This window comes from Cupressus sempervirens, chromosome 3 (assembly GCF_028749045.1).
Source record: "Cupressus sempervirens isolate cs-2001-9-10 chromosome 3, ASM2874904v1, whole genome shotgun sequence".
Classification (NCBI taxonomy): Eukaryota; Viridiplantae; Streptophyta; class Pinopsida; order Cupressales; family Cupressaceae; genus Cupressus; species Cupressus sempervirens.
The window spans coordinates 24,292,618-24,436,796 of NC_143120.1; positions in this window are offsets into that span (position 1 = coordinate 24,292,618).

Genomic DNA, 144,179 nt, shown 5'->3' on the forward strand with positions numbered 1-144,179 from the left:
AGAAAAACAAATGAAAGACCTGATCAAGACCTTACGCTCTAATTGCCCCATTCGCAGCATACCATGATATGGAAGATGATGGCAACCTTGAGGAGGGAACAAGGAGATTGCTTGGAAAAGATACTTCAAGACCCAAAAGGGAAGATCCCAAATCAAAAGAAAGTAAAAATCCAAAAGAGAACCGTTTGCCAACGAGATGGGTAGGACGAGGTACTAACGGACCAAGATCAGACATGAGGAAAGCTATATCCTACAAGGACCTATCGGAGAGCACCTAAGCTGGTGGATTTGGATGAGTGATGCGTCTGGAAAGCTGAACTAAGAAAGATAACACTTTGGTGACAGGAAATCTAGCTAAAGGATGCATTGGAATAGCTAACCAAGATGTGTGATGGGTGCAAGATGCTGATCAAGGATGAACTGACACGAACGTTGGATAGATACAATGGTACTAAGCTAAAGAGGATGTACAAGCTGACTGACCAAGATATTTATAAGCTGAATCTGACCAAGATATTTACAAGCAGCCAAAAGCTCAGGATGATAGGATAGCAGGCAAAAGCTCAGGATGATAGGATAGTGGGAGGGTTCGATGTTGTGCAAGATGCGAAAGCTAAGGGTGGGGTGATAGTGAAAGATATGGATTTGGCAGGATGCATCCAATGATGATGAGAGATTTTGTGACCAAGGATAGCTAGAGGAGCAGGATGAGATGGCTGGATAGGATGGTAGATAGCTAGGATTATGATGGATATAAAGAGATGACATTAGGTTTGCATGAGGATAGCCTAGAGCTAGATACCAATGACAAGGGAGGATGGACAAGAAAAGATCTCCAAGGAATATAGTGCCCCCAATCAGAAGATAACATGTGGAAGGAGGTCTTATGATGGATGTGATAGGATTGAAGCTAGGATGGAAAAAGCTAAAGGGGCTAGGGAGATGGATGATAGCTGAGATGATTGGCTGAAGCTGCATAAGATTAGTGGATGGTGTGAGATGGAAGCTAGAGGATGGAGGATAGGTGGATAGATTGGAAGATGGAGTTGGATGTCAAGAGATGACCAAAAGCATGAGGGTGATAGGCTAAGCTGGGGATGGTGGGATTACACATGACGCTTGTTTGCCAAGTTTTCATCATGGTACTTGTCCAAGGCACTTGAATTGCCAAGTTTTCGCCAGTGGACACTTTATTTTTCTTTACTTTTTTGACTTTTTGACTTTGGACTTAGCTGGAATGATTTTGGCTTTCTTCAGCTATTTTGGCTTTTTTGGGATTTTTCACTGGCTGTTGGAATGTTCAATTTTGTTGCTAGCTGTTGGTACACCGGATGTGTGATTTATGCAATAGATCGGATTAGATGGGATTGATGGTAGGAGATGGAGGGATGAAAATGCTAGAAAGGAGCATGAGATGGGGATGCTTGCAAGAGCAATATTGGCACATGTTGGAATGGGTGTGAAAAGAGCATATGGGGGATAGATGGTAGATGCGAGCGTGATGGAGGATTTGTGGAAGCGTGCTTGGGGATATAGGCACCCAAGATGGAGTTAGGAGATGGGGGACATGAGTCACTAGATGGTGGATTAGCAATGGTGGATGCCATTATGCATTGGGTTTCAACTTTTTTCTTGGGGATCCACATGGTTTTGGATTTTCTTTTCATAGGCTTTTGAATTGTTTTGCATTCTTTGATTGGATTTTTCCTTTTTGGAGTATGTGTTTTAGAATAGACATATGATTGCCTAGGATGTGGATTTCTAGCTTTATGCATTTTGAAGTTGGCATTCACATTGCTGTGGTAAGCTTTGGGAAGATGGTTAGGAGAAGCTTTGTGAGATGGAGAGGATATGAAAGAGCATGTAGGGGGATGATGATGGATGATGTGCCCTGATATGTGCCTTTGTTGATCTTGCATAAAAATGGATGAAATAGGATTTTTATGATGGCTAATAGGAGGATGGAGGATGGTAGATTTTGGGACATAGGGACCCAAAATGGATTTAGCGGATGAAGGGGGGATATGGTAGCTTGTTTTGGGTTGCAAAGATGGTGGAGGTGGGATGACATAAGATTTCTTGAAGGAGTGATGGGAGGCTGGCATGGTGGGCTTGGAGATAGGTTTGGTTTGGGGGTGTGGTATACCAACACCTTTAGATGGTGAGCCTTTGGATACATATCCAAGACCATGAAATCCTAGATTTTTTTGTGCAATAATAGGCTCTCTGATTCCTTGCTCTTGTGGTCCTAAACCTTGACCTTGATAATGCCATCGATTGAGCATTTGAACAAGCTTAGGAAACTTTTTGCTTGCAGAAAATGGTAGAAGTGATTTATTAGGTGTATTGCAATGGGGAGATACTGTTCTTAATTCTTCTACTGAGAGAGGGCCACCATGGATGAATGTAAGTGAACCAAGAGGGTAGATTATAGATGGTGGAATAGCTTGGATAGGTGGTAAGATGGAAGCATGGAGCGGGGGAGATGGAAGGATAGGATCTTGATGTAGCTGGTGGGATGACAAGATATCTTGTAGTGGAGGAGATATGGCTTGAGGTTTTGGAGATGGAGGAGATGGTGACTGCACAATGGATGGAAGACATGGTACGGTGATATCTTCATTTATGCTTTGGGGGATGTCAACATGCTTTTGGGCAAGATCTTGATAGGATTGGTTTGGAATGGATGGTGCGATAGGAGGTGAAGGGATGGATTCTTCAAAGGTAGTGGATGGATAGATGGGAGATTCAGTAGTGGAGATGGGTGAGTAGAAGATGGATGCATAAATGTCATTACGAGAGATTTGGGAAATGCTTGGAGGCGATGTGGATAGGATTTGGAGGGATTTGATAGGTGGTGGGATTTTGATGCTTGTGGGAAGTGGAAGGATTTTAAGCAATTTGATGGATGGTATGGGGATGATAGCTATGGAAGATGGAGGTGATATTATAGATGGGGAAGCTTCATCACTGACTACTTCACATGGTTGGATTAGATGACATGGCTTATCAACTGTTGGAGGAAACTTTTCTTGTATTTCCTCTAGGAGATTCCTTGGAGACTCGTGTGTCGAAGGTGGAGGTGGATTGACAGGAATAGCTAGTGTGATGGGGGTGGAAGATTGGAAGCTTGGTTGATGGGGTGATGGAGGGGAAGCTGGAATATCAGATGGCATGACTAGATAGTTTGGAATAACTCTTGGATTTTGGGGGATGCTTGGGGGAATGTTTCTAAGGCTTTCAATATACCCGTCATAGTCAACAAGATTTTCATCATCATTGGAATAGGAGGTGGCGGGAGCAAGGACAATGTGACCAAACACATCATGATAGGATTGGTACTTCATGCTTTGATGATGAGTTTGATGGGGATGGGGTCTTGCATATGGATGAACACAGAATCTCATGGTTGGATTTGGATTAAGCACAGATTTTGGATTGGCTGATGAAATATTTCCTAGGGAGAGTCAAAGTTATATGACAGACCTAAGGAGGATTGGCTGGAGATTTTTGGCTTTCTTGTGGGTGGAAGACTTCAAGGGTATGCTGTAAAAAAGTGAGAGTTTTGCTTTCCTATGCGTTGGATTTGGTGGTGGCTATGTCAAATTGAGGATAGACTAATGATCCTATGTGCATGACACAAGATTGACCACTTGTGGATCCCAACCTTTAGCTCAAGGTGATGAGGGATACAAGTGACAAAGTGTCATGTCCCCTTTTCAAATAATAAAAAAATAATAATCTTTGCTAAGACAGGCAGGCCCAAGAAAGTGAAGTTTCGGAAAAAGGGAGTTAATCTTTGGAAACCGTTGGACTAATAAATGATAATTATTATTAAAATATGTTTCATTAACCTCTCTTGGATGTGAGTTACAGTTATGCCCTTTTTAAAGAGGTTTGGAGGCATTTTGGGGGGATTCCAGACTTGATTTTCACTCATTCTTTGTTATTCTTCAGAGGCTGCCAAACCTGTGGAGAAGGAGACCCAAGAACGGGAGTTTGCAGGTTTCCAGGGAGACCCAAGAACGGGAGTTTGCAGGTTTCCAGGAAGGCTAAGGACGGGAGTTTGAAGCCATTCCATGTGCATGCTCATACAGAGTTTGCCTTTGTGCTGAACAGTGCAGATTTGTGAGTTTCCGGGTGTATTTTTGTAAGAGTTTGGTGTTTCCGGTTGAGTATTTCATATCAGTTTTGGTTGCTGCTGTATTTTATACTTTAAGCTGTTAAAATAGAGCTGAATATATATATTGGGACATGATTAAACTTCTGAGATAGATTATTAGTGTTCTTGTGGTGTTTCCGAGCATATTTTGTGCTATTTCGGGAGCCCGATGAGCATAGTTTTGGTCCTACATTTTCGAGCTGTTGTGTAAAGGCTATACGGATCTGGAAATATCAATTTGTAGGCTGTTATGCTGCTGAAAGTTCTGTAAAAATTTCCATTTTCAGATTCATTAATAATTTGTGAAGTTGTGAAGCTTTTAGCACTATTTTCAACATACCCGATTTGGGGTTTCTTAAGGAATTTGGTGGATCTTTGTGATAGCAGTTGTTTGATTTTAAAGATCTGATTAGAGGTTGGAAATATCATGAAAAATCAGAAAAGGGACATTTCAGTGGTATCAGAGCCATGATCTTGCCAGCCTGAGGGTTTGTAGAAGTTGCAGGTCAGTTTTGACAACTACCCAGATATTGCATTTCAGTTTTGAGAACTACCCAAATCTTGCATGTCATAATTTATGATTGCATGTTGCTTCTAATCAGCTGCATGTAAAAATTTATGGTTGCATGCTACTTCTAATCATTTTCATGTTAGTTCTTGGTGAATTTGGTGGTTGTAGAAGTTTGCATTTCAGTTTTGACAAGTACCCAGATCTTCCATGTCAGTTTTGACAACTACCCAGATCTTGCATGTCATAATTTGGTGGTTGCATGTTGCTTCTAATCAGTTGCATGTCCAAATCTATGGTTTCATGCTACTTCTAATCATTTGCCTATTAGTTCTTGGTGAATTTGGCGGTTGTAGAAGTTTGCATGTCAGTTTTGACAACTACCCAAATCTTGCATGTCATAATTTGGTGGTTGCATGTTGCTTCTAATCAGTTGCATGTCCAAATCTATGGTTGCATGCTACTTCTAATCATTTGCATGTTAGTTCTTGGTGCTTGAAGAAGTTATATCCTATTGGGGTTACACTCTACTTTATCCAGAATGGACAGGTATAGTACAGAGTCTCAGAGGGAACGATCTTGGACAATTGATAGCCAGAGTCAAAATAGTAGAAAGGATGGTTATTTAGACATTCGAGATAAACTTATGAAAATAAGCCATGACATGTCTAAACAGTTGGTTGAGCACCACCGTATAAATGACATGTTATCTGACCCAGCTAAGGTGGATAAGTTGACTGGATTTCTATTTGGCAGATTTTCTCACAGGACAGATGACACAATTCCCAAGAACTTGCATGAGGAGTTTGAGAAACTAGCTGATAGCCAGGTAGTGGTCTCAGATTCTACTTTGCCACAGGAGGTGGTGGGAAAGGATATTACACAGATTGATAGTAACAGTCAACTTGATACTCAAATTGAGACAATTGTTTACAGGTTGTCAAAGGGTGATGCCACAGGTATTCAGGATGGTATAGTTACAACAGGCAGTGACTACAGTGTAGTGGGTTCAGATGATGATTATGAGGATGTTGTTGTGCAGGATGGTGAGATACCTAGTAGAGATGAGCAGACATTGAGCATTCATGAATTTGTTGAGAAAGAGTACCAGGCGCAGTTAGATGCTTCATCACATGAGGTTGAGGCAGGTAGTACTTCACATGATTTATCCCGCCAGCTGAAGGTGAGTGAAGATAGTATTGTGACTTCATTACCTTATCATGACAAGTATGTGGAGTTAGTTGGTATTGGTCATATTACTCAGGTGAGGAGTTTGCTTGAGTTACCAGTTGATTCTAGTTTACGGATATGGACACGAGATTGTTATATTGGTGTTTGGGATTCAGTTGACTGGAGATCTTTAACACTTTTTGGTCGCAGTGTTTGTTTGGGTGCTATCATGGATTTGATTAGCGGATTACACGGTGTTGTCTTTTCTTGTGCCAGTATCTTGTCTGATGTTGGTATTAGTTTTTATACACCGGTGTTGGGCTTTGTTCATATATCCAGTCGACCATACTTGCTGGAATGTGTTGATGATCTTTCATATTTGGCAGTGTGTACAGATGAGTCCCAGGATCATATTGGCATCGATGACATCCAGGAGGATGTAGTGGGAAATTTTGAAGACTTAGTTTCTTTGGGTACAGAGGAGTTGGACATCAGTGCTACAAATTTTGATACTCTGTATGTTGATATGAGCTTTAGAGTTGATTCACAGGACATGGATGGTAATACTCTAGAGACTAGTAACTTTGAGGATACTCCTTTAGACAGTGCATCAAAGGAGGTTTGTAGGAGACAGTCAAGCCAATGCCATCATGTGTCTAATCAGTTGAGAGTTAGTGACCGAGACATTGCTATCACTTGCCAACATTTTGATGCTGCTCGTCAATTATTAGCAGTTTATGGATGGGGTTCTCCTACTAGTGATGAGCAGGAAGGAAGTTATCTTTCCTTGACAGAGATCCACTCTTTATGGGAGGCTATTCAGATTTTGAGACAGAATTATATGCAGTTGGTAGCTGATAGAGATTATCTTATGGAGTGGGGTAGTACAACATATGATGCATTGTTGGCCAAGGAAGATGAGGTGAGTGAGCTTACTGAGCAGCTTGAGGTGACTTTTGAGATTCTTGAGAGTACACAGTTGGCTTTCAAGGAGTCACAGTTTCATTTGGCTAAGGTGACCATGGAGTTAGAGCGACTACAGTCTTTATCTGATTCTATACAGTCACAAGCTATGGTGTTTGGTGATTCGAGGATGTCCATGACTGAGATTGTCAGAGACAATGGAGATGGGGATGCATCCATCCTTGATACTAACATTGGCATATCAGGTTCATTCCCACTAGAGTCAGGTTTAGTTGAGTTGGGTATTGTAGCAGATTATTGTATGCCTGACAGGGTGGTGGCCTCTAGTACTGAAGGCACAGAGACTAGAGATGTATCAAAGGTCATGTGTGATGTTGGTGAGTCGACAGTTGGCATGGTTCCTGATAGTAATACTACTCCCTTGGTGATATCTTTGGAGGTAGTAGTCAGTTCCAACATGGTTGATGATCAATTGCAGTTAGTTTCATCTGGATTACAGTCTGAGCCACTGACTGAGATTGGCGCATTCTATCGGCATTACACTGTGAGGTACGCTCATCAATTTACCTTTGATGACCATGTTGATGAGATTATGATACAGAGATGTACTTTGGTTCCTAGTGTTTATCATCAATTATGGAATAGTTTGATGCCTCGAGATGAGAGTTGTGATGGGCACGACATGGCGACAGGTTTTGTAGTTGATAGCTTGATAATACATGACTTAGAGCAGGAGTTTTGGAGTGATGCTTCAGCAAGTGTTGTTATTGATTCTACTCCTTTGGCTATGACATCTCCTGACTTAGCTAGTGATCAGTCACAGTGGGTTGTATCACTTGTTCATGGAAAATTTGGTTTGGGTTCCATTTCTTGTTGTTTATCTTGTGATGGCTTTTCACCATCAGGGGTGCATGGGAGTTATGGTTATGAGACAATGGCCAATGATCTACAGAGTTGTGTTGACTGCAGGAGTTGTATAGTGTGTGGATTCTCCATACTTGGTATAGTTTCATTTGAGAGCATTCACCATTGTTGCAGAGTTGGATTGTACATTTCATATAGGCCAGTGGAATGCATTGATGGTATTTACTATGTTGGTAGTCCACTTTACTTGGGTTTTGATATTCTAAGAGTTTGTGTCTCATGGGTTTTTGACTGTGGTAATGGTGATTTTGGAGTTTGGTTGAGCTATAATTGCCAGTTTGATTATGGATTCCTCTTGGTCATATTGCAGAGGATCTTGCAGGAGTCTGTGTTAATTGGTAGTAGTATAGTTCATGACTACATTTGGGATCCAGGAGGATTGATTGGTTTATTGTTCAGCCATTGCTTGAGGACAAGCAATGTTTGGGGAGGGGAGGACTTGTCATGTCCCCTTTTCAAATAATTAAAAAATAATAATCTTTGCTAAGACAGGCAGGCCCAAGAAAGTGAAGTTTCGGAAAAAGGGAGTTAATCTTTGGAAACCGTTGGACTAATAAATGATAATTATTATTAAAATATGTTTCATTAACCTCTCTTGGACGTGAGTTACAGTTATGCCCTTTTTAAAGAGGTTTGGAGGCATTTTGGGGGGATTCCAGACTTGATTTTCACTCATTCTTTGTTATTCTTCAGAGGCTGCCAAACCTGTGGAGAAGGAGACCCAAGAACGGGAGTTTGCAGGTTTCCAGGGAGACCCAAGAACGGGAGTTTGCAGGTTTCTAGGAAAGCTAAGGATGGGAGTTTGAAGCCATTCCATGTGCATGCTCATACAGAGTTTGCCTTTGTGCTGAACAGTGCAGATTTGTGAGTTTCCGGGTGTATTTTTGTAAGAGTTTGGTGTTTCCGGTTGAGTATTTCATATCAGTTTTGGTTGCTGCTGTATTTTATACTTTAAGCTGTTAAAATAGAGCTGAATATATATATTGGGACGTGATTAAACTTCTGAGATAGATTATTAGTGTTCTTGTGGTGTTTCCGAGCATATTTTGTGCTATTTCGGGAGCCCGATGAGCATAGTTTTGGTCCTACATTTTCGAGCTGTTGTGTAAAGGCTATACGGATCTGGAAATATCAATTTGTAGGCTGTTATGCTGCTGAAAGTTCTGTAAAAATTTCCATTTTCAGATTCATTAATAATTTGTGAAGTTGTGAAGCTTTTAGCACTATTTTCAACATACCCGATTTGGGGTTTCTTAAGGAATTTGGTGGATCTTTGTGATAGCAGTTGTTTGATTTTAAAGATCTGATTAGAGGTTGGAAATATCATGAAAAATCAGAAAAGGGACATTTCACAAAGCTGGATTACCCTAGACAATGCTCTGTCAAAGGGATAACCTTGGTGAGATTGGTTGATTGGTCAGATTGATTGGATAGCAAATTCTAGCAGAATGACAACAACTCTTTGGATGATTTTGGATTGGGTTGCAAGCTGGCTGGGGGGATGATTTGGATGGACTTTGGATTTGGGATTGTTCTAAAGCAAGGAACTAGATAGATTTGGTTGCAGCGGGGGAGCTTGGATGATTTTCTGATGAGGCAGTGACTACGCTAAGTATACCTTGAGCAAGGAGATTTTTGTTTTTCTGGGATTTTGACCAAAGTTGGCAAACATTCATTCAAAAGCTATGAACAAACAAGTAGACAAAAATTTTGAGCAAGCACGTCAAACACACCAACATCCTAGGAAGCTTTCTACAAGGATGAAATTTAGTTTAGCTAAGGAGTCCTCGATATACGCAAGGTACGTGAGGCCCAAATCCATAGATGAAACCAAAAAGATGTCACACATCCGAGAGGAGCGGTAACCCACTTCTCCTCTTTCACTTCTCAAGGGTATAAAGTTCCTTGAGGCTTAGCCCGAGTGACAAAATCTTGATTCCAAGAGAGGTGTCTTTGGATTCACCTCCCAATTTTTATACTCTGTCGGATTGCTGGAGTTGAGGTCGTCCCAAGGGGTGATGAAATCCCCAAGCAGGCCTCCTAAAAAGAAACAAGGTTTTGGATCCTAATCTTATGCACCCAAGATGGCCTCGAAAGACGATAAGGGGAGAGAACACTTGGATGACCTTGGGCTAAAAAACACGCTTGTTCTTTTACCATCTAACACTTAAGTTTTCTGATCTAGACTTTGCAAGCACTCATGCTTAAGATACAATGTTTATTCCAACTTGAAGCGCCAACAAAAGTAAATTGATCAAAGAATGCAAACAATAAGAAGAGTTAGGGTCAACAAGAAGGTAAACCCGTGCGCTCGGAGGCCCTCCACGTCAAGTATCGATTTATTTTTCTTTAAGGCATTCAAGATTGAGTGTGAGTTTATTTTAAGCCCAAAACAAAGGTGTGTGAGATTCGATTTCAAGCACGTGCCCGGAGGCCCTCCACGTCAAGATTTGTCCAATTTTTATGCCCAAATGAAGTGTGAGTGAGATTAATGTGCATTCAAGGAAAATTTGATTTTAATCCATGGCATTCAAGAGTGTGTTTAGCAACATGCATTCAAAGACAAGTGATTAAACATTCAAGTTTTTTTCCTTTGAGCATTCAAGATTGAGATTTTGTGTGTTGTTTTAAGAACTTTGAAGTGCTTTGTTTTAACCTTAGATCATTCAAGATTGTTTTGGACTCAAAAGTGAAAATGACTCTTTGGACTTTGGTTTTCATTCAAGATTTTGTGTTCTAGTTTGCATATTTTAAGCCCAAAAATGATATTCCTAGATTGTTTTGATGCATGAAAATCCTAAGAAACATTCAAGATTTTGCAATAAGACATTTGTTTGGAACAAATAACAAAGCTTTTAGGACAATTTTTGGCAACCATTTAGGACTCTTAGTTTTCATGAGATTTTTTAAAAGAACTTTAGTGTACACTTAGTGTTGATTTTGAACCTTTTGAAATGGAAACTTGAAGTTCTTTTTAAATTCCCAAAAATGAAGTGTTCCTAATTTTGCATGAATGTATCTAAAACCTTGATGTTGCAAGGATGCAAATGATTAGATTTGTTTAGTTTCACTTGTTAAATTTTTTTTTCTTTTTTGCAAATTTTTAATTTTTCAATGGATTTAAGTATGATTTGGGGGTTCATTTTAAGCACTAAAAAGAAGTGTGTATGATTTTGCTTCCTTAAAAAAAAAATGGCCAAGATCTCCCACAAGAAGAAGAAGAAGAAGTAGATGGAATAAGAAGAATATAGACAAGAAGAAGAAGAAGAATTTCAAGTTCTTTGTCCACCTATAAGCTTGAAAAATCTGCAAACACTATGAGATAGATTATGAGTTCCTTTGTCTTCTTCATGCTCATGTGGACCTACAAAACCAATTTATACAATCCTACCAATCACAAAAACAAACAAAAATTAGCCAAAATCAGCAAATAACATACAAAACTTGACTAAAAAAGCTAATGAAGATGACCCATGCGGGGTCCCACCGGGCGTGCCAAAATGTATATGAGCAATATTAGTATGCTAATAGAAACCAAATTTAAATAAAGCTTCTACAAACTAAACAAAATTCATAAACTTCAAGATAGACTAAGACGAACTCTCAATTGAGAATATGAGCCATTAATGGGCTCTCTCAATGAGAAGCTCTCTTGTTGAGTAGCTTTGTCTAAATGGATAGGATGTATGCTCAATATGCTTCCAAAGGCTTCAATGGATGATTGTGGATTTTTGGTGTGGATAGATGGCTTTAGAATGGATTTAGCTCTCAAAATAGCATTATAACTTTACTTCATGGATTTTGTTATTTTGCAAAGGGGAAGGATCCAATTTATAGGCAAGAGGCTTGAGGGTTTGAGGGCTAAGATGCAAGGATGGGAAAAAGCTTATGGAGGGCTCAGATTGCATGAGAGGAGAGAACATGGATTGTGCTTCCTTATAGCCAATCAAGGAGTGACACATGTCACATGGTGAGAGGATGGAGAAAAGGGGAAGGATGAGTCAACAAAGGAGGCTCAAGAGATAAAATCTTCATAAAGACCCTCATAATGACTTGTAAGAGTAATAAAAGGGCTTGTAAGAGTCATTTATGACCTAGTGGACTTCATAAAGTTTTATGGTTAAGATATTTTGAGGGTGATGAGAGAAAATTCGACTTGGACTTGATTAGGAAGGTTTTAAGCTTGCTTAGGCTTGTGCAAATGATTAGAGGATGGATTAGGATGGTTTAGGATTAGTTTAGGGATAGGCAAGTGGATGGCATTTAATGAGGGTGGGTGAAGGAGGAGATATTTGTTAACTTTGGCTTGGGTTAGTAAGTTTTAACCCATGTTTAGGGAATGTGACAAGGTTAGGAGGGGATTAGGATTAGGTTTAAAGACATCTTCTAGAAGAGTCTAGATTTTGGATGAGGATAAAGACTTTCTAGAATAGTCTAGAATTTCCTAGGATGAGGATGAAGACTTTCTAGAAGAGTCTAGAACTTCTTAGGGTGAGGATAAATTATATTTTTAGGAAATAAATAAAGTTTTATTTATTTCAAGGGTTTGGGTTGAGGAGATATTTATTAAAACTTTTTTAATAAACATGAGGATTAATATTTAATCTTAATTAAATATTTTGAGTTGGGATTAGGGGTAGGAAATGATGGGATTAGCCTTTAATCAAAATTATTAGAAGATTTTGGAAGAGGTTATTGGTCATAAGGAAATTGGCCAAGTTTTGGGCAAAAAATAAATTTTTTATTTATTTTAGGATTTTTGGTCAATTTATTAATTAAATAATTAATAAATAAGAAAATAATGTTTAAATAAGATTTAAACATTTTTGGGAGGGATTCCTTAATTAAATATTTTTAATTAAGATAAAGGGATTTAATGGCATAAAAATTAATTAATTAATTAATTAATAAATGATGATGTCATCAGAACTTTTTCAGAAAATAAAAATACTTTATTTTCTAAAGGTTTTTAGGTGTCTACAGGGATGACACACACAAACCTATACTACTATAGTAATAAAGTGTATCCAGTGTATGTTACAATTTTTAACTATGAAAAATGATCTACCTTGTGAAAGATTTGCCCTATTAAAGGGTTAAGAGATTCTTAGATCTTACCTTGTTAAAGGATTCAAACACCCTGTTAGAAGTGCGTCTGATAAAAGGACTTTAACTTACAATGAAGTAAGCACCCTATTAAAGGATTTACAATAGCCTATTAAGACTACTCTGTTAAGAGATTTAACTGATTCACCTGCTAGAATATATTAGCGATGATCCTGAGGTTAGGACTCTGTTGGTAGATAACATATAACCTCTTTCTTGATGTGTATTTGATCCTCTCTGATTAGATGTATCTCTTCTATCCTCAAATTCCTTTCCTCTATTTTCCTCTAACTGATTCTACAATGTATCTCAATTCACAACTTATTAGTCACCATTAATGCAAACTTTTTTTTCTTTTTCTTTTTCACATTCATACAAAGTTTAGGGTTTTTCCTCCTTAAGAAGACTTAGGTGACTTAGGGTTAGGTATGAATCAACATTTATGATTCACCATTTTGCCACTTAAAGAATCCCTTCAACTGATTGGTTGCATGTACTGCATAGGTATCTTCAATAAAGATTCATCCTTATCATCTAGAATCAGAAAATGATTCTTAAGTTAGCTCAAAAAGGGTTTACATAGAAGTTCATGCCATTACAAACAACTATGTCCAAAACTATTTTTTCAGCACTTGAAGTGTTTGATGCTCGACATCCACTATCTCTTCAATGTTATAACTTGACCTCTAAATGACATAGCATCCAATGATCACTCAACATCTGAATGACTCGACACTTACTATTTGTTCAACACTTGAATGATTCATCACTTACTAGTTACTCAGCATAACTATATATCTCTTACTCGGCAGACATTACTTTTTCAACATGAAATAAGTAAATGAAATAAGTATATTTTCACTCATATGTCAAAAAAATGTGAGATTAACACAAAGATGATAGAAGATGAACTCAAAAATGACATAAAGGTATCTACATGAGAAAGATACAAGAGTTTATATGTATATGGCATTGTTGTCAAAGAGAGAGATTAGCTAGTTACCATAAGAAAGAAAGAGAGGTTATCTAGTAGAGAGAAATATTATTTAGAAGAAGAAGATTAAAATGAAAGAGGAAGATAGTGAAGATTGTTACGATAAGAAATTGGTAGAGTTACAAGAGGGAGAACTTACTAAGAAAGAGTTCATAAGATTTATTTGAGGTATTTCCATATTTGATATGATAGAAAGGGATTATATGTTTCATATCAAAGTTACATAGATGAGAATTAGAATGAAACTAAGTATATTGATAGTCAGATACATTGAGGGTGTTTCTCAAGACAGTAAAACTTTTGGATTGTATGGTAACTTGAGGTGTTTTCGTCAATACCAAAGATGGAGATTGTTGGAAACTACAATTAGAACAATTGTTATGTTATCATTGATGTCAAACCTATTTGTGAGATAGTTTTCTATCTCATCTGGTTGTCATATCTATTTGATTGATAAAGAGGATTTGAAGCTATTCATAATAACAGTATCTAGAGGATAGATTGAGTTATAAGGAGGAAACCATAAATGGACACTTGATTAGTTGGACTTTGTCAAGATAAAGTGATTTTTTAAATCATGTTGCAAAAGGAGAAAACAATAATGCTCAAGTCTTGAAGATGTGGTCATAGACATTCCAAACGCATAGGCTTGACTAAGAAATAGAGAAAAAGATATAATAATTTGAAGTATATTCCAAGTGATTTTAGTGTCAATTGAGCACCAGAACAAGATGAGAAGAATTAGTGTTGGTTGAGCATTTGTATCGACTGAGTGACAGTGTATGAGCTAAGAAAGAAATTTAGTAGTGACTGATTAACCCAATGATGATCGAGTTTGAAAAAATAGTGTTGGCTAAGAAATAAAATTTTAATAGTTTATGAGAAATTATAACTTCCATTTGCCTAAGTTGATTTCTTAGAATATGGAAAGCATGTTGAAGATAAGGATCAATGAGTTGGATTATTTAATACAAAGAAAGGATTAGGTAAACAACATAAGAAATGGATTCCAAGAGAACTATCTAGAAAAGAAGAAGGTAAACAAGATGATAATCAGATACATTATATGTCATGGATTTAATCATAAACCCTAAGATCTATGGTGATGTTAAAATGAAAAAGATTAGAATTACCTATTTAATGAGGTACAAGGGCCTAACCTACTATACGTGTGTAGAGAGTATGTGCATGTCAAAGAGTTCTAGAGAATGAGAGAATTTGTTGATGTTATTGATTGACGAATCTAAGAAGAAGGATAAGAAGAGGTGAAGAGTGATTTCTTGAAGGGTTGGTAAGAAAATTAGAGCCTGAGATGATAATGGAGGCTAGACAGTTAATTAGTTTATGACCTAAACTAAGATTTGTACATGCAAAGTGAGCTACATTTAATAGATCAAAACCTGCTATTACTTTCTAACCATTGTAAATAGTATTTGAAATCCTTTAATCAAGGCTGACATAATAGTCATATGTAAATCCTTTAGCAAGGTGACATTCTAATGGAATGTTCTAAAGTCCTCTAACAAGGCCACTCCCAAAAGTGTGATTAAAATCCTTTGACAAGGTCACATATCTAGGTCAATAGAGTATCCTCTTTTGTGATCTTCTGATGGAATACATTCTCAAATCCCCAAAAATTATAAAATGGCCTCATCATTCCCAAAGATGTCTAGATTCAAATGTCCTTGTTGGTCCTAGTTAATTAATTTAGGATGGACTGGGTAGAGGTTTGTACTAGGTGATGGCTCAATTTGGGAGAATGGAACTATAGAAATAGTTCCAACAAATCTAGAGTTGGATGTGAATGCACCATTAAGGGAATGCACATCAACATGCTTATCAATACAAGGTTCTTCCTCTAGGTTGAGTTGGTCAAAAATTTAAGTTATGTGCATGGTACTTGTAGAATGAGGGGAATTCCAAGGGATGTCCAATTCAAAATCATGGAGGGATAACCACTCATACTCATGTGAATCAATCATACTAGAATACTCATAAGGTATCTCTTTTTCTACATAATCCATGACTTCTTGTTCGAGTGACAATTTAGTGTATACTATTTCCACTTCTTGTGGAAAAAACTGTGGAAGTATGTGACTAATCTAGGCATGTCCATGAATTTTCCCCTGGTTAGGATTGATGATTTCTAGAATATCTCCAACATCTGCACCAGAAATTCCCAATCTAACTCTGGCTTGCTCATAACCTAGATCCCTTATGTTTCTTTGAGTAGGTGGTAGTGATAACTCTATAGTTTCTTGTTGTTGTTCCTCCAGACCTATGGTTCCATCATATCAAAAATTTTGTAACATGGTGAAGCCATCTCCATATCTATCCAAGGGTAGTTGGATTAGTAGTGAGTCTTGAGGGTCTTGGTATAACCATGTGTCAATATCATACTCAAAAGGATTTTATTCACTTACATCACCCAATCTGACAAATATTGTAGGTGGGAACCTAAAGATAATAGGTTTTGATTCTTCAACTATCTCTATGGGTCTAGGTCGACCCTATGATCTAGGAGAAAAAGGAAATTGTGTGATGGTGAATGCCTCCTCATTGTGATATTCACCACACCCTCTATCTTGGATTGATATTTTGATTCCCTTCCTTGATTTCTTGTGGGAATTGAACTAGAGGTAGATGGTAGACTTACTTCTTGATTCAGGGACACTTGATTCTTAGAGCTAAATCTTAAGTTAGCACAATACTAGAAAGTATTTGGATTACCCTCAATAAGGACCTCAACATGTTGATGTGGGAATTTAATGTAATGGTGATAAGTGGATGGTATAACTTTCATCTCATGTATCCATGGCTTTCCTAATAACATGTTATATCTTAGCTCTAGATCTAGGACTTGGAATGGAGCTTCTTTCACCATTGGTCACACTCTGATAGAAAAAAATAAGGACACCCTTGGATGACCTTTCATCTTCACCATAGGCTTTGATATTTATCCTTTGGGTAACACTATCCTCTAATTATCCCAAGGATTTAATAACTTTTAGAGTACATATGTTTAGTATAGCCCTACCATCAATGAGGATCCATTTGATTGTATGTTTATGTAATTGAACTAGGAGATCTAAGGGGTCATCATGCAAAGGCTTATGTGGAGGTACATCTTTTTCAGTCAATGTAGCATGATTATTGGTTGTGATATAGTTGAGCATTGTTTGCAAATTTTTAGGAGTTATGTACACTACGACTGCAACATTTTAAATTGCTTGGTTCATTTCTTGTTTATGTTGTTGAGATATGAAAAATATCTTTAAAAATGAAGATTTGTGTAGGTATTTTCTTAAGATGTTTCACTATGTTGGGCATTGGGCTAGGAGGAAATGTATCATTTGATTGTCATTTCTGATAGTGATTGTAGCATTTATATTTATAGTAGGATAAACATGGTTGATCACATTATTGGAAGAAGCATAGGTATAACTAACTCACTTGGATTTTTTACTAGAAGTAGGGGCTTTTCCTTTATTATGATTATGTAATGGATCCTTGAAAATGGTGTGATCCATGTTGTCTCTAGGTTTGGGCTTATCCACATCAATTGATCCTTGCTCAATTAGATCTTGAATAGTATTCTTCAATCAATAATAATTTGATGTTTTATGAACTTTAACATGGTGATATTCACAAAAGTAATTATCATTCCGCCACTTGGGTTTGAATGCACCCTATTCAAGATCTATAGTTGTGCTTGTGTTTGTGCACCTGTACTCAAAATAGATATGTTGACAATAATTATTCACTATTTACAGTTACTTAAGTTTACTTAGGTTAATACGTTATTTTATTGTTTTATTTTGTGAGACACTTAGGAGTTTGTGCACCTTTTTGATTTTTCATGTTGACAACACAGAAGTACGCAACTATATTTTAGCACATGGTGCCTACAACACTATTTTGTGTGTCACACCCTTGTAGGCTTATCCTCTCATCACCACACTTACTTCTATGCTTAATGGAGGATAACCCATATCTGGTGGACATGTGGCTGGTTGTATGACATATAATGTAGTTGATTAAAAGGCATTCTAGATGTATCTTGGAGGCTTTTATATATAGGCACTCCTAGTGTACTTTAACACTGCATATTGAATGAATATATCATCATTCTAATCATACTCTCTCTTCTTGGTCTACAGTTATGCTTGTATTTGAGTTCTTAGTTCCTAACTGAATTTTTCCCTAGTCAAATTCTTACATGGTATTAAAGAACTTGGAGATTTTTTCATCACATAGCCATTCACGACTACTATTGCTTCAGTACCTCAACTCGAATCTAGATTACTGCAAAAATTGGGAGTGTCTAGAGGCAAATCTGACCTTACCATTGCATCTAGAATGTTGAATCGGTGAAGATTGACCATAAACTCAGCTACCTTGGCCCAAAGTCAACCGCAAGGCAAAATTTTTTTGCAAATTAGAACCTAGAGGCCTCGATTTGCAGTTTGGGTATGGTCATTTTCAGATCTGTAATTTAATTAATTTTTGGATTCGTATTTATTCTTTGCAATTTTATTTATTTTCATCAATATTCATAGAAAAAAATTTGCCCTTCAGGCAACTTACAAAATTTTTTTTTAGCAGAACTGGGTAGTGACACCCCGGCTCTTCCATTTGGAGGTTGTGTTCGCAAAGGAATATTTTGTAAATTGCAAGTGTATTCCATTTATTTTTGGTCAAATTAATCCATTTTTCAGCGATTGGACTATGCAAAGTTTGGCTACTCCAACTCTAATTGAGTAGTCAATAACTTCACCAGGCAACAACCCTTCATAACCACCAGCCACCTTGCATTTGGTTTATGGGTGGAGGGTTGTTCTTTTATGCACCTACACATTGAAACCCACCATCAATGTGGGACAAATGTGTTTTGTTAATCTAGCATTGACTCCACCTTTCCCAACGCAACTTTTTGTTCAACATAGTGCAAACTCTCAATGTCATCTTCTAATTCCCATGGTTCCTACCTATTATCTTCATACTTTTGGTGCATTGATTATCCCATGCCTTTCCCTAATCTAGTGATGCCACAAGACACACAACAATTGCACCAACAGCCACATCCTACCAACTCAATTGCACAATCAGCCTAAAACTACCACATGCCACATGGAATCCAACTTTTTTGCTACCACATATGATCTATACAGTATGAATGCCAAATCACCCTATCATACTGCCACATCAACTGTATGGATGACACAGTCAACCTAACACATTAGCAAGGGGTCATTTTTTGTTGATGTCATTAGAACACTGTGTTAAAATTGGTGGTCATTTGACCATCAAAACTAGTCATTTTATAACTGTTCCAACAACCATTTGACCCGATTGCTTTTAAATTTGGTAGTCTAACTTTACGAGCCCATAACTTGGACATCCAAACTTTGATTCAGGTGCAATTTTTTTGAAATTGGGTAGAATTTCCTAAATTTTCTAGTGGTGGTGTTTTTTTTAGTTTTGGTGCAAGGATTGTTCAAAAATTACATTTTTTGGTGATTGTACCTACATTTTGCAACCTCAAATGCTTCATATGGGCACATCTAGTCACTTTTTAGGGTTGCATTTTTTTGAAAGTGCATATTTTTTCATCTACTTTCCATATCCCTAATTAAGTTCTAGGGTTGTGTGGACAAAAATCTCACTTTCAAAATCAAGCCTTTTTCTGCATTGTAAACCTTTGATTACTTTTCAAAAAAATTGTACATCTGAGCTATAGTTCTTAGTGATAGATTTTGGCCTCAAAAGGCATTTGTAAAAGAAAAATTAGAAATTCCACTTTGTTTATTTTGAGAAGTAACCCATTGTACAGGTACTACTTATAAAGTTCCAAAAGCATCTTTTTTTGGGGGGGTCTTTTGATTGAGTGAAAGCGGGGGGCGGTGTACTATGGTTTTGTGTCTCTCTTTTGTGCTCTTTTTCATTTCTACATCATGGGTTTTAAATGTCCTCCTCTAACTTCATGCAACTATTCTACATGGAAAGATATTGCATGGAGTAGATTAATGGAAAAAGGATATAGTCTTTATGTTGATGGTACAATTACCAAACCTACTAATGCTAAAGAACTCATTGAATGGAAAAGAAAAGATGAATAGGCTTTAGGAGCTATCAGGAGTTGTGTTCATACAAATCTTTTCTTTCAAATTTCCATTTGTATAGAATCCAAAGTAGCTTGGGATAAACTTGCAGCATTGTATGATAAGGTGGATGAAGAAAAGGGATTTCAAATTGAGGACGATCGACTTCTCTTGGATCCAAAGAACTTTAACACAATTTAGGATTACATCAACAAATCCAATGAGTATAGGGAAGTTCTTAAAGATTTTGGAAATCCCATGAAGGAAGAAAAGGTTATTAATCACATCCTGAAGAGGCCACCTTCAGAGTAAAATTCCTTTGTTTTGAATTTTAATACTCATAGGTTGACCATGGGATCTACTTACCAGAAGCCTTCATTTGATGCATTTGTAGAGATGTTGATTGTTGAACAATCTCACTTGAGGGATTTAGGATTTCTCAAGTCATCAAAGACCAAAGCCTCAATGGCTAGTGATGAGCACCAATCAAGACAAGGAGGGAAAAGCAACAACAAGAAGAAGCAGTGGAAGCAGAAATCACAGTCTGAGACACAACAATCCTCCTCACAACAAGGCAATTCTTCTTCCAACAAGAAGGGAAGTAATGAAAAGAAGGACAAACTTTTTTGTGCATATTTCAAAAATAAAAATCATGATGAGCATCATTGAAAAACTAAAAGAATTGATGAGTTAGAAAATCTACGTAGGAAGAACAAGATTCAAGTGCTAGGTACTTCCAAGGATTCTAGTCCAATCTCTTCAAAGGGTAAAGGGGAAGCACTTATGAAAAATGCAAGCTCTTCTTCAGAATGGATACTTGACTTTGGTGCCTCATACCATATGGGTTCTTCAAAGCAAGACTTTGCTTCATTGAAGCAGTCAAAGGTACCACACATTTTCAAGGGAGATGATACTAAAATTGAAGTTGAAGGGAAAGGGCATGTGGAAATGGAAAATGGGGAATTCAAAGATGTTCTCGACATTCCAAACCTTATCTCCAATCTCCTCTCAATTTACCAAATCACTCACCTTGGAGATGGTCACAAAGTTGAGTTCCTTCTAGATTCATTGGTTGCAGTGTGGAAAGTCAATGATGACAAGGCTTTATTCCTTCTCCCACTTTGTGCCTAAGTCTCCTTCTCAAGCCTTGTTGACTCACTCTACTTCACAAATCACTTTATGGCATGAGCGGTTTGGTCACCTTGACTTCTACTCTCTTTAGCAATTTTGTTCAAAACACATGGTCAAAGGTCTACCTAACATCAACTTTTTTGAGGGAGAGTGTTCATCATGTTCAATGGATATGCATCTCAAGGAGAAGTACAATAAAGGCAATTCTTCTCAAGCACCATTTGTTCTTCAATTAGTTCACATGGTTTTAGCAAGACCCTTTGCAATGACTTTAGTCAACCAAGGCCACTACATCCTCACATTTGTCGATGACTTTTCAAGATTCACTTGGGTCTACTTCCTTCATCACAAGAATGAAATGGTTCATAAAATTCAAGCCTTTAAGACTCATGTTAAAAAAAAATCAAGGAAATCCACCAAGGTTCTAAGGGTGGACAATGAGAATAGATATGTAGATAGAAGACTTAGAGAATTTTGTAGAATTGAGGGGAAATATCTTCAGAATCCACCAACATTTAGTCTATACAAGATAGATGTTGTAGCTATGAATCAATGGAAAGTTGCATGATAAAAGCCAAGTCTCTCTATCCTACACTTGAAGTTGAAGTCATTAGCAGTGCTACTCCTTTTGAGGCATGTTGCTGCACAAAACTAGTTGTGAGTCACTTCAGAGTCTTCGGTTGTCTAGCATGGGCAAATCTATCTTCTAGGAGTTACAAGGCACCAGCACCTAGGCCTTGTACTTTCATCAAAAATGAAGACAATGTGAAGGCTTATAGACTAATGGCTCTAGAGATTCATGAGATCTTTGTGGAGAAGGATGTTCACTTTGAGGAAAGTTCACCCAGCTTATCCTCTAATCCTCTCTCCACTTCATACACAGTGGAAACAAATAGTGACACTAGCTGTAGACACCTAAATTTGATTACACCGCTTTGGTAATCTAATTTAGCCATCTCTAAAGGCATTATTAATTAAATTCTTATTTAATTAATCCTTTGCCATCCCTAGCTGATTAATTTAATTAATCATCTATAGTCCTAATTGATAAATCAAATAACCTATTTATTTATCAATTAAATCCTATTCTTCTATCTAATTCCAAAAATCCCCATTTATTAAATAAATCTATTTGATAAATAAAATCCTCAAATCCAAAAACCCCTAACTTATCCCTAATCCTCCATTTAGCCTAATCCACCCCATCCACCCATACTAATCAAGCTTAGCCACTAACTCACCCACCCTCATTAATGGCATCCACTTGCATATCTCTAACATCCTTAATCTAACCCTAAACCCAAGCCTAATCCACCCCCTAATGTTTTCACATTCCCTAAACAAGTTTAAGACTTTCCTAAACCAAACCAAATTCTTCCCTCAAAAATCTCAACCACCAAGTCATGAGTGCTCTTACAAACCATAAAAGACTCTTACAAGCCCACTCATGACTCTTACATCCATCTTCCACACTCTTCCCTCTTCCACACTCATTCCTCTTACATCTCTCTTACATACTCAACCCCACTCATCATGCCTTTAACCAACCCTTTACCCTACCCTCTCACACTCATCCTCCTTGTGACAAGTGTCACCTTCCCATTGGTGCTAAACAAGCACAATCCATGTGCTCTCCTTTGAGTGCATCCTAGCCCTCCTTAAGCCTTCATCTCTCCTTACATCTTAGCCCTCCATCCCTCAAGCCCTTAGCCTATAAATTGAATCACATCCTAAGCCATTCAATCACAATCTTTGAGCTAAAGTTATCATGCTCTTTTGAGAGCCAAAATCCATACCCATACCCTTATAATGCCAAATTGAGAGCTCACAAAGCTACCAATTTGCCATTACCAATCTCCATTTGAAGCCATTTTGAGCACTTGAGCATACATCCACATCAAAAGACACATCTATAAAATCAAGAAAAGCATGGAGTGTTTTCTCTATTGAGGTTTGCACTTCTTGTTTGTTTTTCTTTGTCTAAACATATATGTGAATTTAGTTTTAGTGTGTGAATGTTTACTTTATTGTTAATGTTCTTTGCATACTAAATCTTGTTCTAGATTTTGGCACGCCTGGTGGGACTCCGCTATGGGTCATTTTTTTAATTTTATTTTTTCCATTTCAATCTACATTTGGCTTTTTAAGAACTAACAATCTAATGGTTTATTGTTGGTTGAGTTGTTGCAAGGTGTGTTTGCTTGTTTTTGTAGTTTGAAGGATGCACTAAAGAGAAAGATATACTCTTTAAAATCCAAAAAATAACCAAGAAAATAAAAAATTCTAGAAAAAACCCACATCTGTCAGTCCACCTCGTGCAGTGTCGTCTCTGTGGATTGGCGTCTCCGCCTATCATCTTCGCAGACTGGCGTCTCTGCATGTTGTCTACGCAGAACGTCGTCTGCGAAAGCTCAACTGTCATCTTCGCGCACTCAAAATGTCATCTGCGAGTTTCGGCATCTCTGCCTGTTTTCTAGTAATCTACTCTGGAATTTGAATGGTCATCTGCGAATTTTGACATCTGTGCAGATCAACGTCTACGAGTTTTAGCATCTCTACTTGGCTTTTGTCGTCTGCGCCACTTCAAAAGCTCAAACTATCGTCTCCGTCGCTGCAAGCAGTCAATTGTCATCTCCGTCTGGCAACTATCATCTCTACCACCGCCAGCAGTCAACTGTCATCTCCAATGCCGCCAACTGCCTTCTTCATCAGCCTATCATCTACGAGTTTTGGTGTCTGTGACTTTTGGCATCTCCGAGTTTTGGCATCTCTGCAGATTGGCATCTCCGCTTGTTGTATTATTTTCCTAGTTTTGGTCGCCTACTTTTTGGCTGTCTTGTCCAAGTTATTGTCTTTGCATGTTTTCAAAACTCTAACAAATGAACCTGTATGTTTAAAAACACAAAACAAAAAATAAAAAAAAACAATCAAACACTTCATTTGGAGCTTTTAAAATTGAACAAAACAAATCTCTTTTCCACATGCAATTTAGGAAAAGTTTGATTTTTGGACAATTAAGAAGCTTTGTTAAGTTAAACACAAATTTGCAAAAATCAATTTGAGTAGTTCCTTGGACTCACCTCCTTTCTAATCACCCATCAATTCAACCATTTGTTGCAATCTCAATGCCATTTATGGGGACGGGTCTACTTGAAAAAAGTGTTAAATGTTCCACAATCTAACTCACTCACTTGGTCTTTGAACGTTTTCTTTAACTTTATCAAAATTCGTAAATGTCCAAAAATCTAGATTAAATCGATAGACACTTCAAATTTGGGCACTAAAATTGAACAACTATTGACGTGGAGGGCCTCCGGGTGCACTCTTGAAATTGAATCTCACACATCTTTATTTTAGGCTTAAAATAAACTCACACTCAATCTTGAATGTCTTAAAGAAAATCAATTGAAACTTGATGTGGAGGGGCTCCAGGCGCACGAGTTTGCTTTTTGTTGACCCTAACTCTTCTTCTTGCTTGCATTCTTCGATCGATTTACTTTTGTTGGCACTTCAAGTTGGAATTGAACATTGTCTCTTAAACATGAGTGCTTGCAAAGTCTAGATTAGCACATATAAGAGTCAGTTGGTAAAAGAACAAGCGTGTTTTTTAGCCCAAGGTCATCCAAGTCTTCTCTCCCCTTGTCATTTTTCGAGGCCATCTTAGGTGCATAAGATTAGGATGCAAAACCTTGTTTCTTTTTTAGGAGGCCTGCTTGGGGATTTCATCACCCCTTGGACGACCTCAACTCCCATGTTCCGGTGGAGTATAAGAATCGGGAGGTGAATCGAAAGACACCTCTGTTGGGATCAAGATTTTGTCACTCAGGCTAAGCCTCAAAGAACTTTATACCCTTGATAAGTGAAAGAGGAGAAGTCGGTTACCGCTCCTCTTGGCTGTGTGACATCTTTTTGGTCTCATCTACGAATTTGGGCCTCACGTACCTTGGGTATATCGAGGACTCCCTAGCTAAACCAAATGTCAGCCTTGTAGACAACCACCTAAGATGTTAATGTGTTTGAAGTGACTGATTGAAACATTTGTAGAACATACACACTCCTCGGCATAAGTATCACATTCTGAGAACCACAAACTTCTATCTGGGTGTTCCTATCTATTGCTTGATTTTATTTTACTTGTTGAATGAATGTTTTCCAAACTTGGTCAATCCTAGCTTAGGGTACACTTAGCGTAGTCACTGCCTATTTTAGGAGTTGAACAAGTTGAAGCAAAACAACCTAGATCTCTCAAAGCTAAGCAGATTCATGAATTTATGTCAGAACAACCCAAACCCAAATAGAAGTTCCACAAAGTCAAACTCAAGCCATCTCTAGCATACCAAGAACTTTCATCCAAGAGAAAAGAAATAACACCAAACTCGTGAATTGCCAAACTCCACAAAGCAAAGGAAAAAGCTACCAACGAAGCACTTCAAGAGGCATGATTAGAGCACACCATCAAATTTAGCCAACATCTAGGAGTTAATCTTGCTTATGCCTTACCGACTAGGCATGATTTCTACGATTAGACACCCTTGTTTCTCCACATCTTCTTGGATAAGCTTCACTTTAGAGTCATCATTCTAGAAAAGCTAGCCATCTTAGGTTATCCCCTTAAGCATTTTAGCTCATCCATCTCATTTAGAACCAAACCATCTAGCCAGCAATCTAAAAACCTCGCACCCAAGCCTTCAGATTTGTTGTCACCTTGCCAAAAGTTTTGCCATTCCTAAAATCTTCCAAATCCACCAATCTCACCAAGGTTATCCCTTTGACGAAGCTTTGTCTAGGGTAATCTAGCTTTGTCACTTGTTATCCCTCATCACCTTGAGCTAAAGGTTGGGATCCACAAGTGGTCAATCTCGTGTTCTTCCTAAAGGATCATTAGTCTATCCTTAAGTTGACACAATCACCACCAAGCTCACACATAGGAAGGCAGACCTTTCATACTTTGGCATACATATCTTTGAAGTTAGAATCCCCAACCCAATCCTCACATAGGTTTGGCATATAGCTTTGCCTCAACCTAGGAAATAATTTGCATAGAGAAGCCTTCCCCCTTTGCATCCATCAGCATTGTTGCATCTTATCCCTAGGAACATTTTGCATCTTCATGCCACCCATCACTCGCTTAGCCAAGAAGAAAGAAACAACGGAGCCCTATCATTTGGATCGAACAGCATCAAACCCCTTGAACACTCATCCATCCTTCAGCCCAGAGAAAGCTATGCCATCGCCTACTGACATTGAAGCTTTCATGAACCAACCAAGAAATGCAATATTGGTAAATGCCATTATAGACAAGAACAAAGAGATGATCATGGCTAATTTTCAAAGGGATAATGTAGGAACCTTTGACTTTGGAAGACCCCCTCCATTATTAGATCCATCTCACCCATTGTTTGGGCAGCTTCCACCACCCATAGGCTCTTATGATCCAAATAATCCTCAATATGTGCCCAAAGAAGAGCCTCAAGCCAATCCTTTTGATCCAAAAGACCCAAACATACCATCCTCCACCCAAGTCAAAATCTCCATTCCACAAGCCAATCCAACCACTACCACTCCATCCTTGGTTCATACCTCTTCGCTCCAAACTGCCTTTTCCCAGAACACCTCATCATTCACTCCCTTCACTATTGTTGTTGCTACTCCCCAACCCAACCTTCCAAATCCACCCATCTCCCAAATTAGTGCTAGCATCTTTTGCCAACCTCAGCAATATACAACAAGGATGCCACCCATGGGGCCAAGTAATCAACCTTTCATCACCCCCAGCTTGTTTACCTCAACTCAGAGCACAATTCCATCATTTCCACTAGGTTTTGGGAGCTCAGTACCATCAGCGACAAATCCACAAGCTACTACCTCCACTCCACAAAGCTATCAAATCCTTCAAGCTACTACCAATTTTATGCCAAGCTCCCAAGTGACCCCAGCTCTTGCCACCACTCTACCAAGCTTCCAAATCTAGCCACAAAGCTATCAAACCCCATCAGTTCCATTCCCAAGCTTTCAATTCCTGCCACCTCCACCACCAACTAATCCATTACCTCCTATTACCAATTACTTTTCAATGCCACTTCTAGGAGGTAATCCACCACCCCAGCCAACCACCAATTATTTGCAGATACCATCACAAATGGGGGTGCAACCCACATATATTGGTCAAACCCCCCAATCCTTTCCCCAAGCTTCACAACCATCTTATACCTTACCTCCATGAAGCAATCCATTTATCCCATAGCCAGCTTATGTTCCTCAATCCCAACCTCAAATCCCATACCAATAGAAAGCCTCGCAGCACATGTAGCAATATGTGCCACCTCCACCTCAGCAACCTGTCATCCACCATGTAGCTACCCAAACAATGTATAATCCCTATCAGCAAATCCCTCATAGCCATCCATATTCAGTGGCCCCATCTAGCGCATACCTACCTCAAGGCACTCCTACATTAGGGGCACCCCATCCATCACCTATCAATTCAGAATGGGAGCAAATGAAGACAACTCTGAAAGCCATCCAAGAAGGGAATGATTTTAAGACATTCAAGTTTGAGACTATGTGTCCTTATCCATTTGATAGAGCCATTACTATGACTCCATTCCCCAAGCATTTTGAGGTACCTAAATTTGAAAAATTTAGAGGAAAAGGAGACCCAGTCACCCACATCAAAGAATTTTACATGCACTGCCAAGAAGTGGCATACAATGACGTCTTCCTCTTATGCCTCTTTCCCAAAAGCTTGGTCGGGCCAGCTCTTGAATGGTTTTATAGAATCCCATATGGCACAATTAAAAATTTTGTCGAATTGTCTGAGGCATTTGTATCCCAATATGCCCATCTTGTTGAAACAGAGGTATCAATAGTTGATCTCATCCACACTAAGCAAAAAGGTGGAGAAAGCCTTGCCGAATACCTACAAAGATGGCAAACCCTTACCACCCGCATATCCTACACCTTGCCAGAGTGCCATGTGGTAAAATTTTTTATTGATAATACCCATCCTAGCTTGGCTCACCACATGACCATGAACTATTTGCAGACCTATAAAGATATCAAAGAGAAAGGAATGATCCTTGAGCAAGGACTCATTAAAGATGGTGTGGTCAAGATTTACAAGGAAACCAACCAAAATCAATCACATTCCAATGAAAAGTCTAGGTATTGGAACAAAAATAAGCATTTTGCAACAGATGGCGTCACTGACACCAGACATGTGAATATTGTTGGTCCTTCCCAAAATCAGTCTAACCCACCATATAAAACAAACAATCAACAAGCTATCAACTACCAATAGCAGAGTAACCAAAGCTATCAAAACCACAATCCAAGACCCAACTTCCAAGGATCTAACAATCAAGCTAATGCCATCAATGTAGCTGCAAGGCAAAAGCCCAGATTCCAACCTGCACCTAGAAACTATACACCCCTTGGTGAGCCATTGAATGTCATTTTTGAGAAATTAGTCAAGGAAAACCTCATCCAATTTCCTCCTACCCAGCAAATTGACCCAAGCCAATCCAAATTTTCATGGTACAAAGAAAATGAGTACTACAAATTTTATAGGGTAAAAGGTCACACCACCCTTAGATGCATGAAATTGAAAGATTACATGCAGAACCTCATTGATCGAAAAGAAATCACAGTTGGAGCACAAACCTCTCCCAATGCAGGGTTACAGATTTATCAAAATTCTTTTCCACCACACAAAAACAAAAATCCTTGAAAAGCACCTATCCAAAACAACAACAACACCAACAACCGCCATCCAAACCAACAGCATGGGAAGAACAATGACCACACTTCATCCTATATAGACTATGGTAGCCTTATAGGTTGTATATCCGAAAAAGAGCCTTTTGTCAATGTCATCAATATTTGAGGACCAGACAATGAGTGTTTCATCGCCACTCGAAGAGCATGATTTAATAGCGTAGGCCCACCAGTTTCACCAGCCCCGTCAGCTCCGTTAGAAAGCTAGTACAATATCTTGGAACACCTTGGGAACATGCTAGCCCAAATCTCCATTTTAGACCTTCTCCGCACTAGTCCTGTATACAAAAGCATCCTTGACAGTGCTCTTATAGAATCTTGTGTCCCTTTAGATATCAATGCTATTGACTTTCATAATCTTGTCAGACACCTATCCTCCTCATGCGCCCTATCATTCAACCCCACCGACATACCCGTGGTCGAACTAGATCACACCCTTCCGCTTCGCATAGCCATCATGGTATCCAATTTCTCTGTGAAAAGAGTAATTATAGATAATGGATCAGCCTTGAATATTTGCACCCTAAAATTCATAAAAAAAAAGCTGGATATACTGAGGCAGATATGATCAGTGAGGTTATCACCATCAAATCTTATGACAACTTGGAAAGAACCACAGAAGGAACTATTTTGCTACCAATCAAGGTTGGGCCGGTCATCCAAGAGACACTTTGCCATGTTATTGATCTAAACCTACCATTTAGCATCCTCCTCGGTTGCCCATGGATTCATTCCATGAAAGCTGTTCCATCCACTTACCATCAGTGCATCAAGTTTTTGCATCAAGGCATTGAGGTAACCATTCATGCTGATCCAGAACCCTTTGCTTACTACAATGCAGTTGAAGCTTCATATACAAACCATTTCCCTAGAATTGATATCGGCACATCCATCGCCAGCTCATCCCACATTTGTAATGACCCATAAACCATCCTCGCCTCCACCCTATCTATCGCGAAGATCGATAAAAAAGGATGTGGAGAGTATAGTCTGTCAGATGCATTTATTGTCGGGGCACTCCCACTTGATCCACATGCCCATGGACGACCAACATATCACAAAGCTAAGGAGATTCCACCTCCTCAATACAAACAGTTTGGCCCAACCACCTTTGTATCCTCAAAAACCCCTCTTCATGAAGAGCTCACTCTAGATATCAACAATTGGTTACATAAGGATGCACCTACAAGAAATCAAGTACGTCTTAACCACTTCAGCCAAAAGTATCCCCAAGAACATAAGCTCATCACTAAAAAATGGAACTATCAAGGAGGTGGACTAGGACCAAAAGAAAGAGGCATGCAGTGCCCCATCGATGCACACAAGTGGGAATCGAAGTAAGGTCTTGGCTTTGGCATACCCACAACTAGGGGCACCAATGAGAATGGTCACACTTTTTTGAACATCCACCGCGACCTTGTTGAAATTGAAGACATTCCTGAGGAAGTTGAAAAGAGAGCCTACAACAATATCCCAGACCAAATCTTCCTAGGAGACTCTGTTCTCTGAAAACTATTCATCCATCTCATTGACCTACCACTCGCTCATCCACAACTCATAGATTGGGACCAACCAAGCGTCATACACATCGATGAGTTCACATCGAAGGAAGTGCTTCTAAGATTCATGGGAGCCAAAACTCCTCATAAGCAAAAAAAGCCAGATTCTACCTATACCTACAAGCTAGATCCAAAGAGGTATTTTGGAGAAAATCCCCAACCTAGTTCTGATACACTAGAAACTGAAACTAAGGTGAATCCGGGACTAGCTAAGGTAGCAAAGAGAACCCCTCAACAAGAATATCTAGAGCCACAAGCAGAACATGAGGATTTAGCATTGCCTCCTCAAGATAATCGATCAGAGGTGTCTTCTATTCTAATTGAGGATACTAGAGAAGTCAACATCGGTTCTTCGGAGATCCCCAGACTTGTTCAAATTGTTGCATCCCTATTGCAGGACCAAGCTGACCTCCTCTTTGAGGTCTTAAGAGAGAACATTGGCCAATTTGCATGGTCATATTAGGACATGTCGGGACTTGATCCAAAGCTTGTAGTTCATCATCTTGCAGTCGATCCAAAGATCAAGCCCGTCAGACAAAATCTTAGAAAAATGCACCCCAAGGTGGCATTACTAGTCAAAGCTGAATTAGAAAGAATGCTAGCTGCTAAGGTTATTCGACCTATCGACTACTCAGAGTGGATATCCAACATGGTCCCCAACACTAAACCCTCCGGTGACATCAGAATCTACACTGATTTCAGAGATCTTAAAAAAGCTTGTCCAAAGGATGATTTTCCCTTGCCCAACATAGATATGATTGTAGATCTTACAGCTGGACATGAAATTTTGTCCCTTATGGATGGATTTTTTGGGTATAATCAGATCAAGATTGCAGAAGAGGATCAGCATAAGACAGCATTCACTACCCCTTAGGGAACCTTTTGCTAAACCATGATGCCTTTTGGCCTAAAGAATACTGGGGCTACCTATCAAAGAGCTATGACAGCCATTTTTCATGATCTTATCCATAGCATTTTGGAAGATTATGTGGACGATATCCTAGTCAAATCTCACACCTTCCTGGATCATCTCACTGACCTGGAGAAAGTCTTTGATAGGTTAGCCCAACATCATCTCATGCTAAATCCCAAGAAGTATGTCTTTGGGGTCACATCTGGCAAGCTTCTAGGCTTTATAGTATCTAAACGAGGTATAAAGATCAACCCCAAGAAGGTCAAGGCTATCTTAGAAATGCCTCCTCCCTAGACACTGCGATAGCTTTGCTCTCTTCAAGGAAAGCTTCAATCCATCTGGCGCTTCATCTCCTAGCTTGCAGATAATTTTACACCATTTTCACATTTACTAAAGAAGGATGAGAACTTCAAGTGGGATCCTTTATGTCAGCGCAGCTTCAATTAGCTCAAGCAGTATCTCACCAATCCCCCTATCTTGGTCCCACCAGTTCCTGGTCGTCCCTTGATCTTATACATATCAGCAACACCTACTGCTCTAGGGGCACTTCTAGCACAGCTTGATGACTATGGCAGAGAAAGAGCCATCTACTACATCAGTAGAACCCTCGTTGGTTATGAACTCAATTACACTCCTATGGAAAAAGCTTGTTTGGTAGTTGTTTTCTCAACTCAAAAGCTTTGCCACTACATGCTAAGTCATACCATCCAACTAGTCTCCAAGATTGATCCTCTCAAGTATATGCTCTCTAGAATAGCACTCACAGGTCGGCTAGCAAAATGGGTTATGCTACTAAGTGAGTTTGACATCCAGTATGTGGAATGAAAGGCAATCAAAGGGCAAGCTATAGTAGATCACCTAGCTGATGCACCTCTAGTAGATGCATATCCTTTGCTCACAGAATTTCTAGATGAGCATATCTGCCTAATTGAAGAATAGCCCCCATGGAAGCTTTATTTTGAGTGCTCATACACATCTCATGGATCAGGGGTAGGAATATTATTAGTTACACCTCTGGGAGATTACATTCCAAAAGCCTTTAAGCTACAATTCTCTAGTACCAACAATATAGCAAAATATGAAGCTCTTGTAGCAAGATTAAAGATAGTTGCAGAATGGAATATCACTGAGTTACAAATCTTTGGCAATTCTCAGCTCATCATCAAGCAAGTCCTAAATGAATATCAAACCAAAGATGAAAAGCTATTACCCTACAAAGAGCTAGTTGATTAGCTAACCCAGCATTTTACAAAGCTTTAGTTTACACAAGTACCTCGAATGCAGAACAAAGTAGCAGATGCTATGGCTACTATCAGCTCACTCTTGGAAATTCCCCAAGTAGCTACACAGTATGAGTTTTTAGTCGAGCAGCTCCTCACACCCACCTATGCGAATGAGGATTCAAACCGTGTTTGTATCTTGGTTGGTCCCCAATCCCTTTGGTACCATGAAATTCACACTTACCTTAACAATGGTATCATATCCCCTCACCTCACACGTACCCAATGCTAGAACCTCATCCAAAAATCATCTCGCTATGTTATCATAGCCAATACCCTATATCCTCGGGGTTATCATGATACTCTCTCTCAATGTTTAGATGAAAATGAGGCCGCGATGGCGTTAAAAGAAGTACACTCCAAACTTTGTGGTGCCCACACAAGTGGTATTGTCCTAGCACAAAAAATCCTTAGAGAAAGCTACTATTGGCCTACCATTGAAGAAGACTCCTGTGACTTTATCAGAAAGTGTCTCTCATGTCAGCAGCACACAAATCTTGTGCACGCTCCAGCACAGGATCTACAGCCTATTGCACCACCTTGGCCTTTTGCTTGTTGGGGCCTTGATCTTGTTGGAACTATCACACCTCTCTCATTTGATGGACATAAATGGATAGTAACAGCTACAAACTATTTCACTAAGTGGGTGGAAGCAATACCCCTAGTCTCAGCTACAGGAGTTCAGGTCTCCAAGTTCATCTTGTACCACATTGTTTGCTGCTTCGGCATCTTATCCACCATCTTCACTGACCACAGAGGTAACTTTGAAAATCTCAACATGGAAGAATTATGCACTTCCCTTCACATCCATCACCACTTTTCTAGCCCATATTTCCCACAAGGTAACGGCCAGGCAAAGGCAACTAACAAACCCCTCCTCAAAATCCTAAAGAAAGTTGACAATGATTTCGGTCGCGATTGGCACCTACAAATAAATCCAGCTATAAGGGCCTATCAAACCTCCTTCCGTACATCCACAAGAACAACTCCATACTCCTTAGTCTATGGTGCCGAAGCAATACTACCCATAGAGGTTGAGCTTCCCTCATTGCACATATCTTTGCGAGGGCAAATATCAGATGAAGAATATAGAGTAGCTCAGCTCACCCAGCTAGATCTCTTAGATGAGAAGCGACAACAAGATTATGATCATCTCACAGTCTATCAAACTTGTCTCAAAAGGAATTTCAACAAGAAGGTGCTCCCATGACACTTTCAGCCAGGCAACATGGTCCTTAAAGAAAACATGAAAGTCCAAGTAGATCAAGAAAAGAAAGGCAAGTTTGAACCTACATGGATTGGTCCTTATGTTGTCACCGCATCCTTTGCCTTCGAAGCCTATCAGCTATCTACACTAGAAGGAGAACTCTTGAATGATCCTACTAACATCATTCATCTCAATAATTTCTATGCTTGAAGATCCTTGGTATACCCAGCTTTTGAAAAATACAAAAAAATAGTAAAGATAAATAAGCATCCAATGGTGAAAACTTGGCAATTCAAGGACCTTGGATAGGTACTTTGGTGAAAACTTGGTAATTCAGGCACCTTGTGTACTAAGACTAATCCATTATCTATCACTATCCTATCCCTCATCCATCCATTCACCGTCCCATAACACACCTGCTTGTTCCTCTGGTGTTCCAACCAAATATCCAAAATCTGATGAAGCTTGTAAATACCCCCTGTACAGCTTGTAAATCTTGTACCTCAACTTGTAAATCTTGTACCACAGCTTGTAAAATCTTGTACCAAAGCTTGTATTATACCTTGTAAATTTTGTACCATACCTTGTATATCTGAATCTTGTCCAAAGCTTGTACCATATTCCAGCTTGTAAATAATCTTGTATCCTAGCTTGTATCCTATCACATGCACACAAAGAACCCCATTTTCACTTAAGCTTTTCACAAACCATCTACCTATCCACCTATCAAATATTGCAAACATCCCATCCTTCACAAACATTTCCATCTCACAAAACCAAAACATGAACAAACTTGTACATTTGTAACATGTTGGTCCGTCAGCTTGTACATCCTCTTTAGCTTAGTACCATTGTATCTATCCGACTTTCATGTCAGTTCATCCTTGATCAGCATCTTGCACACATCGCACATCTTGGCTAGCTATTCCAATGCATCCTTTAGCTAGATCTCCTATCACCAAAGTGTTATCCTTCTTAGTTTAGGTTGCCAGACGCATCACTCATCCAGATCCATTAGCATAGGTGATCTCTGATAGATCCTTGCAGGATATAGCTTTCCTCATGTCTGATCTTGGTCCATTAGTACCTTTTCCTGCCCATCTTGTTGGCAAATGGCTCTCTTTTGGATTTTCACTTTCTTTTGATTTGGAATCTTCCCTTTTGGGTCTTGAAATATCTTTTCTAAGCAATCTTTTTGTTCCCTCCTCAAGGTTGCCATGATCTTCCATATCATGGTATACTGTGAATGGGACAATCTGAGCATAAGGTCTTGATCATGTCTTTTTCTTGTTTTCTTTTTCTTCTTGTGGGTTACCCAGTGTCATTTCCATGCTGCTTCCTCTAGGATTCATGTGTGATACTGGGGCAATCCTTGCGTGTTTGTTTTGGGTTAGTTTGTCAGTCCTCTGGACGGTTGGTGAAAAGGCCTTGATGTTCTTGGTAACCTTGGCAATTAACCAATAGTCCTATAGAAAATCTAGTGCTCAACTACATGGTGGTACTTCTGTTTCAAGTATCCCCCTGCTCAAAAGGCTTCACTGGATTCCCTTCATCTCCATTATCCCCCATCCATCTCTAGCATCTGTCACTCCTCCCCTAGCTTACGCATCAGTATCTCTTTGAATCACTCCCCATACTTAGCTTTAGGAATCGATAATCCTAGTCTTAGGGATCCACCAATCAAATCAATCCACCAAGCCTCATCTTTTGAGATCCACAATCCTAGTCCTAGGGATCTCTGAAACTCGTCTTCTACCAATCTGACTCTTTGAAATCCTATTGCATCAGCTTTATCATTCCATCATCCATCTCCCTACCATGGATTCCTTTTATAGTGCTCCGCTCCTCCATCCTCCCCCCAATCCTAGAAAGTCTTAAGCTTGCTTTACTATTGTGCCTCTGATTCTCCTTTATCATTCTCCCATAGTTAGAGTTTGAGCTAATTCAGCCCCTTCACTTTTTCCAACCTTTGTCTTGGCTCATCTCAAATTCTTGTACTTTTTAAGAAGTTGTCAAGCCTCATTTCTCTCCTCGCCACCTTCTTGAGGGGGCATCATCTAAGTCTAGTATCTCCTCTTCTTATCTGAGATTGGGGCAACCTTGTTGCTAAAACATCTTCCTCATGTCATCTTCACTTGAACTTCTTTGAAATAGTGTTGTCTCAACACTATGTCAAAGAGGGGCAAAATGTAGACACCTAAATTTGATTACACCACTTTGGTAATCTAATTTAGCCATCTCTAAAGGTATCATTAATTAAATTCTTATTTAATTAATCCTTTGACATCCCTAGCTGATTAATTTAATTAATCATGTATAGTCCTAATTGATAAATCAAATAACCTATTTATTTATCAATTAAATCCTATTCTTCTATCTAATTCCAAAAATCCCCATTTATTAAATAAAATCCTCAAATCCAAAAGCCCCTAACTTATCCCTAATCCTCCATTTAGCCTAATCCACCCCATCCACCCATACTAATCAAGCTTAGCCACTAACTCACCCATCCTCATTAATGCCATCCACTTCCATATCTCTAACATCCTTAATCTAACCCTAAACCCAAGCCTAATCTACTCCCTAATGTTGTCACATTCCCTAAACAAGTTTAAGACTTTCCTAAACCAAACCAAAGTCTCCCCTCAAAAAACCCAACCACACTCATTCCTCTTACATCTCTCTTACATACTCAACCCCACTCATCATGCCTTTAACCAACCCTTTACCCTACCCTCTCACACTCATCCTTCTTGTGACAAGTGTCACCTTCCCATTGGTGCTAAAAAAGCACAATCCATGTGCTCTCCTTTGAGTGCATCCTAGCCCTCCTTAAGCCTTCATCTCTCCTTACATCTTAGCCCTCCATCCCTCAAGCCCTTAGCCTATAAATTGAATCCCATCCCAAGCTATTCAATCACAATCCTTGAGCTAAAGTTATCATGCCCTTTTGAGAGCCAAAATCCATACCCATACCTTTATAATGCCAAATTGAGAGTTCACAAAGCTACCAATTTTCCATTACCCATCTCCATTCGAAGCCATTTTGAGCACTTGAGCATACATCCACATCAAAGGACACATCTACAAAATCAAGAAAAGCATGGAGTGTTTTCTCTGTTGACGTTTGCACTTCTTGTTTGCTTTTCTTTGTCTAAACATATATGTGAATTTAGTTTTAGTGTGTGAATGTTTACTTTATTGTTAATGTTCTTTGCATACTAAATCTTGTTCTACACTAGCATTAGTGCTTCAATAGATTTAGAAATGTGAGATTCTATCAAAAATTGTAGTGAGAGTTCACATCATCACTATATTCCACATGTTTATATTGCCATAGTGAAAGTCCAACACAGCATGGTACATCTTGTTTTCTAGCTCCAACTTTCATTAATGACTACATGGTAGATATTGCAAGTTTGTTTGTGGAGTCACACACCGCAAACTTGGGAAATAGACTTGAGGACTTACATCTTATCTTTGATGAAGGTGATCCTTCTACAATTGTTGCAAGGGCTCACTCTAAACCTCATGTCCATTCTCTACATGATCAATCTTTACAAGTTGGCGTGATTGTGGATCCTTATGAATAGCCATTTTTGGAGGTCTCTTTATTAGTTGAGGAGACATATGGCTCATTGGGATAGGTTCAATAGACATCCTTTCTAGATCTACATTCATTCTTTTTAGTACAGTTGGAAGGGGCGCATATCAGCATCAACACAGGGATACTTGAGAAGGTTTCAGGACCACCATACATCTTCAAGATTGTTCCTTTTCCTTTATTTCTTCCTAAGGGGAGGAATGTCATTCTACATTCATGGACCAACTTCTTCATTGGAGCAACTTTCACTGACAGGCATTCTTCATTTGGGGGGGGAACTACCTTGTCTCTCTTCCTCTTCTTTCTTTCTTATGGGGGGGACTTTTTCCTCTTATGAGGTTTAGTTCTTCTCATTCTTCACTTTTGTATATACTAGATGTATTTCATAATGGGGGGTCTTGATTACTCCATCCATCCATGCATCCCTATTTATCTCTCTTTTTGGGGGAGGGTTTTTCCCATGAGGTTTTCCCTCTTTCTTCACTTTATGAGAGATTGCATTTCATTATGTACATGGGTACCTAACATGGCCTAGTAGTTGGAACCCATCATTCATTTCATCCTAGTTTTTGTAAGCTTAAGGGCATTCCCCTAAGTTGCACTTAAGGGGGGGTGTTGGTGTAAATGATTATTTACTATTTACACTTACTTAAGTTTACTTAGGTTAATGCATTATTATATTATTTTATTTCGTGAGACACTTAAGAGTTTGCACACCTTTTTGAGTTGTCATGTTGACAACACAGAAGTATGCAACTCTATTTTAGCACATGGTGTCTACAACAATGTTTTTTGTGTCACACCCTTGTAGGCTTATCCTCTCATCACCACACTTACTTTCGTACTTAATGGAGGATAACCTATATCTAGTGGACATGTGCCTAGTTGTATGACATATCATGTAGTTGATTACGAGGAATTCTAGATGTATCTCAAAGGCCTTTATATACAGGCACTCCTAGTGTACTTTAACACTACATATTGAATGACTATATCGTCATTCTGATCATACTCTCTCTTCCTAGTCTGCAATTGTGCTTGTGTTTGAGTTATTAGTTTCTAGGTGAATTTTTCCCTTAGTTAAATTCTTACAAAATTCTTGTGTTTTTGGTATATTGATCATATTGTTTAGGATCAATTTTTTTAGTGTAGATTAAATTGGTTCACATAATGGGGTGTACTCACATTTCAAAAAACATTTTCTTGGAGGATGGGACACATTTTTTAAAGATTTAGAATCATTAATAGTTTTAACATTAGCATTGGGAGTTTGATTGTTTACCAATGTTGCACACATTGCCTAGGTTGGATTTTTCTCAGGTGCCCCTTTTAATGAAATCTTTGGTTGAGCATAATTAATTATCTTAACATCAAAGACATCATCAATAGTGACAATTTTGTTCTTATTCCACCATTTCTATTTGTTAACATTTTTCTTGGTGGTGTTTGGTTGATGAGGATCAGCAACAACTCCTCTCTTAATCAAGTTTTTCTCACATCTAATACCTCTCTCAATCAATTGTTTATAGTTTGGTGCAAGTTGAGGTTCAATATTGTAAGCCATATCTAGGATGAGGTTGTCAAAAAACATGGCTATTAGATCTTGTTCTAGGACATCATAATATATTCTATTAGAATTACTTCTCCATCTTTGTAAGAAGTTGGCAAAGGACTCACCTTCCCTCTATTTGGTATCACATTGATCCTTGATGCTAACCTTGCATTCAATGTTATGGTGAAAGTGTGTTATGAACTTCTCACCTACTTCCTCCCAAGATAGAATGTCATGGAGTAGAAGTGAGAACCATTCCATTACTGGGCCAGCAAAACTTTAAGGGAATAGTCGCATAAGATACGATTCATCATTAGCCACCTCTATGAATCTAGTGAAGAAGTCCTTGATATGTTCTATAGGATTTTTCTTTTCTATGTATTTATCAAAATTGGTACTACAAAGTGTGGGGGAAACAGAGGCATCATAATTGATTGGTCAAAGGGTTAAGGATACAAGTTTTATAAGGTATAAGACTTTGTTTTCCATTGATTTTTAATGTCTAACATCTCATTCCACAATTTTTGGAACTCTTGAATCAAGAGGTTAGTTTGATCTTGAGGAAGGTTTCTGAGGTTGTGTGTTTGTCTAGCAATTAATGGAGGTGCTTGTCTTGGAGTATAGAATCTTGATGCAGGAATATAATATCTACCAAATTCTTAGTTATGAATTCCATATTGTGGATTATGTTAAAAATAAGGTAGATTCCAACTAGGTTGTTGTTGATTTTGTTCGAATAGTGATCTAGTTTTTGGTGGTGGTTGACTATATGTAGGACTAACAAAGAATGATCCTAATTATCTTGATGGATGTTGAGATTCATATCCTATTGGCACATTGGAAAAGGGATTATAATAACCCCAACTTGTAGAAGATGTGATAGGGATGTTTGTAGTGATCATGGCTGAAGGATTTTCTTGGGATGAACAAGCCATGACAAAAGAGATAGTGGCATTTTGAAAGGCGAGGATCCTTTGAGATATCATTTGGTTTTGGTTAAGTCCTCATGTTGAAGATGAGCCAACCATTGTTGATGTTTGAGATATAATTGTTTGTGAGGCTTCAAGCATGGACATTATTTTAGATAGCACAATATTTTTTGTAAGTTGTGAAGTACTATCATGCATTGCTAGGGTGTTCTCGAGCTATATTTTTTCAACCTCAAACCTAGAAGGAAGAGTGACTCCTTTCTTAGAAGAATTGCTAGGTACTTTGGAGATTTCATTCAACTAAGTTCTCTATGACTAGAGATGGATACACATCTTCTTCAACATCTTCTATCTCTTCTTCAGTGATGTTTTTGAATGCTTTTGATCCATGAGGTTGGGATGATTCAAGAATTTTTTCAATGTACACAAATGGACCAACTTGTTCATAGGGATTAATCTCTATTATTTCTTCCAATGAAGGGAAGGGGTTGATCAAAGATTCCTCTGGTTGTTGTTTGGATCTAGACCTAGTGATGGATCCACGACCAAGAGTATGCATTGGAAGATCCCAAAAGTTAATGACTGAAAGGGTTTGAATTGGACTTAAGTGTGATTTGCAGAATCTGTCTCTTTGATATAGTCTTTATAGAGGAAGATGTACCTCTATGATTTAAGACTTTTTGGTTGATGAACCTGTTAGCTCTAAGGATGTGTAGCCCTTGATGACAAGCTTCCAAATTTGTTTTAAAGTCTTGTTGATGACACTTATATAAAGTATGGATAAAATAACCCAACCAAAAATGATAGCCAAACACAACACCCACTCCAATACATAATCCTGAATTTTAACAATAAGTGTATGTTCTCAATCATCCCCATTGGCCTTGCACAAGAATAGATACTAGGAAATATACCTAAGGACAATTTGGCTTGGACATAGCTGACAAAGGAGGCTTGCTAATTAACCAGGATCTAGTCAAGTTTTCATCCAAAGAGCATACTTTTACTTCTCTTTCAAGAGCTTCCCACCAATGCTTGGGAGGTTTCACACAATCTGAGGACTACTAGAGGAAGGTTATTACATGCTCTTTTTCCTTCAGCCCACTAAGGATGAAGGTCTTTGGGATTTCCCTCTCACTAGCCCTTCTAATGCAAATCTCAAGAGGTATGCCCCTATAGCTCTATTTTAACTAGCATGTTCATTAAAGAAATGAAATGAATTAAAAATTAGGTTTGGTAATTTTATCACCCTAAGAAAGGTGAGAGCATATCCCTATTACTTTTCACCTCCAAACACAATAAACATAGTTTATTTCTAAAGCCTTTAAAATTTGACAAAACAAGGCTCTAAATGCTTGTGTGTTTGTTCATTTCCCAATCTACTTTCTATTGAAACCCTTGGCATGTTTGGTATCTAATCAACCCAAAGAGTTGAGAGCATAGGCTTGATACCAAGTGAGTGGAAGAAATCAACTTTTTCTACTTAAGATGGATTTTGAACTTTGAATGTCACAATTTAAGAAAAATAAAGGGCCCAATCTTGCCTTGTTCGAAGCTAACAAAGGCTAGGCACACTTTTGATATTGCTTTATTTTTTATTTTTTCTGATACTCACCTAGTGGTGATCATTCCAGCTCCTAAGCATCCACAACAACTATCACACATATTAGTCCAACACATTTCCAAGACAAAGTGAAGGAAAACCCAAAAATGCATATAATAAGATGCAAAAATCAAATTTGGTATTTTTCTAATTTATTGTCTTCAACAAAGGAATATGGCTTCCCACACCCTACACAAAAGAAAACAAATATTAGTCCCCAATGTTAAAAAAAGACACTAAAATCAAAATAAAATCTATTTAAGAAAAAAAAACTAATCTAAAGTTTATCTAAACTAAACAAAATAATAAAATCTAAATCTTATTTAAAATCTAATTAACAAAAAAATCTTATACTAATCAAACAAAACTTTAAAAAATAAAACTAAATCTTAAAAAAATATTTAAAGTTGAGAAAAAGAATAAAGAATAAAATCAAATTAATTTATCTAATATCTAAAATTAAATTAAATTAAAATCTAAATTATCAAAAAAAACTAATCTAATACAAAAAATAATAATAATAATAACAATCTACTTTAAAAACTAAAAAAGTAAGTCCATTTAAGTTAACTAAAGCTAATTCTAAAAGTTAGTAAAAACGCATAGCTTTACAAAGATGAAAACACATCCATGTAAAATGAAAGTGTGACCCTCATTAAATGTCAAATTTTTTTTATGAATAGTCCCTTTTGATTAAAAAAATAATATTCTAGTTACAAATTCACAAAAAAGGGGTCGAGGGATACAAGATCACCTCATGAGAGTTCACACAACTAAAGTTGAAATCTATAAATATTCATTAAAAAAACATATAACCAAGTCCCTCTGGCTGCTAGAGTAGTGCAAGTCGAGGGAGTTGTATCACCATAATCATTATAACCCCAAGAAACCCTAGGATTGGCAGCACTAGGAATAGTCCAGCCATCAACATCATCATCATCAACAAATTTTTCTTTGTCTTTCTCCTCCCCCCGTAGTGGAGAAATAACTAGATCTAGATAGGGGAAAGACTACTTGGAGCCACTAGAACCAGGAGAAGCAACAAGAGGGGGAACTATTAACTTTATTTGCCCTCCTACCAAAATTGAAAGATTTGAATGGAAAACACATTTAGAGTTCAAATATTTCAATATTCAAATATTGTGGCACGTGAAGGATATATTTAAACCTTAGTTATATGCATTATATCCTAAGTCTCCAAGGTATTTCACAATTTAATATTTTAGTGAGCCCACATCTTCTCATCCGTCTGATCTTCCAAGATCAATGAATGCCACTTTGCCATTATCAAGAATTGTAGGACCTTCCACTATCAGATCAAAGGCAATTCACAATTATCACTTTGTTGCTATTCAAAGATGCGAGGTCATTATCTTTGGAAAGATAGCAATGGTGTGATGCATGGACATGTGGCTCCTATTTCTTTTGTGGGCTCTAGGTGAGGTGGAAAAAGTGTCAGATGAGTTAGTGAAAGGCAGTACTTTCATTGGTTGAAGTGCTGACAGGGACCAATGCATCCTTAGACTATCAGATGGAATGAAAATCCATGATTATGACTTTATCAAATGTGAAGATACAAAGTCATTATCCATGATGACATAGTGACAAGTGGACACATGTCTTAGCATTCCATGTTAAAAGGTAAATATTCATAGTTAATTTCACAATTTTGCAAGACAAATGATGGTTAAGTCTAAAAGGTGGGAAGGTGAAGAAGATAAGGTAGTCAACTCATGAAGACTTTGTGAGATAGCAAAAGGAAATAATATCATTGGTCCATGTGGCTTGTTCTAGTTGCTTGACCCTGTTGACTACTGATTCTTGATGATTCATCGAGCTAGGGATGGAATAAAGTAGTTTTTGCTATGTGATTTGATCTCTATGATCAATCCCAACCACCCCAAATGAATTCATGCTAGAAGAGATGTGAAAGACAAACTTCCTACCAACTCATTGTCCATTTATAGAGTTTTAGCATTAATGGCACTATTTCATGTCACCTTCATGGTTTCCTCCAGTCAAGGTTTGATGATTTTCATGCCTCTCAAGGTTTACCAAATAAAATCTATCATCTAGATCGCATGCTATCACCATCTGATAGAATTTAATGCATTGATGAAGTTGTGAAGTGATCCAGAGGTTATGCTTAAACTATAAAGGCACATTTCCAAACCCTTGTAATGGTCAACACTACTCTATTTTCATTGGGATTTATCTACATGCATATTGTAAATTCCCTTTGCCTTTGAACTTGATGAAATTCTACATTATCTCTTTCGACTGTTGATGTACTATGTCAGATTCATTTGCCTCTCATCAATGTATTGTGGTTGTCTACCATTTGCATGATTATATCTTTTTTGGCCTATGAATGATATATAATGAAACTCTCCTTCCTTGTGTCATTTATCCGATTATCTAATCTACATGTGATTGCTTGGTTAAACAAGTCTGAAATAGTATATTTTGATGTCATGATAGTTAACTATGTATGTATGGGTAGAGATAGGGTTGGACACTCTATTTTGGTGTGTCACCCCTTAGGATAGATTAGTTAAGTGTTTCATGCATTTTTTCTTCCCTTTTCCTCTCCAAGTGTAGTTTAGGTGCACCCTAATAGCAAAGGAAGTCTTCTTTGGAGACTCAACCTCATTATTCAAGTCCCACAACTTGGAGGTTGTTTTTTCTAAGCCCTTAATATTATTGTATATAGGGTTTTGAATAGTCAACTTGTGGCTATCTTAATCCTTAATTAATTCATGTTATCATTATTATATTATAATTTAGGTAGGTAGGTCAGCCTAGGTATTATGAAGGGTTGTGTCCATTCAACCTAAGCATAACTAGGTATATATAGGAGGTTGTGAGTCTTATTTCTTCATCATATTGTGAAGTGTGTTCTCATTGGAGATATTTGGAGGTTGCCCCCTCGAAGTGGCCTATTACTCTCAACTATTATCAAGTATTTATATAATATTTCATATTATTTCTTCTATTGTGCAACTTATTTCATTACAAGTGGTATCAAAGCATGATCTCATAGAGGTAAGATTTTTTCTCAACATTGGGGCGATATTGGGAAGAGCATAACTTTCACATTTTAGAGAATTTTTCAAAGGATTTTGAAATTTTTTTGAATAACATATTAAAGAATCTATAATCCAAAATTTAGAGGAATTGGAGCAAATTTGAGGAAATTATTGGAAAATTACTATTTCTACGCAATTTTTTAAGATCTTCATATCTCTCACATCCTACCAAATTGGAGTATGACTTGTATTTGGTTTTTCAATACATTTTAGAGGAGCCTAAATTCAAAGCTTGGAGAAATTGAAAAACAAAAATAAGCAAGATATTGCAAAATTAGGAAAATTCTCTCTCAAGGCAGCAAATTTGCTAGTTTTTTTGGTGGTTTTTTCCGAGTAGGGATTTCTTGGCCCAAGTAAGTTACAGTAAAAAAAATTAGAGAATTTACATTTCATTTGTGTGATTTATTTCAAAAACATTAGCTTCCATTATGACAGGGCCTCCAACAAGAGGCAAAAAGAATTCTACCACACCAAGGAAATCCTCTAATCAAGATTGGGAAGCAACAAAGGATAGTAAGCCCAATGAGGAACTTAGTAAGTTCAAGGAAGAGGTTAAGAAGTATATGTGTGACCTATGAGGATATATATTGAATATATGAAGCATGTTAAGAACCTATATGAATGAAACAAGGAAGGAGCTCTCAAGCGATCAAGGTGAAACCTTCAAGTTGACTAATAATGACACAAATTTTATTAATCCTAAGGGATCTAGGAATTTTTTTCCAAAGGTAGATATGTGCAAATTTGATGGCAAGGATCCTCTAACATGGATAAAGAAAATGGATTTTTTTTTGAAATACATCAAATCCCATATGGACAAAAGGTTATGATGGCTTCCTTATATCTAGAACTAGATCAATTCAATTGGTATCATTGGCTTTGTACTAATAGGAGGAAAAAGGGTCTCACTGTATCATGGTCAATTTTTATAGAAGAACTCCAAGCACAATATAGCAATAGTCTAATAGAAAACTTTGTTAGCCAATTTGCTAAACTTCAACAAACAAGATCAATTAAGGATTATATTCAACAATTCCAAAATATATCCTTAAGAGTGGATACAATTACAAAGCAGAACTTGAATTATTTATTCTTGGGTGGTCTCAAAGGTCACATTCAACATGAGGTATGCATGTTTTGTCCTAGTTCAATAAATGAGTCTTTTATATTGGTACACAAGGTAGAGGAGAAGTTCTTGATTTCTATAAAGCAAGGGGCTAATGTGATAAGAGAAAAAGGATATTCAACACATTATCTTCCTCAACCTACTAGGTTGACTCTACAACAAATTGAGGAGAAAAGAGAAAAAGGGTTGTGTTTCAATTGTGATAGCAAATATAGTCAAGGACATAAATGTAGTTAAAATAAATTGTTCTATATTGAAGGTCCAAGTGAGGAAGAAGAGGATGAGCCCATATCAGAGGAGGATAGGAAGTCAAGTGAGGAATCACATGATTCTCAACCAATCATTTATTTGCATGCACTTTAAAATTTTAGTGCACCACAAACTCTCAAGGTAGTGGGTTTATTAAAGAAGCAAAAAGTAACAATGTTGATCGACTCAAGTAGTACTCATAATTTCATCAACAAAAAGTTGACAACTCTTCTAAATTGTATTATATATCTAGCCCCAGAGTTTCAGGTTTTCATTGTAGATGGGGGCATAATTAGTTGTTTAGGGAAGTGTCATAGCATCAAATTATCCATGGGAGATTATCAACTTGATCCGCAATGTATGTGATATCCATGGGTGTAGCAGATATTGTTTTGGGAGTACAATGGCTTACTACATTGGGAACAATTGAGATGAATTTCCAAGAACTATTTATGCAATTTCAATCACAAGGAAAGGTAGTGAAGCTAAGGGGATTGAAGGAAAAATCCCCACAGATGGTAAGCTCTCATAAAATGTAAAAACTTCTTAAGAAAGGTGCGGATAGATTTGTGGCCTAGCTATATTTATTAGAAGTCTCTCAATCTAATGCTCTTACTCATACATATTTACAAGCAATAATTGATCGTCACTTAGCGATTCTTGGAGATATGCGTAAAGAGCTTCCTTCTAAGAGGGATCACAACCATGTCATACAACTAGTTCTAGGGAGTAAACCACCAAACATTAGGTCTTATAGGTACCCACACATACAAAAAAGTGAGGTACAAAAAATTGTGGAGGAAATGCTAGAGGCAAGAATTATTAGCCATAGCCAAAGTACATACTCCTCACCTATTGTATTGGCATGTAAGAAGGATGAAACTTGGTGCATGTATCTAGATTATAGAGTGCTCAACAAGTACACCATTAAAGATAAGTTTCCTTTCTATTCTAGTCATTGATGATCTTCTAGATGAATTAAATGAAACTATGTATTTTACCAAGTTAGATCTTAGATTGGGTTATCACCAAATTCAAATTAAGGAGGAAGATACTTGTAAGATGGCATTTCAAAGTCATGAAGGTCATTATGAATTTTTGGTGATGCCATTTGGTCTTACCAATGCACGATCTACATTCCAAAGTTTGATGAATTCCATTTTTAAGAAGTTCTTGAGAAAGATTGTGTTAGTGTTTTTTCATGATCTATTAATTTATAGCAAGACTTGGGAAGAACATTTGTATGATGTAGATCATGCATTAGAATTACTTGAAGATCATCAACTCTATGCTAAGCCATCCAAGTGTGCTTTTGTTCTTAAGGAGGTGGAGTATTTGGGACACATAGTTTCACATTTAGGAGTAAAGGTGGACCCTAATAAAATTAAGGCTATCATGGAATGGCCTATACCAAAAACTATTAAGAAGTTGAGGGGTTTCTTGGGATTGATAGGATACTATAGAAGATTTGTGAATAATTATGGTTGTATAGCAGTAGCCCTTATAACTCTATTGAAGAAGGATTCTTTTCATTGGAATGAATCTGCTAATGTATCATTTAAGAAATTGAAGAAGGGTATGTGTACAACTCCAATACTTGCCACTCTAGACTTCACCAAGGAATTCATTGTGGAATGCGATGCTTCTAGAAATGGGATAGGAGTAGTTCTCATGCAAGAAAGTCATCCAATTTCTTTTGAGAGTCATCAATTAAAAGGTAAAAATAAACTCAAACCTATTTGCGAGAAGGAAATGCTAGGAATCCTTCACGCAGTTAAAAATGGAGGTCTTATTTAATGGGTCAACTCTTCAAGGTTAAGACAGATAATGATAGCCTAAAATATTTTTTGGAACAAAGACTATCATCAAAAGAGAAACAATAATGGGTTACTAAGATGTTGGGATATGACTTTGAAATTGTATACAAGAAAGGGAAGGAAAACATTGTGGTCGATGCACTTTCCAAGAAGGATGAAAAAGATGAAGCCTTATTGTATGCCCTTTCAATATTACAAGAATATTTGGTGGTAGAAGCCAAAGAAGAGTAGAAAAATGATGTTGCAACAAGTAATCTCATCCAGCAAATAAAAAGTGACCCTAGTAGTTTAGATAAGTTTTTTTTAAAGGGGGATATTCTTTGGTATAAAGAGTACTTGTATCTTTGCAAGAATTCCACTCTTAAACACAAGATTCTCAAAGAACTACATGAGTCCCCAATTGGTGGTCATCTGGGATTTTTGAGGACATATGATAGGGTCAAGCAAGATTTTTTTTGGGAAGGGCTAAAACGTGATGTTCAAAAGCTTGTGGCTGAATGTTTGGTTTCTCAAAGAAATAAGGGGGAAACAATTAAGACACCAAGTCTCTTGCAACCTTTATCTATTCCTAGCCAACATTAGGAAGAGGTATCTATGGACTTCATCACAAGGCTTCACAAATCTAAAGCTCATAATGTCATCATGGTAGTAGTTGATTGCCTCACTAAATATGCACATTTTATTGCATTATCACATCCTTTTACAACAAGTATAGTGGAAAAATTTTTCTCCAAAAGCTACATGGTACACCTAAGGTTATTGTCAGTGATCATGATCCTATCTTTACTAGTCACTTTTCAAAATATTTATTCTCATGTTTGGGTACTAAATTTTCTCATAGTTATTCATACCATCCACAATTAGATGGGAAAAATAAGGTGGTTAATAAATGTTTGGAAGGATATCTATGTTGTTTCACTTTAGAAAAATAATCTTAATGGGTAGATTGGCTACCTCTTGCAGAATGGTAGTACAATACTTCTTTTCATAGCTCATAAAAAATGTCTCCATTTTTGGCACTTTATGGATATCATCCTTCTTCCATCACATCATCATTAAAGGTGTCACCAAGAGTTCAAGTAGTAGAGGATCACTTGCTTCATCAAAAATAGGTACTTTCAGGATTCAAGGATAATTTAGCTATGGCATAAAATCGAATGAAGTAACAAGTGGACCAACGTTGTAGTGAAAGAATTTTTGAAGTTTGAAAAATATTTTAGCTAACTTCTACATTATATTTTTGGATTGTAGAGACAGTTAAGGAGCTAATTATGAATTTTGTAAGTGGAAATCAATCCCTAGAAAGATAGAGTAACCAATTAGAAAAATAGGAGTAAGTGATAAAAGATTTAATTTTGGTTATGATCTAGAACCTTCTGTGATTATCTATTTAAGAAGGGATCAAACCCTAAATCATGATGGATTGCAAAGGAAGATTGTGAATGCAAAAAAAGACTAAGGACAAAGAAAGGAAGGCTAAATTTGATAGACAAATTAGACAGAGAAACCCAGCAATGAAGGGAAGATTAGAAAAAATCAGATAAGGAGATTAGTTCAAACAAGGAAAGAGGAAATCTAGAATCTAGAATCAAGTGCTAATTGAAGGATCAAGTACTAAGACATTATAACCAGTGTATCCAGGTAAATCTTTTAACAAAAGAGTTTTAATAGATCTATTTAAGGCTCCTAACAAAGTTCTTACTTCATTGTAAGTTTAAATCCTTTTGTAATTATCTTTATAAAAGTATTATATAGACTAAAAAAGAAGTCAATCTCTCATCTTCCATTGGTTTTATAGAATATGAATTTTTTTTCTAATAACCAAGTAAATGTAGTTATCTCAAATTAAGATATTATTAATGATTTCTAACTTAAGGTGGCTCTTCGGTAGTGCTATAGCCATACATCAAAAATAAGTTATGCAAGAAAAAAAAAAGTATTTTTCAAATGATTTTTTTAAGAAAGAACAAAAAAAGATAACCCATTGTACCACATAACTTTTCTCAATAACTTCCAATCATTACTCCCTTTGGCTCCCACTTATTAGTTCCCCAACCTATGAACTAGTGCACATATCATCAGGTTTAGCTCAATCCCAGAGAATTATATCATGGTGAATGTGCATTTTATTTCTTACATCTAGGCTCATTGCCTAAGCATATCAAGAGATGAGGAACCTACCTTTGGCACAAATACATCCATGGAAGAAACAATCTAGTCATCCTCATTGAGTCACATATAAAATGCCTTGATCATTTTTGGATAGTTGTACACAACAACTAACTTTTCAAATATCACCTTAATTAAATATCTACATCAATTTGGTACCAAAAATATCATACATTTTCCCAAAAGATGGACCCAACACTCTCATGAAAGTGGATAGTGCATGTATAATCATATTTTTTGTCAATAATTCTAGCATATTCCAGCATAACATATGGGAATCTTATGTTTTGCATACCTTTCATGCTCTGATGCTAAATCAATTCCCCATTCTACCTTTTTCTCAAATTTCTTATCTATGACCTGCTTATTTGCAAATAGATACAAAATTCTTAAGTCCTTATTGTCTTTAAAGTTTGATAAGTCAAGAAATGTAAATAATAATATATGCCTATAACTACTTGCAAAATAAGTATAACCTTCTCTAATAGTTGAAAAACCTTTGTGTAGGTAATGCATTCAAATAGAGTTGAAACTAATTTGCAACAATGATCTATGGTAGTCTAGTCAATTCTTTGGTTTATGAATTTCATATCATCAAAGAAATATCAAGCAACCATTGGCAAAGAAATTTCACATAATCTTCTACACAAGTCATGTCATCCTACAAATGAGATTACAAAACATTCCATAGTCAAACCAACCATATAGTATTTGTAAGATTCTATCAATCTTCATCATCCCAATATCATTTAAGATATGCACTAGCTATTTAAATCACATTAAAAGATCTCAATTTGTTCATCGTATTTTTTTTCCCAAGGCATCAATTGTGAGAATCCAATTTACTATAAATTGTGAGAATCCAATTTACTATAAATTACATCAGATAACAAATGAAAATGAGTAGAATAGACCATTGACATGCTCCCCCAGCCATGCATCTATAAATAAAATTAATGAAAAATAATATTATCGGCATAGACATATTAAATACATATATCTATAAATTTTGAACATATATAAGATTGGATTTATCTTATTTACTTCAGAGTTTTTATTTATTTTACTTCAACATTATTTGATTTTCTCCATGGACACATAAATTGAAAGACTTATTTTGTTTTAAAATATTGTGTTTTTTAAGAGTTATTTTTGTAACTCCAGTTGTTTCCACACTTATTGCTCCTCCTCCAGTAGCCTCTTCACCTACTATGGTTAATGGAGTCTTGACAACAACAAAAAGTATGCTCAAAGAATTAGATTACTCTTTTCATTTTATTAAAGCATGTCCTTATTTATAGATTCTATTGGATTTTGTTTAAATTGTTTACATCCTTTGTATTCTTTGGTATTTGGAGGAGACGTTGCCAATGTCTCTGGTGGATTTTCTTTAGATGACTCATGGTGAAATGCATAACAACATCACTTGAAATTTATTAATAATTACTTCTTTAAATTGAATTTGTTCATTATGTTGAACTCAAATCTCTCTATTTGCATGATTATGAATTGAGTCAGCAATTGTGAGTTATATCTCCTAGACCACAACATGGTGGAAGGGAAAATAGTGCTTTTCTATTTATACTCTCTGCTAGATGGTGGAGTATATGTCTCTGCAAGAGTAGGAGCCATAATAATGTATGATCCAATGAAAGATATAGATTTCTCACTCATAGTCTCTACCATAGTTATCTCATCCAAACAGGGAGAAATTATCAAATCTTATATCAATTCCATATGGTAAATGCATAAATGAAATAAGTTTACCTTTGTTTATTTACATCTGCTACAAATAATATTCATTAAAATAAAAGAACTCTAATATGAATTCTCTAATAACAAAATGAAAACACTAAATAAAAGTATGCTTAAATCTAGGTAGCTTATTTTTCATTCTTTTATATTTCATCAAGTTTCCTACTTCAAGTATTCTAAAAAGTGTGGCTAGCAATGATTTATTTGCACCTATAGTAGCTTCAGTATGATCAAAAGGTACTAGCACAATCATACTAGCTCTTCTCAGGTATGAAAAATATATGATTGAAAGTGGAAAATGTATCTACAATAATTATTGGACTAATCCATTCATGTAAGATTTGCTTGATAGCCTAACATCATTGCGCCAAGTATAGATATTATAGAAACTTGGTCAAAAGTTTCACCAATGAGCATGAATCCTTTGGACAAGAGAGAATTATATTTCAACATAGTCTATGGAACATTAATGGTATGTCCTCATGCAATGGGGGCAGTTGCATATGTCAAGTCATTTCATCCAGACTGGTCTCTTGCTACTATCAAATCTACTCTCATGAACATTGGTGGGTATTCATTTCCCTACCTAATTACTATCCTAAAAATTAATTTATTATTTCTTATCTATCCTAACAATTTCATTTTTAATTGCAATGTCAACATTAAATGCAACATTAAAGGGAAATGAAGTTGCAGAATTAGGATATGGTGTAGGGAAAATTAATCCCCTCAATGCCATCAATATGGGGCTTGTGTATGACTTCTATGCAAATCATTATATCAATATATTATGTAGTCAAGGGTAAAATGAAAGATCTTTATTTTCTCTGATAGGATAATTCACTAGTTGTTCTTCAAATTTATCTAAAAATGGAGTATGAGAATTTAACTATCCTTCCATGATGATTATAAGCAATGCAAGTGAACCCATATTTTCTCAATTTTTAAGAATAGTTAAAATGTAGGAACTAAAAACTCTACTTACCAAGCCATAATAGAGGAACCCATTGGAATGAATGTGACAATAGAATCAGATACACTCACTTTTACAATGTGAAAATTGAAAGTGAAGATGTACAAAATGATAACTCTCTACTACCTTATACACTCACTTTTACAATGTTAAAATTGAAAGTGAAGATGTACAAAATGATAACTCTCTACTATCTTTGATTAGTATTATCTCTCTTCGTAACTATTTATTTTCTCTTTACACTAATCCCCACATAATCTGGTCACTCTTGACTCTCATAGATAAACATATTGTTGTAATGGATTTATGGATGCATAACGATAACATTCACTAATACAAAATTCTCTAGGTTGATCCTCATATATTTTGTACATGGCTACTACTATTTGTGTCATATACTCATAAATTTGGGATTTCAAGTTAGACTTAATTGAATAAATGTTGAAGGTATAAATTTTGAAACAATAGGTCATGCAGAAGAAATTAAAAGCAAAAGGTATAACATATTGATTTTTTATATGTTGGTTCACTTGTTACTATAATAGTATTATGTGTTATGCATGAGACTCAACATTATATGTATGAACAAACTTTAATTGAATTTTGATTCTCTCTTTATCTATGTGTGATGTTATTAACATAGTACATGCACATTGGTAAAGTGACTGAAAAGGAAGATGTGTATAGCTTTGTAGTTCTTCTCCTTGAACTTTTGACTAGGAAGTGTCCAATCAATTCAACATTCATAGTGAAAGGGATAAATATTATTGGAGAATGTGTTTATCAAAAATTTGAAATGTAGAGATAAAAATATGCGATGTAGGTAATGACATACAATATCCTAGGAACAAGGGCCATTGTTATTAAAATTAAATAAATAGATTACCTCTAACCTAAGCCTCCAATAAGTGAGATTTCCCCTTTTTCCCCAACATTCAATCATTTAAGGACACCTCTTAGCATGTTGAAGCATTTAGAATCTTATGGAAAGAGAGCTCAATAAATCAATATCACAGTGGAAACTTCAAGACTATATAATTTCCATGAGCGTCAAAAACTTAATATAATAGTATCATTTATTTATATCATGAGGTAATCAGCATACAGAGAATCAAAGTCATAAAATAATCATTCAATGGAAACTAAAATAGGAATAATTTATAAAATAACCAACAAATGAGGATACTTCATATTATCATCATTAAGAAATCAAACACTTGAATCCAAAAAAGTATATACAGTTTTAGAACATGATCCAAGGAAGCCAACTCGATAAAAATAGTAACACAATCAAGTCCTCTATTTCATTAATTCACAAAAAATTTCTATGATGCTCATAGAATGTTGCACTAGTAGGTGTTATATGTACATCCAAGTATCCAACCCCTAGAACTAGATTGAGGGATGTTTAAATAGTCTACCCCCTCCTTCATGGCCATTGAACTGATCCATAACTACTCCAAGTAGTTCATTTCCAAAAAAATTCTTAGCAACTTTGCAAAATGGAAAAGTTGTCAATGAGCAACTTTTTGACAACTTTTGCAATTGTTGCAAACCAAGACTCCAACCTTCACTAGTTTGGTCCCAAATCCTTCCACATGGATTCATACCATCAAATGACCACTTTTCACCTACTTTAACCACTCCTTGGGTCTTTTCACATAATTTTTCCTATTTAAGCACTTTGAGCAACTTTTTACTTCCTAGGACCTGCTTGACAACTTTTAACTTCAAGACTCAAATAAACCAAATTAACCTTCCTAAACTCACCTTGGGACTCTATAAATAGTACTTATTGATTCTATGGTTGGTTAGACCATGTACAAACCAAAATGCCTTTGGGGTTTGACCTTAACCCTAGGTGCTCCTGCACCATTCTCCCCCTATCAAGAAGAGTTCAAGGTACCTATGGATTAATGAGCTCCTTTTTGATGCCCTACTTCTTGAAATCACTCTCTACAACCCAAGTAGCTTTAGCTTTAGGTTTATCCTTCCATTTCACTAGGTTCTCCTTGTACACCTTTTTTCTTGTAATTTTATTTACTCTAGAGTCCAAGATCTTTTCCACCTACACTGGCTCCCTTTCTGGTACCTATAAGTCTATAACATCCTTGTCCAATTCCTCTTGGTACTATCCTTCATCCACCTTGCACCCCTTATATGGTATAAGGTCTTTCACATTGACTATGGGAGAGATACCCATGTCCTTTGGTAGGTCTATCTTATAGGCATTGAGTCCATACTTTCCAAGTATTTTGTATGGACCAATCTTTCTCATCTATAACTTACTTGGTATTCCCTTGAGTAGTCTATCCTTGTTAAAGTAAACCATTACCAAGTTTCCCACTTGGAATTACAACTCCCTTCTCCCCTCATCCTTCTTTTCTTTCAACTTCATATTTTCTTCCATCAAGGTTTGTTTAACCTAATCATGTACCTCTTTCATAGGTTGTACAAAATCATCGACATGCTCGCTAATGTTTTCATGTGAAGGTAAGTCCCTCAACTCCATGATACCCCTAGGGTGTGTTCCATATACAACTTGGAAAGGGCTTAACCCTATATTCCTATTTTTTCTATCATTATAAGAAAAAATTTCTTGAGGTATCACCTGCTCCCAACTTTGCCCATACTCTTTAGGCAAGCATCTTAAAAGGTTTTCTTTGACCCTATTTATAACCTTTGTTTGACCATCTACTTGGGGATGGTAGGTAGAGTTATGTGCTAGGTTTGTTCCAAGTCTCTTCCATAGGGTATTTGAAAAGTGCCCCATAAACTTCACATCCTTGTCTACCACTATGCTTCTTCGTAAGCCATGGATTCTCACCATCTCCTTGAAAAACATATTAGAAGTGTTTCTTGAATCATGTTTTTGTTTTGTATGGAATGAAATGACTCATCTTGTTAAACCTATCCACCACCACAAACACACTATCTAGTCTTATCTTGGTTCTTGGAAACCCCACTATAAAATCCATACTAATACACTCCCAAGGCTTGTTGGGAATGAGAAGAGGTTGGTAGAGTCCTATATTTGATGAAGTCCCCTTGGCTTTTTGAATATGGTACATTGCTCCACATATCTCCTTATGTCTATCTGGATTTTAGGCTAGTAGTAGAACCTCTCCACAAGGTCCAAGGTTTTATTCAAACAAAAAAGTTCGCTCATGCTTCCATCATGTTTTTATTGTATGAGATTCTCTCTCATAAATCCCTTTGGGATGCACAACTATGGCCCCTTAAATACTAACCCATTCTACAAGGTATATTTAGAGAATTTACTATGAAAATGGTTAGAAAAGTCTTTACATACCTTGTATGCTTCTGAGAAATCAATTTCCTCCTCATATAGGTTCTTGAATCCCTCCAAACCTATGCTCTACAACTTGATCTCTTGGATTGTTAGAAATATCCTTCTCAAGGAATCAGCTACCTTGTTGTTTGTTCCCTTCTTATGTTTGATTATGAATGTATAAGATTGTAGGAATTCAATCCACTTTATGTGTCTCAGACTTCGCTTCTTTTGTGAGTTAATAAAGCTTAGTGCTTGGTTATATATGAAGACCACAACTCCTTTCGAAATAGGTAGTGTCTCCACTTTTTAAGGGCTTGGACAAGTGCATAAGTTTGTAGATCATATAAAAAATATCTTATCTTGGCTTCATTAAGCCTCTCACTAAAAAATGCTACTAGTCTACCCTCTTGGCTCAAGACTACCCCTACTACTATGTTACTAGCATCACACTCCACCACAAAAGGTTTCTAAAAACTAGGAAAAACCAATATAGGTTGTGTTGCCACATCTTTTTTTTAGCTTCTCAAAGATTTCATCTACTTCTTTGGTCCATGTGAACTTGGTCTTCATTCCCCCTTTGATAGTGTCATTCATTGGTGCTCATATTTCACTGGACCTTCTTACAAACTTCCTATAAAATTAAGCTAGGCCATGAAAACTCCTAACCTCGATAGTAGTTCTAAGTGTAGGCCAACTCAAGATTTCCTCCACCTTGTTTTTGTCCATCTTTAGGTTGCCTTGGGATACTAGAAACACCAAGTATATAAGCTCCTCCTTCATAAATTCACTCTTCTCTAAGTTAACTATCAACTTCTCTTCCTACAGCTTCTTTAACGCCAATTTAAGGAGCTTCATATGCTACTCCTTTTTTTTGCTAAAGATGAGGATGTCATCTAGGTACACTACAGCAAACACTCCAATGTAGTCCTTCAATACCTCATTCATGACCCTCAGCAAGGTACTAGGTGCATTGATAGGCCAAATGGCATAAAAAACCACTCATAAAGACCCTTAGTAGTCTTAAATGTAGACTTCCATTCATCCCCCTCTTTCATCCTAATCTAATACTAGCCACTATTAAGATCAATTTTAGAAAAGCACCTAGCCCCACACAAATAATCCATTAGGTCCTCTATTCCAGGAATAGGGAATCTATATCTAATTGTGATTATATTGATTGCTCTAGAATTAGTGCACATTATCCACTCACCTCCCTTTTTGGGTGCTAGGACTACTAGTATGGCACAAGGACTGATGCTCCTCCTAATAAGTCCCTGATCAAGTAATTCTTACACTTGTCTTGCTATCTCTTTGTTCTACTCTAGTGTCATCTTGTAAGGAGCCTTACTAGGAAATGATGTCCCTAGTATGAAGTTAATTTGATGAATTATGGCTCTCTTAGGTGGTAGAGTAGGATGTGCCCCATCATAAATTATGTCCTTAAACTGATCTAACAAATTTTGTACCTCAGCACAGATAGGTGTTGGTGAAGATGTCTCATCTTCTTTGGGTTTCACCATAACGGCATACTGTACTCCTTCATTCTCCTTCAAATCCTTGAAAACTCCTTGCCACTCATCAACAAGGTCTTAGCAAAAAACTTCTCTACTTTGTTCTCCTCTACTATGGATTGTATCCTATAGGTGACCTCATCTTTCTTAAAAGAATATTTATTCTCTTTCCCATGATGTATTGCTTCTTTGTCAAACTACTTAGGTCTCCCTAGTAGCAAGTGGCAAGAATCCATAGGTAGTACATAACATAGGACCCTGTCATGGTATTTCCCAATGGTGATGTCTAACCAAACATGTTCATTAACTAGGATGTTCTGTCCTTTTTTCAACCAAGTCACCCTATATGGACATACATGTGGTATTTTTTTCAATCCAAGTTTTTTCACTGCCTCCTCTGACATAACATTGGCAATAGACCATGATTCTATGATTACCTTACATACCTTGTCCATTATCTTGCAAGTAGTTCTAAATAGTACCCTTCGTTGCTTGTGTTCTTCCTTTACTAGCTCCTTCACTAGAACCCTCCTTAGCATGAGATTTTCACCCTTTTCCAATTCAAGATCCACTTCACCTTATTTCTTATTAACTTCCTCCTACACATAGCCTATTTTCTTTTCTCCATAGGACTTTGATGCCTTATCAGAACATCTATAAGCTGAACGCCCTACCTTGTTTCAATTATAGCATTTAATGTTGCTAAAATGGGATCCTTTTTTGTTACCATATCTTCTCCTACCACCATTGTTGGATCCTCAGCCTCTGCTAGATCCTCCTCTCTGACTAGTCTTACTATATTTTTCACTCTACTTAGAGTCTCTATAGGTTCTTTGTTTAGTACTCCTACCATTAGAGCCTACCCTTGAACCATCTCTGAAGTCCTTACCTCTGCCCCTATTCCTAGAACTGGAGTCACCTTTCTTCCTTAGTTTTTCCTCCACCTTCCTAGCCATTTGAAAATAACTCTGAAGTGTGGTGAGGCTAAAGAAACTCAACTCATCCTAAATGGATCATTTAAGGCCATTCAAGTACCTTGCCACCTTGATACTCTCTACTTCTTGAACCCTTGACCTTAGTGCCAACTTCTAAAACTCCTCAATATACGTAGCCACATCAAGTTCCTTCTATCTAAGATTTTGCCTCTACTTATGGATCTAAATCTCATAGTCCTCTAGGAGATATGTCTCTTTGATCTTTGCCTTCATTGCCTTCCAATTGGCTATAGGCTTCTTCACCTCACTTTCTCTATCTTAATGCACAAATTTCCACCATGTCAATGCTTGACCTTTCAACCTGGACTTTTCAAACCTAACCTTTTGGGCCTCTATTGTCCCTTCACACTCAAAGTAGTTCTCAACACTTTCCAACTACTCCAAGACTACTTCTACATCCATCTTGCCATGGAATAGAGACACATTCTCTAGACCTTTCCATCCAAATGCTTTGAGGACTTTTAGGAATGGCTCCTACTCACCAAATGGATCTAGTTCAGAAACTTCATCTTCCAAACTTACTTTCTATTTACCCTTTCTACAGTCTCCATATTTCATAGCTTGGGTTTCATCTTCTACCTATTTCATCATGTCTTTGACCTCCTCTAGGGCTTCATCTAGAACCCTAGCCTTTTCTTCCAAGAGCTTCTTTTTCTCATCCACCTCTTTGGCTAACTTTGCATTGATCACCATCTACACTGACCCACTTGATTTGGTGGGCTAGAACATCTACCAAAAGCCACAAATCTTTAGCTTTGATACTACTTTGATGAGAAGCTTCCTTCCACAAGAGCTCATTATCTCCACTAAGGCTATCTATGGCCTCCTATGGTTCCTTCTTGAACCCTAATCTAGGGAATCACACTTTAGGTTCCCTTCCTTCAAGAAAACTCCCCAACAATTCAAGTTTACCTTCTCTCTTTCTCATTCTTTCCATTAGGCACATTTCAGCCTACAGGGAAAAATCCCATCACACTATTAATTCTAGGTTATAACCAAGCTTAAGCTCTCCTAATGAGTTCCTTGACACATTTCCCACCATTTTGCATCATTCTTTTAGGTCCATCACACCCATAACTCCAAATTTCTTAAATTGGCCTTGTAGCCCTAAGAACCCCTATTAGCCCTCCTAAAAACAAGGTTTTAGCATTTCCTCCCAAAAAAAAATTAATAATTCTAGTTGGGGTATAAAGGAATTTTTCTCCTATGCACCTAGGCTAAAGGATTTTGGTGGTCTTAGGTCATAGTACTATCTATATAGTATGGTTTTTTGAAAACCCTTATTTTGAGGGTTTCTAAGGTAAAAACAAGGCTTCTCTTCTTCTAAGGTGTTCCTCTTCACTTCCTACCTACTTCTCTATATCCAAAACCCTTGTTACCCTAATCATTCCCTACCTTACAAATATTGACACATACCAATCCCCTATTCACCACTGCACTTCTTTACAAGCATACATTGTGCCTTGCCAAGCTCTACTAGCTTACCTAGGGCTTGCTTGTAAATATGGCCAACTGCTTTGCATAAACCCAAACTTCTATATTTACAACCTATGGAAAGGTTATTTTCTTATTTCCATAGGCCATGAAAGTTTTACTATGGAAGTTCAAGCCATATCCATTTCTATGCTAACAACTCAAAATAGGATAACAGTATCACACAAAGAAAATGATTTTCTAAACCTAAAGAAATGAAACACTTGAACCCAAAAAACTATATACAATTTCAAAACATGATCTAAGGAATCCAACTCAATAAAAATAGTAACATCATCAACTCCTCTAATTCATTAATTCACAAAAACTTGCTATGATGCTCAAACAGTGTTGCATTAGCAGATGTTGTTCGTACATCCAAGTATCCAACCCCTACAACTAGATTGAGGGATGTTTAAATAGTCTACCCCCTCCTTCATGGCCATTGAACTGATCTATAATACTCCAAGTATTTCATTTCCAAAAATTGTCTAAAAAATTTCTTAGTAAATTTTCAAAATGGAAAAGTTGTCAATGAGCAACTTTTTGACAACTTTTGCAATTGTTGCAAACCAAGACTCCAATCTTGACCAATTTTCTCCCAAATCATTCCAAATGGATTCATATCATCAAATGACCACTTTTCACCTACTTTAACCACTCCTTGGGTCTTTTCACATCATTTTTCTAGTTTAAGCACTTTGAGCAACTTTTTACTTCCTAGGACATACTTGACAACTTTTAACTTCTCGACTCAAATCAACCAAATTAACCTTCCTATATTCACCTTGGGACTCTATAAGTAGTCCTTATTGATTCCATTTTTAGTTAGCCCATGTAGAAACCAAAATCCCTTTAGGGTTTGACCTTACCCCTAGGTGCTCCTGCACCACATTGAACTCTACACACCTTTTGCAAAGAAAAAAGTACTTACCAAGAATATTATTGTTTGGATTAATGGCTTGCATCATATTTCTCTTCTCTTGCTGAATAAAATATTATTAAATACATAACATAGGAAAAAAATGAGAGATTGTTAAAAGCATGAATGCTGATGATATTCCTATGGGGGAGTATTGTAGATATGTTGATATGATAATATGTTAGATTCATGACTAAGTTTTCCATTGATGTCAACATAGTAGTCTTTTGTGGTATCTGACAGAAGAATAGCAGAAAGATCAAGTTATTACAGATGGCTAGTTGAGTATTCTAACTATCTAAGATTAGGGAGATACTTCTATGTATCTAATATTTATAGTTAATAAGTCTGGAAGAATTTATGTAAGTTTTTCTGATGTTTATTCTGAGATAGAGTTTACAGAGGCATGTTTTGGTAAACTTGTTGTATTTCTTAGCAATTTTTCAATTCCAGGAATCAAGGTCAAGGATGTGAAGAAGACATGTTGGTGATGATGTGGCTAAGTTTTTTCATCATGATATTACATTTATGGAAAGATATTCAAGTTGCAAGGCAAACGATTAATGTTATCGCTAAGTGTAACATGTTTTTAATGTGGTCCTCTAATGATTAATTGAGAAGGTCTAATAGTCGACTCAAGGAATTGTTTTATGGACATGGTATCAAGGAAGGACATTTTCCTTTACCAAGTAGAAGATAGACATGAAATGGAGAAGTGATTATAAGTAGTAGTAAGAACAAAATGTGAAGTTGAGTTGAGTAGAGTGGAAGTGAAGGAAACTTCATTGCTGAGGTTTTGATGAGTGATCTGAGGTTTGATATTTGGATCCAAGGTTTGTGACCTATTCTAAAAGGTTTGATAGTGATTGGTTCAGTTGACAAAACAAAGGAAAAAAGAACATAATAGTAAATTACATGTTTAAGTAGTGAGCTCTTCTTGTAGTTGAAATTGCATGTTTGGGCAGTGGGCTCTTCTTGCATACATTGTACTACAACTCCTAACAAGTTTCTCACAACTCCTAATAGGGTTGGAATCTCCTAATAGGGATTCAAAGTCTCCTAATAGGGACTCATATGTACTAAATCTTGTAACAGACTCCTAATAGGTTTTATCTTGTAACAAGGAACTTATATATTAGTATATCATCTTGTGGGCATCATTTCCACTAGGGTTTTCCCTCTGATCAAGGGTTTCCCTAGTTAACATAAATGGTGTAATTGTCTATGTGCATCTTATTATAATTTTGTTTACTTTGGTTGAATGGTTAAGTTTTTTTAAAGAAGATAATTTTTTTAATTATTGGATAACTAATTCATGCCCCCCCACACCCCACTTAGTTATCTTGGTGGACTATTGTTTCTAACAATTTGTGTCTGAGTATCAGGTCCTTGAAGATAAATTTTGCCAACTTTGGGAGATCACAGCAAGAGAAGATAGTCCTAAGTTAGATAGAGGAAATTTTTACATTGATATTATCAAATTTGTGCAGAGATAAAAGCATTGAGTTTCTGGGTAGAAGTACAAGGAAAGATAGATCTAGATCCGAAGAAGACATGAAGAACAAGGAAGGTATGGAAATTTTTCCTTGTTGGAAACATAAGAAGTTTGGTCATTTTTCATCTACATACCCTAAGAGAGTAAGGAAAACTAGAAAGAGTTCACTTTCTAATCAAGATGAAGAATTTAAAGCATGCATGGAAAGATTCTTGAATGGTTATGATGATAAAGATAATGAACTTGAATTAGTTAAGAAAGAGGAAGTATTAGAAGAGATACCTTTGGTAACTATTGTTGATCTAAAGGATAACCATGAAAATGTGGAAGTTATCATTAGTAATGATTTTTGGAATGGGAATTAGATTGAAGAGTAGAGATATGATCTTAGAGAAGAAGAAAGAGTTGAGTTGAAGACTCTTGATGGCATTGCAAAAAGAAGAAATAGGTCAGTAATAGAAGTAGCAAGATCTATGTTAGTTGAGAATGATGTATCCAAGATGTTTTGGAGAGAAGCTGTGAATATAGTAATCTACACTATGAATAGGTTATAGGTTAGGAAAGACACAAATAAGACTCCTTATGAACTTTGGTTTGGTCACTCACCTACAGTTAATTATTTCAAAAAATTTGGGAGTAAGTGTTATATCAAAATAGATGTTTATATTGGTAAGTTTGATGCTAGAAGTGATGAAGGTATGTTTCTTGGTTATTCATTGAAAAGTAAGTCTTATAGATGTTATAATTCGAGAACTAAGACTATTATGGAAAGTGAAAATGTGAGAGTTGATGAGAAATTTAAGATACAAGAGAGAATAGTTCATTACAATTTAGATGATGATATTGTTACTAAGCCCAAGAATGATGAAGTATTTCTTGAAACTAATAAAGATTTTCATAATCAAGGAGAGTCAAGGTAGAACAAAGCTTGGAACCTCTAGTAGAGTCAACAGCTGAGATAGCAACTTCTATTTTGGGAAAGAATATGATAAACAGTCACCCATCTGACCAAATCATCAAAAGAAAAGATAAAGGTGCAATGAAAAGAAGCAGAGTAAATGAAGAACTATGTTTTATATCTCAAGATCAACCTAAGAATGCAGATGAAGCATGTAAAGATGAATTTTGGAAAAAAGCTATGAAAGAGGAATTGGATCAGATAGTAAAGAATGAGACATGGAAATTGGTCCCCAAACCAATAGACAAGAATGTGATAGGAACTAAATAGGTATTTAGGAACAAGATGAATGACCAAGGTAAAGTTGTAGGGAATAAGGAAAGATTGGTATGTAAAGGTTACTTATAGGAAGAAGGAATAGACTATGATGAGACCTATGCTCCAGTGGCTAGAATAGAATTAGTAAGATTATTCTTAGCCTATGCGGCACAAAATAAATTCAAAGTGTATCAAATGGATGTCAAGTCAACATTTCTAAATGGGGAAATTGAAGAATAAGTGTACATTGAGCAACCTGAAGGTTTTTCTTTGACAGATGATAAGGACATAGTATGAAGACTGGAGAAAGCATTGTATGGCTTGAAGCAAGCACCTAGAACCTAGTATGCAAGATTGAACAAAGCTTAGATATAGCAAAGGTATGGAAGATACTAATCTCTATTGGAAAGAAATTGATGATGATTTTATGATTTTGGTAATATTTGTTGATGATATTATATTTAGAGGAAATGATGAGGAAAGTGAGAAGTTTGCAAAAGAGATGAAGAAAGAATTTGAAATGAGTATGGGAGGAGAAATGAAATATTTTCTAGGATTATAGATTGTACAGAATAAAGAAGGAATCTTTATTTCTTAGACTAAGTATTTGAAGGATTTACTAAAAAAAATTGGTTTAGAAACATGTAAACCTGTTGGAACACCTATGGTAACTGGACATATGTCATATTCAAAGGATGAGACACCTTCTATTGAGTAGAAGAAGTATAGATCTATGATTGGAGGTTTGCAATATCTAACTCACACAAGGCTAAATATAGCAAATGTATTTGGAATTATTGTAAGATTTCAAGCTAATCCCAGATAAGCACATTATGCAGTAGTCAAAAGGATATTTAAATATGTGAAAGGAACATCAAAGTTTAGATTGTGGTATGACACATCTAATGATTTCACTTTATGTACTTATACTAATGTTGATTGGACAGGCAGTATGGATGATAGAAAGAGCACCAGTGATGGAGCCTTCTTTCATGGAGGAAGATTGGTTTCTTGGCTAAGCAAGAAGAAGGATTGTACATCACAAAGTACAATAGAAGTAGAATATGTTACAGTACCAAACAATTGTAATAAATTTATTTGGATGAAGCAAATGCTGAAGAATATAAAGATAGAAATCAATGAATCTATTGTCATACATTGTGACAACACAAGCACAGTAAATATGTCTAAGAATCTAGTGTTGCATTTCAAGACCAAGCACATTTCTATTAAGTATCACATGTTAAGAGAGAAAGTTACAAAAAAAGAAATTAGATTGGAGTACGTGAGCACTAAAGAGAAGATTGTAGATATATTCACTAAGCCTCTTCCCAAAGAGGATTTTGAGTATTTGTGAGGTATTTTAAGGGTTATGCCCCTTCCTACATCAGACTAGATGATGCAAGAGTACATCAGTCCATTGTAATAGAGCACCATTGTTTGTCTAGACTGAATGTTGATGCTTCATGTATAGAGGATTATCTATGATAAACAGAGTCATCTAAGACTCTTGTTGGATGTTGTTTTTTAACAATGCCTTTGGACACCTGAGCTAAGTAAGAATCAGTTGTTATAAAGTGTGATGCAATAAATTTGGTTACTAAAACCTTTGACATTGATGTCAATGGGGGAGAAGTTTGACATGAAAAACATCATGAGAAGATCATGAGGAAGATCATCATGGGGAAAAGAAAAGACAATAAAGAACAAGTACAGCATGTTTGGAAGAAGTATAGCATGGAATGAAAATTCGATGAAAAGCACATTGTGGTATATCAATGGGGAGAATGATTGATGAATAGGATTTGAAAAGAAAAGATGAACAGTCTTTTGTTGGTATTCTTGGAACTAGATGTTTACAATCTATGTTTCCATCAATGCCAAAGGGGGAGATTTTTGAGAGATTTTTGGAAGCATGAATGCTCATGATATTCCTATGGAGGATTATTGTAGATATGTTACTATGATGATATGTTACATTCATGACTAAGTTTGTTATTGATGTCAACATAGTAGTCTTCTGTGGCATCTAATAGAAGAATAACAAAAAGATCAAGTTGGTATGGATGGATAGTTGAGTATTATAACTATCCAAGGTTATGGGAGATGCTTCTAAGTATCTAGTATATGTAATTAATGTCAGAAGAAGAAATGATAAGTCTAGAAGAAGTTATGTAAGTTTTGGTGATGTCTATTTTGAGATAGAGTTTACAAAGGCATGTTGTAGTAAATTTTTTATATCTCTTAGTAGAGTTTTTATTCTAAAAATTGAGGTTGAGGATGTCAAGAATACATGTTGGTGATGATGTGGCTAAGTGATGCAGAGCATCTTACAAATCAACCAATATATGGGATACATGTTGATCCCTTTAGAATTTATGAAATAAAATCATTATATAGAGGCATCTCATGAGGTAAAACTCAACATCTTCCTTTATACAAAAAGATGGATGAGCACCTGGAACCAAAATCTCATCAACAAATCAAAACCAAATATTCAAGGTCCTAGTGTGGATAGCCTCCCTTGGTGCTCTACCCACACACTCAAGATCTTCAAGCTCTTATACCAATTTAATGCAGAGCCCTATATATTTACTTTTAAATATTCTTATTTCAACTCAATGGATTCCAAATATACTGGTATACCCTCAAGTAACCAATAACATTTCAAATATTTCAATAGAGAGTCTAACATTTAGGCAACTAAAACAACATCTTCATTCACACAATCAGATTTCTATGTCTGATTACATTATTTATAAATTTTGATTACTAATGTTTCTTTCCAAACCCTTTGGTGTAATTGTTCCAAATTATACCTATTAAAACATATCCAAATATTAGTACAATATAATATGCCAATTACAAATTATGATGTCTACATAGAGACCCATTTTATCTGTCATAAACCAAAAGTAAAACATGTAACCTTGCCTAGGGCATCAAATATCTTTCACAAAACAAATCCAACTAACATAAAACTAATTCCACATTATCAATTTTTTAGTCTAGTTCCTAGATCTATAAGCCATTAATTTTTCCAATACATAAATCATTTTATAAGCACAAATCTTTGCCTATAACACCATTGATGGCATTTTAAAAACTAGTTTTCACTCAAATCTTCATAACTTTCAAAAATTTGTAAAAAATATGACTCAAAAAAAAAAGGAAATGGAAGGTAATTAATGTATCTTTCCAATGAACTTATTGAGATTTATTTATCCATCCATATGTGTTCATACCAAATGCTGCAACATGACTATTTACAAGAGTTCTCAAATCTAAAGACAACAACTCTTGCCAAAATGATCATAACTTCCTCAAAATTGAATGAAATTACTCCAAACCAAAAAGAGAAGAAAGATAAATCACAAAACTATAAAAAAAAAATAGGTTATACAATTTTTCCATGATGTACATGGACATAAAATTCCTGGAACTAACAAAAATCTGAGAAAACCAATCAAAATAGCAATAGCTGAAAACACCAAAATTGCTCCAAAATGATTCTTTCTTATCATTATTCTCATTAATTGATTTGGAATGAAAATTAAAATTATTTTATAGGATTTTTTATAGTTTAGAACTTCCCAACCAACTTTTGAACTAAATTGTTACTTTCTTTAACCCTTTTTTTGCACTTTTTACAAAGTTTTAAAGTTGCAACATTTAAGCAACTTTTACATTTTAGAAATTTTGACCTCACAATTTTGTTCCAACCTTAAAAAAATATAATAATGGAATATTAATCACCATTTACAAGAATTTTACCCTTCCTTAGGTTTATAAAAAAAAATTGACCCCTTGACAAGCTCATGACCTTACTAGGACAACTAGGGCAAATTGACAACTTTTATAATTTATGACAAAATTGCTTCATAGCCTTTACATCTTGACCCAAATATAACATAAATGACTCAAATGGATTTAAATATCTCAAATAAGGAATCTTAAACTTTTCATTTTATTTTACTTTAGGTTCTCCTACACCACTAAGTTCGCTCATCTTGATATTATGTGTATAGAAAGATATTCAAGTTGCAAGGTGAAAGATTAATGTTATCACTAAGTGGAAAATGTTCTTAATGTGGTCCTATAGTGATTAATTAAGAAGGTCTAATAGTTGACTTAGGAAATTTTTTTATGGACACAATATAAAGGAAGGACATTTTCCTTTACCAAGTAGAAGATAGCCATGACATGGAGAAGTGATTATAAGCAGCAGTAAGAGTGGAATGCAAAGTTGAGCAGAGTAGAGCAGAAGTGAAGGAAACTTCATTGTTGAGGTTTTGTTGAGTGAGTCAAGGTTTGATATTTGGATCTAAGGTTCATGACCTGGTCTACAAGGTTTGACAATGATTGTTTTGGTTGACAGAACAAAGGAAAGAAGAACATAATAGTAAATTACATGTTTGAGTAGTGGGCTCTTCTTGGAGTTGCAATTGCATGTTTGGGTAGTGGGCTCTTCTTGTATACATTTTACTACAACTCCTAACAGGGTTGGAATCTCCTAAAAGGGATTCAAAGTCTCTTAATATGGACTCATATGTACTAAATATTGTAATACATTCCTAATAGGGTTCATCCTCTAACAAGGAACTTATATATCAATATATCATTTTTTGGGCATCATTCCCACCAGGGTTTCCTCTGATCAAGGGTTTCCCTAGTTAACATATCTAGTGTAATTGTCTGTGTGCATCTTATTATGGTTGTTGTTTACTTTGGTTGAATGGTTAAGTTTGTTTAAAGAAGATAAATGTTTTAATTTTTGGATAGTTGATTCAACCCCCTCCCCTCTTAGTTATCTTGGTGAACTATTGTTTCTAACAAAAGGAAAATCAGATGAAATAAATGAAAATGATCAATTACCTATATAGTGATGAAATCAATGAATATATGAACATAGGGAATAAATTTATTTTATTTACCTAAAATAATTTTGGTTAGATTTCAGCCTACATCATGATACTATTGTATTACTAGTAGTATTTAAAATATTATGAGCAAAGGAATTGACTATAAACATTTAACATTTTTTTCTAGAAGTCAACTAGTCATTAGTATATAATGCTTAAATCAACTGACTATTAGATATAGAAAAAGCATCATGAGTTGTAAGAAAACTTTCTACTGCAAATATTATAAATTTTTAGTTGTTTAAAAGGGTATAACAAAGTATTAAATCCTAAGAACATGAAAAATTGGTGCAAGAGCACCAAGGTCACAAGTAGGAGTTATGAAGAGAAAAAGGATCACTAATGGATCCATAGGTGGAATTTAAGACTAATGGTCTTCTACGGTCATTAAAACTTGTAATGAGAATATTCATGGTCATTAATATTGTTTTGATCATAAAATTATCTTATTTTAATCACAATCCTAAATGTAAGCCTAATGGTAATGCTAAGGTACCTAGGAGTCACTAGGAAGGGATTAGGATTTGCTCCTAGGTTTGCGGATTGGGGAATGATCAATAATAGTTTAAAATGATGTAATAAGACTATTAAAGCCTCTAAGTGGTGTTAAAAGTACAAAGAGTGCAATAAGCTGTAAAATGCCTATATTGGCCATATGTCCCTAAAAAGGCTTAATTAGAGTTAATAGGGGTTGGTAGTAAGGGTTTATGAGTTAGTTTGGATTTAAGGGTTGCCCTTAAACATTTTTTAAAATAATAGATGGCTGGGAATGGTGTTTTTCAATTTGAAAACTTGTGTTGTCAACTTGACAAAAAAATTACTTGTTTTAGTTGGTAACAACTAGTTTAGACTTGTACAAAGATAGTTAGGAAATAGTTAGTCAGTCTTTAGAAGAGTTAGGGTCTATTTTATAGAAATTCACATGAGTAGATAGGGGAGATCAATATTGATATGTAATGACAAAAATTTGAAATAGTTTTGAATAGTAAAAGTTTAATTCTCTACAAATTTGGAAGCCACTACCCATGGGTACAGTTCAAACAACAACAAATAGTTTGAGTGTGATCATTGATTTGGGTGGATGTAGAAATGTTTATTAGTTTAATATTTTACTTGTTAATGTTTCTATTACTTTTTTTATATTGTTGAAAACACAAAGGATTAGACTAGTGTAGAACCAGTGATTAGTTTAGGCTTTTATAGTCTTGTGTGCTAGATCAGCTAATGAAACTCTCCATTGTTGAAAAATGCATGGACTATTTGAGGCAAGGGCAAGGAAAAAAATGCTTGAGTTACAATTAGAAAGTTCAAGAAGGAAAATAACAAGCAATCTATCAAATTTTCATTTCATTGCTAAAGATAGCAATGATGGTAACTCCAGTTGCATAAAGTAATGGGTCGTGCCATTGTTTGCAAAGTTGAATCATATTAATATAGAATTAGGGATTTTTGGTGTTTTGTCAATTAAGGAAGCTAGAGACTTCTTAAGAATAATTTATCACAATAAATGAGTTGAATCTTCAATAATTTGAATTCTCAAAAAACCAAACTCTTCCCACAAAATTTTGGTTGTTTGGTAAGCTAAAAGCACATTTTATAAAATTCTTATCACTATTACTAAGGTGGTAGAGTTTCATAAAATACTAGATGAGATCAAGTATGAAGCAACTATAATCATAACTTCTCTACAAGAACCACATACAATAACAATGAGTACAAGAAAGACTAATATAGGAGGCCATATCATGCATGATAGGGTCAATAATTTTCTTGAATTTTATGTGTATGTATATGTATAGATTGAATTGAAGGTGAGTCTAGAGGTTGATGCATGCAAGGAGATTTGATAGTAGGTGTAGTGGTCATCATGGAAGAAAATATGGATGCAAGGTGCATTCATAGGTCATCTATATTCAACATGTTGGCCTAGTTTTTCACATTATCTACATTGTTCACATTTTTAAGAATGTGTTTACATTGTTCACATTTTTAAGAATGCACAGGAGTTTTCCCAATTAATTTTAAGGTCTTCTTGCTTAATTTTTTTAAGTTCTAAGAGATGATACGATGAGGACCTCATATGCATCTGGCCCACCAAGACATGTGTCAAAAGCTTGTATTCCCACATTGGCTAAAATTTATACATCTTCAAAAAGCACAAATATGTCATCTATTAATCTAATAAGATCTTATGATTATGAAAATCATGGGCCTGTTGAGGTATTCTTAAGGAAGAACTTGACCTGTGACCATGTAATGTATGGTTAGTCACAACTTTGAAACTTGAAACTAGACGCTATCCTTCTAAGTTGCAAAGCTATGTTGACTGTTGAGATGACTGTGTCATGCCTTCATGACCCCTCTGACAGTTAAGTAATGAATTAAAGTGACGAAGCAAAAATAGGTAATTGCATTGTCACAACTTCAATATCTTCATTTGATGTGAAGAAAAAGGACTTAGGCATATAAGGAATGAATAAGGTTTTATGTATCCCTATCAAGTTTGCATGGTAATAAATAAAGACTGGATGTAAAATACAAGACTCGATCTAAGGGTTAGCTACTTCTTATATTCAATTGAATTCTCTTTAGATCTAGACCAACTCCCACATAATCACATGGACTCTCTACACTTTAGGCTCTACAAGGCCAAGGTGGGTGCACCTTAGGGATGAGAATGACACGATATTTTCTAATATTCTTTTTCACAGTTCATTCATTCACACTTTTCTCTCCAAATCTATCCCCTATAGTAGATAATGGTCATAATTCTTCTTAGATTTGTAATAACTCCTTGATTATAGTAGCTACATATAATTAAGAGAAATATTATTACAAATAAGCGAAGACCAATAGTTTGATTCTTCATTACAAAAAATTAAAATTGATTTGATTTATATGTACTTTGTGTAACTAAACAATTGCATCAATTTGCATCACAACTTATGATTAGTGCCTTATCCATTTGTTGTACAAAGTCACACCAGTAAATACTTGACCTATATAATTGCCTTGCAATTAAAATTATCAGTTGTTAACCCTAAACCCCATTCTTATGATATCCCTCTCAAATTCTTTGAAACCCTATCTATGGAAGCAATTACTTAATTCCTTGAATTAAAAGCAACAATAAATTGACATACAACCTATCTAAGATGCATTAAATTGCATTACTTTTCTCATTCAATCCCAAAGTAAGAAGAATATGAAAATGGAGACAGAATTTAGAGACACAGATATTCAAAACTCCCTCCTTGTATTAATATTCTTTGAAACTAATACATTACTAGTATAAACTCAATAACAACTCCAAATATGGCAGACTTGTCAATCAATATTCTTAGACTTGCAAAATTGAATACATCATACAATTAACACAAAGAAAATTGGATTGACTGTAGAATATAGCATGAACACTAAAAGTTATAACAACTTTAGACCCTCCTCTAGCCTTGGGAACTCACTTATAAAGTGTGAGATACAATAAGCTATGGGCATAGAGGAATAAGGACAGCTGTCCTTAGAACAAAAGAAAGACAAAAGGATAAAAGTTTTCGTTATCACAAAAGACAAAATTTGGTGCTCGCTTGCAACTTTACAACATAATATCTTGACCATTGATCTTCTTGTGGTGGGACCATTTTTGTTGTAGCAATTTCTTGTTGATCCCCTGCATCTAGTGATTGGCTTTGTTGCATCTATTGCTCTTCCAACTGTGGAACCACTTGACTTATACTTGATGTATCATGATTAGTGATCTAGATATTTATCACAATTGGTAATCCCCTACCATACCATCAATTTGAACTACCATGCCCATAGTTGTAATTGGTTGTTCTTCATCTAATCTCTTTGTTTGCAATGATACTTCAATTAACTACATTTTTTTTTAGCAAAAGACTTGTCCACATTTTCTCCTTTAACTGCCTCTTTCAATAACTGTGTTAATGATGGATAATAATCAGTTACCCACTTTTCAAAGAATGTATCATTAGGCCAATTGAAACTCAATATTTCTTGTTCCTTTCTCAAGACATTTCCTCCAATTGTCCTTATTTCTTCAAAAACTTGTTTTAAAGAATCAAAAAATAATTGTACTTGTACCACTTCCTCTATAGTTCTAGCAAACCAAATATGATTTTTATCATTTACAACTATATTAAGCCTGATGCTCATTAATTCATTCAATTCTTTAGCTCATTCCTCCTTTTCTCTTGTCTAGCCTATACCTTTAAGTACATGTGGAGAGAGATGAAAACTTTTACCAAGGTATTTTAGGAAATGATTATTTTATTTTCTCTGCAAAAAATTTCTCTTACAATCAAAACCTAAGAGATCAGTAGCCTAGTCAAGATTTCTTTCAACTCATTCATAAGAAAAATCAATCATATGACAATAAAGGGTTGTGATTATATCATTCATACTAATCAATTTGTCCAAAATTGGTCATAAAGTTGCCTCATTATTCATTAACTCATTCCATATCTCTACTAATTTTGACAATTCTAAATAAATGAAGGCTAACCAACTCTTTCCACTAGATATAAAATTGTATCTTTGATTTTATCTTCATGCTTGATGCCCAATTACACATGCAATGACCATATTTTTTTCCTTCTCCTCATCAAGATCCTCTTTTGTATAAATTTATGGATCTTGAGGAGTATTGGGAATCTCTATAATTGGGATGGTATTAAAAGGTGGTATTGGAGGAGGAGGATAAGCAATCCTAAGTTGACCAGATTGTGTACCTACCTTTGTTTTCCCAGACTATTTATCCATTTGTGCAATCATGCTTTCCAGATTGTTGATCTTCTTTACTCTTTCTTTGTAGGCATCCAAGACCTTTCAAATTCATCATTTAACTCCAAGAATTTATTCTTATCTTTAGCAATGACCACAACTCCAAAATCAACCATTTCTTTAGTCATTCAGGCCACTTTGTCACTATCTACCTCTACTACCCTATAAACCATGAGACTATCTGTGTCCTCAGAATTTGAAACCTCTTCAATTCTAGCCTTGTCTCACTTTTGAATAAACCATATAACCAAGGCTAGATCATCATCACTATATTTCAACCCTTTATGGGCTTGCAAAACTTCATCCTCAGTTTCAAACTAGGTGTATTTTTCCTTTCTAACTACATCAAAGATCATTGCATTAATCCCATTCAGGGAGTATCATGATTCTTGAGTCCTTTAGTAGTTGCCTCCCCCACTTAGGGGTTATTTGCTCAAACTCTTCTATGAGGCCAGCCTTGACATCTTCTTCTAATTTAGGAGCATCCTGAGTGTAAGAGCAATCTTGCAACACCCAAAAATATATTTTTTTTCAATCTTTTCTATTTTAATAAGGACTAGTAGATAGTGTGGTTACTATTTTTGGGAGAATTTGATTTTTAGTAAGTTTTTCATATGAGCTCAGAATGTTCTCATTTTTTACATGAAGGTTCACTTTAGAGATGTAAGCCTACCATAAAAAATGCATTGCTCTAGCATGAGTATCAAAGAATTTATTGCCAATTTTTAATGGAAACATTTGTAGAAAAATATTTAGGCTCATCGTTAGAGGCCTTAGAGTGCCTAGATGAGGTCTAAAAACTTGACAAAAAGGTGCTTGTTCCATTTCAATCCTATAGGTCACGATTTGGCATTTGTAAAAATGGTTATAATAGCCAATCAATGCAACAGTTTGTGAGTTATGGTCTTCCAAATTTGTGCTAGTTGAAATTTCTAAAATAATTGTCAAAGATGTATTTGGCTGAATCTATATGTTTTGTTCGGGTCTATCAGCCCTAGGTATTAATTTTTAATGTCTAGAACCTTCTTGGGTGGCATAAAATTGCCTATTTAAGAAAGGCTCAAACATTGTCTAGAACAACTCTAGGTGATAGTTTGCAATTTTTTTTATACAAACTATAATGAAGGCTCCCTTATGGGTTAGCATATTGATCTTTTGAATTCTGTAATTTTACTTTTATGGTGCAAATAAGAAGTCCATATTTTGTTCTTTCATTTATTGTTATTTCATTGTGTTTTTTATGAGTTTATGGTATTAAGGGGAGCACCTTTCATCAAGTGGTATCAGAGCTAGAGTTCTTGAGTGTGTGGATAGATCATCGACTATGAGGTAGTTCACACCAAGATCATAGTTTGGGATGAGCATGTAGAAAAATCATTGATTGTGAGGCAACTTACACTAGGGTTTCAGAAAAAGCATGAAATGCCTCCATGAAGAGAACGTGGCAGAAGAGTTATAGGTGTTACATCTGAGGGTTTTAGAGCCCTCCAAAGATAAATGCAAGCATTGGAAGAACAAATGCATAGAGAAATAAATCTTCCTATAAGAGATGAAAGTGAGGATGAGGATGAAGTAGAAGAAAATGCCATAGTAGAGCCAATTATAAACCCAGAGGAAGAAAGGCTTTTTAGGGCCATCCCCAAGATTTGAAAAAGACCTAAGTTTGAAGTTCCCACATTTTGAGGAAATCTTAACCTAAAAGAGATGATCTATTGGATCAATGAATTGGAGGAGTACTGTGAGTATGAAGATATTGAGGATCCTAATAGGGTCAAGTTTGTGAAGGAAAAATTGAAGAGACATGTGAAGATCTGGTGATAGGAGGTTTAGTTGGAGTGAAATAGAAAAGGAAAGGAAGAAATCACAAGAGGGGATCGAATGATAGCTAAACTAAAGTTTCAATTCATTCTTGTGGATTATGAGCTTGATTTGATGAAGAAGATGCAAGTTTTGATGCAAGTGGGAAAATCTTTTCAAAATTATACTAAAGAGCTCTATCGAGTTCTCTTAGAATTGGCCATACAGAAGCTGATAAGAAGAAATTGGTCCACTATCTAAATTTTTTAAGGATAAGTATTCAGGACAAGCTGAGTCTGGTTTGAATGAATAGTGTTAAGGAGGCATACTATTTTTTCCTAAGAGTTGAGGAGAAATTGAGGAAGAAATTTGATAACAAGAATAGTGGAAGGGGTTGTGGTGGAAGATTTGGAAAACAATCTTATGGTAGTCATAATGATGATTAGAAGAACAAGGATGAGGCTGGAAGTAGTAGTCAGAACTAGAGAGAAAATAATTCCAATTGTTTCCATGAACAAAACAATAGAGATCAGAGAGGAAGAGGCAGAGGACAAGGATCTAGAAGAGGAGGCTTCCATGGAAAATGTTTTCACTACAAAGAAGAAGGGCATAGAGCATTTGAATGTTCCCAATGCTAAGGAAGAGAAAATTGAATAATAGGAGGCTAGGTTAGAATTGCACATGTTGATGAAGATGTCAAATCCTTACATTCTAAAGATGCTAAAAGAGGAGAAGTCCTAGTTAACATAAGATTCCTACTGAGTAGTGAGAATGAATATAATTAAAGAAGGAGCTTGTTTTGCACAAGGTGCAGATGTGAAGATAAGTGTTTTGATGTGATCATTGATAGTGGAAGTACTGATAATATGGCACATCAAAACTGATGATCATGAAATTGAAGTTTAAGAGATAGAAACACCTTTGTCCATACCATATTGCTTAGGTGCAAGATAACGACAAGGTCATGGTCAATGAGTAGTACTTAGTGAAGTTCAAGATTAGAAGCTACTAGGATGAGGTACTATGTGATATCATATCTATGGACATATGTGTTAGGATAAACTACGGACAGAAATAAAAAAGCTACATGCAAATATAACAAATAATAGAAAAATAATAGATCACACAGAAATGAACACAAGGCACCAAGATTTAATGTGGTTCACCCAATCCCTAGGCTACGTCCACCAAACAGCAAGTCCAATCTTATTACAATCCAGTGATTACAACCTTATTACAATCCGTAATCCCATATAGCTCAATACCGCCGCAAGAACCAATTTTTTATCACAACATAATGAAAAATACCCAACCCTAAGCCATTTTATACAAGTATTAAACCACTTTAGGGTTATAACACGTTGGCCATATGTCAGCTACCATGTCGGCCACGGCCCCAAAAAACAAATTTCGAGGTGATGCCCTGAACCCCACTATTTATGAAGTATGTACAGTACTTTCCTAATCAATTAGCACAATCTAACAATCTCCCACTTGGAGACTGATCATGTAGCAATACCACTACCACATGGGGCTCCCACTAGATCAAACCGTCTTAGACTCTATTGTTCGTTTATTCATGTTCAGTCTAAAAGACCAACTGAAGTTGAAGAGGAGTGTAGCTTCTCCCTTGTTACAACCTATGTCAACATATCTGCTAGATTTTCATTGGTATGTATCTTCTCTAGCTTTAACTGTCCATCCTCCAAAACTAACCAAATGAAATGGTACTGCAACTGTATGTGTTTGGTCTTAGAATGCAAAGCTAAATTCTTAGCAAGATGAATGGCACTCTGACTATCTGTGAACAAATAATTATCCTTCTGAGGATGTCCCAATTCTTCCAAGAAGAACTGAAGCCATATCATCTCCTTGGTTGCCTCTGTAGCAGCAACATACTCTGCCTCTGTAGTGGATAGATCATTAATCTTCTGTAACCTAGAAACGCAGCTCATAGCTACCCCACCAATAGTAAAGACATAACCTGTAGCACTCTGCCTGGTATCAATATCCCCAACCAAATCTGAGTCAGCATAGCCCTATAAATCAGTAGTAGAGCCCCCAAAGTGTAAACACTTATTGGATGTTCCTCTCAAATATCTGAGAATCCACTTGATAGCATTCCAATGCTCAAATCTTGGATGACTCATATACCTGCTAACGACTCCCACTGCATGTGCAATATTTGGCCTAGTGCATACCATAGCATACATCAAGCTTCCTATAGCTAAAGCATAGGGTACCTTGGACATCTTATCCTCCTCTTCCTATGTCTTGGGACACATTTCCTTAGTCAATTTCAAATGACTGGGTAAAGGTGTGCTGAAAGCTTTAGCATTCTCCATAGAGAAACGTTGCAACACCTTCTCAACATAATCAGCTTGAGATAGCGTCAATGTTCTATTCTTCCTATCTCTACAAATCTTCATACTAAGGATTTTTTTTGCTGCCCCCAAATCCTTCATAGAAAATGCTTGTTCTAATTGGCGTTTCAGCCCCTTAATATGATCCATGTTAGACCCAGCTACAAGCATATCATCAACATATAAACATAAAATAATGTAGCTATCATCATCCAACCTCTTAAAATAAACACAGTAATCTGAATGACACCTATTATATCCATGCTTATGCATAAAACTGTCAAATTTCAGATACCATTGCCGAGGTGCTTGCTTCAAGCCATATAAACTTTTCTTCAATTTGCACACTAAGTTCTCCTTACCTTTGACCTCAAAGCCCTGTGGCTGAGCCATATATATTTCTTCATCCAAATCACCATGAAGAAAGGTTGTTTTAACATCCATCTGCTCTAAATGCAAATCTTCAGTAGCCACAAGACTTAAAACAGTACGAATAGAAGTCATTTTAACAACAGGAGAAAATATCTCATCAAAATCAATTCCCTTTTTCTGTGCAAATCCTTTTACGACTAACCTAGCCTTAAATCTTTTCTTACCTCCTTCCTCTTCTTTCAACCTATAAACTCACTTATTCTTTAAAGCCTTTTTACTTGTAGGCAACTTGCACAAATCCCATGTCTTATTTTTCAGCAAAGAGTCCATTTCATCTTTCATTGCAGACTCCCACTGAATCTTAGTATCCACCTGCATAGCTTCATCATAACTTTTAGGTTCACCAGCATCAGTAAGTAAAATAGAATACAAAGAGGGAGAAAACCTCTATGGAGGTCTAATTTTCCTTGTTGACCATTTAACATTCATTGGTGTGTGTGGTACTTTTTGTTGCAGTTGTTGTACATCATGAGGAATGGCTGGAACATCAGCTTTTGGAGTATCATCCAGCACTACATAATCATCTTCTTTCTTCTCATGTTGCTGCAATAGATCTTTGTACAACACTTTCTCATTGAATATGACATCCCGACTTCTAACAATTTTAAGATTTTCAAAATCCCAAAGCCTATAACCAAATTCATTAATTCCATATCCAAAAAAGACACATTTCTTTGATTTAGCTTCTAGCTTGGTTCTATTTTCAGAGTCTATACAAGCAAAAGCTTCACAACCGAAGGTCTTGAGAAAAGAATAACTCACCTTCTTACCAATCCATGCTTCCTCTAGAATACCACAGCCCAAAGGAGTAGAGGGACCTCTATTAATCAAATATATTGTAGTATTGATAGCCTCCGCCCACATGTGTAAGGGCAACCCAGCATGCAACCTCATGCTCCTTGCACGCTCCATTATAGTCTTATTCATGCGTTCAGCCACTCCATTTTCCTGTGGAGTCCTTGGAATAGTTTTTTGTCTATGAATACCATTAGTGGAGCAATAATCTTCAAATTCATGACTGCAATACTCACCACCATTATCAGATCTGAGACATTTTAATTTCTTACCAATCTCATTTTCAACCAAGCATTTCCATTTCTTAAAAGTTTGAAATACATCAGATTTATGTCTAAGGAAATAAACCCATACTTTTCTAGTTGTGTCATCAATAAATGTAACATAATAATGAGAGCCACCAAGCGAAGATACCTGGGCTGGTCCCCATACATCTGTATGCACAAGCTCTAATTTCTCCTTTTTGTTTTCCTTCCCTGTCTTTACAAAACTCACTCTCTTTTATTTTTCATACACACAACTTTCATAGAAATCCATATTCACACATTTCAGACCTGGTAAAACTTTTCTTGAATGAAGTACTTTCATACCTTTCTCACTCATGTGCCCAAGTCTATTATGCCACAGTGTTGTATCAGAATCTACAGCAACTATTTGTTCTCCCTGCTCAACTGCAGCAATTGTTCCTAAACATTCATTTTTCTCTGAAACAATCAAAGTAGAAGGAACAATATGACCTGTACAAAGATATAAGGTGCCTACTTTTACACCTTTTTCTACAACAAGGGAACCTTTTGAAACCTTCCAATTTTAATCATTAAAAGTAACTACACAACCCTCATCACCGAGTTGCCCTGTTGAAATTAAATTTATAATTAGTTTTGGAACATGTCTTACCTCATGTAGTAGCCAATGATCCCATTTTGCAACTTAATCTTAATTTTTCCCTTTCCAACAATCTGACAGGGTTCATTATCCCCCAAATAAACAAGCCCAAAATCCCCTTGGACATAATCAATGAAATAACCTCTATGAGGTGTAGCATGAAATGAAGCACCAGAATCTAAAACCCATGAATCATCAACACTCTCTAAAGACAGAAGCAAAGCATCCTCTTCGGATTTGTTACTTACCACATTTGCCTCCTTGTCTCCATCTAATTTATCTCCTTCATTTTTCTTTCGATTCCAGCAATCTTTCTTTTTGTGCCCTGGTTTCCCACAGTACCAGCAATCATTTGGTCCTCTCGATTGAGACCTCCTCCCCTTTGACTTTCCTCTTGATTTCCCATGATTTCCAGAGTTACTTCCTCTTTCAGTCATTCTGCCCCTGCTTTGTGCATTTAAAGCACTTCCTGATGTAGATCCACTTGAAGATTTTCTACGAGTTTCCTCACTTAAAATAACACCAATCACATCATCATATTTTAGGGTACTAGATCCAGGAACAAAATTACTCACCGCCATTACCAAGCCATTCCAGCTTTCAAGCAAAGAACACAAAATCAAGAGAGCCCTAATTTCTTCATCAAAATTGATACCCATAGAAGATAATTGACTAGTAATAGTATTAAACTCATTTAAATGATCTGTAACAGATCCACCTTCTGCCATTTTCATATTAAATAAACGCTTCATGAGAAATACCTTGTTTGAAGCGAAGGGCTTTCCATACAGTGTCGCTAGGGTTTTCATCAAATCTTCTGTCATCTTTCCTTTTGTAATATTAAATGCCACTAATGGTGCCAAGCATAACCGAATGCTTCCGAGTGTCTTTCTATCCAAAAGATCCCATTCAGCCTCTGACATAGTTCCCTAATTCTTGGCTTTTCCTTCCAACGGCTTCCATAAATCCTTCTAATATAGATAGTCTTCCATTTTCATCTTCCATAACTGGAAGTTCTGCCCATTAAACCTGTCAACCCTCAACTTACCTTCATCTGCCATCGCTCCCACTCAACCGTGAGACTCCCACTTAACCGTGAGACTTTCCTGCAGAGGATAACTGAAAGACAACCTCGCTCTAATACCACTTGTTAGGATAAACTACGGACAGAAATAAAAAACTACATGCAAATATAACCAATAACAAAAAAATAATAGATCACAGAGAAATAAACACAAGGCACCAAGATTTAACGTGGTTCACCCAATCCCTGGGCTACGTCCACCAAACAGCAAGTCTGATCTTATTACAATCCAGTGATTACAACCTGATTACAATCCGTAATCCCTTATAGCTCAATACCGCCGCAAGAACCAATTTCGTATCACAACATAATGAAAAATACCCAACCCTAAGCCCTTTTATACAAGTATTAAACCACTTTAGGGTTATAACATGTCGGCCATATGTCGGCCATAATATGTCGGCTACCATGTTGGCCACGACCCAAAAAAAAAAATTTATGAAGTATGTACAGTACTTTCCTGATCAGTCACCACAATCTAACAATATGTCATATCACTAGTAAATTTGGACTCAATTTTCCACAAAGTTTGGTCGAAATTTTGATCCAGGTTTTTTGAAATTTTGACCAAGCAATTTGTGGTAAATTTTGACCAATACATTTGTCGAAATCTTTTTATTTTTGCTAGCTCCAATTTTTCATTGTTGGTCGAAATTTCCACCAATGTTTGGTCAAAATTTTTTTAGAATTGGTGGAAATTTTGACCAATTCTTGATAGAAAAATATTAAGAATTGGTCAAAATTTCCACCAATGTTTGGTCAAATTTTTTTTTATAATTGGTGGAAATTTTGACTAAGTCTTGGTAGAAAACTATCAAGAATTGATCAAAATTTCTACCAAAGTTTGGTCAATAAAATTTATAATTGGTGGAAATTTTGACCAATATTTGGTAGAAAACTATCAAGAATTGGTCGAGATTTCCACCAATGTTTGGTCAAAAAAAATTTTATTTTGTATCAAGCAATTGTTTCTTATCCAAGCCATTTAGTTTGCAACCTTTTAAATCTTTGCAAAGATAAAGTTGGAGCAGGAGATTTTTTCTTCTCAAAGGTGTCCTCTGATTGTAAAGTGTCCATTCCATTATCTATTGAACAAATGGATGCTTTACAATCATAGGACACATTTGAGAAAAAAAAATCTCCTACTCCAACTTTATCTTTTTCGAGATTTAAAAGGTTGCAAATTAAATGGCTTGGATAAGAAATAATTGCTTGATACAAAAATAGCTTGCTACTACCACTTTGATTGGTGGACTTTCAAACTACTAAATTCTAAGAGAATATCAAGAATTTGCAATTTATGGACAACAATGTATGGAAGCATGTATGAATATAAGAGAAAGAAGAACATAAACATATCATATGGACATGTATTTTTTGAAATGAAAGCATCCAAGAATGTAAGAAAAAGCAAAATTATTGAAGTGTAACATGCCTCATCATGCACTCTTGATATTGCCAAAGTTGACAAAAAAAATAACATACTTTATTCCATCTATAGTCAAATAAGTTTCACTATATTTGTTGCCAGTATAACTTTGCGGGCTCCTTCTATTGTTGGTTCAAATATTTTTGCTTGCATATCTGATGGGAGATTAGCATATATGGGACATATGATAATTTTAGATATTTTTGTGTCCAGACCCCTAGTCCTATGTTTTAAGATTTCTGGTGCTACTTCAATCTCTTCTTTCCCTATAAAAAATACAACATCCCCTAACTATTCTATTACATGTATTTGTAACACAATCACAATAGCAGCTTCCAAATAGTCTACTTCAGGTGATTTTGTGTAACGAAGTTCAACAGGAAATCTCCTCCCTAGTATTTTGAAAATTGGAGCCATATCAAAGTATTCACTGAACTTTTTTGCATCTAATGTTGCACTTGATATAAGTAGTTTTATATCTAGATGAAAACGAGCAATATCCTACAAAATAGAGTAAAATTTATTTCAAGTTAGTTGTTCATTAAAGAATATTAGATCGATGAGCATTTCATTGAGTACATGACAAGTCCAAATTTCCTCCATTTATTGAATTCTACAAAGTTGCATACTTCTATATTTCATCATTTGTATCAATAAATTGAAAATTCATATAAAATCAACATACAAATGGTCACAACAAAAAATGATATCCAATATCACTTAAATTTACAAATATGTGTCTCACAACGATTATGATGTTGAATAATAGGAAATAATAGAAACCAATGCATCAAGTTGTGTGTGTGTGTGTGTGTGTGTGTGTGTGTGTGTGTGTGTGTGTGTGTGTGTGTGTGTGTGTGTGTGTGTGTGTGTGTGTGTGTGTGTGTGTGTGTGTGTGTGTGTGTGTGAGAGAGAGAGAGAGAGAGGTGGGGCAGGAGAGAGCAAGAAGTGGAGGGTGTTAGAATGTAAGACTGTTGTTCAGCACTGACCATGAACAAACATAAAAAGAAAATAAAGGCTTGCACACACCAAAAAGACAATACCTTGACTAATCCAAATAATACATCTGTCAAAATAGTTCTCTCACGAGCCTCGTCAACCATCATAACACTATTAAAAATAGCATGCAGTTGAGAAAGACATTACCTCTAACAATATTTGGACAAACAAATATGTGACCTGCTGAAAAAAGTATGTGAAATATAGCATTCCTTCACATTCTAAACAAACCTATAGCTTGCTAGATCAAGTTCACCCAAGAGTTCTCAGAGTAGCATCCCATCAATCATGTATTTAAGAATTTTTTTCTCAAATGTGTAGTCTTCAAACTAAATTGCATAACCGACCTATAAAATAATGCATAGTAAACATATCAAACCAAAAAATGATGGAATGCACAAAATATTATAGATAATGATTTTTAAGCTAGGCTACTGAGGACTCATTAAAGATAGAATCAAATCTAAAAAGATTCACATAAACCTGACGAGATTTTGTAGAGAGGAAACAATAATGGCCTTGTGATTATTGAACTTCTTCAAGACATGAATACTTCTTAACTGATAAATTTGTAGCGAAGAAAATATGGTAGTCAGTCACAATGGTTGATTGATTTCATCTGCATAACAAGAAATATTTCCTTCATACCTCATTGGATGAATATTCCTAAATAATGAAGAGATCCCCAAAAGTAATTGTCTTTCTATATTAATTAGACACTCAAAACATGAATATCCATTTAAATGCATATTAAAATAAAAATTGAGAAAAAGCAGGTGTAAACAAATATCCAAGATAGTAATCACATGCTTATAGCCCTTGATTCATCTTTCGATTGTTTATGTTCAGTGGTCTTCTTTATATGCCATAAAACTTTTAGTTAGTTGTTATCAAAGTCTTAGGGCATTAAGGGTAAGTAATTATTAATATTTGACGGAAAGCATTGATTTCATACACCATTATCTCTAATACAGCAAAGTTTTAAAAGCACAAGCTACATCAATATCTGATGTTCAAAAAGATGACTACTTTTCCCAACTATGTATGTATATCAAATGTCTACTATTTAAATAATTATACCATTGTAATCAAATATCCTCTAGGTTTTCCTTACATAAGAATTTGATTCAACTACTCTAGAATACATATCATTTCTACAAGGTATATGACAATCAATTCATATTAAGAGGAAAAAAAACCATATTTGAACATAATTGATCTGTCCCAATGAAATCTACATATCACAGTTTGGCACTACAAAATGATAGTTCATTCCATGTTTTATTTTTACAACTATGCAATAGTCTGATGACACTCTACACATACATGCCCGTACGAAAAGACACAACACTCGACCTTTTGGCACTCAACTTTCAAGATTCAGCCTTTGGTGACACTTGACACTCAATGCCCTTGGTACCCTTTGACATGATTGAATAAATTCTAATATTTGGCAAAATTGTCAATGAAATAACAAGTATAAAACTTGTATAGTTAGGTGAAAGCCCACTTCTATACAATGGTTGCCCAAGGAATTAGAATTTGTCCAAGGTTAAACAAAGAGGGTACATTATCTTTCCTACAAAAGAAGCCCATTAGATAGGGCATTTAAAAAGGAGGTAAGGGGCATATCAAATGAGCACATTTCACATTGCATTTATCCCACTAGAATGCCTTTCCAATAAATAAGATCATCATATTGCTAAGAGATTGTGACAGCAATCAATCAAACACTTGTGTGTGACAAAAGTCCTAGATTTGAAAAGACATGGACCACCTTGTGTGTGCTAAAGGTTTGATGCTTTTGAAGGTAATTAATTTGAGAGGCAAGCAAAGGATGAAAACTTCATTCCCAAAATCCTTATAGAAGTGATAGAGATGGGTGCTAAAAACATTGTGCCAATCACAAAAGACAACACTGAAAATGGCATGGCAGTAAGTATATTGGTTGAGGCAACATGTCAGCACATTTTTTGAACATGTGCTCTATATTTTTTCAACTCAGTAGTTAAGAAGATTTGGACACAAATTGAGTGGATAAAAACATGAAATACTCTCATGAGTAAACAACTGTGGTAGCAAGTTGTTGCAATCTAATAAAGCAATTACAAGTCCTCCAATATTTATTATCTATTACAAAGTATTTAGAAGCTCAAGAATGTTATAACTATTAGTGCACATGCACTAGGAAATGGTCAAGATCTAGAGTATGGTACAATACACCTAGTAGAAATCAATGGGGTGACTAAGAGTCAATAGGTCAAACAATTAGGAATACCCCATTTTATGATATCAATTGGCTAAGTATATGTTTCCCATAATGCATCTAGCATTAAGACCACCATAGTGAAGATGACAATAGACAAGAAAAATCTATTTTAATTTACAGTATTATCTAGGATTTATCTAGTGTGAATGTACTTCCTTATGGTGCTTCATGATTCTCCACTCGCATGTTTATGGATGCCAAAAACGAGACATGTCAGTGTTAATATAGAAATATAGACTTGATGGATGCAACCTATAAGGATGATATGATTGACCACTAATTGAATTTTATAGAAGGAAAAATGTTCTAAACTGGCCTACATAAAATATTGTGCCATTGACAATGATGCTTCCACAGACAAAGATCTTGATTCACCCAATTTAGTGTTATACAAATATAGAAAAGAATATTGAATAACACAATACTTACTCTTTTCATAAATGGTACAAACCGGTATGTCTTCATCAGTTTAATTACATTCTAAGGTAGGTCTTTTTCTAGTTCAACCAACTAATCTCTAGCAACACAAAGAACAATGGAAATTTTGAACTTATCTAAAAAAGTCCAATAGTTTTACATATCAGAATCAAATATGGTTATTGATCAAAGTCCAACAACAACATAACCAAATGAGAGACCAAAACAAAATCTCACTAGATACATCATAGTAGCAATGTTATTCCAAGGACTTGGGGAAATGTCAAAACCATCACCCCATTGTCTCTTATCAAGAATATTACAAAAAAAAATGCCCTAGAAGAAGTGGCACTATAGAAGGATGGGCCTGATAAGGCAGAAAAATAAAAATAAAGCCTAGCTCTAATGAAAAGATCATTTTTATTGGATTCTTTTGTGTGTGCCCACACCATACTCAGCCCTCAACTACTGAAAATAGATTCCACCATCCATTCCAAGCCATTTTAAATACCAAAAGAAATTGCAATAGAGTTGAAGGGGAAAAAGGCATTTTGAGAAAAGTTTGTTGGTACTACAATAATTAGAAACCTCTTGGTGCCTAATGTTTTCTTCATTCTCTGCATCATTTTACTCATTTGACAACTTCATAACCTCATCCAAAAATTTCTACCCCAGTAATTCTAGTTCTAAGGTAGAGATTTTTGATAGCCAACATTGATTTTTTGCTCATGCTTAGATCCTTTGACATCTTTGACATTTGTTTTTTCTTGGTTGTCCCTTATAATCTGGCATTTGACCTAGAAAGAACGGGCTACCCGATTCAGCACCTATAGGAAGCATGTTGCCACTGCCTAGATTTGGAGGACCTGGACCTATAATATATGCACTTAAAAAGGAGTCAAACTTACATGCCTGATCTAATTTATTAAATTACAAACGTAATTACTCTTTTTACAATCTAATTCTTCTAAAATAGTTATGAATACTATCCATGCATCAAAAATAATCTAATATCTAAATGCATTTTAGTCATTTAGACCTGTTTCCCAAATTAGTGTCTAAAAGAAAGTGAAACCAAATGTAGCATAAATTTCTAATGAAAACATATTATTGTATAACTCAACATAACCCTAAGTATTATTTCCAAGCCATTGTACCTGTATGGATAAGAATCCCACCACGTCCCATGAACAAAAGTAGCATTCATAGGAAGCAGTTGAATCAAGTGAAAGCCAGTCTTGACTGACAAGTCAACAAGTAGTTTTAGGTCCAAAAATTTGCCAACTCCTATGCCATCATTTGTTCTAACTACAAAATTTGGAATTACAACTCCAGCACCATGCCATGACATTTCCTATATATTCAATGGTGACAAGAAAAATGATTATAATTTTATATACCAACACTTTCTTCAAAATAAGAAAAAAGAGCTAGTACTAATCAAAGGTTATCTTATTGGAAATTCATCCTTTCTAATTATACAATCAGCCTGTCAGTAAGTATTTGCACAAAATGAGAGTCTAACAGACTCCTTAAAATTCTGGTTTCCTAATGTTGATGCACTGTTGGTCAAGAATGCCTGTAGCACTCAAAATTTAGTTTTAAAATACAATCAAATCCATAACTTACAGGCCCCTAAAAATGAATAATTTACCTAGTATGCACATGTTTTAATATTTTGGTGAAATCTAATTAGAACACGATGAAAACTTGACCAGCATAGCATATGCTATATACAACAAAACTTACAATTTTCCCACTTCCCATTTTTGGACAGCAAAGTATGAAGTGGACAAGGATAGATTCTACACAATGTTGTTAGATATAGTTGGCATAATAATATAAAATAAAGTCTAGAGCACATATAAACATTAACATTACCCTATGATTTGAAATGTCTCTAGATCTATTTAAATCCAAATTTTAAATGTCACTAAAGTAATATAAAATTTAGGAGAACAAAATAAAAGTAACCTTGCATGTTGAAAGTCTCTAAATGGACATCATCTTGTTGAAAGATTTTCTTTGTTCTCATCTTGGTGGAAGATGGCCTTCTGAAAGGCACTTTTAGAAAGAAAGGATGCAAGGACAAGAGGAATTGAGAAGCATAAGACAAGTGCTTGAGGAAAACATGATAAAGTTGGATGAACTTATGGAGCAAGATAGGAGGAACACTGAGAGATGGGGAGAATAGTGCTGACCAACTTTAGGAGCCTAGATAGATATAGAAGAGAATTAGAGAAAAGACTAGAACCCACACATATCATCTTTGAAGAAAGATAAGAATGTTGAACATTGGTTGTACCCACCCAACCAACTATATCCATCTGGGCTCCAAAATACATGTTTTGACTGCTGCATTTGATCATCTCAAATTAGAGAGTTTTGTTAATTAGCTAAGAAAATATGAAGATGGCCTATAAAATTAGAGAGTGACTAAGAAAATCCTCACATGTTTTCTAAAGAAATTTGAAGTAGATATACCCATAAAGGAGTTTAAACATTATAATATAGCTATTAGGATTCAATTGTGTATTTTTTGAGTCAAACTCATTGGCCCATTATTCATCAATAAAGGATTACAAAATCCCATCTCCCATGAGAGGTAATGGAACATTTAGCACTCATTGTATCTAGGTGATACTCATAGACCTGAACCATTGAGACTTCACTAGAAGTTACCTGTCCTAATACTATGATAGTTCAAGTGTGCTTGAGCAAATTAAATTTGAGATTCTACAATGGATTATCATCACATGTTGTCATTCTCAATTTAGATGCAATTCAAGAACCAACTACTTAATCAATTTGCATTTGACAAATCTAAGAGCAAGGAAACTAAAGGTTTGATAAGTCAAATTTACAATACTTTTATTGCACAAGTATGGTCATTTTTCCAACAAGTTCTGAAAGAAGAAAGCTAATGTTGGCAAGCACTCCATACACATCATACATGAGTCAAAAGATAATTTAAAATCTATCATCTTGATGTGTGTAACGTGACTTGTAAAAGTTCAAACAATGTTTCATTTTTTGACAGTGGATCTAGTAATCACATGACTTGAAAAAGAGAGTTGTTTACTAGTCTAGATACCAACAATCCAAGTGATATTGGATTTTGATTTCCTATTTCTCATATGGTCTTTTGATTTTTTGTGATTCATGTTTACATATATCTAATTGTGTCGATTATTTGTAGACCGTCCTTTTTCTAGTAAAGTCTCATTGATGTTTGATAGTCAATCTATAGTAATCTATTAACATTATATATATATATATATATATATATATATGAACATACATACATATACATGTGCCCCTCATGGTTTAAGGGTTTAAAAGGGCATGGATTGTTGTCACAAAGATATAATAGTTTACTCAATATGTTTTGATATTTTCCACACAATGTGCCACTTAGATCTAACTCTTCAGTTTTTACAGTGTTATAATCATGGAAGCACAATAATCCTATGTTCATGAAGAGAGAAATTTGGATTTTTATGTGGTGTTTTTTTTTCATCCATAATAATATAGTATAGTAGAAAATCATCATTTTATCCATTTTACACTTGTCCCTTTCGATGTAATTGTACCAAAATAAATTTGTAAGTGCCTCCTTGTCCTTTCTCTAGGGATAACTAAAGTGCTTGTCCACCAAGTGTTGGGAGATTCCTTGCTTTCCGGTCAAGGTGCAATTGCTACATCTATAATCAATTTCTCACTTTAACAGAGGATTGCATTGATGTTCATCAATAGTGATAAGTTCTCATAGTGGACAAGCCTTCTATAATTGAAAATCTAGGGTAGTAACTGATACATCTAACACTTTCGTATTAAAGTTATCAATTTAGCATGCCCTAAAATGAATAGGATGCTTAGAAAAGACAAAACAGAAGTCAAATCTCAAAATGTATAGGGCTTGCATGGAGACTCACTTTTGTGATACTTATCATAATTTTTATTAAGCAAAATGGATGATATATTTTTCTTACTTTCAAAAATCAAATGGTTGATGAAAAACTGGTTTTAACAATATAAAAGATCTTAAACTAGTTATAGAGTACAATGAACTGAAATTATTTACAATATTTTCATTGCCTATCAAATTCAAAATTGACTATTAAAGAACTTTTGTTTTTTAAATTTTCCTTATTTTCTTACAAGTTGTTTCTTTCTGCAATTTAAAAATACAGGAGCAAGATTTATTAAAACTCTGCCAATTTTTAAAACTCTTCCCCTTAACAAGTTTCTCAACAAAGTATCCATAAAAACACAAGATGACTTTTCCTCAAATGGAAATATAAACCAATGTGGGCCAAGTTAAAAATTGCAAGGAATTTTGCCTCCAGAGGAAATTGTGGTTAAGCATTTTAGAACTAGAGATGATATGATAGTACCAAGGAGATTAATAGCTCTATTTTTGCTCTTAACCATGGCTGATCTAAGTGACCAGATGTTTGGTAATATGCATGTTTTACTAGATAATAAGTATGGAATTATGGAGTCCAAAGGAAATACATGGAAGGCGTTGTGGCCTAGTGATGGAAAATTCGGTCTCTGGATGAAGGTTGTCTCTGGAATGGGGGCCCTCTATACTTTGATTGCAAGGGAGGAAAAGATTTTTAGAAAATATGTTGACAAGAAATTTGGATTTGAACATATTGTGCTTACCATTCCTTCGATGTTTAATAATTATAGGACTATTTTCAATCCCTTGGATGAGATTCAGGCAAGAGATTTGTACTAGGAAGCTATATTTAAGAGGGAAGATAAAACTGAGAAAGCAAAGGCTCTTTTGTTGAAGGCTTTTGTTGTCAATCCATTTATTGGAGAGCCTCATTTAATTGTGGCTCAAATTTATTTGTCTAAAGAGAAATATGTGGAAGAAGAGGAGGAGCCTAAGATGGGATTGAAGTTGCTTTTGGAATGGGGAACAAATTGGGACAAAAGGGCAAGTTGGGAAGGTTGGATTTCTTGGGGTAAAGTTATGCTTGACAAGGCCAAGGAAAAGACATGGGCTAAAACTTCTTGAGGAATTATTAACTTGGGCTTTGTGAATGAAGTTTGAGCTCAAACTTCCCAAGGTCTTTAGCTCTGGAGTATGTACACAGTCAAAGTACTAAGTAAGATAGGCAAAATATCTAAAAGTCCATCTCTAGCTCTAACATTTTTGAGACTCAAATATTTTCCCCTTGCTAGAGCAATTATCCTTCCAAGAGTACCCACCACTATGTGTGGAGACTCATTTTTTAGCAATGCTTTATGGACTTTAATGTTTACCCCTCCATAGGATATAGCCACCTTCAAGTCTATCAAATAAGTGATAAATCTCTCAAATTCATGACATATCTACAATATGAAATAGTATTGGAAAGAAACCATTACTAATGGAGATCCTTATACAAACCTTCAGATGGTGTCATGTCCTTATACAAACCTTCTAACTTTCCAAACAAATGGGGATCCAATGGATTGTTGGGGGAATGCCATCTAGCAAAAATTTTATTAGAATCCCAATGAAACCAAAAGCAACAAGTACATCTCTAACATATAGTAGATTAGGCAATTGTTCCTCTGAACAACAAATACCATCCATTCTTAGAGATTCAATATTTAACTTTTAAATGGCAAAAAATATACTCTTGGACATATGGGGTTTTCCAACCTCTGATGGTGTGTTGCAAGTATTTTCCCTTGTGATATCCTCATCTCCAATTTTATGATCTTTGAAATGTAATAATCAATATTGAAGGAAATCAATAAGACACATCATTAAAGAAGCATAGCAAGCCAAAACTACAAAGGTTGAAAAAAAAAGGGTCTTTTCTTTGGGGAAAACCATTTGAATTATAATGTAGCTCTTCCATTCCTCTATCTACACTTTACTTTTTTCAAAATAAACTACTGAGAAAATTATAGCAACAAAATTCTAAATTAATATTAAGAATGAAAGACTACAAAACTACCTCTTTATCATTTTGGTATTTGGTTATACTCATAGTGTTCTATGAGCACTAAAAATCATGGAGAACAATATCCATAAGTAATTAATCTAATCTTAAATATCGTGCCTTGATAAATACTTTTAAAAGACACTATAGATTCACTAGTAAACTTACATCCATTATGGCAACTTGAACTTTTGAGTTCTAAAATGCCATGGCAACATCAGGATTTGCCATGATTTTTGAAATCACCTCTTCTAGTGTGAGTCTTATTTTCTCTGCATAGAAAAACCACACAAAATTAAAAAAATCAAGATATCAAAATCAAGGCTTCTATGCATGATATTTCAGTGACAACGGTATATTGTTGAATCAGATAACATGCCAAAGAGGCTATGCAGCATCCAAGGTAAATAAGACAAAGCTAATAATGATAAAAATATAATTTATGAATGAACCCTTCAAAGATTCCCCGTAACACAATCATCCCACGGCTCAAATACAGAGGTTATATTCATGATATTCTAAAACATATTCAAATTCTTGATCTCAAACAATGTAGAATCACTTGTAGAACAAATGAATGACATATTTAATTAGTTTAATCTAGATTCTTTTGCCTCTAAAATATGGAATGCCTATGAATGATTGAACTTTGTTATTGCGGTTCTATATTTTTTTTAATAGGTTTTTCAATTATTAAATCTTCTACAGAAGAATGTTTCTTCACTATTGTTTCTGGGATGTTAATTCTTTATTTTTTTCCTTGTTGCCATACCTTTAATCTATGTAGCTATTCTTTTTATGACTACTACTATTATTCTGAAACCTTTCTTCCTATGACATTTCTTTTCATTCATAGATCTATTTTTATCTTTTCATACCAAAATTTCTTAGCAATAAATCCAACTTCAATTTTATGAAATGCTCAATAATATGGATAAAAAATTTCTTTTTTGTAAAATCTAGAAACTAATCAAGAGGGTTTCTAGTATATAGAAAAACAAAATGATCAAAATTAGGGTTTAGATCCATGTGCAAATTATCTATTTTTAGATTGGGCAATGATGAAATATTTGCCTTCATTGCTAGCCATTCTCATAATCTTGAGACAATGTGCATGCCTTCTAGTCAAGTGATTGATTCCATTGTGACCCATGTTGCTCCCAAGTTGGCTAACTTAACCCATGTTGATTCCATTGTGATCTTAAATAGGCATTTGTTTGGCTCAATAAGGTGGACATGACACCCCACATTGAGGATTATCTTGGCAAGTTTAGTCTCGTCTACCTCCCAACCTTGATTGGTGACATGATCATAGTTATCCCAGCTTGCATTATTTATCCTAAAGAGATCCATGGGTGGGATCTTCACTTCATCTGAATCAACAAGGTACTATAGCTACTCCAACACCGTCAAAGATGACGTTGCACAAGAAATGATTTGAGCCTCTAAATCTCCTAAAAAAAGACCAAGTTTTTCATGCACATCAATTTTACCATGTGTAACTCCTTTGAATCTCTCTATCTCAGTGCTGCTGAACACAAAAGCATTATCTACAAGCAAGAAATCTTCAACATTTACATCATCAGTGGCAAACAATCCTTTGTCGCACCTAACTAATTTCTTGATTAGCACAAGGCCAACATAATTGCTCATAAATTTGGGTGGAATATAATAAGCATTTATGAAACAAGGAGAGAGATCAAACTCACCTTACTAGTTCAAAACCTCTATCCCACTACACTAGCATAGGAACTCTTGAAATGCTGCGAAGAATAGAATGAAATTCTATACCATTTTTTCTTTTTTACCCATGAATGAAACTTTTTTTTTTTGTTATAACATTGAGTTGGGCAAAATTCAACTTGGGAAAACATAGGTTGGTCCAAATTTTGACCAAAGCAAGCATATTAAAAAAAAATTGACCAACACGGGAATGAAAACAAAAAATAAGGAGGATTCATAGCTTTGGTCAAAAAAATTGGTAAAAAAATGGGTGCAAATGTACTAGTGTATGTTGTTAGGTAGGTCATAGCAATTTTACAAGCATGTTTTATATGATGGGTGAGAAAATACCTAGACTCTGACCAAGGATGGAGTGAATCATAAGTTGAAATCATTGAAGGAGAAAGAAGAAAAGGTATGTAGTGCTACCAAAATATGTTTTGTTGATGGAAAATAATTTCTCAAAGGTATGAAGCATGAGCATATGTGTTTTGTTATAATTCCTAAATATAGTAAAGAATAAATATAGGAGGTACATATAGAAGTTGCAGATATATTGGGAGTTTTATGATATTGTATCAAATAATGTACCTAATGGATTGCCCCCAATGAGGAAGAACAGTCACCAGAGGATTTGGTTCTAAGAGCTAGTTTACCAAACAAGGCAATGTACATAATGACACTAGCAGAAAGTGCAGAGTTAAACAAGAAAGTTCATGAGTTGTTGCACAAGGGGTTGATTCAGGAGAGTCTAAGTCCATGTGTTGTACCAACTGTATTAGCACCAAAGAAGAATGCAGAATGGAGGATGTGCATAGATTCATGCACAATCAACAATATCACATTCAAGTATTGATTTCCATTGCCAAGGATGGATGATAGTATGGACTATTTGAGTGGAGCTAAGTATTTCACTAAGACAGATCTAAAGAGTGCATACCATCAGATTCATATCAGAGAAGGTGATGTTAGTTCCTAATTTAATAGTATTTAAACAACCAAGTATGCAAGGAAAGAATGTGTCTATGGGCAGCTATCTCCAATAATGGACACACTTCACCAAGAACCTAGGCCAACTATAAGGCTATACTCCTGCACTTCAGGCTCTGCAAAAACCTAGGCGGGTGGACCTATAGATTCTTCATATGGTGCCAGTTATCAAAGCATACACTGAATCTAATGTAAAGCAAATAAAACCCCTAAATCTTCTATACTTCATCAGGAATCACGGGCATGAAATAGCTAAAAACATGACTCGTGAAACTAGCAAGCTAAGTGCGGGTTAACATTGAATAGCTTTCATCTTGAAAGGGAAAACATGTGATTACTAATGTTGATTCAACACAACCTCAAATATGCAGTAGTATAACAAGTGATCCTACAACTGATCAGTGCCTAATCCATTGGGAAATTCCATTAATTCAAAACATACATCTGTGACATCAAGACATATCTCGTATACCCAGAGATTAGATCTATCTAACCACCTTGTGATTCAAACATCAGTGTTCATTCAGGTCTCATTCTCACAAAATATCCTTCTCAAATAACCAGTAACCTTGTTTAAACATATCAAGCATTTACTTGGCCCTTTGATCCAACAGTAAAATACATAAAACATACAACCTAAAGGGGATGCAAATGGATATTATATCTCTGTTCCAATACCACATAAGACTTACATATTATTGAGATAGGAGACAAGAACCAGAACGAAACTAGTTAAATTGTTGCTCATATGTATTCATTTCCTTGAAACTATACATTCAGATGCATAAAATTAAATCATGAAAAACACCTTACATATCAAAACTTCTTGTATTATCTGCACTACTACTGTTCACATGAAAGAATTATGCTAAATAATGGTATCACAGTCAAGGAAACACATCAAAACTAGAACTAGAATATGGTCTCACAGTAATGTGCAAATTTTCTCCCAAGAACTAGAACCTATTGATTTCTCAGTCACAAAAATTGGAACCCCTCAAATCACAAAAAGAAAGAATGATATAGACAAAATGAATTCTCGGATCTGATATGCAACTGCCACCTATCCACTTAGAATTCAATCTTTCTCAGCTAAAAAAAATCTCTCTTCTTTCTTCCCATTTTGATCTGATATTGTTTCATCATTTTCTATAACAAACTTGCAAAATATCCTTTTCTAAATGATCAAAACTATGTGAGTCACCAAAATATCTTAATCGCCTTATGAGAATGATAGTGAAATTTGGTTTTTACTGAGTGAATATGATCAAAATTTGACCCAAATTGTACTTTCACTAACCTTTAACTATATTCAAGTCATCACCATGCTAGGAAACAATTATGAACTTTCATACCTGAATACAATTGCAATTTTGGTACCTAAGAGAAAACCTCATGTAATTCAAACAGAAGGCTTCATGTGTAAAAATTCACTCCGAAATCAAAAAATTAGATTCCCATGATTTCGAGGGTATATAATAAGGCATACTTTGCTTTCCAAAAACCAACTAAAAGCCAATTTGAAAACTACTCCTCTAGCAGGGAACTTAGTCTGTAGCTTTGATATTTTGAATTTTCAAAAATTTAAAAACCTTCTAAAGTTTTAACTTTAGATTTAAGCCCTTTTAATTTTAAAATGATGTGACCCCTATTTGATTTGAAATAAAATTGAACGTGCATTCCTTTTAGAAAATAATAAAAATTTATTATTTTTTATCACTTTCAATTTTTTCATTACCTTTTGAATTTGAGGTCAAACCTAGTTTGACCAGGTGCCACATGGCATCTTCTAATTGGCCCAAACCTGTGCATCATCTACCATGTCATCAAACACGAGACCCACTGCCACATGTCATCACCTCATCGACCCTCCCTATGTCGCTATCTGAGTCAACAACTACCACGTCATTAGCGACATAGCGACAGAATGACACGTGTCATCCTCTGCCATATCATCACCTTGGAAAGCATGCCACATGTCAATTTTTTACTGGTTCTGACTATTCAACCTATGCCACGTGGCCTTTCACAATTTTCTACTCGACCTACACAGTTACTACTTCATCATCCCCTGCTTTGGGCCCAATGACACGTGTCGGCACCACCTCCACTTTCGCTACATCGCCATAGTTAACTAGCGAGCACTTTTGGTTGGTAAGTTAGCAATACTCCCTCGATCAAGACATGTGTCATCATCTGGGCGTATCTAAGCTTTGGGCACCACATCATCGCTCAAGTGTTTTGTTTCAAAATTATGCTCTTCTCACACTGACAACATTCCAATGAGCAACCATGGGTCTCCTTTTACAACTCGCGTCCTTCAAAAGAAGCACCTTTTGAAGACATCTATAAAGTAGATGTTGGAGTATTTAAAAGTCTTAAAAATCCTTCCCCTCACAAATGTGGGATAATGGGTTATACAACCCTACTCTAGTGGCTTCTAGAATGTGGGCACTGCTTCCTTCATTTAAAACAGCGGCTTCAACCTAGATCTGCACTGTTGATTCTTTAAATCTACAAGTTTGATGGCTTGCACTCCTTTGTGCTTGGCATTAGCTTTTATGCTATATCCTTCCCTACACTAATCTGCTCGAAGCATGGATTTCGCTCAATGCATTTTTGTTTGGAGCACCAATTATTCTTTTACTCGGCGTGAGTTAAGGTGGATTCCCCACAATGAGAAGGGCATTCTCCATTTGCAAGAGGCGTGAGTTTTGTCTTAACTGGCTATGTTTCCCTCCTATCTAGGCATTGCTTTTGCTATGTCTAGTGTAGGCTTTAAATTGCATTAACAACATTTTTCATGCGCAGGGTATATATGGCTACCTATCCTCAATTCAAATTCTCTTGGCACATTCCCTACCTCCTCTGCCTCAATGTGGGCTCTGCCATAATGAGAATAGCATTTTCTATTTTAAGGAGATGTGGAAGACCCTTTTTACTAACTAGCTGCTCTGGCTTTTGATGGTGGCCTCTTAGAAGATGTTCTTTCTTCAATGGCGCTGACTATTCCCTTTTTATTGGTGTGAACACTTCATATTTCAGCTGCTTAGGAACTCCTTAGGCATGGATCAAGCCTTGCTGGCTCTTGTGGCATGGGCAGTCTCCTTCCATGCGTGGACTCTGGCATGATCATGCATTTTGGCATGGTCCTTTTGTTTTAAACAAAATGTGTGACTGCCTCTTAATGCATGACTGAACTCTATTGTTTTTCAATGCATCTCCCCTACGTTCCTTTTAGCTTGTCTGTAGTTTCACACCTTTTCCCTTGTTTTTGCATTGACAACTTCTTTTACACTTCCTTCCACATGGACCTGCTGCCCTCTTCCAAATTTGTTGACTCTTCTTCATACGCCTTTTTTATTACTCTATGGTTAGTCATTGTTACTTTCAAGTATGGAGAGATGACACTTAATATAACACCTTACGTTAGTCTTCATAACATTTATGTCAGTGGTGTCACTTTGGCATGAGAACTCTTAAAAAAATTCTTCCTTATGTCCCCTTTGAATGCATGAGGTTCCTTCCTCTTCATGCCATAGGATGTTCTCTAATTTGAATGTTCTTCTTTTCCCAATCAATAAATATAAAATCACATTTCAAACATTATTGGATCTACCTAATTTTCATCAAACCTCTAGAGACTTTTTCTCAATAATTTATTACTAAAACTTGCTTCACCTTGGCACTGTATATAAGCAATGTTAGTATGCTAATAGAAACCAAATTTAAATAAAGCTTCTACAAACTAAACAAAATTCATAAACTTCAAGATAGACTAAGATGAGCTCTCAATTGAGAATATGAGCCATTAATGGGCTCTCTCAATGAGAAGCTCTCTTCTTGAGTGGCTTTGTCTAAATAGATAGGATGTATGCTCAAGCTTATGCTTCAAAAAGGGCTTCAAATGGAGTTGGAATTTGGGTGTGAGTGTATGGTTTAGATCTAAAATGGTTTTTCAAAATGGAATTATGACTTTACTTCATGGATTGTGTTAAAATGGCTTGGGAGAGGATTCCTTAAATAGGCAAAGGGCTTGAGGAATCAAGGGCTAGGATGCAACAATGGGAAAAAGCTTATGGAAAGTTTAGATTGAATGAGAGGAGAGCACATGGATTGTGCTTCCTTACAGCCAATCACGGAGTGACACATGTCATAGGGTGAGAGGATGGAGGAAAGGAGAAGGATGAGTCAACAAAGGAGGCTCAAGGGATAAAATCTTCATAAAGACCCTCATAATGGCTTGTAAGAGCAATGAAAGGGCTTGGAAGAGTCATTTATGGCCTAGTGGGCTTTATAAAGTTTTATGGTTGGGATATTTTGAGGGAGATGAGAAGAATTTTGACTTGGGCTTGATTAGGAAGGTTTTAAGCTTGCTTAGGATTGTGCAAATGATTAGAGGATGGATTAGGATGGTTTAGGATTAGCTTAGGGATAGGCAAGTGGATGGCATTTAATGAGGGTGGGTGAAGGAGGAGATATTTGTTAACTTTGGCTTGGGTTAGTAAGTCTTAACCCATGTTTAGGGAATGTGACAAGTTTAGGAGGGGATTAGGATTAGGTTTAAAGATATCTTCTAGAAGAGTCTAGACTTTGGATGAGGATAAAGACTTTCTAGAATAGTCTAGAACTTCCTAGGATGAGGATGAAGACTTTCTAGAAGAGTCTAGAACTTCTTAGGATGAGGATAAATTAGATTTTTAGGAAATAAATAAAGTTTTATTTATTTTAAGGGTTTGGGTTGAGGAGATATTTATTAAACTACTTTAATAAACATGAGGATTAATATTTAATCTTAATTAAATATTTTGAGTTGGGATTAGGGGTAGGAAATGATGGGATTAGCCTTTAATCAAAATTAAAGAAGGATTAGAAGATTTTGGAAGAGGTTAGTGGTCTTAAGGAAATTGGCCAAGTTCTGGGCAAAAAATAAATTATTTATTTATTTTGGGTTTTTTTGTCAAATTATTAATTAAAAAATTAATAAATAAGGAAATAATGTTTAAATAAGATTTAAACATTTTTTGGAGGGATTCCTTAATTAAATATTTTTAATTAAGATAACAGGATTTGATGGCATAAAAATAAATTAATTAATTAATTAATAAATGATGATGTCATCAGGAATTTTTTCAGAAAATAAAAATACTTTATTTTCTAAAGGATTTAGGTGTCTACATTTTGCCCCTCTTTGATGTGACGCTGCAAGTCGCATGGCATCAAAGATAAGAAAATAAGATGCCCAAGGCTAGAGTAGAAGAGCAGAGAATGGACTGCGAGATGCCCCCTCAAGAAGGCGATGGGGAGAGAAAGCGAGGCTTGACGGCTTCTTGAAAAGTACAAGAATTCAAGATGAGCAAGGAGACTCAGATTGGCTTAAGAGAAGAGGTTTAGATAGTTCAAACTCTCACTACAGGAGAATGATAAAGGGAGAATCAGAGGCACAAGAGGAAGCAAGCTTAAGGTCGCAGGGATTGCAGAGGATGAAGGAGAGGAGCGCTATAAAAAGGAATCCAAGATAGGGAGATGCATGATGGGATGATAAAGCTGATGCAACAGGATTTCAAAGAGTCAAATTGGCAGAAGATGAGTTTTGGAGATCCCTAGGACTAGGATTGTGGAGCTTGAAAGATGAGGCTTGGTGGATTGATTGGATTGGTGGATCCCTAAGACTAGGATTGTGGATCCCTAAACCTAAAAGTGAAAATTGATTCAAAGAGATACTGATGCATAAGCAGGGGTAGGAGAGACAGATGTTGGATATGGATTGGGGATAATGGAGATGAAAGGAAATCATTGAAGCTTTTTTGAGCAGGGGGATACTTCAAAGAGAAGTACCACCATGTAGTTGAGCACTAGATTTGCTATAGGATTGTTGGTTAATTACCAAGGTTACCAAGAACATCAAGGCCTTTTCACAAACTATCTAGAGGACTGACGAACTGACTCAAAATAGACATGCAAGGATTGCCCCAGCATCACACATGAATCCCATAGGAAGCAGCGTGGAACCGACACTGGGTAACCCACAAGTAGAAAAGAAAAACAAACAAAAGACCTTACGCTCAGATTGCCCCATTCATAGTATACCATGATATGGAAGATCGTGGCAACCTTGAGGAGGGAACAAGGAGATTGCTTGGAAAAGATACTTCAAGACTCAAAAGGGAAGATTCCAAATCAAAAGAAAGAGAAAATCCAAAAGAGAACTATTTGTCAACGAGATGGGTAGGATGAGGTACTAACGGACCAAGATCAAACATGTGGAAAGCTATATCCTGCAAGGATCTATCGGAGAGCACCTAAGCTGATGGATTTTGGATGAGTGATGTGTCTGGCAAGTTGAACTAAGAAGGATAACACTTTGGTGATAGGAGATCTAGCTAAAGGATGCATTGGAATAGCTAACCAAGCATTGTGCAATGTGTGCAAGATGATGATCAAGGAGGAACTAACATGAAAGCTAGATAGATACAATGGTACTAAGCTAAAGAGGATGTACAAGTTGACAGACCAAGATATGTTACAAATGTACAAGGTTGTTCATGTTTTGGTTTTTGTGAGATGGAAATGTTTGTGAAGGGTGGGATGTCTACAATAGTTGATTGGCAGATAGGTAGATGGTTTGCAAAAAGATTAAGAAAAATGGGATTCTTTGTGTGCATGTGATAGGATACAAGCTAGGATACAAGATTTGGCATTTAATACAAGTTGGAATATGGTACAAGCTTTGGACAAGATTTGGATATACAAGCTATGATACAAGGGATGATACAAGATTTACAAGCTGGAGTACAAGATTTACAAGCTGAGGTACAAGATTTACAAGCTGTACATGAGGTATTTACAATCTTTATTAGATTTTGGATATTTGGTTGGAACACCAAGGGAAAAAGTAGGTGTTTTATTGGATTGTGAATGGATGGATGAGGGATAGGATAGTGATAGATAATGGATTAGTCTTAGTACACAAGGCACCTGAATTACCAGATTTTCACCAAGGTACCTATCCAAGGCGCTTGAATTGCCAAGTTTTCACCATTGGACGCTTATTTCTCTTTACTATTTTTTTGTATTTTTCAAAAGCTGTGTATACCAAGGATCTTCAACCATAGAACTTCTTGAGATGAATGATGTTAGTAGGATCATTCAAGAGTTCTCCTTTTGGTGTAGATAGCTGATAGGCTCCAGAGCCAAAGGAGGTAGTGACAACATAAGGACCAAGCCAGGTAGGTTCAAACTTGCCTTTCTTTTCTTGATCAGCTTGGACTTTCATATTTTCTTTGAGGACCATGTCGCTCGAATAAAACTATCATGTAAGCACCTTCTTGTTGAAATTCCTTTTGAGACAAGTTTGATAGACTATGAGATGATCATAGGCTTGTTGTCACTTATCATCTAAGAGATCTAGCTGGGTGAGCCGAGCTACTCTGTATTCTTCATCTGATATTTTCCCTTGCAAAGATATTCGCAAGAAGGGAAATTCAACCTCTATGGGTAGTACTGCTTCGGTACCATAGACTAAGGAGTATGGAGTTGTGCCTGTGGATGTACAGAAGGAAGTTTGATAGGCCCATAGGGCTGGATTTATTTTTAGGTGCCAATCGCGGCCGAAATCATTGACAGCTTTCTTTAGGATTTTGAGGAGGGTTTTGTTAGTTGCCTCTGCCTGGCCGTTATCTTGTGGAAAATATGGGCTATAAAAGTGGTGATGGATGCAGAGGGAAGTGCATAATTCTTCCAGGTTGATATTTTCAAAGTTACCTCCATGGTCGGTGAAGATGGTGGATGGGATGCCAAAGCGGCAAACAATGTGGTACAAGATGAACTTGGAGACCTGAACTCCTGTAGCTAAGACTAGGGGGACTGCTTCCACCCATTTAGTGAAATAGTCTGTAGCTGTTATTATCCATTTATGTCCATTAGATGAGAGAGGTGTCATAGTTCCAACTAGATCAAGGCCCCAACAAGCAAAAGGCCAAGGTGGTGCAATAGGCTGTAGATCCTGTGCTAAAGCGTGCACAAATTTGTGTGCTGCTGACATGGAGACACTTTCTGACAAATTCATAAGAGTCTTCTTCAATGGTAGGCCAATAGTAGCCTGCTTTAAGGACTTGTCGTATGAGAATAATACCACTCGTGTGGGCACCGCAAAGTCCAGAGTGTACTACTTTTAATGTCATTGTGGCCTTATTTTCATCTAAACATCGAGAGAGAGTATCATGATAACCCCGACAATATAGGGTATTGGCTATGATAACATAGTGGGATGATTTTTACATGAGGTTTTTGCATTGGGTACATGTGAGGTGAGGGGATATGATACCATCTTTAAGGTAAGTGTGAATCTCATGGTACCAAGGGGATTAGGGATCAACCAAGATACAAACACAGTTTGAGTCATCATTCGCATAGGCAGGTGTGAGGAGCTGCTCGACTAAAAACTCATACTGCGTAACTGCTTGGGGAATTTCCAAGAGTGAGTCGATAGTAGCCATAGCATCTGCTGCTTTGTTCTGTATTCGAGGCACTTGTGTAAACTGAAGCTTTGTAAAATGCTAGGTTAGCTGATCATGTAGCTCTTTGTAGGGTAATAGCTTTTCATCTTTGGTTTGATATTCATTTAGAGCTTGCTTGATGATGAGCTAAGAATGGCCAAAGATTTGTAACTCAGTGATGTTTCATTTTGCAGCTATCTTTAATCCTACTATGAGAGCCTCATATTTAGCTATATTGTTGGTGCTAGGGAATTGTAGCTTGAAGGCTTTTGGAATGTAATCTCCTTGAGGTGTGATCAAAAATATTCCTACCCCTGATCCATGAGATGTATATGAGCCATCAATAAATTTTCCATGGGGGCTATTCTTCAATTAGATAACTATGCTCATCTGGAAATTCTGTGATCAAAGGATATGTATCTACTAGAGGCACATCAGCTAGGTGATTTTCTATAGCTTGCCCTTTGATTGCCTTTTTGTCCACATACTGGATGTCAAATTCACTAAGGAGCATATTCCATTTGGCCAAATGGCCTGTAAGTGCTGTTTTGGAGAGCATATACTTGAGAGGGTTGATCTTGGAGACTAGTTGGACAGTATGACTTAGCATGTAATGGCGAAGCTTTTGAGTTGAGAAAACAACTGCCAAACAAGATTTTTCCATAGGATTATAATTGAGTTCATAACCAACTAGGGTTCTATTGATGTAGTAGATGGCTCTTTCTCTATCGTAGTCATCGAGCTATTCTAGAAGTGCCCCTAGAGTAGTAGGCATTGCTGATATGTACAAGGTAAAGGGACGACCAAGAACTAGTGGAACCAAGATAGGGGGATTGATGAGATACTTCTTGAGAAGATCAAAGTTGCATTGACATAAAGGATCCCACTTGAAGTTTTCATCCTTCTTCAGTAAGTGTACAAACGGCGTACACTTATCTGCAAGCTGGGAGATGAAGCGCCGAATGGATTGAAGCTTTCCCTAAAGAGTGCAAAGCTATCACAGTTTCTGGGGAGGAGGCATGTCTAAGATAGCTTTGACCTTATTGGGGTCAATCTCTATACCTCGTTTAGAAACTATAAAGCCTAGAAGTTTTCCATATGTGACCCCAAAGACACATTTCTTGGGATTCAGCATGAGATGATATTTGGCTAACCTATTAAAGACTTTCTCTAGGTCAGCAAGATGATCCATGAAGGTATGAGATTTAACCAAGATATCATCCACATAATCCTCCAAAATGCTATGGATAAGATCATAGAAAATGGTTGTTATAGCTCTTTGATAGGTAGCCCCAGCATTCTTTAGGCCAAAAGGCATCATGTTGTAGCAAAAGGTTCCCCAAGGGGTAGTGAATGATGTCTTATGTTGATCCTCTTCTAAAATCTTGATTTGATTATACCTAGAAAATCCATCTATGAGGGATAGAATTTCATGTCTAGTTGTAAGATCTACAATCATATCTATGTTGGGCAAGGGAAAATCATGTTTTGGACAAGCTTTGTTAAGATCTCTAAAATCAATGTAGATTCTGATGTCACTGGAAGGCTTAGTGATGGGGACCATGTTGGAGATCCACTCTGAGTAGTCGATAGGTCAAATAACCTTAGCAGCTAACATTCTTTCCAATTCAGCTTTGACCAGTAATGCCACCTTGGGGTACATTTTTCTAAGCTTTTGTCTGATGGACCTGATCTTTGGATTGACTGCAAGATGATGAACTACAAGCTTTGGATCCAATCTTGGCATGTCCTAATATGACCATGCAAATTGGCCAATTTTCTCTCTTAAGACCTCAAAGAGGAGGTTAGCTTGGTCTTGTGATAGGGATGCAGCAATGTGAACAAGTCTGGTGATCTCTAAAGAACCGATGTTGACTTCTCTAGTATCCTCAATTAGAATACAAGACACCTATGATCAATTATCTTGAGGAGGCAATGCTAAATCCTCATGTTCTACTTGTGACTCTGGATTTTCTTACTGAGGGGTTCTCTTCACTACCTTAGCCAGTCCTAGATTCACCTTAGTTCTAGTTTTGAGTGTATCGAAACTAGGTTGGGGATTTTCTCCAAAATACCCCTTGGGATCTAGCTTATAGATATAGGTAGAATCTGGCTTTGTTTTCTTGTGAGGAGTTTCAGCTCCCATGAATCTCAGAAGCACTTCCTCTGATGTGAACTCATCAATGTGTATGATGCTTGGTTGATCCCAATCTATGAGTTGTGGATGGGCGAGTGGTAGGTCAATGAAATCGATTGATAGTTCTTGGAGAATAGAGTCTCTGAGGAAGATTTGGTCCGGGATATCACTGTAGGCTCTCTTTTCAACTTCCTCAAGAATGTCTTTAGTTTCGACAAGGTTGCAATGAATGTTTGAAAAAGTGTGACCGTTCGCATTGGTGCCCCTAGTTGTGGGTATGCCAAAGCCAAGACCTGACTTTGATTCCCACTTGTGTGCATCGATGGGGCACTGCATGCCTCTTTCTTCTGGTCCTAGACCACCACTTTGATAGCTCCATTTGTCAGTGATGAGCTTATGTTCTTGGGGATACTTCTGGCTAAAGTGATCAAGGTGTGCTTGATTTCTTGGAGGTGCATCCTTATGTAACCAATTATTGATATCTGGAGTGAGCTCCTCATGAAGAGGGATTTTTGAGGATACAGAGGTTGTTGGGCCAAACTATTTGTATCGAGGAGGTGGAATCTCCTTAGCTTTGTGATATGCCGGTCGTCCATGGGTGTGTGGATCAAGTGGAAGTGCCCCAACAGCAAATGCATCTGATAGACTATACTCTCCACAGCCTTTGTTATTGATCTTCACAGTAGATAGGGTGGAGGCAAGGATGGTTTTTGGGTCATTACAAGTGTGGGTTGAGCTGGCGATGGCTGTGTTGATATCAATTCCAAGAAAATGGTTTGCATATGAAGCTTCAACTGCATTGCAATAAGCAAAGAGTTCTAGATTGGCATGGATGGTTACCTCAGTGCCCTGATGTAGAAATTTGACACACTGATGGTAAGTGGATGGAACGGCTTTCATGGCATGAATCCATGGGTGACCGAGGAGGATGTTAAATGGTAGGTTTAGATCAATAACATGGCAGATTGTTTCTTGGGTGACTAGCCCAACCTTGATTGGCAGCAAAATAGTTACTTCTATGTTTCTTTCCAAGTTGTCATAAGCTTTGATGGTGATAACCTCACTGATGATATCAGCCTCAATATACCCAACCTGTTTTGTGAATTTTAGGGTGCAAATATTCAAGGCTAATCCATTATCTATCATTACTCTTTTTAAGGAAAAATTGGATACCATAATGGCTATGCAGAGTGGAAGGGTGTGATCTAGCTTGACCACGGGTATGTCGGTGGGTTTGAATGATAGGGCACATGAGGAGGATAGGTGTCCAATGAGATTACAAAAATTAGTAGCGTTAATATCTGAAGGGACACGGGATTCTATGAGAGCATTGTCAAGGATGTTTTTGTACACAGGACTAGTGCAGAGAAGGTCTAAAATGGAGATTTGGGATGGCATGTTCCAAAGGTGTTCCAAGATATTGTACTAGATTTTTTATGGAGCTGATGGTGCTGGTGAAACTGGTGGGCCTGTGATGTTAAATCGTGCTCTTCAAGTGGTGATTGCACACTCATTGTTTGGTCTTTGGATATTGATAACATTGATAGAAGGCTCTTTCTCGGATATACAACCTATGAGGCTACCATAATCTATATAGGATGAAGTGTGGTCATTGTTCTTCCCATGCTATTGGTTTGGTTGGCAGTTTTTGGTGTTGTTGTTGTTGGTTTGGATAGGTGCTTTTCAAGGATTTTGGTTGTTGTGAGGGGGAAAAGCATTTTGATAGATCTGTAAGCCTACATTGGGAGAGGTTTGGGCACCAATGGTGATTTCTTTCCTATCAATGAGGTCCTGCACATAATCTTTCAGTTTCATGCATCTGAGGGTGGTGTGACATTTTACCCTATGAAATTTGCAATACTCATTGTCTTTGTACCATGCAGCTTTGGATTGGCCTGGGTCAATTTGCTGGGTAGGAGGAAATTTGATGAGGTTTTCCTTAGTCAATTTCTCAAAAATGACATCCAATGGCTCACCAAGGGGTGTATAATTTCTAGGTGCAGGCTGGAACTTAGGCTTTGGTCTTGCAGCTACATTGATGGCATTAGCTTGATTGCTAGACCCTTGAAAGTTGGGTCTTGGATTGTGGCCTTGATAGCTTTGGTGATTCTGGTGTTGGTAGTTGATAGTTTGTTGATTGTTTGGTTGATAAGGTGGGTTGGACTGATTTTGGGAAGGACAACCAATATTCACATGTCTAGTGTCAGTTACACCATCTATTGCAGTGTGCTTTTTTTTGTTCCAATATCTAGACTTGTCATTAGAATGTGATTGATTTTGGTTGGCTTCCTTGTAAATCTTAACCACACCATCTTTAATGAGTCCTTGCTGAAGGATCATTCTTTTTTCTTTGATATCTCTGTAGGTTTGCAAATAGTTCATGGTCATGTGGTGAGCCAAGTTGGGATGGGCATTATCAATAAACATTTTCACCAAATGGCATTCTAGCGAGGTGCAAGATATGTGAGTGGTAAGGGTTTGCCATCTTTGCATATATTCGGGAAGGCTTTCTCCACCTTTCATCTTAGTGTGGACAAGATCAACTACTGAGAGCTTTGTTTCAACAAGATGGGCATATTGGGCTACAAATGCCTCAGACAATTTAGCAAAGTTTTTAATTATGCCATATGGGATTCTATAAAACCATTCAAGAGCTGCTCCGGCCAAGCTTTTGGGAAAGAGACGCAAGAGGAAGACGTCACCGTATGCCACATCTTGGTAGTGCATGTAAAATTCTTTGATATGTGTGACAGGGTCTCTTTTCCCTCTGAATTTTTCAAACTTGGGTATCTCAAAGTGTTTGGGAAATGGTGTCATGGTAATGGCTCTGTCAAATGGGTAAGGACACACATTTTCAAACTTGAAGGTTTTTGGATCATTTCCCTCCTAGATGTTCTTCAAAGTTGTCTTCATGGCTTCCCATTCTAAATTAATGGGTTATGGCTGGGGTGCATCCAATGTAAGAGTGCCCTGAGGTAGGTATGTGCTAGATGGGGCAATGGAACATGGATGGCTTTGAGGTATGGACTGGTAGGGATTGTACATGGCTTGGCCAACTGAATGGTGGATGATGGGTTGCTGAGGTGGAGGAGGCACATATTGCTACATGTGTTGCCAGGCTTGCTGCTGATATGGGATTTGGGATAGGGATTGAGGGACGTAGGCTGGTTGTGGGATAAATGGATCGCTTTTTGGAGGTAAGGTATAAGATGGTTGTGAAGCTTGGAGAAAGGATCAGGGAGCTTGTGGAACTTGACTTGGGATTTGAGGAGTTTGACCAATATATGTAGGTTGTGCCCCCATTTGGGAGGGTACCATGGCAAAGGAGGCCAAGTAATTGGTGGTTGGTGGTGGTGGATTTCCTCCTAGAAGTGGCATAGAAAAATAGTTAGTATTAGGAGGTAATGGATTAGTTGGTGGTGGAGGTGGTGGGAATTGAAAGCTTGGGAATGGAACTGATGGGGTTTGATAGCTTGGTGGCTAGATTTGAAAGCTTGGTAGAGTGGTGGTAGGAGCTTAAGTCACTTGAGAGCTTGGTTGAACATTGGTAGTAGCTTTTGGGATTTGATAACTTTGTGGAGTGAGGGCAGTAGCTTGTGGATTTGTGGCTGATGGCACTGAGCTCCAAGGACCTAGTGGAAATAATAGAATTGTGCTCTAAGCTAAGGTAAACAAGCTAGGGGTGATAAAAGGTTGATTTCTTGGCCCCATGGGTGGCAGCTTGGTTTTATATTGCTGAGGTTTTCCAAAAATGCTAGCACTGATTTGGGAGATGGGCGGATTTGGAAGGCTAGTTTGGAGAGCAGCAGTAGCAATAGTGAAGGGAGTGAATGATGAGGTGTTTTGGGCAAAGGGGGTTTGGGATGGAGTGGTATGGACCAATGGTGGAGTGGTGGTGGTTGGATTGGCTTGTGAAAGGGAGATTTCAACTTGAGTGGAGGCTGGTATGTTTGGGTCTGTTGGATCATAAGGATTGGCTTGAGGCTCTTCTTTTGGCACATATTGAGGATAATCTGAATCATAAGAGCCTATTGGGAGTGGTAGTTGTCCAACCAATGGGTGAGATGGATCTGATAAGGGAGGAGGTCTTCCAAATTTGAAGGCTCCTATATTGTCCCTTTGAAAGTTAGCCATGACTGTTTCTTTGTTCTTGTCTATAATGGCGTTCACCAATACTGCATTTCCTAGTTGGTTCATGAAAGCTTCAATGTCAATAGGTGATGGTATAGTGTTCTCTGGGGTTGAAGGATGGTTGAGTGCTCAAGGGGAGCGATGCTATTTGATCCAAATGGTAGGGGTCCATTGTTTCTTTATTCTTCTTGGCTAAGCGAGTGACGGGTGGCATGAAAATGTTCCTAGGGATGAGATGCAACAATGTTGATGGATGCCAATGGGGAAGGCTTTTCTATGCAAATGATTTCCTGGGTTGAGGCAAACCTATATGACAACCCTAAGGAGGATTGGGTTGGAGATTCTAACTTCAAAGATATGTCGCCAAATCATGAAAGGTCTGCTTTCCTATGTGCAAGCTTGGTGGTGATTATATCAACTTAAGGATAGACTGATGATCCTTTAGGAAAAACACGAGATTGACCACTTGTGGATCCCAACCTTTAGCTCAAGGTGATGAGGGATAACAAGTGACAAAGCTAGATTACCCTAGGCAAAGCTCTGTAAAAGGGATAACCTTGGTGAGATTGGTGGATTTGCAAGATGGTAGGAATGGCAGACTTTGGCAAGGTGACAACAATTTTGAAGGCTTGGATGTGAAGTTTAGGCTTTTGGGATGCTAGCTAAGTTTGAGGGGATTGGTTTGGTTCTAAGGCAAAGATCTAAATGAGATGGGTGAGCTAAAATTCTTAAGGGGATGACTAAGGGTGGTTGGCTTACCTACAAGGATGACTCTAAAGTGGAACTTATGCAAGAAGATGTGGAGGAACAAGGGGGCCTAATCATAGAAACCATGCCTATTTGGTAAGGCATAAACAGGGTTAACTCCTGGATGTTTGCTAAATTTGATAGTGTGATCTAACCAGGCATCTTGAAGGGCTTCATCGGCAGCTTTGTCTTCTGCTTTGTGGAGTTTGGCAATTCGAGGGCTTGGTGTTACTTCCTTTTTCTTAGCTGCAATTTCTTGGTATGCCTGAGATGGCTTGAGTTTGGCTTTGTGAAACTTATGTTTGGGTTTGGGTTGTTCTGACATAAATTTCTGAATCTGCTTGGCTTAGAGAGATTTTGTTTGTTTTGCTTCAACTCGTTCAACTTATGGAACAGGAAGTGACTATGCTAAGTATGCCCTAAGCTAGGATTGACCAAGTTTGGAAAACATTCATTCAACAAGTAAAAAATCAAGCAATAGATAGGAACAACCAGATAGAAGTTTTTGATTGTCAGAATGTGATACTTGCACCAAGGAGTGTGTATGTTTTACAAATGTTTTGATCAGTCACTTCAAACACATTAACACCCTAGATGGTTTTCTACAAGGCTGACAATTGGTTTAGCTAGGGAGTCCTCGATATACCCAAGGTACATGAGGCCCAAATCTGTAGACAAAAACAAAAAGATGTCTCCTAGCCGAGAGGAGCAGTAACCCACTTCTCCTCTTTCACTTCTCAAGAGTATAAAGTTCCTTAAGGCTTAGCTCGAGTGACAAAATCTTGATCCCAAGAGAGGTGTCTTTGGATTCACCTCCCGATCTTTATACTCAATCGGAACGCTGGAGTTGAGGTCATCCCAAGGGGTGATGAAATCCCCAAGCAGGCCTCCTAAAATTTTAACAAGATTTGGGATCCTAATCTTATGCACCCAAGATGGCCTCAAAAGATGACAAGGGGAGAGAAGACTTGGATGATCTTGGGCTAAAAGACAGAATTCTTTTCCAACTGATGCTTAAGTTTTTTGGATCTAGACCTTGCAAACACACATGTTTAGGATGCAAATGTTAAAGTCCAACTTGAAGCATTAATAAAAGTAAAATTGATCAAAGAATAAATACACCAAGAAGATTTAGGGTCAACAAAAGTAAACTCGCATGCCCAGAGGCCCTCCATGTCAAGTATCGATTAATTTTTCTTTAAAGCATTCAAGATTGAGTGTGAGTTTGTTTTAAGCCCAAAATAAAGATGTGTAAAACTCAGTTTCAAGCGCACACCCGGAGGCCCTCCACGTCAAAATTTGTTCAATTTTATGCCCAAATGAAGCGTTAGCGAGACTAATGTGCATTCAAGAAATTTTCTATCTTAGAAAAACCAATAAAAACTCAAGTGAGTGGAATTTGATTTTTGTGGATCACTTAACACCTTCTTAGGTAGACCCATCCACATATATGGCGCTGATATTGCAACCAATAGTTAGAATGATGGGTGATTAAAGAGGGTGATTCCAACAAAAAAATCACTCAAAGTGTCTTTATTTGTTTTTATAACTTAGAAAGTTTCTAAAATGTAGATTCTTTTTATGCCCCAAAAGATGAAGTGTGAGATATCGTAATGATTAATTGACCTTTTGCATTCAAGATTGGATTTGTTGTTTTAATCATGCATTCATAAAAAAAAAACTTGATTTTAATCCATGGCACTCAAGAGTGATTTTAGCAACATGCATTCAAAGACAAATGATTTAACATTCAAGTTTTTTCCTTTGAGCATTCAAGATTGAGATTTTGTGTGTTGTTTTAAGAACTTTGAAGTGCTTTGTTTTAACCTTAGATCATTCAAGATTGTTTTGGACTCAAAAGTGAAAATGACTCTTTGGACTTTGGTTTTCATTCAAGATTTTGTGTTCTAGTTTGCATGTTTTAAGCCCAAAAATGATATTCCTGGATTGTTTTGATGCATGAAAAAACAAAGAAACATTCAATATTTTGCAACAAGACATTTGTTTGAAACAAATAACAAAGCTTTTAGGACAATTTTGGTAACCATTTAGGACTCTTAGTTTTCATGAGATTTTTAAAAGAACTTTAAAATATTTGCAAATGAGGTTCATTTTATCCTTGATTGATGCTTTGAGTTTGATTTAGATTTTAGTGTGCACTTAGTGTTGATTTTGAACCTTTTGAAATGGAAACTTGAAGTTCTTTTTTAATTCCTCAAAAATGAAGTGTTCCTAACTTTGCATGAATGCATCTAAAACTTTGATGTTGCAAGGATGCAAATGATTGGATTGGTTTAGTTTCACTTGTTAAAAGATTTTTTTTTTTTGCAAATTTTTAGTTTTTAGTGGATTTAAGTATGATTTGGGGGTTCATTTTAAGCACTAAAAAGAAATATGTATGATTTTGCTTCCTTAAAAAAAAAATGGCCAAGATCTTCCACAAGAAGAAGAAGAAGTAGATGGAATAAGAAGAATATAGAGAAGAAGAGGAAGAAGAATTCCAAGTGCTTTCTCCACCTATAAGCTTGAAAAATCTGCAAACACTATGAGATAGACTATGAGTTCCTTTGTCTTCTTCATGCTCGTGTGGACCTACAAAACCAATTTATACAATCCTACCAATCACAAAAATAAGAAAAATTAGCCAAAATTAGCAAATGACATACAAAACTTGACTAAAAATGCTAATGAAGATGACCCATGCGGGGTGCCACCGAGCTGCCAAAATGTATATAAGCAATGTTAGTATGCTAATAGAAACCAAATTTAAATAAAGCTTCTACAAACTAAATAGAATTTATAAACTTCAAGATAGACTAAGATGAGCTCTCAATTGAGAATATGAGCCATTAATGGGCTCTCTCAATGAGAAGCTTTCTTGTTGAGTGGCTTTGTCTAAATAGATAGGATGTATGCTCAAGCTTATGCTTCAAAAAGGGCTTCAAATGGAGTTGGAATTTGGGTGTGAGTGTATGGTTTTGATGTAAAATGGCTTCTTAAAATGGCATTATGACTTTACTTCATGGATTTTGTTAAAATGGCTTGGGAGAGGATTCCTTAAATAGGCAAAGGGCTTGAGGAATCAAGGGCTAGGATGCAACGATGGAAAAAGCTTATGGAAGGTTTAGATTGAATGAGAGGAGAGCACATGGATTGTGCTTCCTTACAGCCAATCAGGGAGTGACACATGTCACAAGGTGAGAGGATGGAGGAAAGGAGGAGTATGAGTCAACAAAGGAGGCTCAAGGGATAAAATCTTCATAAAGACCCTCATAATGGCTTGTAAGAGCAATGAAAGGGCTTGGAAGAGTCATTTATGGTCTAGTGGGCTTCATAAAGTTTTATGGTTGGGATATTTTGAGGGAGATGAGAAGAATTTTGACTTGGGCTTGATTAGGAAGGTTTTAAGCTTGCTTAGGATTGTGCAAATGATTAGAGGATGGATTAGGATGGTTTAGGATTAGCTTAGGGATAGGCAAGTGGATGGCATTTAATGAGGGTGGGTGAAGGAGGAGATATTTGTTAACTTTGGCTTGGGTTAGTAAGTCTTAACCCATGTTTAGGGAATGTGACAAGGTTAGGAGGGGATTAGGATTAGGTTTAAAGACATCTTCTAGAAGAGTCTAGACTTTGGATGAGGATAAAGACTTTCTAGAATAGTCTAGAACTTCCTAGGATGAGGATGAAGACTTTCTAGAAGAGTCTAGAACTTCTTAGGATGAGGATAAATTAGATTTTTAGGAAATAAATAAAGTTTTATTTATTTCAAGGGTTTGGGTTGAGGGGATATTTATTAAAACTTTTTTAATAAACATGAGGATTAATATTTAATCTTAATTAAATATTTTGAGTTGGGATTAGGGGTAGGAAATGATGGGATTAGCCTTTAATCAAAATTAAAGAAGGATTAGAAGATTTTGGAAGAGGTTACTGGTCTTAAGGAAATTGGCCAAGTTTTGGGGAAAAAATAAATTTTTTATTTATTTTGAGTTTTTTGGTCAATTTATTAATTAAATAATTAATAAATAAGGAAATAATGTTTAAATAAGATTTAAACATTTTTGGGAGGGATTCCTTAATTAAATATTTTTAATTAAGATACAGGGATTTAATGGCATAAAAATTAATTAATTAATGATGATGTCATCAAAAAAAATTTCAGAAAATAAAAATACTTTATTTTCTAAAGGATTTAGGTGTCTACAGGCACAACTTGTGAGTTCCTTTTGTTTTGAAATAAGTTGTAACCATCTTTTGGAAGGAGCAGTGCACTTTGGTTACAAATGTAAGCTGAAGGAAACAACTCATGCTTCATAAAATCCCAATAACCACACTTCTCTAACAAGTTATAATACTACTGAGCCAACAATTTGTTGTAATTTGTTGATGCATAATTCTCATTGATAGTACTACTCGTGGTGCCTTTGCTCAAATCTGGAAATCCATAATGATTAATATCATCTTAATCCTTGAGTATCTTCAATCTCCCATCTCATCAATCTTAACAGTCTGGTATAATTAGTCGAGCCCCAAAGTGCGTCCGGCTAAAGAAATTTTGTTTCTAAATGACTGAATCCTCAAACTGGCCTACTAACCTTTTAATATCCACTGGAATCAATTTTGATCATTACTTGATCATTAAAATCTCATTTTATCATTTTCTACAAACCATCACTTTTGTGCCAGGAGGTATGTTGACTGCCTTTGAAAACTGATCTGGACAACTGACCAGGCTCTGAAAACTAACCCACTGATTCTTTGTTCTATATTCTTTTACCCTGTCAGATCTCGTCTCATGACAAATTTTCAGTCAAAATATATTCGCCATCAAAGTTGCCTTCTCAAAATTACCTGCAAATAAACAAGTCAGAAAACAACAAACTGGGTTTGGATTTGGCTTGGAAAATAGGGCAAACGGGAACTTGGGGAGATGAAAACTAGGACAGTCATTCTCTGTCATGAGGACAGTATGAATATGCGATTTGGGCTCACGAAGAATCACTGGGTGCGAATGGCAATCGCTCAAAGTGAGCCACTCGAAAATACTGACTGGAAACAATGACACAAAATTGATTTTTGCAAATAGAAATGACCTGGAAAAGTGTGCATATGAATTCATCATGACTTAAAAATTGACACACTTAAAGAAATTCTGGAGGACAACACAGGGGTACAATCCATTTGATTTAGGAAATCACAGATCAAGAGATACAACATCACGAACAGGGCTACCAATCAATCTGCAAATACTGACACCAGTAAAAAGTTAGAAATTCCATTTGGAATCGCGTTTGAAAACTAATCAAACAGATTCATCAAGAGCTGAAACTTGAAACATGACCATTCTCTTACATTTATAATGCAACACAAAAGAAATTTTAGCATTTAGATCAACTGGTCAAAAGTTATTACAGGTCAAACAGGACTTCCCAGAAATATGTGCAAAGTGCACAAGCATGAAAATAGTAACTGACCAACTTTGAGGGTTTCAAAACCTAGTCAAACGGATTCAAAATGACTTGAAATCTAAAACATAGGTTCTTTGATATGGACATTAGACATTCTCAAAGTAATGAATCATGACACAATTCTGGGTGTGAGATATTCAGGTGCAAACAAGGCTTCCTGTTGCTGTTTGACACTAGGTGAAAATGCAGAATTGACATTGGCTCAAAACAAGACTTCGTCAACTGACTCGAAATGTCAATTTATCATCATGGCAGGCTTAGGCAGACTGAATGAAAGGTGTTAGAAACATTGAACACCTTTGGGTCCCTACAGGTACAGTCAAGTACATTTGCATTTATGGGGCTTTCAGAGGCTTGACATGATTCAAAAAATTTAATGGACACTCAAAATTAGAAAGTAATTTTGAGCTCCAACAGGTGATTAGTGGAAGATTTCTTTCGAGAAAAAAGAAGGATTATACGAGTGGTTAGTAATCCTTTTGGGCTAACCAATACACCAAGAACTTTCATGAGGCTCATGAATGAGGTACTGAAGGAGTTTCTAGGTAAGTTTGTTATTGTTTACCTAGATGATATTTTGATCTTTAGTAAGACATTGCAGGAGCATTTGATCCATATTCACAAGGTGTTTGATAAGTTGAGGAAAGAAAATTTGTTGATAAACTTGAAGAAGTGTAGTTTTTTAAAGGAGTTGGTATACCTAGGATTTGTAGTCTCAGTAAAATATCTAAAAATGGACCTGGAGAAAGTGAAGGTTATCCTTGAATTGCCTACTCCAAGGAGTGTGATAGAGGTAAGATCTTTTCATGGACTACCTAGTTTTTATAGAAAGTTCATAAGAGGTTTTAGTAGTATCTATGGACCCTTGACTGAAATAATGAGAGGGGATAGGAAAGAATTTAAGTAGACTATAGGAGCAAATAAGAGTTTTAATATGTTGAAACAGAAAGTTACTAAGCAACCTATTTTAGCACTTCTTGATTTTAACAAGGTGTTTCAAGTAAATTGTGATGCTAGTGGTATTGCAATAGGAGTTATTTTAAGCCAAGAAGGTAGACCTGTTGCTTATTTTAGTGAGAAATTGAATGATGCAAAAAGAAAATATTTTGTTTTTTATTAGGAATTTTATGCTATAGTTCAAGCATTGAAGAAGTGGAGACACTATATTCTTCCTAAGAAGTTTTTTTTGTGTACCAATCATCAAGCTTTGCAATATTTAAATAGTCAAGGAAAATTAAACCAAAGGCATTTGAAGTGCATTAAGTTTTTGCAAAGTTATACATTTATTTTGAAACACAGGAGTAGGAAGTCTAACATAGTTGCAGATGCTCTTAGTAGAAGACAAATTTTGCTAAAAAAAATACAAATAGAGGTGGTTGGGTTCAAGGAACTCAGTACTTTGTATCTAGATGATCCTAATTTTAGTGAAGCATGGAAGGCCTGCAAAAAACTTGTTACACTTGACATGACCCAGTGGTTGGATTTCATGATCCAAGATAGTATATTGTTCAAAGGAAACTAGTTGTGCATTCCTAGAAGTTCAATGAGAGAGAATATCATCAAGGAGAAGCATAGCAGAGGATTGGCTGGACATTTTGGCATAGATAAGATCATTTCTTTAGTTGCTGAGAATTATTACTCAGTACAATTGTAGTAAGATGTGAAGAATTTTGTATAGAGTTATAGAGTATGTCAAATGGTGAAAGGAGTGAAGTAGAAATGGGGTTGTATCAACCATTACCTAAACCAGAGATGCAATGGGAGGATGTCAGCATGGACTTTGTTCTTAGATTACCGAGGACACAGCAAGGGCATGATTCTATTTTTGTAGTGGTTGACATGATTTCAAGGATAGAACATTTTATTCCTTGCAAGAAGACTAGTGATGTTGTTCATGTGGAAGACTTGTTTTTTAGAAAGTGGTGAGACTACATGGTCTGCTAAAGAGTATAGTTTCAAATCATGATACCAAATTTGTTGGGTATTTCTAGCATAAATTATGGAAGAAATTGAAGACAAAGTTGAAGTTTAGTTCATCACATCATCCACAGACTAATGGACAAACAAAAGTTGTAAGTCATAGTTTGGGAAGCTTGCTGAGATGTTTGGTTGGAGAGAAGCCAAAAGGATGGGATCTAATTTTACCATAGGAAAAATTTTCATATAATAATTCTGTTAACATGAGTACTAGTAAATCACCATTCTAGATTGTATATGGGAGTAGTCCTAGAAATGCTTCTAAATTGAGTTAGTTAGATAATGAAGAGATAAGTAGTGGTGAAGCAAAAGAATTTGTTGAACATTTGAAGAACATCCATGAGGAGGTGAGGAAGCATGTTATTTAGATGAATCCATAGTATAAGGCTAAGGCTAATGTGTAAAGGAGGTATAAGGAATTTCATATTGAAGATGAAGTCATGGTTTATTTGCATAAGGAGTGTTTTCTAGTGGGTACTTATAGTAAGTTGAAGATGGAGAAGTTTGAAACATACAAGATAGTGAAAAGGCATGATTCTAGAAATTCTTATGAAGTGGAGTTGCCTTTTGAATTGAATATTTCACCAGTATTTAATATTTTAGATTTGATAGAGTATTATGAAGGAGGTGATGGAGACAAAGTTGTAGAAGTGCAGTGGATTATTCCAACAGCTAGTTCGGCTACAAAGGAGATTGAGGAGATATTAGACAGTCATATTGGAAAAAGTACAAGGAATAGAACTTATGAGGAATACTTGGTCAAATGGAAAGGGAGGATAGTAGAGGATTCATCATGGATAGCAAGGGAGGAGGTTAATCATCTTGGTTTTCCTTTGAACACTTGAGACGTGATGGGGTCACTTCTCAAATTACCCTAGGTGTCTAATGCAGGAGCATCCTAGGTGTAAGAGCAATCTTGCATCACCCAAAAAAAAAATTAGTCTTTTCTATTTTAATAAGGACTAGTAGACAGGGCGATTACTATTTCTAGGAACTTGCTAATTTTAGTAAGTTTTTCATACTAGGTCAGAGTGTTCTCATTTTCTACATCAAGGTTCACTTTAGAGTTGTAAGCCTACCATAAAAAACCTCATTGCTCCAACATAAGTATCAAAGAAGTTATTATGGATTTTCAATGGAAAATTTTGCAAAAATATCTTCAAGCTCATTGTTGGAGGCCTTAGAGTGCACATATGAGGTCAAAAAACTCAACGAAAGGTTCTTGCAACATTTTGAGCCTATAAATCAAGAGTTGGCATTTCCAAAAAGTGGTTATAATAGCCAATCGAAGCAATGGTTCATGAGTTATGGTCTTCCAAAGTTGGGCTACCCAAAATTTCTAAAATAATTGTCAAAGATGTATTTGGCTGACTCTATATTAAGTTTCAATGCCTAGAACCTTCCTGAGCAGCATAAAATTACCTGTTTAAGAAAGGCAGAAACATTTTCTAGAACAACTCTCGCTAATAGTTTGCAATTTGTCTTGCAAATTACTGTAATGAAGGCTCCCATGTGGGTTAGTATATTGTACTTGTGAATCCTATAATTCTACATTTGTGGCGCAAATAAGAAGTCCATATTTTGTTCTCACTTTTTTTGTTGTTTCTTTGTGTCTGTTATGATTTTATGGTATTAAAGGGAGCACCCTTCATCATCTTCAATTTCAAAGTCCTACCTATCAGGTTGCTCTATTTTAATTTTTTTCACCTTGCCTCAAAATTGCTAATATTTCTCCTCCACAAAAATCGAGTAAACACTCTAGACTTTATAAAGCTATCATCATCCAAAAACTTCCTAGATGTCTATTCCACCACAAGGTCAATTTCTCTACCTTGAAAATCTCCTAGAGTAAGAGCTAATGATGGCATGGGAGGCTCCTCAGATGCTTCTTCCTCTATCTTTATTGTAGTTATAACAATATTCCTTTCATCTCCAGTCTGTTTCAATTGCTTCTTTAAGGAGTCTTCATCATCTATTAAGATAGGGATCTGTGAAGGAGAATACTCTTCAACCTTGAAAGAGGAACCTTGTTCTAACTTCTACTTCTTTGCATCATGGATCCTTGGATGTGATCATGTTCATCCATTCTAAATATTTTGCAGAGAGAAAAATATAGTGCTTGAGCCCTAAGAATGAAATATTTCCTTAACAATGGCTCTGGGGTATTGGCAGTCACCAATGGTAATTGACCTATTTTAACAAAGTCTTCCTACAGTGGCCCACTCCTTAGGTACACCATTTGTGCGTCATATCTTACTTGCAAATACTCCATGTCAATTTTCTCATGTACTACATGATGAGGGTTTAACCTTAAAACTTCCCTAATCAGCTCTAGTGAAACCCTAAAGAGATTATCTCCACTATGATTCTTGACCATTCTTGAAACTGGGTTATATCTCTTTGCTATCATGGCCAATAAATCATGATCAAAGAAAACACCTAGGACAACTAGCTTACTAATGTCAAACTCTCATACATTGTTTAGAGGAGTATCAAGTTTTCTCTCCTAAAACCATTTGCAGAGAAGCTCTAAACCCCCAACAGATGTTTGGGCATCTCTTAACCAATTGGCCTTATCATAGAAACCTTCACTGATGATTAATCTATGGGTTTTAGGCACTAGTTTTTTTCCTTTGGAAGACTCATTAGTTGATTATGGTAATTGTTCCAAAAAATCATCATGCACAGCTCTCAACTGGTAATCTACCTTTCCTAAAAATCCTTTCATGGAGGCATTTTATCTTATATTATCTCAACTAAAATTTCAAATTCTTGACTAACCAAAGGTTTTTAGTACTCACCCGAACAAACTTGTTTTCTCCAGTGAGAATTTTTCTACAATAATTCATGGCTTCAAGGAAATGCAATTTGAAATTATGAATATTTATGCACTTTGAAAATTCTTTACTACTTGGTACTCAATAATGAGAGGAATCATAAATTTTATGGAAAATGGCTTCACATGAAATTGCATTGATCATAATTAATCTTGTAATAGTCATATTTCAAGTTACATTGCAAAATTTGAAACCTAATCATTGATTTATGCCAAATCGGATGATTCCTTTTAAAATTTTAAAAAGTTACATTACATTTTTTAGAAGTCAGCCACGTGTCAATGTCTCACTTCCCCACTTCAATTAAAGTTTGGTCATCTTAAAAATTTAGGGAAGCAATGATCATCGATCATCATTTGATCGACAATCCTAAGTGATTCCAACTATAACTGCATTTAATTAAAAGACATCGGGCCAACTGATCCAACTCAACATCCACCTTTTCTTACATGTTGTACCTTTGGTGAATAAAAACAAACATTTGGCATATTATCCAACTCAGCATTTTTTGGAAACTCATGACATAGCTGACCCCACTAATTCCAGATGTCACAACCTCACTTCCCTACTTTGGTTAAACTATGTGCACTTTCAAAATGTAGGGAAGCAATAGCACTCGATCATCATTTGATCGACAGTTCAGCAAAATTACCACTCCATTGTCCTAGTCAACAACCTTCAACCAATAGGAAGATGCCAATCTATCACTTTCTTTGAAATTTTACTTTTGCAGCGCATATACTAAAATCAGTCCCACTTTTTCCACATGGCAGCTTCTCACTTCCTCACTTTCATTAAACTCTGTACATCTTCAGAATCTAGGGAAGTGACGATCATTGATCATCATTTGATCGACGATCAGGAACTTGTATGATATACTATAATTTAAAACTAAGGAAAAGGAGCCCACACATCCATGTGTCATAACCTGGCATGCTTGCTTTGTTTAAACCTTGCACAACTTCAGAATGTGGGGATATTTAAAACTAAGGAAAAGGGGCCCACACATCCATGTGTCACACGCATGCTTGCTTTGTTTAAACCTTGCATGACTTCAAAATGTGACGGTCAATGAAATAAACTCTCCAAGGATTAGGAGTTTTAATATCAGCTCAAATCTTTTAAGTGTGTGACCTAGCAATCAAGTTGATCACACAGTCAAAGCTTATCAAAAGACAGTAGCATTTTATAGTGTGGCATGGCTAACTACTGAAGTTTCCCTAGGCATTGAGTCCCATCAATTAAGTGCTCAACTTCCTTTTAGCTCATAACTGAGCAAAATAGTTAGTAAAGCCTTAGTCGCATGGTCACTTGAATGAGAGAAGTATAATGAACCTTCACAGCCCCTGGGCTAGCCATGAATTCTTACATGATGACATTTTTATAAAGTCAAAGGCCTTTTACCAATTTGCATGGAGAATAAATATTGAAAATTTTGAGGAAAGATGTTGTAAAAGAAAAGTTGAGTAGCAAAACAAAGAGGATTTAGTCATACAAGATGAGACCAAGGAAGAAATGATGCAAGAATTTAGTAGTGTGACTCTTGAAGAGGGAAGAAAAATGATCTAATCAGCTAGAGTTATACTTCTTCCAAATTGGGATAGTGCAAATGCATTGGTGTTTAATATTGTTACAAAGAAGTTGAGCACTAAGGAGAAAAAGAAAAGGGCACTCACTAGTGCTAAATACAATGAAGATCACGTTGCTTAGTTATTTGGTCCTTAAAAAGAGGATCTAGAGATAGTTATTCTCAAACTAATATTGTGAATTAATGTGAAACTTGATTGTGAAAAGAGTAGAGGATACTCTAAATGAAGAGGAAGCAAAATTAAATGTTGAAACAACCACTCTTACCTTAGCCACTGCTAGGAAAGAGAAAAAGTTTATACAAGAGCTACAAGACAAATATGAACAAGTTCTAGATACCTACAATGAGGTAGTACAAAAGAGGATTAACATTTAAAATAAAATGACAGGACATAAAGGACAATTTAGATGACACATTTTTAACAGGTGGATGGTAGAATATTCCTCAAAAAATTAGTTGTTACCAGAAGAAGTTGAATAAATGGATGTGGACTAAGATGAGGTACAAATAATTGATGCACCAATTCGAACAGAAGAAAGAAAAAGGGAGCAACCAAATATAACAGTTGACATGGCTACTCAAATAGGTAATGTGCCACAAGAACAACCAATTACAATAGTGGATGTGACTACTCAAACTAATGATCTAGAAGAAGATCAACCAATTGTAATCATTATCCAGATATTAGAGCATGACACATCACGTGCAAGCCATTATAAGAAAATAATTCACCTTTATAAATATAAATTAAATTAAATATATATTGGACAAATCAATCACAAAAAAATAGATTTATGTAAATAATAAACTATGAATTAATAAATTTAACTTAAAAGTTAAAAATAAAATATAAATTAATAATTGCATCTATCTATATATACACCCAAACTATCAAGTAAAATAATTCAAGGGCTCTATATTAGAGATACATTATATAATCATTTCGCAAACAAGAAAGCTTACTTCCACTAAATTTATTTTTCATTAAAATTATAAAACTTTTTATTTTTCTTTGACTTACTGAAATTAATTCAGCCTAAACATAAGACAATTAAGTCTAATCTTAATTTAGTTATATTTGTTTTCTTATTATTATTAAATAGGCATGATATTTTACTCAACCTAAACATAAGACGGTTACATACAATCTTAATATGTTTATATTTGTTTTCTTATTATTATTAAATAGGCATAATATTTTAGATGCCTACCATTTCTTTTCCCATCCAGAAATGGCTTGTTATGCACAAATGCAATGCAAGTATTCAACCACCTCTTATATGAATTATATGGACTATTATACTTGACCTATATAATTTCCTTGCAATTAAAATTATCAGTTGTTAACCCTAAACCCCATTCCTATGAGATCCCTCTCAAATTCTTCGAAACAATATCAATTTATGGAAGCAATTACTTAATTCCTTGAATTAAAAGAAACAATAAATTGGCATACAACCTATCTAAATTGCATTAAATTGCATGAACTTTGCTCAATCAATCCCAAAGTAACAAGCATATAAAGCAGAGCCAATTTATTCTTTCTCCCTATCTAAGATTAGTTTATCCTTGTTATTTTGCTTGCTTGTTGGCCAAGGCAGTTTCTTTTCATTTAGTTTAACAAATAATTCTTCTCAATTTAAAATAGCCAAAACACCCCTAATTTGATGGCCCCACAAGTAAATTTAGCTTCTAGGAAAATCAATTTCCCCTATAAATACAATGAGTGAGGTTCATGCTCTTCAATTTATTTCTTTGTTTGGATCTACTCAAAACAATTAAAATTTGTTGCACTGCAATGGTTCACAAGTGAGAATCCTCAAAAGCATAAGATCAATTCTCTTCATTTTTATCCTTTGGTGCCTAGTTAGGATTTCTAAAAAAATGGATTATTTTTGTTGGTAAAAGGAAAGGAACTAGAAGGGATTTCAGCACAGCAATTTTAGAGCGGAAGAAAGTGGTGAATTGGCTCATTGTGGATGAAGTCATTAATGATGATAACTTTGGTTCACCTACACCCAGAAACCATCAAAAAGTTGCAATTTTTTCATGGTGATACAATTCTTATTAAAGTATTTTCATTAGCTCTTTTCCCATTGTGAGGTTAGAGTATTTTTGTTTAGGATTAAGCACTTATGGTTTTTAATTTTTTTACTTTACCCTTTGATCTCTCATCGGTGCCATATGGCAGAATATTCCTTAGCAAATTAGTTGTTACAAGAAGAAGTTTAAGAAATGGATGTGGACCAAGATGAGGTACAAATAATTGATGCACCAATTCGAACAAAAGAAAGAAAAAGGGAGCAACCAACTATAACAGTGGACATGGCTACTCAAACTGGTGATGTGGCACAAGAACAACTAATTACGATAGTGGATGTGGCTACTCAAATTGATGATCTAAAAGAAGAGCAACTAGTTGAAATCAATATCCAGATATCATAGCATGACACATCATGTGTAAGCCATTATAAGAAAATATTTCACCTTTATAAAAATAAACTAAATGCAATATATATTAGACAAATCAATCACACAAAAAATAGATTTACGTGTAAATAATAAACTAAGAATTAATAAGTTTAACTAAAAAATTAAAATTAAAATATAATTTTATATTTGCATCTATCTAAATATATACACCCAAACTATCAAGTAAAACAATTCTAGTGCTCTATATGATAGATACAATATATACTCATTTCAGAAATAGGAAAGCTTACTTCCAGTAAATTTATTGTCCACTAAAATTATAAAACTTTTTCTTTTCCTTTGACTCGTAGAAATTAATTCATCCTAAAAATAAGATGGTTAAATCCAATTATAATTTAGTTATATTTATTTTATTATTATTAAATAGGCATAATATTTTATTTAACCTAAACATAAGACAATTAAATCTAATCTTAATTTGGTTATATTTATTTTCTTTTTATTATTAAATAGACATAATATTTTAGACGCTTCCCATTTCTTTTCCCATCCAAAAATGGCTTGTTATAAGCAAACGTAGTGCAAGTATTCAACCACCTCTAATATGAATTATATGGGTTGTTATACTTGACCTATATAATTGCCTTGCAATTAAAATTATTAGTTGTTAACCCTAAACCACATTCTTATGAGATCCCTCTCAAATGCTTTGAAACCCTATCAATTTATGGAAGCAATTACTTAATTCCTTCAACTAAAAGCAACAATAAATTAACATGCAACATATCTAAGTTGCATTAAATTGCATGAACTTTGCTCACTCAATCCCAAAGTAACAAGCATATGAAGCAGAGCTAGTTTATTCTCAATTGCATTAACTTTGCTCACTCAATCTCAAAGTAACAAGCATATGAAGCAGAGCTAGTTTATTCTTTCTCCCTATCTAAGATTAGTTTATTCTTGTTCTTTCTCTTTCTTGTTGGCCAAGGCAATTTCTTTTCTTTTAGTTTAACACACAATTCTTCTAAATTTAAAATAGCCAAAACACCCCTAATTTGATGGCCCCACAAGTAAATTTAGCTTCTAGGAAAATTAGTTTCCCTTATAAATACAATGAGCATGGTTCATGCTCTTCAATTTGTTTCTCTATTTGGATCTACTCAAAAAAATCAAAATGTATTGCACTGCAATGGCTCACAAGGGAGAATCCTCAAAAGTGTAAGATCAATTCTCTGCATCTTTTTCATTTTCTACATTCGCCTAGTTAGGTATTTTGATAGATTGCTGAAAAATGGATTGTTTTTGTTGGTAATAGGAAATGAACTAAAAAGGATTTCAGCACAGCAATTTTAGAGCGGAAGAAGGCAACGAATTAGCTCCTTCAATCTCTCATCAGTGTCATATTATAGGGAAAGAAAAGGAAGGATACAATCTGTATTACCCTAGTTGATGAGACTTGCAAAGAACCTAAGATTATAATGAACAAGATCATGTGGTCAAACATGAGGGTTCATTTGGGAGACATTGTTTCTGTTCACCAATGCCTCGATGTCAAGTATGGCAAGCACATGCATATTCTTCCCATTGATGACACCATTGATAATACAAATGGATCTTGAATGACAATTCTATCATATATTGAGTTATTCCAAAGTCTATATTAGTAATGCATTAGTTTCAAAGAACATTAATACCATTGTGCAATTTTGAGATACAAATGGATCTTGAATGACAATTATGTCATATCTTGAGTTATTCCTAAGTTTATATTAGTAATTTATTAGTTGCAAAGAATATTAATACAATTGTGTAATTTTGAGAATACAAATGGATCATGAATGACAATTTTGTCATATCATGATTTATTCCTTAATTTATATCAATAATGTATTAGTTTCAAAGAATATTAATACAAGGAGGGAAGTCTACAATATCTGTGTCTCTAAATTTTGTCTCTAAATTCTGTTATAGGCGATAGATCTTAAGAAAAGAGTGTAAGTGAAGGAATTCTAAAGTATAATATCAATAACTAATAATTTCCATCCCTAAGGTGTGACAGCCCTCATTTTCAATTTGCCAATTGTCTCAAAAATTTAAGGTGAGAGTGGCTCGATTTGTGTTATGCAGTAAAGATGATAAGTTGTGACCTAGTGATCAGTACTACAAAGTGCTTGAAATGCTTTTTTTCTTAGTCACATTGTCAAAGAAGATAAGAGTGATTAATTTAGTGACTCAATGACATGGTTAGCTTAGAAGAAAATGCATGCGATTGCATTGTCACAGTGATAAGAGCAAAGTGATTGAAACAAGCTGCAACCTAGCAAAACCAGCTGAAAGGCACTTGTTTGCATGGTCACATGGTTAATAAATGTAATACATGATTACACCATGACCATGTGATGCAATAAGATTGAAAGAATAATTTAAAGGGTCATGCAATCATGATTTTAAAGAAATAGCAATAAATATAAATAGTGAAGCAGGGACTGGATTAAAAGAGCATAAAATATCCTTTACTCACATGATCACGAAAAAAATTGTTATCAGATAAGCTAAGCTACAACCCAGTGAAGTCTTAAGGTTAAATTGTATACAGTATCTTGATCGCATAGTTGTAGGAATAAAAACTTAAAAGTGAGAAAGGTGTGCAAAGTTGTGATTTCATGGTTGCTAGGGGTGTTCATATGGTCGCAAACAATAAGTGTAAATGTTAATGAAATGAAGAGACCATGTGATTAAGGTTAAAGAGAGGTCAAATCCTTAAGGTGCCCAATTGCATAGTTAGTAGCCAAAAATTGGCAAAAAGGGTTTGAAGCTATGGTCATCCAGTTGCTGATGTTTAAGTGCTAAGGCAGAAAATGACTAAGAAATAGGAAAAAATGGGAGTTGTTAGGTCACAAGGATGGTTTTTAATGGAAAAATGACTGTTAAGGAGTCTCATTATGACTTAAAAGTGATGTCCTATCAAAAGTGCATAAAAAGTTAGGAAAGGTTGGCAGTATAAGTAGAACTAAGAGATTTCTAGAATTTGTAGAGATTTGCAAAGCTTTTAGAAGTTTGATGTTGATAGAATTTGTTTGTAAGAATTTGATTGCAAATTCATGGCACAAGAAGATGGTAAGATAATAGCTCATATTGATGTGGAAGAGTCTTCTCAAGCTACTAAACAAGAAAAACCAAAGTTGGCAACCCTATATATAGAGGAGTGGGTATATTTCCTTCTAGGGTCTTCTTATGTTCAAACCTTGAATGCAGATGTTTTTAGAGATGCATACCCTTTCTACAAAGACATCATTGTACCTAATACGAATGGAGATGAGCTTTTCTAGTATTTCTATCAGAATAGGTTAGCAAAGTCAACAATTTGCAACTCATGGATTAGGAATATGGAAAAATTGATAATGCCAAAAGTAATAGTGGATGTTGATCTGATAAAGGCATTGATCAAATCCTATAATCCAAAAAATAAAGCTTTCCATCTAGGAATGATATGAATATCATATACAAACTGGATAGGGAGACTTTCATTGAGGTCTTTAACCTAGGAGGACTTATAACAAAGGCAATTGAAAAGGAGAAGATGAATGAAACTTTCAAAAATTCTAAGAGTTTCTTTACTAGAAGAATCATGAAGAGGCACATTCCCAACTCAAAACTAGATAAGGGTGAGATGCCAAAGAAGGTAGGAGACCTAATGCCACTTCAATTTTTCTACAAATATTTTAGGTATACCATTTTTGAGATAGACAAGGTGATAGGAATTGATGGCACAAATAATGCCCCAAGCTACATATATATCATTGCTTTGGATTTTTAGGATCCAAATCATAATGTTGGGAATAATTTTATGGAGTATATCATCAATAGGATGCATGATGAAATTGTTGTGGCTCAGAATGGAGAACTTGGAAACTTTAGATTCTTCAATTACTCATTGTTGATACACATCATTATGTACAAGAACATAGGGCATATCAATCTAGAATTCATTGTAGTTACTAAAGAGAATGGAGAGAAATTTCTTATGCATATGTGGACTCGCTTTTGAAAAAGGTTTTATCCATATGCCAGTGCTATTGCTTTTTACAATGATTGTGTTTTTCCTATTACAAACATATTAGTAGATATTACTGAGAGAGTACCTAGAGGGTTAAGGATGCTAATAAGACCATCTACTTGCCCAAATGGGGATAGCGTACTAAGTCATGATTGGGGTAGTTTGTTTCTCTTTGAAAAAATTTCAATTATAAGGGTTTGGGTGTCCATAGCCCCCTCATGTATTACCAAAATTTATCACTAAAGGTTAGGCCAATTACAATTCTTTTGAATATTGTTGATGATGCTCTTTTGTAGCAAGGAATACAAAGGTAGGTGATTTTCTAATAGGAAAATATGTTATAGAAGATATAGATCAGTGCATGGGAGAGTTCAAGCTTCTCTCAGCCCCTGCTAGGACCTATGATCCAAATGATTTGGTGAGGCATGCTCTTAAACAAATGAGAAAGTACACCCTCCCTAGTAGTAAACCAAATTGGGAAGAGGACTACATAATGAAAATTGAAGAAGCCATAAAAGTAACTGGTCCATCATTTTAGGGTTTCTACCATGAGGCAACATACATAGATAGATATAATAGGTGCCTTGAAAATTTTGATTAAATAATGGCACAGGTGCCAATCGAAATCAGAGAGAAGGCAGAACCTTAATCCCCTTAAAAGGAGGATGTCATAACCATTGAGGTTGATGATGATCATCCAAAAAGTTCCTCATGGGTACAAGGGAGGAAGAAATAGAAAATAACTGAGATCCTTGACAAGGTCAGAGGAAAGGCACTTCAAATTTTCCTAAAGGATCCAAATTTTTTGACACAATTTCTTGTTGAAGCAAGCAAGAGAGAATGAGAAGATCCCCAATAAAATTGAATTGTAGATTCAAATGCTAGATGAGTGAATCATATAAGCTCAAGAGCTCATTAAGGATGATGAATTCATCAAGTCATATGACTTCAAGACATTCTTATACAAGGTAAAGCAAAGTGAGATCACCTTACAACTGCAACCAGGAGATTCCCCTGAAAGACTATAGAGACAGTACAAAGGTTGCAAGAATATGATCCTAGTAGTGAGAACCTCATAGTAGAAGAAGCCAAAGAGCTTATAATAGGAAGTGGGATGATTCTCTTTCTAGGATGGGAACTAAGTTCATCTTTCATGCTAGACCAGATTAGAAGATACGATAAATTAGGCTCTTTTGAAGAGACCAATATTGTTGGTGAGTTGTGGGGGTTTGGATTCAAAATTTATAGTAAGACAATGGAAATATGGAGTATAGATCCTGAGGGAAATAAGCCAACCCTCATGGAGATAAAGGATTCCCCAAAAGGAAATCTAATATTTTGGAATGTCACTACTATATCTAGTGATCAAATCCATAATCTGCAAAACATAGCATCATTGATGGGGAAGAGAAAAATGGATATGTTAGAAGAACAAGTATATCAAACATACAGCATATCCATTAATGTTAGAAATAAGTATGAGGAATAACTAAAAAGGACTTATGTCCTAGAACAAAGGGTGGTTTACTTAGAAGAAGAGACAACAATCCTTAGAACTATTACAAAGCCCATCATCATAGAGGTGAGAGACCAGGAAGTCCAAACAAAAACTTGTGCAACAAATGTAGGAGAGGGTCAACAGATGAATATAGATCAATGGGATGGTGCAAAGCAGGTAGAGATCGAGATAATTAAGACCTTGATGATGCACAAGATAGGTTTCCTACAAATTGTATCACAAAATATGCATAGCAGCTACATTTCTCTACAAGAAGTTGAATTCCAATGCTTAGAATAATTAACCCTTCTATCTCCTTTATTCACAACATGGGGACCATATATACAATTATTTGATAGCTTGGTTCATGTTTTACCCCAAAAGAAGGAATTATACAAGGTAGTAATTATTAATGCAAGAAAGATGACTAACAAGGTGAAAGAATTGCATGGGTTTTTCTCAGGAAAAATGCAATTATTACAAGGTAAGATGAACATAATTTCCATGGGGATTCCATATTTTGTTCCTACTATTTTAGATGCTAATGGTGTTATAAATAAATGGCAGGAGTGATCTTCCTCTTTTGAGGATATTTTGAGACATCCACGGTTTCTGGCCTATTGCAATAATGAGATAGATGTAACAATTATATATGACATGATTGAATTTTTGTTTAGAATTGAGTCAAACATGAGCAAGGTTATTGGAGAATTGAAATAAATAACTGATACAAAATGGAATAAATACCTTGAAGAGTTGGATGCAGTTAGGGATGCCATGTGGCCAAATGTAGAGACTAATATTGCCATCTGGGAAGTCATTGTTGGTATAAAGGCTATACCATCTGTTGATAGCGACTAGGAAATGTACGAATATAATTAGAGGAAGATGAAACAAGAGAAAGGAAAGTAAAGTGATAGGAGCATGAAGACCTAACAAAATTTTCAAGGATAATTGTTTAAAGTGCCACCTGGTAGTTTTGTAACTACGTCTAGATTTTTGATTAAATACAAATAATGTTTGTCATGTAACACAAGTTTTTGACATTTGTCCTCCCATTTGAAGCTTGTTGTAATCCTCTATATAAGGATTTCAAAGTTGTGGAGTGAGGGTCTGGAGTTTATATAATTTAGTGTTTTTCTTATTCACAATTGGTCCAAATTTTGTCAATCATATGTTGTATTCAACTTTATATATCTAGGAATACATTGAACATTGAATGATTCAGTTATAAATCATTATTGGGGGAACTTACAAATTGAATTTGAGTCTAGATGTACTTCATTTATGCTATTACTATTTATGTACTTCATTTATGTTATTATTATTTATTTGTACTTTATTATGTGGATCTTGTATTTGCACCAACTATAAATAAAATGAAACCCTAATCAAAACAATCAAACAAAGTAAAATTCATATTGATCTACTCACCGTTATTTTCATTTGATTATTGACAACAACCACATCCTGCATGTAAAACTATTGTTATAATGTCAGCCCTAGATCTAGCTGCAAGACCCAAAATGAGGCAAGTGGTAAAGTTGTTGAATGAAATTGATTAATTAATGAAGGTATGTTAGTTTGAGCTTCACTTAGTTTTGAGAATACTTATATATTCTCTACTTAACAAGGCCAACCATGTGAAGATGGAAGCTCAGCACCCCCAGCACCCCCCTCCCTCCCCCAATCATCAATATAAACTCCCCATTATCATCTAATTACATACTTCATTCATTCATTCATCCATTTATGAACTATTCAATCAATACAATCACATAACATTCAATCAAAGAGCATTTTTAAAAAATTGTTTCTTCTATTTTTTTCTTAGCTCTCTTAAGGTAAAGGCTGATAGGAGCATCAATATCTTCCTCATTCTCTTCCTCTTGTGGCATATGTAATGTCAAATTATGATGCCTCGTCCTATTTTGAGGAGCAAGAGGTTGTTGCACTAAAGGGCACTCTATTGTAATAACAAGTAAATGGGTTAAATTGGCATGCTCTTTTTCTTTTTTTAACTATTACAAGTATTTAATTAATAAGTAGAACATAACAAGCATTTTTATTACTTAACAATGCCACATCATGTACAATAACATTTTGACCTACAGCCACCTCAACATGCTTAACACTTGGAACATGCTCCACTCCTTCAACATGATGTTCAACATGCTCTAAAATATTCAAAAAAAAGGTTACACGTCAAATTGCAATTGAAGATGTTAAATTATATTCATAATTGCATAGTTAATTTCCAATAGAAAATTAATACCTCCACCACAATGATGCATATCATGGCCTTCATCACGCGTAGGTTCTGTGATAGGATATGAAAGCTGCAGTGAAATGTTATGCAGTCAATTTATATTGGAAACTAAAACAAAAAAAGAAATTTCGTAACTATTCAATGTGATTTACTTTTCATTTGACCAATTTACCTTTGTCGCATTTGGTGCACCACATTCTTGGGTATGGCTTTCATATTATTCTCATAGGCATGCAACCACGACTTTAGAGCCTTACCTCAAGGCAATTTTTTTATCTTCATCCGTGGGCTCTACATTGAATTATGTGCCTTGTATTTTTTGTTTAATATCGTCATTTTTGCATGTATGATTTGATTAAACAAAATTCTTTGCAACATTATCTATAAAAAAAAATTATATGAAATTCTATTGCTGCTACTTACAAGTCGAGATTAAAGATCCATATAGCCACCAGAGCCAATTTTGTGTTGGCCAATTTTTTTCTAGTCTCACTTTTGGAGCCACTGATATGTCTTGCATGTTGGGACTCAAAATTGAAGCCCTAATTTTGAGTGCCATGGAGAAAATCAAGTCCTATAAACATTTTTTGATGCATGTGTACTTGGTTGTACTTGTGAGGCCTAAGAGGTGCTTAATGTTTCTAACACCTTACATTCAGTTTATCCACTCATCCCATAAAGATAAATTTTCATTTCGGGTCATTTCGTGAAGTCCCATTTTGAGTAATGTCCAATTCTGCATTTTTGCCTAAGTGTCAAACAACAACAAGAGGTCATGTTTGCAATTGAATACCTTGCACCCAGTAATGTTTCATGACTCGCCCCTTTTGGAGTGTTTAGTGTCCATATGAGAGAACCTTTGTTTCATATTTTGAGTCATTTTGACATATTTTGACTAGGTTTTGAATTCCTCAAAGTTGGTCATTTATTGTTGTCATGCTGATGTGAATTGTTCAGAATTTTGGGAGGCCCTGTTTGACTTGCTATAACTTTGACCCAGTTGACCAAAATGAAAAAATTCCTTTTGTATTAGATTTTAGAGGTTAGAGAGTTATTATGTTTCAATTTTGAGCTTATGAAGAATCTATTTGACAAGTTTTTAAACATGATTCCAAAAGCAATTTATGATGTTTTACTGGTGTCATTAAATGCAGATTGGTTGGTACCCCTGTTTATGGTTTCATAACTCAAAATATGTGATAGGTGAGATCAAATGGATTGTACCAATGTGTTCTATTCAAAAAAAATTTTAAGTGTGCCAATTTTCAAGTCTTAATGAATCAATTTCCACACTTTCATAGGTCAATTCTATTTGCAAAAAATGTTTTTCTATCGTTGTTCCAAATCTACAATTCCAAGTAGTCCACTTTGACCATTTATCAAATTTGTCCTATTACTTTTCATGAGCCCTAATCGTAGATTCATATAGTCCTCATGACAATAAACCAATTCATCAATTTTTGTACCCCCACGTGTCAGTTTGCCCAGTTTTCGGAGCCAAATCTAGACGTGTTTTATGGTTTTCTAACATGTTTTCTTGCAAGTAGCCCTGAGAGGATAACTTTGATAGTCAATATCTTTTGACTGAGAATTTTTCATGAGATAAGATTCAACATGGTGCAAGAATACAAAATAGAGAATCAATGTGTTTGATTTCAGAGCCTAGTCAGGTGTTTTTGTCAGCTTTTAAAGTCGGTCAAGAGACCTCCTAGCACAAAGTTGACAAGTTGCAAAAAGAGGTGAATTGAGTTTTAAAATTGAGTCAATAGTGATTGAATGCTTTTCAATGAATATTAGATGATTAATGGATCAGTTTAAAGATTCAGTTACTTGGAAACGAAAAAAAAAATTACTTGGATCTGCTTTGGGATCTAACTAAATTCAATGGCCTAATAAAGCAGTGTGAGTTTCAAATATGTTTTAAAAGAAAAGTGATTTTTTTAACAAGAGAGCGTGACTTTAATAAAAGTATATTAATACGTTGGCCATCAAAGACATTGGTCATATCTTAAGTCAAATCTTTGCAGTGAAATTCAGAACCAGTAACATTAGAATATGAAGGATATTTTATGATGAAAATGTGAAGGGTAATTCATTAGAGGTTGAGTTTCAATGAACTGGTGTGCTTGAAAGTTTTAAAATAAATTCATTGCCTCATATTATATATGAACAATCATTGGCATCTACTGAAAATTTTGAAAGTAATCCTTCACTTGATAATGTTTGTAGCAAAGTTAAAATGATTTCTCCCTGGATTCATACTCAGATCTTATTGTTAATTCTAAAGATCAGCATTCACAATCCAACACTCAGTGTAAATGAAGAAAAGACGAAGGAATGATATGCATTGAGCGATAAGAATTAATAAAGTGTTGAATTGAATTGAAACTTTCTTGCAATTGAATTTGTTCAACGAAAATATAGGGCATATGGCTTCTTTGGACTGGCGACATGGAGTCCGAAACAGGGGCAGAGCACACGCATTACCATAATGATATTGGCAGAATGCTTTGTGGTTTCCATATGTTTTTATAGACAAAAGAGGCATTGTCGAAATAGCTTTGACTACAAAGAAATTTCCTTCATCTATTGTTCTTTTCACTTACCTTCTCCATGGTCGATTCATTTCGATAAATTTCTTCCATGGAGATACCTATGGACTCTGTTGTTAAGCCCACAAGAAAAGGGAAAGGAAACACCATTGGAGGATGTGTTTTGCAAGAGGAGAGTTTCATTGTAAACAGCATGACGAGTGCTAGTCATCTGCAATTGGAAGTTGAAAGTAGCAAGCAGCTAGAGACGTCAAAATTGCATCCTCCACCATCCATGGCAATGCGATCCAGATTGCCCATGGTAGCAGTAGAGGGAGAACATGTAAGCTAAAGTGGAGAAATCCCAGGTAGCAGGAGTTGTAGGGTACCCACATGTACGGCAGGTTAAAAGCCCACGACATTAAGAAAAATGGGCCACTCCACACACGATGAAAGCTCAAAAGAGCCCCACGATCCATGGAGTACTAGATGAAATAGCAAGTGTTGGTTCTAGTTAAAAGCCTGTAGTAGGAAGAAATATCGCTCATTTTGCATTGAAGCAAGGAGCCCAAAGCGGCATTTGCGAAAGAAGATAGAGTATCCCACGACTTTCAATACTAATCAACGATGCCAAGCAAGGAACTATTGGTTCGAAAACTGCAAGAGAGCCTACTCTAAGCCCTTTTCTCTATGAACCTGCAAAAGCCATCGAGAATTATTTTCGGGTCCTCACTACTATGGCGATTCCTCGAATGTATTGCTTTGCTACAAATTTTCTTCCAAATGGGTGGGTTTTGGTGGGCAGGAGAAATTATAATTTTGGATACCACTTTTCTAGTGTGCCATTTCCAATAGAGCTTTGACTAGAAGCGTACATTCCTTATTATCTGTATTCCAATTACGATCTCGAAAGGCTAGCCAGTACTTCCATTTTGCAAAAGTGATCAAGTATGGTTCAAAATTCATCGTCTACTTCTCTCTGCCTAACCGTCCTAGCACCAATATTCATCTCCATGTTTATGCCCCTCCCTTCACAATGCACACGTGGTCAATGAATCAGATTCAAACTAGCAAAATGATATCAAACCAATATCCCACATTGCCCAGGTTGGGAGATTTTAAATGTTTAAATATAAAAGCACTCACATGACTTAATCTCTTTAAGACATCCACCTTTTGAAAGGCAGAGGTTGATGAAGGGGTATGTCATGGATGACAGTTGGCATGGAGATCAAAGTCAATCTTGACCGATGAAGCACAGAAGGTGCTAGAAAAGTCTACATTTTGGTGGTCACCATGTCACCACCAGAAAATGGTAGGGTCTCGCCAGAAGTGACATGGTGAGCTCTCAGAAAACCTAAGAAATCTAGTAGAAGATGTGGGTCCCACCCAGATACAGCTGGTGAATTAGAGTCTACCAAGTGGCAGCACATGGTGATAGATTGATGAACCGAGTAGTGACATGGCAGTCTGATTTCAACAATGCACCAGATCATGCCACGTGGTAGATCTGACAACGGACCTTATGTCACTAAGGTATAGGTGCTCAAGAGTTAACCATGTCACATGGCAACCAACTAGCTGGTAGTGAGGTGGACTGATGATGTGGCAAAAATCTAACCAATCAAATGATGACACGTGGTAGGGTTAGTAAACTAGCTTTGACTCGAAATGAAAACAAGGAAAAAAGTCAAAAGTCATCAAAATTAATTATTTATGTTTTTCTCTTGGTTGAGCATGCAGGTCAGATTTTAAATAAATTTGATTTTATATCCTATAGTGTAGACTTTAGGAAAGATCAAATTTTTGCAATAATGTTGTGCAAAACTATAATGAGAGCCTGAAACTTTGAATGGCTACCAGAGGGGCATTTTTTGCCTAAAATATGGACTCCAATATAGTGTTGGAACTAGGAGGAGATGAATTTTCTGAATATGGAGACAGAATTCGCACAGATATTTAGCAGTTCGGTTTATAAGTAGATTTGTATTTTTTGGGGCATTCTCAACAGAATGGGCAAAATTCATCATTGAGTATCAAAATTGGTTAGGGAGCAGATGTAAAAGCTTGTTGAATCCTGAATGTGGATAAAATGATTTTGAAAAGTTTATCTTGCCTCTAGAGGTCATTTAACTAATTTTTTCCCTTTGCCTTGATCTCAAATCTGGCATCAAAATCAGTTACTTATTTCAATCATTTTGGAGATATTTTCAAGGCATTCTCAAGTAGCAATGATAATATTTAATGTATAGTTACAAAGAGAGAGTATAAAGATGTTTTTAATCTGCAAATGGAGGTTTTCCAAGTGGACATATGTTAGGCATAAAACAGATCTGAAAATTCGTCCTCTTCTATATCTTTCTTTCTCCCATTCATTGTGGGGGTTCCAATTTTGAAGAAATTTCCCACTGCTGTGATACCAAGGTTCTTGGTGGTTTTACTTCCTATCTAATTGAGAAGAACTCTAGCTATGAAGGCCACACATCCATTCTTGTGCTGATTTTTACTTTCATTTCACATACTGTTTCTCTGAGATAATGGAAATTGATGATAGATCATGTGACATATCTTGAGTTTCATTCAATACTACTAGTTTAATGTATTTAGTCTTTCCAAAGATAAATACAAAAAGGGATTTATAATGAATTATGTGTTCTCTTATTCTATCTCATAATTCTTCATATGCTATTGACTTTGTAATTGAATGAATAAGGTTCATTTGATTTAAGACAGCTAGGATGAATTGTGTATCAGATATGTTGTTGCTTTTAATTCAAGGAGTTAAGTAAATGCTAAAATGATTTTGATAAGGTTTCTGGGTGTATAGAAGGGATGCTAATAAGAATGGAGTTTCAAGATTTCAATTGATAAACTTAATTGTAAGGCAATTAAGTTAGGTCAACCTGCTAGTAGTGACTCTATGTTGCAATGGATAAGGCACTAATCACTAAATCAAATGCAAGTTGATATGAAGGTCATTTGCACAAATCTTTTAATCAAATCAATTTATTTCTTTTATATTTTTTAGTGGGCTGAAAGGAATTAACCCTCACTTAGCTTATGGCTTCATAGGTTATGATTTATAGATATTTCATTCCTATATTATTGCATAAGTATTAGAAGACATAAGGGTTTCATTTGTTGTTAATAGGTTCAGATTATATGTTTAACTACACTATTACCATATATTAGAACCTCAAGGTTAACCCGCCTAGGTTTTGTAGAGCCTAAAGTGAAGAAGGAGTTATGCCTTATAGTTGGCCCAAGATTGCAGTTGAGTGCATCCATCATAGGAATTTGTTGGCCTTAGATGTATTGGTCTAGTTTCTTGGTTAATTTTTTAAATGTTAAATTAGGAGCCAACAAGATGGTGACTCTGCTGGGGACAAAGGTTGTAAATGCCTGAATTATGGATCTAGAAACCTCTAATATATTGTGCATATTCAATTTTGCATTCAAGGTTTTATGTTCCCCAATTAAGCTTTATGCATGGAGAACGGTACCTTTGAAGGATTGAATGCAGATTGTATTGTTACTAAGCTTCATTTTCAATCAATTTAGCCAGTTTTAATTATCAAAGTGTTGTTGTGAATTCAGAGTCAAAATTGTTCAAAGGTGGTTTCTCTCTTCTAAGTGTTTAATGATTTGCAAAGTTTTACAAGTTGAAAATTTAGTTCAAATTTGTCATGTTGTAAATCATGTTTTAAAATCTTTCTCACAATTATGAGTGGAAACTCTCTAAAAGATCTCTGTACTAGTGAAAATTGGTTTTGTATAAATATTTTCAAGAGTTTTCAACTGAATTGTGTAGATCTCAAAGTTATGATAAGATGAAAGCAAGAAGAGAGAACATATGAGTTCTTGACTGATGAGTTTTGAAGTGTTATGTTTGATCTACTGTCACAAGAAATTTGAATGTAAAAATGAACCACAACAATTATTTTATTTTGTTCTCCTCAAGGAGATGGTGGCTCTACAAAGATTTGATCAGTGGTGTGAAGAATTAAAGTTTGCACTTATGCCAATCAGAAAATTAAGTTCGCAAACATCAACACTCAAGGTATTTTCCACTTTCATGAGATTTTCTTTCCATGAAAGTAAGCTCTACAAAAGATTCTCCATCAAGTGATATTTTCAGCACTAAATAGGAGAATGCTTTGGTATATGTCAACATACTTTGTGAAGGATAGATTCAGCAAGTGTTTTTATATTTTGAAGTATGTTTGGAGCTTGAATTTGTAGAAAAGTTTTTAGGTTTGTTGCAAGTAATAAATTTTGAAAGTAATTATGGTGAATGAGTTTTAAGTTTGTAAGAAATGACAAATTTCCCTTCATCTGGTATGCAGTTCATGGATAAGAATTATAGATCTATTTTTGCCAAGAGATACATGCCATTGATTTTTTATGTCATTCATGTTTTCCCAAACCCTATGCCTTATAATCTTAGAAAGTATTTTCCTAAGTTCAGTGGGAAACATGAAAATTCAGCCAATCATCATGTTCAGATGTTCAATGATTTGATTGGTGATTTTGAAATTGCTCATGAGGATGTGCATATGAAATTATTTGTTCAAACTTTAGAAGGTGATGCTATAGATTGGTTTTCCTTTCTACCGACATGTTCTATTTCATCGTGGGATGAATTACATTTAGCCTTCATGAAGAAATTTGGGGAAAGAATAAGCATCTCTGATTCTTTTGATAACTTCTTTAAGATTAAAATTAGGAGTGATAAATTAGTTCTTGAATTTAATATCAGATTTGCAAAGGTTGTAAATGAGATTCCTAAAAATGGTAACTATGATTATCAAATGTGTTTAATGGTTTATCTTGATGCATTTGATAAGAAGATGAGTTATCTATTAAGAGATAAAGAACCTAAGATTTTACATCGGGAGTTCATGACAGCAATAGAGATTGAAAATAACATACAGTACAGATTGACTAGGAGTCATTTCTCTAGGAGTGTTTTTCGCAAAGATGAGGTTCAAAGGACAAATCAGTGTCATAAAGAATGTTCAAATTTAGATCAGCAAGTAGGTACCCCTGCTATGGTAGATAATTTTGTTGAAAATTCAGAATTAAGTACATGTGCAAATGAAGTTTATTGGTTTCAAAGAAGAGATGATTCTATTCTTGTTGAACAAAGTGCACATGTTTGTAGTATTTCAGCAGTGGATGACAAGGTGGATTCACTTGATCAGTCACATGTGCAAGAAATGATTTCTCTTATTGATAGATTGCATTATGTTGAGAATGTTATAAAATTTGAAGTTGAAAGATGTTCATCTCAATACGAGGATGAAGAAGTTGAAAGTCATGCTTCAAGTGATGAAGATAAAGTTGTTGATTCGATATATTATGAAGAAGCATCATGTGAAGACAATGATGAGAGTTGTTGCTCGAGTCAAGAAGAGGACATTGATAATACATGTTTGTATTCATATGAATCTGATTTGAATTGGGAAGAAGAAACCAATGACAGAAGTGAGTACTCTTGTGCAAGTAAAGGTATGAATTCTTTTTCTAAATCTGAAAATGAAGTTCCATTTCAAAGTTATGTAAATTAGCTTGAGGTTGAAATTTGTGAAGAAGAGTTGTTTACACAATATGAAGATAAAGAGATCATTTATAAAGATGAATTGCTTAGTTGTGCAGATGAATGTCTTAAGGTTAAATGCAGTAGTAATCAAAAACATGTAAATGATTCTGAGATTAATGCATCAAAACCTAGTGGTAAGATAAAAGATGATTGGTTTGCAAGACATTTGAATCATCTTAGAGAAGACAATGAAAGTAATATTTATTTATATTCTACATGCTTCGTGATGGAGTGAATGATGTGTCTTATTGTGATGATTTTGATTTCTCTTCTTCATATGCTAAAAGTGTCCATGATAGTGATGTTAGAAATGGTTTCAAAGTTTTCACGAATTCGTTGATGGTGAAGAACTTGATGTTGATCAACACATCACTTGTCATAATGTCTACAAAGGAACTTTGCACGGAGTTATCAACCCTCTTTTTGAAGAGCACATGGATTGTTTAGATTTAGTTGAGGATGATTTTAATGATGATACATTGTCTTACTGCTATAAGAGATTAGATTATTTTTCTTGCCGGTGTGACAGTGAGAATGATGATGTTGCATCTTATAATGTTGATAACAAGGTGTTTGATGAAGTTGTTATTGAAAATCAGCATGCATCTTGTAATGAGTTTTATGATGAATACTTTTATGTGACAACTAATCCATTTGTTGATTTTAAAGAACCATTGGAGGTCTCTAGATTAATTTCAGATTCTAACATTGATGACATTTGTGAGTATAAGTCTAATTACTCATGTGAATACTCTCTGGTTATCCATAAGGATACACAATTTCAAGGTATATGTGACCTTTTTCCCCATATTGAATGTGAAGCTTTCATTTTCAAGAGTGATAGTATGCATGATTCAATTGATGAAAAAGAGTTTCAGTTTTAGTTTGATGTTTTTGAGCATGTTGATCAAAACTTTCATAATGAGCAAATGGTTGAAGAAAGTGAATTTATCTTTTTAAATGCATTATGAAAGTGAAGTTGTAGATTTAGTGTTGCCAAGTAATTTGTTTCAGAATAATAATCTGATTGGTGAAGCTGATAGAAATGATATTTCCAGCTTACTTCAGGCAAGTTTACATGAAAATCATATTTAAGACAGAGGTAAAAGTTTTGTTGAAGTTCGGTGGCCTAGGGCCATCATTTGTACAGTTTAGGAATAGTTGTTTTTGCTTTCAATAAAGTTGTTCGAGAGAAGTTTTTTGTTGTCAAGTGTGTGGTCTACTTCTCCCAAAGATTTGAATCCTTGCCATGCTTGCAAGGGACATGCATCCCCAAATAGAGCCACTATTGAGACTCAAAATTGAAGCCCTGATTTTGAGTACCATTGAGAAAATCAAGTCCTATAAATATTTTTTGATGCATGTGTACCCAATTGTACTTGTGAGGCCAAAGAGGTGCTTAATGTTTCTAACACCTTGCATTTAGTGTATCCACTCATCCCATAAAGATAAATTGCCATTCCAAGAAGTCCCATTTTGAGTAATGTCCAATTCTGCATTTTGCCTAAGCGTCAAACAATGATAGGAGGTCGTGTTTGCAATTGAATATCTTACACCCAGTAATGTTTCATGACTCACCGCTTTGGGAGTGTTTAGTTTCCATACAAGAGAACCTATGTGTCAAATTTTGAGTCATTTTGACACATTTTGACTAGGTTTTGAATCCCTAAAAGTTGATCATTTATTGTTGCCATGCTGATGTGAATTGTTCAAAATTTTGGGAGACCCTGTTTGACTTGCTATAACTTTGACATAGTTGACCAAAATGAGAAAATTCCTTTTGCATTCTATTTTAGAGGTCAAAGAATTACTATGTTTCAATTTTGAGCTTATGACAAATCTATTTGATAAGTTTTCGAACGTGATTCCAAATGCAATTTATGATGTTTTACTGGTGTCAGTAAATGCAGATTGGTTGGTACCCCTATTCATGATGTCATAACTCAAAATTCATGATAGGTGAGATCTAATGGATTGTAACACTATGTTTTATTCTCAAAATTCTTTAAGTGTGTCAATTTGCAAGTCTTGGCAAATCCGTCTGTACACTTTCCCAAGTCAATTCCATTTGCAAAAAATATTTTTCTGCCATTGTTTCAAATCTACAATTTTGAGTAGCCCACTTTGACCATTCATCAAATGTGTCCTGGTATTCATCATGAGCCCTAATTTTACATTCATGTTGTCCTCATGAAAGTGAATCAGTTTACTAGTTTTTGTGTCCCCAAGTGTCAGTTTGTGCAATTTTCAAAGCCAAATCTGGACGTGTTTTGTGGTTTTTTGACATGTTTTCTTGCAGGCAGCTTTGAGAGGGTAATTTTGATAGTCAATATCTTTTGACTGAGAATTTTTCATGAGACAAGATTCGAAATGGTGCAAGAATATAGAACAAAGAATCAATGTGTTTGATTTCAAAGCCCAATCAGGTGTCTTTGTCAGTTTTTAAAGCTAGTCAAGGGACCTCCTGGCACAAATTGACAAGTTACAAAAAGAGGTGCAATGAGTTTTAAAAGTTGATTCAATAGTGATCGAATGTTTTTCAATCAATATCAAATGATTAATGGATCAGTTTTAGAATTCAATTATTTGGAAACAAAACAAAAAAAAATTAGTTGGATTCGCTTTGGGATCCGACTGAATTCAGTGGCCTAATAAAGCAGTGTGAATTTCAAATATGTTTTAAAAGTAGAATGATTTGTTTAACAAGAGAGCATGACTTTGATAAAATTATATTAATATGTTGGCCATCAAAGACTTTTGTTGTATCTTAAGTCTTAAGTCAAATCTTTGCAATGAAATTCAAAACCATTAACATTAGAATATGAAGGGTATTTTATGATGAAAATGTGAAGGGTAATTCATCAGAAGTTGTGTTTCAGTGGACCAGTGTGCCTAAAAGTTTTAAAAGAAGTTCATTGCCTCATATTATATATGAACAATCACTAGAATCTACTAAAAATTTTGAAAGTAATCCTTCACTTGATAATGTTTGTAGCGAAGTTTGAAGATCAACATTCACAATCCAACGCTCAGCGTAAATGGAGAAAAGAAAAAGGAATGATATGCATTGAGCGATAAGAATCAATAAAGTGTTGAATTGAATTGAAACTTTCTTGCAGTTGACAACCAGAATACAAGGCATATGGCTTCTTTGGACTGGCGGCATGGAGTTCCAAATAGGGCCAGAACACACACATTTCCATAATGATATTGGCAAAATGCTTTGTGGTTTCCATTTTTTTTACAGACAAAAGGAGGCATTATTGAAATACCTTTGACTACAGAGAAATTTCCTTCATATGTTGTTCTTTTCACTTACCTCCTCCATGTTCGATTCATTCCAATAAATTTCTTGCATGGAGATGCCTGTAGACTCTGCTATTAAGCCCACAAGAAAAGGGATAGGAGACGCCATTGGAGGATGTGTTTTCCAAGAGGAGAGTTTCATTGTAAAGTGCATGTGTAGCACTAGTCGTCCACAGTTGGAAGTTGAAAGTAGCAAGCAGCTGGAGAAGTCAAAATTGCATCCTCCACTATCCATGGAAATGAGACCCAAATCACCCATGGTAGCAGTAGAGGGAGAACATGTAAGCTAAAGAGGAGCAATCCCAAGTGGCAGGAGTTGCGAGGTACCCACATGTATGGCATGTTAAAATCCCACAACGTTAAGAAAAATGGCCCACTCCACACATGATGAAATCTTAGAAGAGAACCATGATCCATGGAGTGGTAGATGAAGCAACAAGTATTGGTTCCAGTTAAAAGCTCATGGTAGGAAGAAATACCGCTCATTTTACGTTGAAGCAAAGAGCCCAAAGTGACATTTGCAAAAGAAGAAAGAGCATCATGTGACTTCCAGTACTAATCAACGGTGCCAAGAAGGGAATTATTGGTTGGCAAACTACGAGAGAGCATGCTTTGAGCCCTTTTCTCTATAGACCTGTGGAAGCCATCGGGAATCGTTTATGGGTCCTCGTTGCTACGGTGATTCCTTGAATGTATCACTTTACTGCAAATGTT